The 144,179-nt window shown below is 43.5% G+C and overlaps 1 protein-coding gene across 4 annotated transcripts; it reads right to left on the bottom strand.

The window, feature by feature from the left end:
* Positions 1–28,699: 28,699 nt before the first annotated feature.
* SEMA4D (semaphorin 4D) lies at positions 28,700–106,959 on the bottom strand. Of its 4 annotated transcripts, XM_040416954.1 has the most exons (19): positions 106,835–106,959; positions 89,404–89,480; positions 81,728–81,987; positions 81,081–81,226; positions 79,307–79,369; positions 78,825–78,923; positions 78,555–78,648; positions 74,955–75,071; positions 73,794–73,945; positions 65,986–66,161; positions 65,623–65,779; positions 64,647–64,869; positions 61,379–61,494; positions 57,703–57,875; positions 55,907–55,950; positions 52,839–53,045; positions 35,311–35,514; positions 32,649–32,743; positions 28,700–29,024 (listed from the first exon to the last, which is right to left on the bottom strand). In XM_040416954.1, the coding sequence occupies exons 3-19, from the start codon at positions 81,819–81,821 to the stop codon at positions 28,995–28,997; spliced, it is 2,190 nt and encodes a 729-aa protein (XP_040272888.1). In that variant the 5' UTR covers positions 81,822–81,987; positions 89,404–89,480; positions 106,835–106,959; the 3' UTR covers positions 28,700–28,994. The 4 variants fall into 4 exon arrangements, with proteins under 4 accessions (XP_040272888.1, XP_040272889.1, XP_040272886.1 ...); XM_040416955.1 differs by lacking the exon at positions 52,839–53,045; XM_040416952.1 differs by lacking the exons at positions 28,700–29,024; positions 32,649–32,743; positions 35,311–35,514; positions 52,839–53,045 and adding an exon at positions 54,547–55,611.
* Positions 106,960–144,179: the final 37,220 nt, after the last annotated feature.

Below are 144,179 nucleotides of genomic sequence, written 5' to 3'. Positions count from 1 at the left end.
AAAGTATGTGAACCCTTGGATTTAATAACTGGTTGAACCTCTTTTGGCAGCAATAACTTCAACCAAACGTTTCCTGTAGTTGCAGATCAGACGTGCACAACGGTCAGGAGTAATTCTTGACCATTCTTCTTTACAGAACTGTTTCAGTTCATCGATATTCTTGGGATGTCTGGTCTGAATCGCTTTCTTGAGGTCATGCCACAGCATCTCAATCGGGTTGAGGTCAGGACTCTGACTGGACCACTCCAGAAACCGTATTTTCTTCTGTTTAAGCCATTCTATTGTTGATTTACTTCTATGCTTTGGGTCGTTGTCCTGTTGCAACACCCATCTTCTGTTGAGCTTCAGCTGGTGGACAGATGCAGGGCCAGATTAACGTAGGGGCGGATGGAGCTGCAGCTGCAGCTCCAGGCCCCTGCATGAAAATAGGCCCAGCAGCCCGCATACAGGGCCGCACTGGCACTGCCCGTTAGGCCGGTAACCTTGACTGCTGCACGGCCGGCCGTGCCGACAGTGAGGAGGCTCCTTGACTGGTGCAGTATTACACAGAGGGACTGACAGAGAGAGGAGCCCATCCCCCGGCCCCGCCCCCAACAGCAGGCTCAAGCACGGACATTGCCCGGAGCCTGACTCCTCCCACACATGTGACTGATCACATGATCATGACATCACGGAAGGTCCTTCAGCCTGCTAGCTGCTGCTTGTGCAGAGCTGTCATCCGGCTGTTCAGGGCTGTGTATCAGGTAGGACTCGGAGGCTGAGCACAGAGTACAGTCATAGCACACATCCCCTATAACAGTGCATCATCCATAGGTCCCCCATAACAGTGCCAACCACAGATCCCCATAACAATGCCATCCACAGATCCCCATAACAGTGCCAGACACAGATCCTCCATAACAGTGCCATCCACAGATCCCCATAACAGTGCCATCCACAGATCCCCCATAACAGTGCCATCCACAGATCCCCATGACAGTGCCATCCACAGATCCTCCATAACAGTGCCATCCACAGATCCTCCATAACAGTGCCATCCACAGATCCCCATAACAGTGCCATCCACAGATCCTCATAACAGTGCGTCATCCACAGATCCTCATAACAGTGCCATCCACAGATCCTCCATAACAGTGCCATCCACAGATCCCCATAACAGTGCCATCCACAGATCCTCATAACAGTGCCATCCACAGATCCTCCATAACAGTGCCATCCACAGATCCCCATAACAGTGTCATCCATAGATCCCCTCCATAACAGCGTGATCCACAGATCCCCCATAAGTGTCAACCACAGATCCTTCATAACAGTGCCATCCACAGATCCTGTATAACAGTGCCATCCGCAGATCCCCCATAACAGTGCAGGGGTGTGGAAATTTAAAAAAAAACTACTTGTCGAAGGACTAAAGCGGGGGCTCGATCTACTTGTCCCTCATGACAACCTACTTGTCCTGATACAAAAAATAATTTTAAATCAAAACCTTATTTCAATGCACCGCCACGCTTTCTTATGCAGGGATGGGTGGCTGGCTTGCGTTCCAGCCTTTGTGGTGTGAAATGACTAAGTTTAGGCCTCGTTCACACCAGATGATTCTGTCCAGAATGCCTACATCGCGGCCGGCTCACTATGTTGTGGGGCAGGAGGGGGCGTGACAATCCATTGAAGTGAATGGCACCGTAGCCACAGGCGCAGGCGATCGGATGCACGGGATCGCAAGGCACAATTATGCCTGAGGTCCGGTCACAAGGCTGCTTGCAGCATTTTGTTTGGACTGGACCGCAGGCATAATGTGCCTTGCGATCCTGTGCAGCCAATCGCATTGCAGCCGTTGGGCATGGTTATGGTGCCAATCACTTCAACAGACCACTACACCCCTTCCTGCCTCACAATATAGTTAGCTGGCCGCAATGCGGTGCAGGGCATTCTGGACAGAATCAGGCCGGAACGCACTGCCTGGTGTGAACGAGGCCTTAATGTGATCACAGCAATTAGTTTAGTGCACACTCTTGCTAATCTTAGCACATTACTACCCGTACCTCTAGGTGGTTTAGGCAAACTAGCTGCTGATGTGGCATGGAAAGGACCCCCGTCACCTTCCCAGTTTGACAACACATGCAGAAAGGGGGTCCTCTGAGGGGTGCTGGCAGAGGTGAAAGTTTTATCAATGCCCCTGGCTCTGTAACGGCTCTGTCACTGCTCCTCCCCCAGAACCTTTCATTGCTCCACCCCTCCAGCTCTGTAATTTCTTCTTCCCCACGCTGTCACTACACCACACCCCCCCCCCCCCTTCCCACTCTGTCACCGCGGCTGCGTCACTGCTCTTAGAGATGGGAAGTTCGGATCTTTTTCATGAATCGGATCTTCGGTTCACTTCCTGAGCCGGCAGAAGCCAGTGAACTGAAGGTCAGTGCGCATGCTCAGCTCATCGGATCTTCGGTTCACTTGCTGAGGCTACTTTCACACTAGCGTTCGGAGCGGGTCCGTCTGATGTTTCATCAGACGGATCCGCTCCTATAATGCAGACGTTTGCATCCGTTCAGAACGGATCCGTCTGCATTATAACTTAGAAATATTTCTAAGTCTGAAAGTAGCCTGAGCGGATCCGTTCAGACTTTACATTGAAAGTCAATGGGGGACGGATCCGCTTGAAGATTGAGCCATATAGTGTCATCTTCAAGCGGATCCGTCCCCATTGACTTACATTGTAAGTCTGGACGGATCCGCTCGCCTCCGCACGGCCACGGTCACTGAGCAGAGCGGAGGCTGAACGCCGCCAGACGGATGCATTCTGAGCGGATCCGCCTCCACTGAGAATGCATCAGGGCTGGACGGCTGCGTTCAGGACCGCTTGTGAGCCCCTTCAAACGGAGCTCATGAGCGGACACCTGAACGCAGGTGTGAAAGTAGCCTGAGTCGGCTCTCAAGTGAACCGAAGGTCAGGAGGGACTCGCTCCTAGCAAACACAGCTCTGCTGCAGTGAATGCCGTGGAGCAGACTGTGATGTAGTGGCTATAGTTATTGCAGGGACTCAGATAATTGTCTGAGAGTTCATTAGTTAAAAGAATGGTGTCACTGAGTCCCTACCAGACTTCCTGCTCTGCTACACTGCTGCATGCACCCTGTACACACATAGCTCTGCTACATGCTATACTAGCGCTGCTACATGCTACACACAGCTCTGCTACATGCTATACTAGCGCTGCTACATGCTACACACAGCTCTGCTACATGCTATACTAGCTCTGCTACATGCTACACACAGCTCTGCTACATGTTATACTAGCTCTGCTACATGCTACACACAGCTCTGCTACATGCTATACTAGCTCTGCTACATGCTCCCCCCCCCCCCTGGGGGTTCTACAAAAGAGCTATTGTGGGGCAAAATTCATATTAGTGTTTTAAAATGAACGCTTTCGCCTTTTATAAACAAGTAAATAAGGACACAATGCTGTGGGGCTGGTGTGCAACTTTTTCCAGGGCTGGTTTTTATCCCCAGTCCGGCCCTGCCCGCATAGGCCAACCGGAGCTAGGCCCGCATAGGCCGCCTCGCTGAGGTTGCCTGGCGGCCGCCCCGCAACCCTTTAGTAGGACCGAACCGCGCCGACTGTCAGATGATGACAGGGCCGGCGCGCAAGGAGAAATCTCCCAGGCCGGCCCTTTACAGAACTCACCAGGACAGTGACAGCTGACAGATCAGGTCAGGTGACAGGTCAGCTGTGCACGCCGCGCTGCGTCGTCACGTCAGACTCCTCCTCTGGGGCCTAGGCCATGCCGTAATGTGAAAGACCGTGACGGCTGCTGCGCGCGGGAAGTTCAAAATTCTTCCTACGTGGAGTCAGGGGTGCTGCCAGCGGTGAGTCGCGTTCAGCAGCCTTCAGTGTACTGCCCAGAAAGCAACTCATAGGCGGTAAGTAAATCAGCATTGGCTCACCTATTATACTGTATACTGTATAATTTATACATGTCATTCAGGAGCATGGAAAAGCTGGGTGATGATTTTTTTTCACCTAGCTTTTCCATACTCCTGAATTGCATATCTGCTTATAGGCATATATATCTTTATAATAGCTGAGCCTGATCTATTATAAACAGATATGCCATTCAGGAGCATGGAAAAGCTAAGTGAGAAATAGTCACCTAGCTCTTCAATGCTCCTGAGGGGTATATCTGCTTATAATAGATCAGGTATTATAAACATATATGCCTATAGGCAGATTTGCCACTCAGGAGCATGGAAAAGCTAGGTTACTATTTCTCACCTAGGTTTTCCATGCTCCTGAGTGGTATATCTGCTTATAATAGATCAGCTATTATAAACAGATATGCCTAAAGGCAGATCTGCCATTCAGGAGCATAGCATGGAAAAGTTAGGTGAGAAATTGTCACCTAGCTTTTCCATGCTCCTGAATGATATATCTGCTTATAATAGTTCAGCTATTACAAACAGATATGCCTAAAGGCAGATCTGCCATTCAGGAGCATGGAAAAGCTAGGTGACTGTTTCTCACCTAACTTTTCCATGCTCCTGAATGGCAGATCTGCATATAATAGCTTGGCTATTATAAACATGTATGCATATAAGCAGATATGCCATTCAGGAGCATGGAAAAGCTAGGTGACTATTTCTTGCCTACCTATCTTTTCCAAGCTCCTCAATGGCATATCTGCTTATAATAGATTAGCTTTTATAAACACATATGCCATTCAGGAGCATGGAAAAGCTAGACGTGAATAGCTTTTTCATGCTCCTGAATGACATATCCAGCAGCACTAGTTAACTCCTTGGGGGGTGGCTATACATAATACAGCCATCTATATAGATGGCTGGATATTTAAACTGTGGCCGGAGATGTACACTTAGGCTAAGTTCACACAGCAGATTTTTCACACGCAAACCCGTGCGTAAATCTGCTTCAAAATTACGCATGAACTTTAGTCCGATAGACTTGAATGTGATTACGCAGACCCGTTCACACTTCAAACTTTATGCATGCGTATTTTCACATGTGTAATTTTGCGTAAATTCACACTTTATTTGTGCTATAAAAAGTTGCTCTGCGTTGCGTTTTCATTTTCTATAAAAAGGCCCATTAAAATCTTCTGCACCAGGCCCATGATGCTCTTGATCCGGCCCTGGACAGATGGCCTTATGTTCTCCTGCAAAATGTCTTGATAAACTTGGGAATTCATTTTTCCTTCGATGATAGCAATCCGTCCAGGCCCTGGCGCAGCAAATCAGCCCCAAACCATGATGCCCTCACCACCATACTTCACAGTTGGGATGAGGTTTTGATGTTGGTGTGCTGTGCCTCTTTTTCTCCACACATAGGGCCAGATTTATCATTAGCTCAAGTCAGAATAATGGAGTTAAAAAGTCGCAAAAAAATGCGCAAACGCTAAAACTGCACACAAATTTGTGACTTTTTTCTGCTCTGAACTATGCTCGCCAGTTTTCTGAAAGTGGGCGTGTTTTCTTATGTAAATGAATCTCTAGACAGATTTACTATTGGGACTATTTAAAAAGTCGCAAAGAAATGCGCAATTTCACTCTAGTGAGGACCATGCTTATCTTATGAGACTTTTTAATAGAACATGCGACTTTTTCGTAAAAACGTGCGACTTTTTCGTAAGGACGTGCGACTTGTAAAGCTGCTTACTGACGGATAAACTGCTACCGTTAAACCACATTTATTTCAGTTTTAAAGGGCCGATCATAAATCTGAATTGGCTCAAACTGACTTTAGCCATATGTGAAAGTGGAGTGAGCTGTCAGAGTAATGATAAATCTGGCCCATAGTGTTTTTCTTCCAACCAACTCTGCTTTGGTTTCATCTGTCCACAGAATATTTTGCCAGTACTGCTGTGGAACATCCAGGTGCTCTTGTGCAAACTGTAAACGTGCAGCAATGGGTTTTTTTAGACAGCAGTGGTATCCTCCCATGAAATCCATTCTTGTTTAGTGTTTTACGTATCCTAGATTCGCTATCAGGGATGTTAGCATATGCCAGAGACTTTTGTAAGTCTTTAGCTGACACTCTAGGATTCTTCTTCACCTCATTGAGCAGTCTGCGCTGTGCTCTTGCAGTCATCTTTACAGGACGGCCACTCCTAGGAAGAGTAGCAGCAGTGCTGAACTTTCTCCATTTATAGACAACTTGTCTTACCGTGGACTGATGAATAGCAAGGCTTTTGGAGATACTTTTATAACCCTTTCCAGCTTTATGCAAGTCAACAATTCTTAATTGTAGGTCTTCTGAGAGCTCTTTTGTGCAAGGCATCATTCACATCAGGCAATGCTTCTTGTGAAAAGCAAACCCAGAACTGGTGTGTGTTTTTTATAGGGCAGCTGTAACCAACACCTCCAATCTCATCTCACTCCAATTAGCTCTTGGAGATGTCATTAGTCTAGAGGTTCACATACTTTTTCCACCTGCACTGTGAATGTTTACATGGTGTGTTCAATAATAACATGGTAACATTTAATTCTTTGTGTGTTATTAGTTTAAGCAGACTGTGATTGTCTATTGTTGTGACTTAGATGAAGATCAGATCACATTTTATGACCAATTTGTGCAGAAATCCATATCATTCCAAAGGGTTCACATACTTTTTCTTGCAACTGTATTTATGTAGACAAAGCTATACAAGGCCCTTATTAAACCCTTCCTGACCAGTATCGTACATGTATGGCGCTAGCTGGGACTTTAAAGATGGTCGGGTGCCTGCTGTTTTGTACAGCAGACACCCACAGCTAATGTCTACGACTGTGGGTAATGCTGGTCGTGGACTTTTAACCCTTCAGATGTCATGGCATCTGCGCGCACTAAAACCAGGAAGCACATGCTTCCGGGCGTGCTCTGGCTCCCCCCGGCAGGGATCGGCAGAGCCGGAGTCTGTTTGTGATGGCCCCTGTTCTCCTGTGTGACAGTGGGCTTCTGCACATTAGTTCCTATGGAGCCCCTGTGGCAGGGCTCCATAGGAACATAATATAATTCCCATAGACTCCAATACTAATGCATTGGAGACTATAAAAAAAAAAAGTGTTAAAAAAATTTAATTATAAAAAAAATATACATTATGGGTATCGTAACGTGAAAAAAATGCCTGTAATATTAAAATCTAAAAATATTTATCCCTTATGGAAAACTGCGAAACAGGAAAACAAAAAGTCAAAATAGCCCTTTCGCCCTATTTTGGTTGCTTCTCCTCCCACCAAAAATTAAATACAAAGTGATCAAAAAGTTGTACACACCCCAAAATGGAATCAATAAAAAGTACAGATCGCCCTGCAAAAAATTAGCCCTCACACAGCTCCAAACACGTAACTAGTTAGAGGGGTCAGAATATGACGACAAAAAGAAAAATATTTTTTTTTTCTGTCTTATTTTCAGTGTAAAAGTGCAAGAAAAACTATACATATGTGGTGTTGCCGCAATCGTACTGCTGCCATATCATATGCAATATTAAATGGTGGAATTAGAAAATGCAACTTGTCCCGCAAAAAAAACAAGCCCTCACACGGCTGTGTAAACGGAAAAATAAAAAAGTTATGGCCCCAGAAAGGCAGGGAGTGAAAAACGTATACGCAAAAACGAAAAAGCCTCCGGGGCTGTAAGAGCTAATGTATTGTGATTGTCCATATTTCCTCCTTTGCAGTGTGGATAAATTTTTCCATCACATTATACACTGCTTGATTCCATGGTTACAACCACCCTGCAATCCAGCAGCAGTGCCAGCAAAGGAAGCAATTTGGACAATCACAGTACATTAGTAATTGTCTTTTATTACCTTTCTCTACATGATAAATGCCATTTGCTGAAGTGACATAAGCCCGTTAAATAAGGTTTTTAGGGATTATCTTCCACACCATATTTTTCCTGCAAAATTCTTCAATAGAACTTTGTTTCAACAGATTTTAGATTAATAATGTTTCTTGCATTTAAAGTGTAAAAGATAAAAAAAAAAAAGGAAAATATTAAACTAAAAAGTGTACCAAAATGTAAAGGAAATACTAGTGCAATTGCAGGTATTATTCCACTGAGCAGTGCCAGCAGATTTATGAAACCGGCTACTGCTAAGTGTGTAGCATTGGAAATTTATAAAGGTTTGTGACCTTCGGTTGTCTAAAGCAGGTATGCTCAACCTGCGGCCCTCCAGCTGTTGTAAAACTACAACTCCCATCATAACATGCTGTAGGCTTATAGCTGTTGGCTGTCCAGGTATGCTGGGAGTTGTAGTTTTGCAACAGCTGGAGGGCCGCAGGTTGGGCATCCCTGGTCTAAAGATTTTATTTGTAGATCCTTCCACTGTTTAGCCAGGTCTCACATCAACTACTGTATGGTCCAAAAAGTTCAGCCCATCCTCCTCCATCCAAAGAAAGTTTCAGACTTATGGAGTTTGAAGGAAAAAATAAATAAAAATCATCACTGCTTTCTTCCTAAAATAATGGCACAGTTGTCCACACATTGTTTGTAGAGAAAAGAGCTATTTTTCCAGCCCCTTCAACCCTAAAACTTGCTATAATGAAAAAAAGTACCTTCACTACCATAGTGGATACCATTGTGGTGCATAATGTACAGCATGAAGCGAGAGTGGAAAACATAACCCTGAATCTATAAGATAATGCATAACAGCATGGTTTTGCAGAAATTCATAAATTGTTCACTGCAGGAATCTTGGTTCACGCCATGCAACTGAGGTATATACGTAATTTTTGAGAATATTAACAAAATACGATGCTAATCTACAGTGATTTGAGCATGGAGATCCATTAGGTAAAACTAGCATATTATGGGGCTGATAATTAGAACATAATAAGGTATTTTCTGGTGTGTCCAGCAGGTGGTGCTAAACATCCATATACACTGTCAAAAATGTACTGCACTTCTGAATCTGGATTAGGCTACTTTCACACCAGCATTTTTTGCTGGCTCTGTCATGGATCAGCAAAAACGCTTCCGTCATGAAAATACAACCATCTGCATCCGTTATGAATGGATCCGGTTGTATTATCTTTTAAATAGCCAAGACGGATCCGTTGTGAACACTATTGAAAGTCAATGGAGGACGGATCCGTTTTCTTTTGTCTTACATTGTAGTCATGACGGATCCGTCTTGCTCTGCACCACATCGCGGACAGAAAAACGCTGCTTGCAGTGTTATTCTGTCCGAGAAGGGGACTCAACCAAAGGGAACGGAATGCATTCCGTTCATTTCAGTTTTGTTCCTATTGACAATGAAGGGGGACAAAATGGAATAGTTTTCCCCCGCTATTGAGATCCTATGATGGATCTCAGTAGCGGAAAGGGAAAGCACAAGTGTGAAAGTAGCCTTACATTGTTATCATGTAAGATGTGAACAAGCAGGTGTAATCTGTTTTGTCAGAAGTACCATAATACCGTATAGATCTAGAACTGAACATTTAGTGTGGCTCAGCAAACACATACATATTGATGATTTTATGCAGAATAGGATCACAGGATGATTCAAGGGTAGTCATACCCAGATGGCAGTGACCCAGGACCTGCACCTCCCACAAAGTGCCCTTTGTAGAATCTGGCACATGTAGCAACAGAAATGTCAATCAACACTTCAGGGCAAATACAACGGTTCTCACAAGAAGACCATCATTTGTCACTAACTGCCAGAAAAGAGCAGATGGCAGAGCAATGCGACCATCAGCACTAAAGCCATCGTCCCCATCAGTACAGCTCTGGACAAGGCCCACACGATATGGGGGGGGGGGAAGACATCAGCTAAATGTATATTTATACGTGCTGTTAGGTTCACACACAATTTCTTTTACAATTTCAATTGTAAAAAATATGATTTTAAAGCATTTTTTCATAGTGCTTATTCCCAAGTGTTTTTTAATGTAGTTACATTTTGTAAATGCATTTCTGCTGGTGTTTCCCAGGTCCTTATAGAGAAGCGTGTTGGAATAACACTAGGAAAAAGGCAATACAACCTGTGTTTAGAAGAGAAAAAATAAAGCCACTAACACCAAAGAGTCACAAACCAAAACACATTGAGGGAGATTTATCAAAACTGCTGTACTGAAAAAGTGTACATTTGTATATACGAGTTATGGATACACTGAAGCAGATATTGATTGTGGCAATGACTCCCAGCCCAGGACTCCATATTCTGACTTTGACCTGAAGTAATACCAAGCTGGGCAGTCATTCAGTGGCCCACCGCTCACATACAAAGGTCACTCACAAGTACTTGCACAATGATCTTCCTGGGCATAGGATGGGTCTGCCATCATCCAAGACTCTTTAACCCCTTAAGGACACAGCCTTATTTCACCTTAGGACCAGGCCATTTTTTGCAAATCTGACCATTGTCACTTTAAGTGCTGATAACTTTAAAACGCTTTGACTTATCCAGGCCATTCTGAGATTGTTTTTTTCGTCACATATTGTACTTCATGACACTGGTAAAATGAAGTCAAAAATTATTTTTTTTTTGTTTCAAAAAAATACCTAATTTAACAAAAATTTGGAAAAATTTGCAAATTTCTAAGTTTCAGTTTCTCTACTTCTGTAATACATAGTAATACCCCCAAAAATTGTGATGACTTTACATCCCCTATATGTCTATTTCATGTTTGAATTATTTTGGGAATGATATTTTATTTTTTGGGGATGTTATAAGGCTTAGAAGTTTAGAAGCAAATCTTGAAATTTTTCAGAAATTTACAAAAACTTAATTTTTAGGGACCAGTTCAGGTCTGAAGTCACTTTGCGATGCTTACATAATAGAAACCACCCAAAAAGGACCCCATCTAAGAAACTACACCCCTCAAGGTATTCAAAACAGATTTTACATACGTCGTTAACCCTTTAGGTGTTGCACAAGAGTTATTGGCAAATGGGGATGAAATTTGAAAATTTCATTTTTTTGCCTTATTTTCCATTTTAACCCATTTTTTCCACTAACAAAGCAAGGGTTAACAACCAAACAAGACTGTATCTTTATTGCCCTGACTCTGCCGTTTACAGAAACACCCAATATGTGGTCGTTCACTACTGTACGGCCACACAGCGGGGCGTAGAGTGAAAGGTGCACCGTTTGGTTTTTGGAGGGCTGATTTTTATGGACTGGTTTATTTACATCGTGTCCTGTTTCAACCCCCCTGATGCACCCCTGGAGTAGAAACTCCCTAAAAGTGACCCCATTTTGGAAACTACGGGATAAGGTGGCATTTTTTGGGGGACTATTTTTAGGGTACATATGATTTTTGGTTGCTCTATATTACATTTTTGTGAGGCAAGGTTACCAAAAATTGAAATTCTGAAATTTCATCTCCATTTGCCATTAATTGTTGAGGAACACCTAAAGGGTTAATAAAGTTTGTATAATCAGTTTTGAATACCTTGAGGGGTGTAGTTTCTTAGATGGGGTCACTTTTTTAGGGAGTTTTTACTCTAGGGGGGCTTCAAAAGGGACATGGTGTCAATAAAAAAGGCCATCAAAATCGGCCTTCCAGAAACCATGTCAGTCCTTTCCTTTTGCGGCCTCCCTTTTACTGATACAGCAGTTTACGACCACAAATGTGGCGTTTCTGTAAACTGCAGTATCAGGGTAATAAATTTTAACTTTTGTTTGGTTATTAACCATTGTTTTGTTACCGGAAAAAACGTATTGAAATGGAAAAGTGCCAAAAATAGCGGTTTTGGCACCGTTTTTTTTTTTTTTTTAACCGTGTTAATCTGGGGGGTTAGGTCATGGGATATTTTTTTGATAGAGGAGATTCTTACGGACGCGGCAATACCTCATAAGTCTATTTTTTACAATTATTTAGGTTTTTGACTATATTATCTTTTTTGATACAAAACATTTTTTTGGGTATCTCTAAAGTCTAAGTGTTATTATTTTTATTTTTTTATCCAATTATCTTATATGGGGGCTAATTTTTTGCGGGATGAGCAGACGGTTTTATTGGCACTATTTTGGGGGCTATATGACTTTTATTGCTTGCTATTAAACTTTTTGTTATGTAAGGTGACAAAAAAAATCTTTTTTTGCACCTATTTATTTTTTTTTTTTGACCGTGTTAATCTGGGGGGTTGGGTCATGGGGTATTTTTATAGAGGAGATTCTTACGGACGCGGCGATACCTAATAAGTCTACTTTTTTTACAATTATTTAGGTTTTAGACTATATTATCCTTTTTAAAACCAAAAAAATTCTTTTGTATCTCTAAAGTCTAAGAGTCACTTTTAATTTTTTTATTTTATCCGATTATCTTATGTGGGGGCTCATTTTTTGCGGGATGAGACGACGGTTCTATTGGTTCTATTTTGGGGGCTATATCACTTTTTGATCGCTTGCTATTCAACTTTTTATTATGTAAGGTGACAAAAAAAAAAAAGATTTGCACCTTTTTTTTTGGACTGTGTTAATCTGGGGGGTTAGGTCATGGGGTATTTTTATATAGGAGATTATTACCGACGCGGCGATACCTAATATGTCTACTTTTAATAAATTATTTTAGTTTTTTTGGGTGTCTCAAGTCTGAGAACCATTTTTTTTTTATCCTATGTCCGTGCTAAATTGGGATATAAATTTAGTACTCCATGGAAGTGTGATACTCCCTGAAGCAACCGTCAATGCAGAGGCCTGGATGATCAGGGCACGTGTCGCACTGAGTAGTCGTGTCCTTCCGTATCCCCCTCCTGCGACACACTCAGCACTTTTTGGGGGTTCGTCCCTTCTTTCCAGTATGGGGGACCACACCTGGAAAGTGTTGGCCAGGGACGATCCGGGCGCCTACAGTTCCCGAGGTACTCCGGCCTGCTCTTTCCCGGTCCGAAAAGATCAGGGCCTTGAGGACTGCCTCATAGAACTGGAGGAATGTCCCTGTGCTGCCAGCGCTTCGGGATAGTACAAAAGAGTTGTACATGGCAACCTGTACCAAGTAGACCGCAACTTTTTTGTACCATGCCCGGGTTTTGCGCATGGCGTTATATGGCTTGAGGACTTGATCCGAGAGATCAACTCCTCCCATATACCGATTGTAGTCGACGATACAATCGGGCTTGAGGACCGTTGCCGCGGTACCTCGCACAGGGACAGGGGTGATGCAGTTACCATGAATTGTGGACAGCATAAGGACATCCCTCTTGTCCTTATACCTGACCAGCAACAGGTTTCCAGTGGTAAGGGCACAGATCTCACCCCTGGGGATAGGTACCTGCAGGGGGTGGGCAGGGAGGCCGCGTTGATTTTTCCGCACGGTCCCACAAGCGGACGTGGATCTGGCGGAAAGGGACTGGAACAAGGGGATACTGGTATAAAAGTTATCCACGTAAAGGTGGTAACCCTTATCCAGCAGTGGGTACATAAGGTCCCACACAAGTTTCCCGGTAACACCCAGAGTGGGGGAATATTCTGGGGGTTGAATCCGGGAATCTCGCCCCTCGTATACACGAAATTTGTAAGTGTACCCTGAGGTACTCTCACAAATTTTTTATAGCTTCACGCCATACTTTGCCCGCTTGGAGGGCACATACTGGCGGAAAATGAGTCTCCCCTTGAACGCAATGAGAGACATATCAACCACGACCTCCCTTCCAGGTACATAGGCCTCCATGAATTTGGCCCCAAAGTGATCGATGACCGGCCGTATCTTATACAGACCGTCATGGGCAGGATCACCTTTGGGGGGACATGCTGCATTATCGGAATAATGCAGACATTTCCGGATGGCCTCAAACCGGGAGCGTGTCATGGCCGTACTGTACACTGGGGTCTGGTATAGGACGTCCCCACTCCAGTACAGCCTGGCACTGGGTTTCTTGACCAGGCCCATATGCAGCACGAGGCCCATAAATGTCCTCATTTCGGCTGCACTGACTGGCGTCCAGCCACCGGGCCTGGCCAAAAAGGAGCCCGGGTGTTGAGCGACGAACTGCTGGGCGTACAGATTCGTATGCTCCACCATCAGATTTACCAGTGGGTCACTGAAAAAATGACAAAAAAAAGTCATATTCAGTGTAGCCCACTGTGGAAATCTGGATTCCTGATTGGCCTACAAAATCAGGAATCACGGGCTCATATCGCTCTGGGCTACACCAGACTAGTTCACCGGCAGGGGGCTCCGGTGGATTTAACTGGTGGGCCGGGAAACCAGTACGAGCCCCAGAGCTGCTCGTACTAGTGTGGGCCACAGGGTCCCTAACATGGCGGTCCCCTTGCTCCGCCTGGCGGCGTCTCCGCCGCCTTGGGGGCTCATCATCATCGCTAGATGAGGAAGAGGACGCGGATGACAACAGGAATGTGGGGTCATCCTCGTCCTCACCGGAGGCAAGCTGGGCGTATGCCTCCTCGGCCGAGAACGTCCGGCGGGCCATAGGGCAGTGTGTGTCTGCGTGTATATGTGCGTGTGTGTAACTCTCTATTTGGTGTGCGTGTGTGTGTGGGGCACGGGTGTTCACGAACTCACCCTAAAACTAACAGAAAAATAAAGAAATAAACTAACTAAAAAAAGGGCAAAAAATGTGGGGAAAAAAATTCAAAACCACTGATCAACCGTCCGAAGTTGATCTGCGGTGGGGTGTGCGATGCGCTAACAGTGGCCGGACGCTAAGAGTGCCGACCACAGTCAGCGTACACCAAAAAAATAAATATAAAATAACTGCACCCCAAAAAAGGTGTGGGGGGGGGGGGTAAGTGGCAGCACCCCTGGGGGGTCTAGGGTCACACAGCTGTGCTGTGGACCCCAGACACCCTAACTTAGGGTGATGCAATCAAAGTTCACAAACTAACTTTCCCTTTTTTTTCCCTGCCTAACCCAAACTTTCCCTATGCTGTCCCTATGTACCTGATGGGGTGCTAGGGGCACAGATCGGGGTGCTGGCAGCGATGGCGGACACACGTGCAGGCAGCTCCTCTCTCCTCCGGAACACAAAAGGAGGAAGAGAGGAGCGCCTGCCTCTTTTGAATCTGCCGCCGGACCGCCCATAGACCAATCAGAAGCGATCCTGAGTGGTGATGTCACCATCACCACTCAGGATCGCTGGATGGTGATTGGTGGGGTGAAATCACACCACCATCACCATCCTGTTCCGGGTTATCGGGTCTTCAGAGACCCGAATAACCCGGAAACGCAGAAAACCGCAGGTCTGAATTGACCTGCGGTTTTCTGCGATCGCATACATGGGGGGGGCACGGGGTTCCGATCACCGCCCGCCGCGTGGCGGTGATCGAAAATACACAGGGCGTACATGTACGCCCTGTGTCCTTAAGTCGCAGGGCACAAGGGCGTACCTGTACGCCCTGTGTCCTTAAGGGGTTAAAAAGGCCCTGTCACCTCTCCCGACATGTTTTAGTAACTACTTGCATTTCCTATGCCATAACCATTCTGAAGCATCTCTTCTTATGACTCTATGTTGTGCCATAACTATTATTCCTGCTAGAAGTTTACAAATAAATTGCCAGCAGTCTGCTGTAAAGGTACTGCTGGGTGTTACCAGTAGTGGGCGTGTCTGACTGTGTCCAATCAGTGCTGCTGGTGTCAGACTATGCAGGGACACACCCGTGAATAGTAACAACCATCTGTACCTTTACTGGCATTTCATTGGTACCTTCTAGTTAGGGATGAGCGAACTTCATATTTTGAAGTTCGTGTTCCGGTTGAGGTATATGCTGAATTGCGTTATGGATTCCGTTACCACGGACCATAACGCAATTCTATGATGGAATGCCTTTAGAGGCAATCCGTTATTAATTCCGTCATAATAGAAGTCTATGGCCTGCATAACGGATCTGTCCGGTTTACGTTATGCTGGAGTCCTCTTCTGCATAACGGAAACCGAACGGATCCGTTATGCAGGCCATAGACTTCTATTATGACAGAATGAATAACGGAATGCCTCTATAGGTATTCAGTCATGGAATTTGCGTTATGGTCCGTGGTAATGGAATCCATAACGCAATTCAGTATATACCCCAACCCGAATAAGAACTCAAACTTCAAAATTATGAAGTTCGCTCATCCCTACTTCTAGTAGAAATAACAAGGGAATAGCACAATACAGAGCCATAAGAGTACATGCAGCAGAATGGTTATTACATGGGGAATGCAAGTAGTCATTACAACAGACATGTCAGAAGAGGCGACAGGTCCTCTTTAAAGAGGTTTTATCTCACTGTCTCAGTCAGTCATGTAGACATGTAATGGAGGCACAGTACATATGCTCCATTCAGGCCATTATTCCTGCTGCCAAGGAGGGATAGAGGACTGAGGACCCTATTTGCACTAAGGGTCGAAGCAATGATAAAAATGACCACATCTCCCGCTGGAGCTAATTCACACGACTTTTTTTTTTTTTTTTTTTTTTTACTTCTGTTTAGTATCCGTGTCTAGAGAAAACACAATACTGTCTACACCAAGAATCAGCAACCTCCGGCACGCCTGCTGTTCTGAAACTACAACTCCCAGAATCCCCCTTTCACTTCTATGGGAATTACAAGAACAGATGAGTAAGTGTGTATACTGGGAGTTGTAGTTTCACAGCAGCTGGAGTGCCGAATGTTGCTGATCCCTGGTCTACATACTGACCCTATAATTATAAATCTTCCAATTCACATTTCATGACACTCACAAAATTTATTATGTAAGAGTAAAAACACAGCATGGATCATCGGATATGATTTTTATCATCCCAAAAATTCCTAATAGAGACCTCAAAATAATCGTGTATGTAAAAACCACATCGGAAAAAAACTGCCATTAAAAACTGTTCTAGTACGAACAAATGGACATAATACAGACATGCTTAACTATGGATGAAAATATGCTGTTTTCTGAACACAATATGGCTGTTTTATTTTTTTGTTCCTCGGAGCACTATGACGTCATCGGCGCAGTGGAGATGTCTGTGCAGAAAGCGGTCAGACATTCACTGCGCATGCGCCGAATACATACGCGCACGGCGCATGCGCAAGAATTCGTCTGCTGGCTCACAGGGAGGATCACATTCCGGGGGAGATGGGCGGGCTGGAGGGACGCGCTGGGCGGTGGCATTTTGTGAAGGTAGACCGAGCCTCTAGGTGCTAATGACGCCCCCATAGCACCTAGTGGCTCATTAGCATATCAATATAAGTTCTTTTTTTAGTGAAACGGCTGCCCCAAAAGCTATTATATTAGGATTGTTTGGTAGAGCAGACACTAGCGGATCGCTAGTGTCTGAAAGCTAATTATGTGAAAACGAAGTGGTAGAAACCCTTTAATGCGACTGCATCATCTTTCTAGATGCTTTTAACCCTTTGGCTACCAGAGGTTTTTTTGTTTTCATTTGGCATGGAGGGGCTGATCTGGGGCTGTTTCTTCCCTATTTTCCCTGAGCCATAACTTTTTTTATTTTTCCAGTCACATAGCTGTATGAGGGCTTATTTTTTGCAGGACAAGTAGTACTTTCTAATGCCACCATTAATTCTGGCATAAAATGTTGTGGGAAGCGGTAAAAATATTCCAAACAGGGTGGAATTGGGAAAAAAAAAAAAGCAATCCCTCCACCGTTTTACGGGTTTTGTTTACGGCAAAACTGACCCATGCCCTTCATTCTCTGGGTCAGTATGATTACAACGATACCCCATATGTGTAGGTTCTTTATGTCTAAATAGTGTAAAAATAAATTGAAACTTTGAGATTTTTTTTTTTTTATTTGACCATATTCTGACCCCCATAACTTTTTTATACTTCTGTCTACTGAGCTGTTTAGGGGCTCATTTTTTGCGGAACAATCTTTACTTTTGATACTATTTTATTAAAGAGAAGTAATGAAAAACTGGCAAATCGGCCATTCGCCGTATTGGATTTTTTTTTTCTATTTTAATAGTATGGGCATTTTCAGTCACGGTGATACCCATGATGTTTATATTTATTGTTATTTAGTAATACATTTTTTGATTATACGGAAAGGGGGGAGATTTAAACTTTTATTTATTTTTACTTTTTTGTTATCATTATGTGCCTCATATATGAGCTTATTACATTTTTTTTTTATTATTTTGGTTTATCAGGAATTTATTATTTGCTTATTTTGCTAATTTCTTATCCTGGCCTGCCATCTGGTGGCCAAAATAAGAATTGTCGTTTGAATACTGTTAGCCTAATCAGTAAGGCTACCAGTATTTAGCGCAACTACCTATGCCCGGATTGAACACACAGGGCATAGGTAGGGACACAAGGGGCTCGCGCTTCTGGGTTTTTGCACGTGCAGCAGGCGTCATGTTTACACATCACACTAGCCTAAAAGTTAAAGTCCCCCTAAATGGTGCTGTCACCCCCACTGTTTATTCAAAAACAGGGAGCATAATAAATACTTTAGGTTGCGCAACAGCTGTCGCAGCCAAGTTCTCAGAGTAGCGGTGAGGCCATAGAAATGAATGGGATCGCTGTGCCTGTTACAACACTGTTGGATTTCTTGCGGTGGGTACAGTGATCCTGTTTCTATGGGCTCAGCGAACCTGGCTGCGACCAGTGTCACCATGTAGCTGTACCCTTAATCTTAGTTCAAAGTATGCTGTTGTAAGATACAACATATTTATTTGTTGCATCTTTTGTAGGGCTGCAGTAAACTAATATTTCAGTAATCGAGTATTCTATTGATTATTTTTTACGATTAATCGAGTAATCTAATAAGAAAAACCCTCCTAAAATAACGTATTGCTTTATGAAAACAATATTTTTATTTCTTACAGTGGTATAGCAAATAATTGCACACAAATAAGGCTTTCACAGCTGCAACATACTATCTGTCAGAAGAACAGCCAGCATGTACCATATCGGGTATAGCTGAATTATGTGTCGGCTGCTGCAGCGATTGACTGTATTGGGGTCGACCGGACAAAAAAAAAAAAAAAAAAAAGCTTTGGACGATACCCAGCATGTATGCCGAAACATGGCCAGATGGCCTTGGACCACATTATAGTCAATGAGAGCATTATAGCTGGTTGTATCTGGCTATATCCAATACAGTATACTCCTGCCAGAATGTGTATCTAAGGTTATGTTGTGAACTCAGTCAGTCTGTTCCGGTGGAGGAACAGACTGCCGGAGTTCACTGGCTGCCATGATGCCCCCCTTCCCCAGTGCCTTTATGCCATCCACCATGTCCCCCAGATCAGCCCCTCCATGCCAAATCACAGGTGCCCCCATTAACCCCTCCCACCAATAACTTTATACATGCCATTGCCATATCACAGGTGCCCCCATTAACCCCACTTGCAGGGAAACTGCATTGAAATTTTTTTTGCCTCGATTTCATCGATTAAGGGTCCATTCACATGTCCGTAGTGTATTGCGGATCTGCAATACACCCGGCCGGCACCCCCATAGAAATTGCGGACAAATAAAGGACATGTTCTATTTTTTTTCCGGAGCCGCGGACCGAAAGTTCGGGGCCGCACTCCAGGAATGCAGATCCGGACAGCACACTGTGTGCTGGCCGCATCCATTCCTGCCCCATAGAGAATAAATGGGTCCGCACCCGTTCCAGATAATTGCGGAACGGGTGCGGACAGATTCTACGGACGTGTGAATGGACCCTAAGGCTGGCTTCACACGGGCGAGATTTCCGCACGGGTGCAATGCGTGAGGTTAACGCATTGCACCCGCACTGAATCCAGACCCATTCATTTCTATGGGGCTGTGCACATGAGCGGTGATTTTCACCCATCACTGAAGTTCAGGTTTGGGTTCAAGGTTGTGTAGATGTAATTATTTTCCCTTTATAACATGGTTATAATGGAAAATAATAGCATTCTGTATTAAAGAATGCTAAGTATAATGTCAATTTAGGGCTATAAAAAAATAAAAATTAACTCACCTCCTCCAATTGATCGCATAGCTGCCGGTCTCCTGTTCTTTCTTCAGGACCTGTGGTCACATCACTGAGCTCATCACATGGTCCATCACCATGGTGATGTATCATGTGATGAGCACAGTGACGTCACCACAGGTCCTTTGACAGGTCCTGAAGAAAGAACAGGAGACCGGCAGCTACGCGATCAATTGGAGGAGGCGAGTTAATTTTTATTTTTTTATAGCCCTAAATTGACATTATACTTAGCATTCTGTATTAAAGAATGCTATTATTTTCCATTATAACCATGTTCTAAAGGGAAAATAATTACATCTACACAACCTTGAACCCAAACCTGAACTTCAGTGAAGAAGTTTGGGTCTGGGTACCACATTCAGTTTTTTATCACGCACGTGCAAAACGCATTGCACCCGCGCGATAAAAACTGAACGGAACGCAATCGCAGTCAAAACTGACTGCAATTGCATTCCTACTCGCGCGGGTTTGCCACAATGCACCCGGGACGCATCTTGAGCCAAAACGTGACGCCCGTGTGAACCCAGCCTTAAATCGATTAATCGTTTCAGCCCTTATCTTTTGCATGTGTCTGTGCAGCAGAGATTCAAACTTATGCAAGCTATGAGCTGTGAAAGATGTGATATTTTAGTAAATCTGTTGGGCAGTCGTACGCCAGGTCCCTTCTGCTAAGGCCACAACAACTTATTAAAACAAGTGCCATGAGCAGAGTAAAAACCCAGTCACAAACTTTTGGCACAAATAATGCTTGCACAAAAATTTGTGACTTTTTAAAGGTCATTATTAATCCCCCAAAAAGTCTTTATTGTCCTCATATACTTTATTTGTATTTTTTTTCTTAGTATACACTGGTCTTTATTTTGATAGCATACAATATAATCAAAGTATATCAAGATAATGTACAGAATTGAGTGGTTATCCCAAGATTAATGTAAAAAATATATATATGAAAATCAGACATAAAACATGCCAATCTCTTTCTAACAAAGTTAGGCCTCATGCACATGACCGTAGTTTTGGTCCACATCTGATCTGCATTTTTGCGGGTTGGATGTGGACCTGTTAATTTCAGCAGGGCCACAAAAGATGTGGACAGCACACGGTGTGCTGTCTGTATCCGTATGTCCATTCCGATGCCCTGCAAAAGAATAGAACGTCAAGAATAGACATTTGCAACATAGCATAGGACCTGCGAAAACAGGAAATAGTGGATGCACACAGCCGGTATCCATGTTTTGCAGATCTGCTAAAATGGATAAGGTTGTGTGAATGAATCCTTAGAATCAGCACTGTATCTCACATAGATCCATAGATCTCCCCATTCATTTATTTCAGGGTGGCAGCTCAGGGGGCATGTACTTTAGGGGGTGTGTTCTTTCTGCTGCAGCTTTCTTCCTATCAAAGCTCGGGAGGCAGTTGAAGGATCGAACGGAGCATGTGCATCCACTTCAGCAAGGTAGGCAGAGAAATAAAAAGAACAAACAGCAGGTGGTGCTATACAGATACATTTTATTGAATAACTTAAATTACAAAAATATTCAGATCCAGGTGCTGGCTTAAAAAATTTACAATATATGATCTTTTTGAATTATATGAAATTATTATTTGTGTCTTATTTAAATATCTAGTATACTTTGTTGGTTACACAGGTGAACAATCACAAAAAAAAAAAAAAAGGTAATTTACATTTTCTCCCACTTTGTGGAGTGCTCCTAAAAAAATTGATATATTTTTTTTTTATCGGGAAGCATATTCAAGCTGTGTAAGTGATCATATAAGGACACTAATCTTGTGCACAGTGTTAACAATTCAGCTTTTATTTTATGTATCCTCGGGTTTTCCTGAGTTAATATTGTTGAGTTCACCTCTATAAAATGAAAAGAGGACAGAACATGCCCAGGGCACTTTGGATGGCTTTATTTCCTGCTCACAGTGAGAACTAAAATAAAGCAAATCTACAATGGAATATATGTACTATTTTAGTAAAACCAAGCACTGGTGATCTTCAAGTGATTCCCCAACTAGCAAAGAGGGGTGTGGAGAGTGAGCTGAGAAAATGGAGGAGCTGGGAGAAATGGGGAGCTGCAGCACCTGCAGGTACCTACCTCCCATGCCAGGTAGTTCAGTATGTACTTCTAGCTGAGTAGAAACAGGAGAGGCAGGGCTTTGGGCTAAAAGAGCTGCAGTACACTAGAGCTTGCTGTATACTGACATATACTGGCCAGATAGAGGCAGAAAAGGCACGCCTTTGGTATCCATCTAGCAATGGAATATATATACACACACAAAATCATAACTGAAGGAACAGGTCCTTTTGGGGATTTCTTAATGTCTCTTTTAGCCACATTATTCCATTTCAGCTGCACAATTAGATGCATTTCACTCAGAAGCAGGGGGCATATCACTTTTTTTTTTTTTTTAATCTGCCAGCACTTTTCTGCTGTGACATCCTTCCCATTACATTTGTTTTCAGCTCTGGAGCTCACACAGATAAGAAAATCACACAAAAGGCTCCTATAACCTTAAAAAGCTGTGAAGTAGTTCCTTTATCAAGGCTCAGGATCTCAGCTAGCTCTGTCACACGCCCATTTCTTGTGAGCAGTCTTCTGCGTCTCAGGCAGTGGACTGCAAATTAGGTGGAAGTGAGACCCCTAGTGGCCATGACAGGCATATTTTTTAAATAAAGTTATTTAGGAATTTGTTAGTAACACCATTCTCTAATAAATAAAATACATTTTGTGAAAGCATGGTGACTAAGTGTATGCACTCTTCATTACTAAAAACTAAATTTTACCCGTTGACCGAACAGTGGAAACTGGGGTAGGGGAGGGGGGATTTACCAAGATCTGCACACCAGAATTTTGGCCTAAAGAGGGACTTTGACTTTTTGAGCACGGTGCCTTGCAGAGCCACCTACAGATTTGGAGTGAAAATTTGATCAGAATTTCATAGTAGATGACATTATGAAGTGTGACTTTAAAAAATTAAATTGCCACTCCACACCAGGCATCCTCTAGGCGTACTTTTACTGAAATGAGCACAACCACATTGCACTTGTGCTAAATTTCCTTTTACTGTGAGCTATTTTTATAAATTTGTCAGGTGCACAGACCAACTCAAGTCTAAAAAACTAGCCTCAAATACACCTACAATGATAAATTACTTCCTAGGTCTTCTTTTTATAGCAGGGCCTATTGAGAATCTAATGAATTGGATCCTCTCTGAAAGGGAAATAAGATTTGTATGTTTGGCCGAGATGAAGGGGAACTGCTGGAAAGACCATGTATTCTGCATTGCATGGCCAGTGTAACAAATGCTTAAAGGGGTTGTCTCACTTCACCAAATAGCATTTATTATATAGAGTTAAAGGGGTATTCCCATCACAGACAATGGGGGCATATCGCTAGGCTATGCCTCCATTGTCTGATAGGTGCGGGTTCAACCTCTGGGACCCGCACCTACGCATAGAATGGAGCAGGAAGAGCGTTGGCTGGAGGACCCTATACAAGTGAATGGAAGCGCACCGCGCTTGCGTGGCCACCACTCCCACTCATTTCTATAGGGCAGACAGAAATAGCCGAGCGGCCCCATAGAAATAAATAGAGGGCGACTGCGCATGCGCAGTGCACCCTCCACAACTTTTGGGGCTGTGATCTCGGTGTAGGTGCGGGTCCCAGAGGTGGGACCCTCACCTATCAGACACAATGGGGGCATATCCTAGCAGTATGCCCACATTGTTTGTGCTGGGAATAACCCTTTAAGTTAATACAAGGCACTTATTAATTTATTGTTATTATCCATATTGCCTCTTTTGCTGGCTGAATTCATTCTTCCATCGCATTATATACTGTTGGGCCTTTTCATAGGTAAATGCATTGATATCCAATTCATTATTATCAAAATGGATGTTCATTGCCTTTAAGAGCCATGGTCGACTATAGTTGCAATTTTGTATGTCTTGAGTAGGCCAAATTAAGGTCACACAAAGGTTTCTACTTCAGTGTTATTCTACCAGTCTGAGAAGAGGCATCCTTGTTTACTTTTAAATTTATGACGGGCGATAAAGATAAGCTCTGTGCAGCTGGTGATAATTACCTATACAATTAGGCATTTATTAATGAAGCAAAATATATAATATGTATGTATTCATTTAATGAGCCTTAGTTAGTCCTTTGCATGAAACAATCAGTAGGACATATATATATTTGTTTATATTATATTGTTATATGTACAAAGGCAACATGTATCCAGTATATTGTATATATTTCTCATTAGGGGAATATCTGTCTCAAGAAGAGTGTCTGTGAAGATGTGTGTTTTGTAACAATTAATCACATCTTTGGTATGACAGAGGAGGTACTGATATCTCTGTGAGAAAACAAGCCATTTACGATCCATAAATTAAGTGTGAGAAACGTTTAAAGAGACGCCTAGAGGTCTGTCTCTAATTGCTACAAGTGTCAGAATTAATCCCTATAGCTTTGAATTAAAGCTTCTAAGGTCAAAATGTATATTCAGACTTACATAAGTTAACCCTTTATACTATGATGCATATAGCTTATACAGCAGTGCCACCTAGGTATCAATAGGTGACATTACAACAGTAGCAAAAGTGCATTCTGGGTAAGGTTATGATGTCACATTTTTATCAATGGTCACGCCCATCCAACAATGATTGGAAAGCTCCAAACTAGGAAGGTGTGTCTAACTGATAAGTTTGTGATCATAAGCCATACACAGATGGTGGAAGAAAAAGAGAAAGTGAGAAAGTAAGAAGGAAGGAGAGGAGAAGTTGAGGTCTATCAAGATGAAAGCCATAATGAGATGCGCTATGATGGACCACCCAGCTTTCCTAGGAGCAGAAGTGAGATTCCTACTAGGACTTGGTAAGAGACACAGAAAATGATATTTCATTTTATTAAGACTAATTTGATAGTGTGGATGAAATTATACCATCTAGATTGGCGAATAAATAAATAGTTAAATTAATTGATCATCTCCATATTGAGATGTAGTCTTAGGATATTGTGAGGCTTCATTCTACCTGCAGAAGAATCTAGACTCATAATCTAGCAAAGCATTAAATAATTGCTCATATATATATATATATATATATATATATATATATTTATTGATAGAACATTCTTCGCCAAGCTAAGTGATGGATTCCCACAGGAGGGACTTATTTCAAATCTTTCCCATTTAAGATATGGACTAGAAAAATCCTAGATCCCTGTTATTTGTCTTAATAGTCTTACCAAAGTCATGTATGTGAAAATAGTCCAGGATGGGGCGGAAGGATATGGTTATCTCTTCTAAGTTATATCTTTGGATGGATTTGCCCATCTTGAGGTCATGTGATGTGTAGTTGGTTAGAGGGGGGCAGAATGTATTTATCATTCTATATTGATGTCTAGCATTAGACATTCCCATCCTGATATCATGAGGTTTTCTCTGAACAGAAGTAATATATATAACTTATGTTCATATTTTGATATCCTAACCTAATAATAGCTTGTGTATAATGTGACAAGTTATTTCCACTCACATGTATTGTTAAGCTTGTAATGCTTTATATTAACGCTATATATATTCATTTGCATGTATCATTGTGTTTATTACTTATATATGTTTATAACCTTGTATCCAATAAATCTGCATATTTTTATAATACCTGTGTATTATTGTATAATGAAGAACTACATTTTATCATTAACGTCATCTCACGTCAAAAAGAACTTATTTATCTGAGGAAATAGTCGGACTCAGATGTGAATTGTATCAATTAGGTTGTCTACAAATTCACCAGGTCATGATTTTAAGAATTTGACAAATTTTAAAAATTTAATTTTTTTTATGATTAATAATTTTTATGACCATAATTAATAATTCTTCATTGAATTATTACCCACCGACAATACTTCTCGATTCCATGGTTACAACCACCCTGCAATCCAGCAGTGGTGGCCGTGCTTGCACACTATAGGAAAAAGCAGTAGCCTATGCACGCTCCCAAGGTCCCTTTTTCCTATAGTGTGCAAGCTAGGCCACCACTGCTGGATGGCCAGGTGGTCATAAACATTGCAAGGTGGTCATAACCACGGAAACGAGATGTGTATAATGTGATGGAAAAATTAATCAAGCCAGCAAAGGAAGCAATATGGACAATCACAATACAATAGTAAGTAGTTTGTATTAACTTTCTCTACATGATAAATGCAACTTGCTAAAGTGACACAACCCCTTTAAAACAAAGTTAATTGCTAAACTAAATCAGCACTTTTTTTGCTCAGCGTCTAATATAATCACTGTTAAAAATTCCTTCAGCTGGAGGAGGGAATAGTTTCATCCACAGCCTACACTGACTTCAGCGCAAGGCATTCAGCAATTACCTTTTATTTGCTTAGAAGTGTTAGGCTGGGTTCACACGAGCGTGTCCGGATTAGTTCCGGATGCGTCCCGGTGTGTTGCGGCAAACCTGCGCGAGTAGGAATGCAATTGCAGTCAGTTTTGACTGCGATTGCGTTCCGATGTTCAGTTTTTATCGTGCGTGTGCAATGTGTTTTGCACGCGCGTGATAAAAAACCGACTGTGGTACCCAGACCCGAACTTCTTCACAGAAGTTCAGGTTTGGGTTCGGTGTTGTGTAGATGTTATTATTTTCCCTTATAACATGGTTATAAGGGAAAATAATAGCATTCTGAAAACAGAATGCATAGTAAGTGATCAGTTGAGGGTTAAAAAAAATAAAAAAAATTAACTCACCTTCTCCGTTTGTTCGCGTAAGTCCCGGTCTCTTCTTTACTTCTCAAAAGATGAACTATGGGCTAAAGGACCTTTGGTGACGTCAGATCACATGCTCCAATCACATGGTCCATCACCGCGGTGATGGACCCTGTGATTGGAGCATGTGATCTGACGTTACCAAAGGTCCTTTAGCCCATAGTTCATCTTTTTAAAGAACTAAAGACCGGGAGAACTACGCGAACAAGAGGACAAGGTGAGTTAATTTTTTTTATTTTTTAACCCTCAATTGATCACCTACTAAGCATTCTGTATTCAGAATGCTATTATTTTCCCTTATAACCATGTTATAAGGGAAAATAATACAGTGTATAGACAGTCACCTAGCAACCGTGCGTGAAAATCGCACCGCATCCGCACTTGCTTGCGGATGCATGCAATTTTCACGCAACCCCATTCACTTCTATGGGGCCTGCGTTGCGTGAAAAACGCAGAATATAGAGCATGCTGAGATTTTCACGCAACGCATAAGTGATGCGTGAAAATCATCGCTCATCTGAACACCCCCATTGAAATGAATGGGTCCAGATTCAGTGCGGGTGCAATGCGTTCACCTACCGCATTGCACCCGCGCGGAAATCTCGCCCGTGTGAACGCAGCCTTAGTCATTTCAAAAACAGCGTTTTCTGAAAAGCTCCTCTGTTTTTGTGACAGTAGTTCATGCACGTTTTTGAGCCAAAGCCAGCAGTAGATTTAAAAAAGAATGGGAAGTATAAAGAAAGGACTTTCTAAGGCCTTATGTATACGGCCATTGCCTGGCCATGCCCGTATTGCGGCCCGCAAACAGCAGGTCTGCAATATGCGGGCACCGGCCGTGTGCAGGTGCAGAATGGAGGCACAGGTTTCTGTCTGTGCATCCACACCACAAAAAAAAAAGTAGTGCATGCACTACTTTTTTTTTTTAGGTCTGGACGGACCCATTCAAGTTGAATGGGTCTGGATCAGTCTGCGGAATCCGCACTGACGTTGCCTGTTCATTTGGAGCCGCAAATTGTGGTCCCCAATGCACGGAACGGCCAATCACCGGCCATGTGCATGAGGCCTAATTAAGATCTGTTGTCCTATCCAACAGTGTAGAGTTGGAAGGCTGGGACATCTTGGAGTCCTGTATGGTATAACGGTTTTATTTCATTTCCATCCACAGGCAGCATTCTGGTGCACATGTGAGGCCCAGGCTATATCAGCCAGTCTTGGGTGGGGCTCAGAGCTCTCTGCCTCCTCCCATTGTATGCATGGTCACATGCTGGAGGTTACTGGGAGATTGCTTTGAGTCGGACCTTGCGCACCTGTAATTCGCCCACTGGCTCCTGGTATTGCCCATACAGCCCAGGTAGGTTTAGCATTAGGTTCCCGAGCTACTTGAGAAACCTTGGCGCGGTGCTCGGGCTCAGACATGTCCTCCAAGTAGGATATGTTGGCTAATTCTCAATTTTACACCAGTACGAGGGTTAGTAAGACCGCAGAGTGCACCTGTCTTTGTTATGTTATAACGGTTTTACCTACATACCAGGCAATACCGATTTCCTTTAATGAAAAAGTGCAAAAAAACAAAAACACAAAAATCTGTTGGATATAAATCACTTTTATTACAAGGGAATGGTCAAAATATATTCACCACTTTGTAAAGTGAGTCAGTGCCTTCATCTACCTCTGAGTTACCTACGCAGGCAAGCAATGATTTTACAGATTATGTCACTTATGCGCTGATGAAATGGAGTGCAAATGCTGAATGGTTTTACATTTCTCAAAAGTATCCAAATAATGATGGCATCCTGATCCGTCTGACAATTAATGCCGGATCCGTCTCTCTCCGGTGTCATCCGGAAAAAACGGATCAGACATTTTTTTTTTTACTTTTTTTTGGCGGTCTGAGCATGCGCAGACCGCAATGCCGGATCAGATTTGTCGGAACACTCGGCATTAATGCATTTCAATGAGAAAAAAGGTGTTACGGAATTTTGGACGGAGATAAAACCGCAGCATGCTGCGGTATTATCTCTGTCCTGAAAAGGCAAAAAGACTGAACTGAAGATATCCTGAACGGATTGCTCTCCATTCAGAATGCATTAGGATAAAACTGATCAGTTCTTTTCTGGTATTGAGCCCCTGTGACGGAACTCAATGCTGGAAAAGAATAACGCTAGTGTGAAAGTACCCTAAATCTAAATAGTCCTCCAAATGTCAAATTATACTTACTGACAAATGCACAAGAACTAATTTCATAAAGCTGTAAAATCGCTTTGCAAAATAAAGTGACACAAAGTTCATTTTTTTTTTTCTGTCCCCATAATACAACGATGTCCATGAAGGTCTATTCCAGGAATTTGCCTAATTGACATCCTTCTTGTTGCAGCTCTCCTGCAATAATAGAAAACAGTTTCAGCAGATTCCTGGGTGCAGCTTTAATTGGGTCAAGTGTTACAGCAGAGTTACATGAAACCGCTTTCTGCAAAAGGGAATATGTTCATAAATGTTGATGGAGGAAGATCCAAAAATTATCAAAAGATTGAAAACTTTAACCAATGAAGCGGTTGTAGTGGAGAACAAAGCCACAATGTAAAAAGGTCATCCGGAAATGTTGCCGTTATGAAGCTTACCTTATGATGCATTATACTGGAGCTCTCGGGCAACATAATCTGTAATATTAGACTAGTTTCACACTAGCGTTAAAGAGATCTCTGGATCCACCCTAATGCTGATTCTCCGGATATCCGCTGGTCCCCATTATAATTAAGGGGGCCGGCAGGCATTCAGGTAGTGTCCAGCAACGCCGGATCCAGAGAGCTCCAGCAAGCTGTTCAGGATCTCTTTAACCCTAGTGTGAAACTAGCCATACTGCACATATCACAATCTGGGGCTGTGAACCTTCTCTGTTTTATGTATCCTTCCATCACAAGCTCACTGTTACTAGGTGATCAATTGAATACTACTGCAAATATTTATTATCTATAAAACAGTTTATATATTTTTAAAAAAATGTAAATTTTGTCTTCAAGTGAACCTATCACTTTGGAAATGCAGTGGAGAATGTTAGAGCAGGAGGAGCGGAGCAGATTGATATACAGTCAGGTCCATAAATATTGGGACAGACACAATTCTAACATTTTTGGCTCTATACACCACCATAATGTATTTGAAATTAAACGAGCAAGATGTGCTTTAACTACAGACTGTCAGCTTTAATTTGAGGGTATTTACATCCAAATCAGGTGAACGGTGTAGGAATTATAACAGTTTGGATATGTGCCTCCCACTTGTTAAGGGACCAAAAGTAATGGGACAATTGGCTTCTCAGCTGTTCCATGGCCAGGTGTGTGTTATTCCCTCATTATCCCAATTACAATGAGCAGATAAAAGGTCCAGAGTTCATTTCAAGTGTGCTATTTGCATTTGGAATCTGTTGCTGTCAACTCTCAAGATGAGATCCAAAGAGCTGTCACTATCAGTGAATCAAGCCATCATTAGGCTGAAAAAACAAAACAAACCCATCAGAGAGATAGCAAAAACATTAGGCGTGGCGAAAACAACTGTTTGGAACATTCTTAAAAAGAAGGAACGCACTGGTGAGCTCAGCAACACCAAAAGACCCGGAAGACCACGGAAAATAACTGTGGTGGATGACCGAAGAATTCTTTCCCTGGTGAAGAAAACACCCTTCACAACAGTTGGCCAGATCAAGAACACTCTCCAGGAGGTAGGTGTATGTGTGTCAAAGTCAACAATCAAGAGAAGACTTCACCAGAGTGAATACAGAAGGTTCACCACAAGATGTAAACCATTGGTGAGCCTCAAAAACAGGAAGGCCAGATTAGAGTTTTCCAAACGACATCTAAAAAAGCCTTCACAGTTCTGGAACAACATCCTATGGACAGATAAGACCAAGATCAACTTGTACTAGACTGATGGGAAGAGAAGAGTATGGAGAAGGAAAGGAACTGCTCATGATCCTAAGCATACCACCTCATCAGTGAAGCATGGTAGTGGTAGTGTCATGGCATGGGCATGTATGGCTGCCAATGGAACTGGTTCTCTTGTATTTATTGATGATGTGACTGCTGACAAAAGCAGCAGGATGAATTCTGAAGTGTTTCGAGCAATATTATCTGCTCATATTCAACCAAATGCTTCTGAACTTATTGGACGGCGCTTCACAGTGCAGATGGACAATGACCCAAAGCATATAGCAAAAGCAACCAAAGAGTTTTTTAAGGGAAAGAAGTGGAATGTTATGCAATGGCCAAGTCAATCACCTGACCTGAATCTGACTGAGCATGCATTTCACTTGCTGAAGACAAAACTGAAGGGAAAATGCCCCAAGAACAAGCAGGAACTGAAGGCAGTTGCAGTAGAGGCCTGACAGAGCATCACCAGGGATGAAACCCAGCATCTGGTGATGTCTATGCGTTCCAGACTTCAGGCTGTAATTGACTGCAAAGGATTTGCAACAAAGTATTAAAAAGTGAAAGTTTGATTTATGATTATTATTCTGTCCCATTACTTTTGGTCCCTTAACAAGTGGGAGGCACATATGCAAACTGTTGTAATTCCTACACCGTTCACCTGATTTGGATGTACCCTCAAATTAAAGCCGACAGTCTGCCGTTAAAGCACATCTTGTTAGTTTCATTTCAAATCCATTGTGGTGGTGTATAGAGCCAAAAATTTAGAATTGTGTTGATGTCCCAATATTTATGGACAGGACTGTATATAGTTTTATGGGAGGGAAAAGTATAACTTGTAATTCATTTGTATAAATCTCTGCTCTTTCTATGCTTAGGAGTCCAGTGGGCAGTCCCATCAGTAAACACTATCTCTACGCACAGTCGTATAGGGAAGGCTGCCTATCACTCAGGATAGCCCACATGATTTCTAAGCATAGACAGAGCAGGGATGTAAGTCAAAGACATGCTGCAGATTGGGCTGCATTTTTAACATGCCTGCTTCTCATTAAATGGAGAGAATAATCCTTATGTGCCTTAAAATGGGGAGGATCATAACAATTTACATATAAATGTATAGGTTTAGTTATGGTAAAATCAATGTCAAATGAAAAACCTAATAGACAGGGGCATAGTGAAGGGGTGGGGGGCATGTGCTCTGGGTGCAGAGGCTGGACGGCGCACCTGCCGGGTGGTTTATTTCCATGGTGAAGTAGGGAACTGTCCGCTCACTGCTTCACCATTCCGCTGATCTCCAGTGCTCCTCAGCAGCTGCACATCAGATTGCTAGCTGTGTGGGAGGAGCGGTGAAAGCCCGGGAACCAGCCTCCTGCACAGCTGACAGCGAGTGGTGTGTGTGTGAGCACATCGTGCTTCTGCTGAGGAACGCAGGATGTGCCGAATATCAGGGAAACAGCCAAGTTGTTTTTTTTTGTTTGTTTTTTATGGAGCTGGAGAGGACACTAGGGGGCAAAGTTGGGGCACAATGAGGACATAACTGCAGTGAAGGGACACAAAGGTGGGCATAACTGCTGCGTGGTAGCACAAAGGAGAAATGCCCTAGATTACCCAGTTATACATTGGGATAGCTTGGTCTTACAGGGCCAGCACAGTGCCCTCTACTGGAGATTTAAAAAGGGCAGTTACCATACCTTCCTTATGTGATTACGGTATTCTTTTTGCTCTATCAACACAGTTCAAGCAGACATCACATTGACACGTCAGCGACACCCTGGATGCGGTAGGACCTGTTGGTTATTTCATTTATTGCAATGTGTATTGGTACTGTCATGTACCCTTTGATAGAGGTTATTCGGTAAGTCCAACTGGGTGAGTATAGTTTTTCATTGGGTAGAGTGGCTTAGTGTAAAAAAAAAAAAAAATTCTATTTCTACTTCTTCGTTCATTATATCAATTTTAGTGGCTACAGCGCATGGGGCAGGGGGTTGGGAATATGGGGCTGGTTGTGTGCAATGCTGAACCCTTGCCCTGAGGAAAGCCTAGCTCCACCTCTACTAACAGGAATCACACACAATTACCATACCCATGTTTTTTTCCAGCCCTCCATTATGTTGCTGTGCTCGCTTACAGCACTCTTCCATCTTGATAGTTCATTTGACCAACCATGATTTAGTGAACCTAAAGAAATAAAGAAATATGTTACTAAATGAAATTTTAAAGCTTTTAGCAACATAAAAAGTGCCAGAAAAGCAGATATATTGAAGAAGATGACAGCTGAATGGTGGATTTCTTGGCAAGTACTTTTTCCCCTTTCCAGGAGTGTTTTTTTTCCTTAAACACAAGCCCAGACTTAGGGCTCATGCACACGACCATTGTTGTTTTGCGGTCCGTTTTTCAAGGATCCTTTGTTCCGTATTATTTTTTTTCTCCAATGTTAGTCCTCTTCCGTTATTCCATAAAACATATCCGTATGGTTTCCGTTAGGGTTATTTCGATACCAAAATTTTGATTCGGTTTCGATACCATAAAAAAGTATTGCGATACTCGATACCACGCGAAAAAAAAAAAAAAAACACCAAAAAAAGCTGCGTGCATTCAACATTTTATGTAACGTCAGGCCCATAATAGAACAGTATGATCCTATTTTTTGGGGGGCCAGACAGTGTGACTAAAAAGAATTGTGAATCGAGCATTTTTTTATTTATTTTTCTGTTACGGTGCTCACCGCATAGGAATTTTTTAATATATTTTAATAGTTTGGACTTTTTAGACGTGGTGATATGTAATATGTTTATTTATTTATTGTTTATATATTTTATATGTAAAATTGGGAAAGGGGGCGATTTATACTTAATATTTTTTATTTTTACTTTTTATTTAATAACCATTTCCCCCTTAGGGACCAGAACCTGGGATCTTTTAATCCCTTGTCCTATTCACCCTGATAGAGCTCTATTATGGTGAATAGGACTTTACACTCTCCCTGCTGCCCTGTGCATAGTACACACAGCATCAGGGAGCTGACTATGGCAGTCATGGCTTCAGTAGCGTCCTGCCTGCCATGGTAACCGATCGGAGCCCCAGGATTACACTTCTGGAGCTCCAATCAGAACTGCCGCTGCCACCAATGAGGAGGAGGGTAGGGGACCCTGTGGCCACTGCCACCAATGATTTTACTACTGGCGAATTGCAGCGCAGAGGTCACAGCCTGGGAGAAGGAGATGCCCAGGAGAACAAGGGCAGTCTCCGCCCAGTATAACCATGTCCCCGAAGATACCGGAGGACATAGCGGGAGAACAATAGTAAGTGCAGTGAGATCCCTGGGCGCCGCTGTACATATCATGATACTTAGTTCAGAATTTTTTGCCAGATAAAAGGTCCATTTACTTTGATTGGTGGCGCAGTGCGCCCGCCCCTCTCTCTGGTGGCAGCAGGAGTAGCGGCACAGGGGGGAGGGAGAGACTGCTTCCTTCTACCCTGTGCTGCTGAGAAGAACAATGAGTGTGCTGGGAGCAACGCGCTCATTGTTCTCTGATACTAGACTGCGCAATAGCGAAGCCTAGTATTGAAAAAAATAAGTAAAAGTATCAATTGGGTATCGAAAATTCGATACCCGAAACAACCCTAGTTTCCGTATGCGATCCGTTTTTTGCGGATGGGAAACGGAAACCGTAACTTATTAAATCACCAAACACATGAGCAATATGGGCTGGGCATAGCATTTATACAGTATGGATCCACAAAATACAGATGAAATACGGGTGTGTTCCATGTGCGTTCCGTTTTTTTGCGGACCCATTGACTTGAATAGGGCCTCAGTCCGTGATTTGCGGACAATAATAGGACATGCACTACTTTTTAGTGGAACGGAAATACGAAAACTGAATGCACACTGAGTACCTTCCGTTGTTTTTGCGGACCCATTGAAGTGAATGGTTCCGCATATGATCTGAAAACAAAAACTGAACGGAAGCTGAAAGAAAAAATACATTCATGTGCATGAGCCCTTACTGAAATATTGCATGTAATTCAAAACTCTCTTAGCTGCTTCTCAAAGTCTCCTTAAGGGGGTATTCCATTCAAGGCTAAGATCAGAATATCCATCTTATACGGCAGCCACAGTTACGGAAACAGCCAAGAAGGCTGTGTAATACTGTCTCCATATCGCCTGTAGAAGTCAATGGAAGATGCATAAATAGTGTAGTACAGTGATTTACACTGTATCTATAGCTCTAGAATTATGGAAATATCACGACTTGATATGCTATGCTGTTTCCGTAGCTCCTATTCACTTTGTAGAGTTTCCATAACAGCGGCTACCTTCGCTGCCTGATAAGATGGGAAATGGCTGAGAAGGTAATACCCCTTTGACTAAACATGAACCAGCTGTTTTACCCGATTTGTGTACTCAGCAGTCCATAGATTACAATGCCAATCACTGGCCTCAGAGATGACCTAAAACCGCTAAGGCCAGTGATCGCCTACAGCAATATAAGGGACAACACTTCTACAGCCACAACAACACGTCCCTGGCTGCAGCCCAAGGAAGAATAAGAAAAGCAGCACCGGATCGGAGGAAGATACATTTATTTTCATTCTTTTACTCAGCCCACAGCAGTTTGCTTTAATTATTAGGACCTTCCAATTTACAGACCTGTCTTCATAAATGGCATTGATCTTATGGGAATGTTGCGTCATAGTTCTGTAGAGATGGAGGCAGTAAAGAACCCGCCATAAGATTTTACCTGTAACTCTGATAAACACTTTTGAAGACTTCCTTCCAGCTCCCGATTCAATGGTGCAATGATACTCGGCATCTTTACTGGCAACATCTCTCACCCAGCTGAGGATGTGCACGTGTCCTTCAGCAAGTGGGAGTATGGCCTCCTTAGCACAACTCTCCATTTTCACTCCCTCTTTTTCCCACACAAAGTGTGCATCTTTTGGTCCTAAAGCATAAAAAGAAAAGCTTATAGATCTACGTTATGGAAATACTACAACAAACCTATTTAGTGAAACTATACATCAGGCCTCATGCACAGGACCGTAAGCATTTTGTGGTCCGCAATCCATGTGATTTACGCATCTACAGTGGGGGAAATAATTATTTGACCCCTCACTGATTTTGTAAGTTTGTCCAATGACAAAGAAATGAAAAGTCTCAGAACAGTATCATTTCAATGGTAGGTTTATTGTAACAGTGGCAGATAGCACATCAAAAGGAAAATCGAAAAAATAACTTTAAATAAAAGATAGCAACTGATTTGCATTTCATTGAGTGAAATAAGTATTTGAACTCCTACCAACCATTAAGAGTTCTGGCTCCCACAGAGTGGTTAGACACTTCTACTCAATTAGTCACCCTCATTAAGGACACCTGTCTTAACTAGTCACCTGTATAAAAGACACCTGTCCACAGAATCAATCAATCAAGCAGACTCCAAACTCTCCAACATGGGAAAGACCAAAGAGCTGTCCAAGGATGTCAGAGACAAAATTGTAGACCTGCACAAGGCTGGAATGGGCTACAAAACCATTAGCAAGAAGCTGGGAGAGAAGGTGACAACTGTTGGTGCGATTGTTCGAAAATGGAAGGAGCACAAAATGACCATCAATCGACCTCGCTCTGGGGCTCCACGCAAGATCTCACCTCGTGGGGTGTCAATGGTTCTGAGAAAGGTGAAAAAGCATCCTAGAACTACACGGGAGGAGTTAGTTAATGACCTCAAATTAGCAGGGACCACAGTCACCAAGAAAACCATTGGAAACACATTACACCGCAATGGATTAAAATCCTGCAGGGCTCGCAAGGTCCCCCTGCTCAGGAAGGCACATGTGCAGGCCCGTCTGAAGTTTGCCAATGAACACCTGAATGATTCAGAGAGTGACTGGGAGAAGGTGCTGTGGTCTGATGAGACCAAAATAGAGCTCTTTGGCATTAACTCAACTCGCTGTGTTTGGAGGAAGAAAAATGCTGCCTATGACCCCCAAAACACCGTCCCCACCGTCAAGCATGGGGGGTGGAAACATTTTGCTTTGGGGGTGTTTTTCTGCTAAGGGCACAGGACAACTTATTCGCATAAACGGGAAAATGGACGGAGCCATGTATCGTGAAATCCTGAGCGACAACCTCCTTCCCTCTGCCAGGAAACTGAAAATGGGTCGTGGATGGGTGTTCCAGCACGACAATGACCCAAAACATACAGCAAAGGCAACAAAGGAGTGGCTCAAGAAGAAGCACATTAAGGTCATGGAGTGGCCTAGTCAGTCTCCGGACCTTAATCCAATCGAAAACCTATGGAGGGAGCTCAAGCTCAGAGTTGCACAGAGACAGCCTCGAAACCTTAGGGATTTAGAGATGATCTGCAAAGAGGAGTGGACCAACATTCCTCCTAAAATGTGCGCAAACTTGGTCATCAATTACAAGAAACGTTTGACCTCTGTGCTTGCAAACCAGGGTTTTTCCACCAAGTATTAAGTCTTTTTTTGTTAGAGGGTTCAAATACTTATTTCACTCAATGAAATGCAAATCAGTTGCTATCTTTTATTTAAAGTTATTTTTTCGATTTTCCTTTTGATGTGCTATCTGCCACTGTTACAATAAACCTACCATTGAAATGATACTGTTCTGAGACTTTTCATTTCTTTGTCATTGGACAAACTTACAAAATCAGTGAGGGGTCAAATAATTATTTCCCCCACTGTATATGTCCATTCTGCAAAAGATAGAACATGTCCTATACTCGTCTGCAAAATGCGGACCCAGTAGGTCCGCAAAAAACGCAGACAGCACACTGACTGCTTCCGTATTTTGTGGATCGCAAAATGCTTATGGTTGAAACACGAGGCCTTATTCACATTTGCATAAAAGTGCTAAAAAGTGCTACTTTCGTGCTACTTTTACAAAACATCCAAAGTAATTACATGCCTTATCTGAACAGATTCTTCTACTTTCCTTACTAAAGCTGGCTAATGGCAGGATTTCCCAAGCTTTACACTAAACATGCAGCAAGTTACAAGTTATGTTCGTTATGATTGCTATGGTCTCCTGTTCTCTTAAAATGTCTATCTAGGACAGGGATCAGCAACCTTCAGCACTCCAGCTGCGGTGAAACTACAACTCCCAGCATGCAAACATGCTCGGCTGTTCTAACTCCTACAGAAGTGAATGAAGCATTCTGGGAGTTGTAGTTTCTGAACAGCTGGAGTGCCGAAGGTTGCTGATCCCTGATCTAGGACTAGGAGTATATCAATCAGCCATAACTTTAACCCCTTAAGGACACGGCCTATGTTGGCCCCCGTTTTCATATCTGATGTGTCAGTTTACGTGGTAATAACTTTACTTATCCAAGCGATTCGGGGATTGTTTGTGACATTTTACTTTAAGATGGTGGCACATTTGGGAAAACGTTTTCGGTTTTTGTATTAAAAAAGTCTGAAATTTACAGAAAATTTGAAATTTTTTTATTTTTTTTTACATTTAACAATTACAATGTATCTGCTTTACGCTGGGATTATTTTTCTAATGCGCCTTTGCTATTCGGCTTTCGGAACTCAAATTTTACTGGATTGGTTTTCAGTGCCATGTCAAGTTTACAGAGCCTCTGGAGATACCAGTACAGTTGAAAATTGACCTCATTTTGGAAACGAAAACCCTTAATGCATTCATCTAGGGGTGTAGTGATAATTTTGACCCTACAGGTGTTTCATAGAATATATATACATATATTAGAATCTGGTTGTGAAAATGATAATTACAATTGTTTTCTAATAATATTTACTATAATTTTTAGCTCAATTTTCATTTTCAAAATGGGTAATAAGCGATAAGGCTACTTTCACACTAGCGTTGTTTAAATCCGGCGTTCAATTCTGACACCGGATCCGGAAAAATGTGTGAAAACGGATTACATTTGAATCCTGATCAGGATTTTGATCACAATGAAAAAATGCATTGGAGAAAACGGATCCGCCATTTATGGACTAACTTTTTTTTCACATTTTTCGGGTTTAACATGCTAAAGCCGGATCCGGTTTGACGGAACACACAGCGCCGGATCCGGCGTTAATGCAAGTCAATGGGAAAAAGGCCGAATCTGGCGTTCAGTCCAAGTGTTCCGGATCTTTGGCCGGAGGTAAAAATACAACATGCTACGGTTTTCTGAAAAGCCTGATCAGTCAAAAAGACTGAACTGAAGACATCCTGATGCATCCTGAACGGATTACTCTCCATTCAGAATGCATTAGGATAAAACTGATCAGTTCTTTTCCGGATTTGAGCCCCTAGGACGGAACTCAGGGCCGGAAAAGAAAAACGCTAGTGTGAAAGTACCTTAAAGCAGTTTCTCCGAGTATGTCAGTCCCCATTTATGTGAACCTAATCTGTTGCCTGGGCACCCAGCAGCGCTCAGGGAAGGACTGGAGCTTCATTTGGCTTTTGGTTTTCATGCCCCATGTCACATTTGAGGAGGCCCTGATGGACCAGTGCAGTAAAAACCCTGAAATGGTTACCTTCCTTTGGAAACTACATCCTTAGGGCTCAAGCACACGGCTGTTGTGTGGCCGTTCCGCGCAGTGGGGACCGCTAATTGCGGTCCCCAATGCACGGGCAACATCCGTACGGCGGCCAGGACGGATCAAGACCCATTTAACTTGGATGGGTCCATGATCCGTCCACACCGTAAAAAAATAGAACATGTTCTATTTTTTTGCGGGGGAAGGCACGGAAAAACACCACGGAAGCACTCCGTAGTGCTTCTGTGGGCTTCCGATCCGTGCTTCTGTTCCGCACCGCATCTTTCGGATTGCGGACCCATTCAAGTGAATGGGTCCGTGTCCGTGATGCTGGGTGCACACGGCCAGTGCCTATGTATTGCGAACCCACTGTTTGCGGGCCGCAATAAGGCCAAGTCTGTGTGCATGGGCCCTTAAGATAATTATTTATGGATGTAGTGAGTAATATCCCACATTTATTTCAGGGTTACACATCAGAACCCAGAACTGAAAAGCCAGGAGAGAGTTTTAAGGCATAATTGTTAGGCAATATGTCACATTTACAGGTGCTAGAAGTTCATGCCTCCTGTAATAAAATTACAGCATATTGTATATTCATCTAGGGGTATAATGGGACTTTTTGGTTTTACATAGAGGAATTTCTAGAATGTCAAATGGAAAAAATGGGAAATTGAATTATTGGATTTGAGATAAATCTTAGAAAATAAATGCCCTGAGAGTGTTTAAGAAAGCAAAGAAATGGATTTAATTAAAATCAGTGGAGGTGTGATAAGTTCTAATACACTCTCCAATGCAGAGGCCTAGTTTAGAGGGGCAGGTCTTACAGTAGTATGTGGGGTCTTTCCTAATTCCACTCACTGAGCACACTTGACACTATTTTCAGAGTTTGTTGTAGGCGCCAGGGAAATGCTGTCCATGAATGACTCGTTATATTCCAGAAGCACTGCTGCATCCACTTCTAGCTTCCTGGTGCCCATAAATGCATTATACAGTACCACTTGGGTTAGCTATACAGCCATTTTTGTTTCACAACACACCAGAGGAGGACTGGCCATAGACTATCAGGAATGTTCCTGATGTCCAATGGACCAACTGACTGTCCACTACTTCCCCAAACTGGTGCCATTATGTTTTCACTGTGTCCATCAGGACTTGAAGCTCCCAGCCTTAGACCTCTTTCACACTACCATTTTTTTTTCCTGTTTTGCGGGCCGTTTTTTGCGTTCCGTATACGGAACCATTCATTTCAATTGTTTCGCAAAAAAAACTGAATGTACTCCATATGCATTCCGTTTCCGTATTTCCGTTACGTTGAAAGATAGAACATGTCCTATTATTGCCCACAAATTACGTTCCGTGGCTCCATTCAAGTCAATGGGTCCGCAAAAAAAACGGAACACATACGGAAATGCATCCGTATGTCTTCCGTATCCGTTCCGTTTTTGCGGAACCATCTATTGAAAATGTTATGCCCAGCCCAATTTTATCTATGTAATTACTGTATACTGTATATGCCATACAGAAAAACGGAACGGAAAGGAAACAAAAAAAAACTGAACAACGGATCCGTGAAAAACGGACCGCAAAACACTGAAATAGCCATACAGTGTGAAAGAGGCCTTAATTAGTACTGGGAGCACCAGTTCTTGAGGCATGGAGATGGATGAGGTCTGGCTCTGCAGAATAGGAGTGTGCCACTATGGGCATTGGCTGGAGGGAGACCACTGTCCTCACAGCCAGAGATCTGAGGGCCTGTGCTTTGCTATTCGGTCGCTAGGGGTATAGGCTGAGAGCGCTGCTGACAATCTGATGCAGCAGGACCAGATGCTCTCATCACGTGATCACGGTCCTGAGGCTGGGCGCATGACGCATGTGCAGTCACAGACCAGCAACGAAGTACACTGCCAGACTGCCACTGTGAGGCTAAAGGTACATTTACAAGGGCCGATTATCATGAAAGAATGTTCCAGCAAATGCTTGTTCCCGACAATCTGCTTGTCTCAATGTGCAGCAGATTACCAATGAACAAGCAAAGTGCTAGTTCATCGGGTTATCCTATCGTTCGTGCTGTTCGATCATGTTTCTGGACAGCAGATTGTACTGTCTAAACAGTTATCTGCTGCCCAGAAACAATGCAGCTGTATGGGAAGGAGCGATCGCGACTACTCATCCTCATACTGTAGAGTTGATCGCTACATGTAAACTCAGAGCTTCACCTCTGCTGAACGTACAGCCGACTGTCAGGAAGGAAAGCTTCCTTCCCAAAAATCTGCTGCTCCCATTGCACTGCAGTCAGCATACGACTCCTCTCCACTGGGGAATGGAGAGTGATAAAGACTATCAGTGTGACAGTCACCAGCCTGCTCTTTGCTAAACTGGACCAAAATGACTGCCGAGCACGCCTGACTGCCTCCCTGCCCCAGATGCCATGGCCTGCCTTGGAGTTGTGGTGGGTAGGTGGTGCCTTAGGCTACCTGCACATGTTGAGGATTTGTGTATTGTCCGTGCGGATTTTCGTAATACAGTGCCAGCAAAGTGGGGTCAGCAACCTCCGGCACTCCAGCTGTTCTGAAACTACAACTCCCAGAATCCTCCTTCCACTTCCATGAGAGTTCGAGCAAGTGTAAGTGAGCATGCCGGAAATTGTAGTTTCACAGCAGCTGGAGTGCTGAAGGTTGCTGATCCCTTATGTATGCGATTAGACAAATCTCATGTACACTTTGCTTATTTATTTTTTTTCGTGCTAAAATCCGCAGTATGTCAATTGTTTGTGCAATTTTTGGTGCGGATTTCTTCCTTTTCAATGGAAAGGTGAAATCTGCAGCAAAACCGCAAGTAAAGCCATATTCACAGTCAGTGTTAGTTTTTCACATCAGTGATTGTGAGTGAAAACCAGAAGTGAAGCCTCCACAAACATAAGGTATAAGAGAAAGATCTGCACCTGTTCTGCGTTTAGAGCCGCACCTGGTTTTGGATCACAATCACTGATGGAAATCATTGACCAAGCACTGTGTGAATAAGGGCTCATGCACACAAACGTATTTTCCGTACGCGGAACTATTCACTTCAATAAGTCTGCAAAAACAAAGGAAGGTACTCAGTGTGCATTTCGTTTTTGTTCCGCAAAAAAGTAGTGCATGTCCTATTATTGTCTGCAAATCAAGTCAATGGGTCTGCAAAAAATACGGAACGCACACAGAACACATCCGTATGTCATCCGTATTTTGCGGATCCATACTGTAGAAATGCTATGCCCAGCCCATATTGCTCATGTGTTTGGTGATTAATAAGTTAGTTACAGTTTCTGATCTGCAAAAAACGGATCGCATACGGAAACCATACGGATATGTTTTGTGGAATAACGGAAGAAGACTTAAATCAGAGGAAAAAAAACTCAGATACGGAACAGATCCGTGAAAAACAGACCTCAAAACAACAACGGTCGTGTGCATGAGCCCTAAGGCATAACACATGTGAATTTGTTAACACACAGGATTCATGGAAAAGCACAGAAAACAACACAGAATAGGGTAAAATGTAAACAATGAAATAAAAATGCCAAAAATTGCTTTTTCTAGATTTGCAATGCAAAAAAATAAAAAATATTTATTTTTTTTGTACTTTATATGGCCCTCAAATGACAGCATAAAACAGCCACGAGGCAAAAACTAAAAATAAAATAGGTCAATAAGCGGTTGTTATTCAATGTGAAACAAGAATAGTTTATAAAAAATAAATAAAAAAAAGAGGGTTGGGAATAGCTTTTTATATGTACCATCAAACAGCAGCAAAAAAAAAATATAAAAATCGGATGCGGACCCATTCATTTCAATAGGGCCGCAAAAGATGTGGACAGCACTCAGTGTGCTGTCCGCATCCGTGGCACCGTTCCGCGGCCCCGCTAAAAAAAATATAACATGTCCTATTCTTGTCCGCGCTTTGCGGACAAGAATAGGCATTTATATTGCCGGCGCCCGTTCCGCAAATTGCGGAAGGCAACACGGGCGGTTTTCTTTTTTTGCGGATCCGCGGACCGCAAAAAACGGCACGGCCGTGTGCATGAGGCCTCAGGCTACTTTCACGTATGTGTTTTCCTTTCAGGTTTGGAGATACGGAAGAGGATCACACGACGGGAGGAAACCGCTTCCATTTTGTCCCCTTTCATTGTCAATGAGGACAAAACTGAACAAACCAGAACGGAGTGCACCAGAATGAATTCTGTTCCAGGTTGTTGTGTTCTGTGACCACAGTTTGCAGCGGTTTTGTGTCTGGTCTGCGAAACTGAACAAACTGGATCCAGCACTAAAAACAATGTAGCCGGTTGAATTAAACCGAACGGAGTAGTTTTCAGATCCTCTGCCGGATCTCAAACCTGAAAGGAAAATGCATATGTGAAAGTAGCCTTACAAAATATTTTATACTTATACTGTATTTGCATACAGGAGGATTAGAAGTCCGGCCACCTCTCGGTGTGCACTGACTTCGGAAATCCGCCCCCGCCCCCATTATAGTCAATGGAGATGGAGCGGCAGGACGGATCAGACAGGTTGTCCACCTGCCGGAGTCCCCTACCGTGAAACTAGCCTTACCCTGCCTCTGATCAGATCACTGGGACCAAAGCAGAGGGGGAAATCCCCTTTGATCATACTTCCGTCACAGACTGAAAATCACAGGGTTAGGCCTCATGCACACGACCGTTGTGTGCATCCACGGCCGTTGTTCCGCGGACCCATTGACTTTCAATGGGTCCGTGGAAAAAAAACAAAAAACGGAAAATGCACCATTTTGCAGCCGCATCCGTGATCCGCGTTTCCTGTCCATCAAAAAAATATGACCTGTCCTTTTTTGACGGACAACGGTTCACGGACCCATTCAAGTCAATGAGTCCGTGAAAAAACACGGATGCACACAAGATTGCAATCCGCGTCCGTCATCCTTGTCCGTAGGCTACTTTCACACAGACGGATCCGCTGATCCGTCTGCATAAAAGCTTTTTAGATCAGATTTTTCACTTTGTGAAAACTCAGATCCGACAGTATATTCTAACACAGAGGAGTTCCCATGGTGATGCTTCAGGTTAGAATATACTAAAAACTGTCAGCCCCCCCCGTATTTAACACATTGGTGGCCAGTGCGGCCGACCCCCCCCCCCCCCCCTTCCCTAATTAAAATGACCGACCGCCAATGATGGGGGGTCGGTCATTTTAATTAGGGGGGAGGGAGGGGCCGGCCGCACTGGCCACCAATGAGTTAAATACAGGGGAGGGAGGGGGGGCCGCACTGGCCACCAATGTCTTAAATACAAGGGAGGGAGGGGGGGCCGGCCACACTGGCCACCAATGAGTTAAATACAGGGGGGGGGGGGGGGGGGGGTCTGCCCCCTGCTGCCTGGCAGCACCTGCCAGTCATGTACACAGTATGTGTAACCTGAAGCGTCCCCATCACCATGGGAACGCCTCTGTGTTGGAATATACTGTCGGATCTGAGTTTCACGATCTAACTCAAATCCGATGGTATATTCTAACAGAGGCGTTCCCATGGTGATGGGGACGCTTCAAGTTAAAATATGCCATCGGATTGGAGAAAACTCAGATCCGATGGTATAATAGGGACTCCTGACTTTACATTGAAAGTCAATGGGGACAGATCAGTTTGCAATTGCACCATATTGTGTCAACGTCAAAAGGATCCGTCCCCATTGACTTGCATTGTAAGTCAGGACGGATCCGTTTGGCTCTGCACGGCCAGGCGGACACCAAAACGACTTTTTTTTTCATGTCCGTGGATCCTCCAAAAATCAAGGAAGACCCACGGACGAAAAAACGGTCACGGAACAATGGAAATCCGTTTTGCGGACTGCAAAAAAAACGTCCATGTGCATGAGGCCTTAAAAGTTGGATTTGGAGCTACCTCTGACCCTGCTCGAAGAACTGGAGCTGTTAGTTACAGTTCGTTCATAGAGCAGTAGTACTTACATAAACACCCAGCATCCTGTAAAATAGTGACAACAAAAGAAAGTGGGTGATACTGGTGGGTTTATTATTATTAATTTTTTATATTACAGAAAAAAAAAAAAGAAGAAAATCGCATTAAGAGATTAGTATTTTCCATCATTATTTTGAAGTTGTAATGTATTAGCATACATGCCAATACATCATGATCTGTCTTGTCTATGACACAGGTTGCTGTTAGAGCAATTGTCAGCGGTCCATAATTGTTTGCTCATGTTGTGGAAGACAGCAATCCAAGGGTTAATGCTGGTCGAGCAGGAGGCTGCTCTTAGAACCAGAGCTGTTAGTAACATAGTACATAAGGCCGAAAAAAGACATTTGTCCATCCAGTTCGGCCTGTTATCCTGCAAGTTGATCCAGGGGAAGGCAAAAAACCCTTTGACGAAGAAGCCAATTTTCTCCACTTTAGGGGAATAAAAAATTCCTTCCCGACTCCAATCATGCAGTCAGAATAACTCCCTGGATCAACGACCCCTCTCTAGTAGCTATAGCCTGTAATATTATTACGCTCCAGAAATATATCCAGGCCCCTCTTGAATTCCTTTATTGTACTCACCATCACCACCTCCTCAGGCAGAGAGTTCCATAGTCTCACTGCTCTTACCGTAAAGAATCCTTTTCTATGTTTGTGTACAAACCTTCTTTTCTCCAGACGCAGAGGATGTCCCCTCGTCACAGTCACGGGGATAAATAGCTGATGGGATAGATCTCTGTACTGACCCCTGATATATTTATACATATTAATTAGATCTCCCCTCAGTCGTCTTTTTTCTAAAGTGAATAACCCTAATTTTGATAATCTTTCAGGGTACTGTAGTTGCCTCATTCCAGTTATTACTTTAGTTGCCCTCCTCTGGACCTTCTCCAGCTCTGCTATGTCTGCCTTGTTTACAGGAGCCCAGAACTGTACACAGTACTCCATGTGTGGTCTGACTAGCGATTTGTAAAGTGGTAGGACTATGTTCATATCACGGGAATCTATGCCCCTTCTGATGCAACCCATTATCTTGTTGGCCTTGGCAGCAGCTGCCTGACACTGGTTTTTGCAGCTTAGTTTGCTGTTTATTAAAATTCCTAGATCCTTTTCCATGTCAGTGTTACCGAGTGTTTTACCATTTAGTATGTACGGGTGACTTGCATTTTTCCTTCCCATGTGCATAACTTTACATTTATCAGTGTTAAACCTCATCTGCCACTTATCTGCCCAAGCCTCCAATCTATCCAGATCCCTCTGTAGTAGTATACTGTCCTCATCAGTGTTAATTACTTTACACAGTTTAGTGTCCTCTGCGAAAATTGATACTTTACTATGCAAGCCTTCTACAAGATCATTAATATATTGAAGAGAATAGGGCCCAATACTGACCCCTGAGGTACTCCACTAGTGACAGTGACCCAATCTGAGTGTGTACCGTTAATAACCACCCTCTGTTTTCTATCACTCAGCCAGTTACTTACCCACATACAGACGTTTTCTCCCAGTCCGAGCATTCTCATTTTATATACTAACCTTTTATGTGGTACAGTGTCAAATGCTTTGGAGAAGTCCAGATATACGACATCCATTGATTCGCCGCTGTCAAGTCTAGAACTTACCTCCTCATAGAAACTGATTAAATTAGTCTGACATGACCGATCCCTCACGAAGCCATGCTGATATGGCGTTATTTGCTTATTTCCGTTGAGATGCTCTAATATAGCATCTCTCAGAAAACCTTCAAACAGTTTACCCACAACAGATGTTAAACTTACCGGCCTATAGTTTCCAGGCTCTGTTTTTGGACCCTTTTTGAATATTGGCACCACATATGCCACGCGCCAATCCTGTGGGACATTCCCTGTCAGTATAGAGTCCGCAAATATCAGAAATAAGGGTCTGGCTATGACATTACTTAATTCCTTTAGGATACGGGGGTGTATGTCATCCGGTCCTGGCGATTTGTCTATTTTAATCTTTTTAAGTCGCTGATGTACTTCTTCCTGGGTCAGATAGGACACTTTTAATGGGGAATTTATTTTTGCATTCTGCATGTCATCTGACAGTTTATTTTCCTCAGTGAATACAGTGGAGAAAAAAATATTTAACAGCTTTGCTTTCTCCTCGTCGCTCTCTGCGACTCCCCCCTCATTACTCTTTAAAGGGCCGACACCTTCAGATTTATACTTTTTAACATTTATATAATTGAAGAACATTTTAGGGTTAGTTTTACTCTCTTTGGCAATTAATCTCTCGGTCTCTAGTTTGGCCGCTTTTATTTGTTTTTTACATGTTCTATTTTTTTCCTTATAGTTTTTCAGTGCTTCCGTGCTACCCTCCTGTTTTAGTGATTTATATGCTTTCTTTTTGTCATTTATTGCTTTCTTTACAGTTCTATTTATCCACATTGGTTTCTTTTTGTTCCTTAACCTTATTCTTGGGTCCTTTTTACAAGAGGGTGTTCAGTGCAGAAAATACACTCAGTGTGTGACGGCACATTTTCCCACCGAACACCCTTGTGTGAAACTGGCCTTACAGCAGACGTGCTCCAGAAGTCGTTAACCAATCTCCCCACCTGCTGTCAAAGGGTTAAAATTGCTGACAGGTGAAGTTATTAACATCTGTGACAATGGCCTCTGTCATGGGGTGGAATACATTAGGCAGCAAGTAAATCATTCTTGAAGATGGTGTTGGAAGCAAGATAAATAGGCTAGTGTGGGGATCTAAGCAACCTTGACAGGACATAGCTTCATAACTGAGTCAAAGCATCTCCAAAACAGAAAATCTTTTGGGGTGTTCAGTATGTAACAAAAGTGGTCCAACGAAGGTCAACTGGTAAACCAGGCACAAGGTCATGGGTGTCCAAGGCTCACTGTTAAAGAGGACCTGTCGCCTCTCCTGACATGACTGTTTTAGTAACTACGTGCGATCCCCAGGTATTAATAATTATGAAGCATCTTTATATAACTCTAAGAAGTTACTAAAACAGACAGGTGATAGGTGTGGAGTGAAGGTCAGCCCATCAAGACTATCCCCCACAAAAAAAAAAAAAAGGCTGAATTATAATATTTTTTTTTTTAAATGCTGGGTGATAAAAATGTATCAAAACACACATAGCATCCTAGTTTGCGGTGTATGGGGGCTCCCCCCCATCTCTCCATATTCAACTGTATTGCAGTCTTTGGGCCTACTGCCTGTCAATGACATTATCATCACGCTGCCTGAGCCAGGCAGCATACCACTCGGGTCACAGGCTGGAAGAGAACATAACTGAGCCCAACGGAGTCCACGGCCCTTGTAGACTTTAATAGGGTCCGTTAGGTTTCCGCTCAGAAGATGATTTTTGAAGCGGAGACAAAAATCCTGCATGCACAACTTTTGTCTCCGCTCAAAAATCTTCTTCTGAACGGGCCCCAGTATAGTCTATGGGGCCCGTGGGCTCCGTTATGTGCCGAATCCGTCCTTTCCGCTTTCCTGCCCCTAAACGGGGCAGGAGAATGGAAAGGCTGAACGGTGATGTGAACGAAGCCTAAGTATTTGAGTTTATTATTATTTTTATTTGTCACCATGGTGTTGGGCTACTATGGGGGGAGCACCAACAGGGCATTGTTTCTACCTGGGGGCACTAAATAGGGGCATTTTGTACTGGCATACATAGGAGGGCATATGTTTGTACTGACACACAAGGGGGCATTTTTTGAACTAATGCACATTATAAGGGGGTGTTTTTTGCACTGGCACAAAAATAAGGAGGTATTTTTGTACTGGCACACATTATAATGGGGTATTTTGGGGTATTTGTGCATATAATAGGTGTATTTTTTGTATTGGCCCACATAATGAGGGGGTATTTTTGTGATGGCACAGATAAATAAGAGATACAGTATTTTCTGTACTTGCACACATAATATGGGGGTATTTTTTGTACTGCTGCCCATTCAAATTGTGGTGTTTTTTGTACTGATGCACATTATAAAGGGGGATTTTTTGTATGAGCGCACATTATAAGGGTGCATTTTGCCACTGGCAGACATAAGGAGGGTATTTTTTGTACTGGCACAAATTATAAGGGGGTGTTTTTGCAGTGGCACACATTAGGGGGCATTTTTCTACTAACACACATTATAAGAGATTACTATTGGGGGGGACATTCTGGTGAGCGTTATTACTACTAGGGGATTGGGAGCTCTGTTAATTAGGTGCACTCTGGCAGATAATTATTACTATTAGTGGGACTTCTGGGAGCATTATTACTGTGGGGGGCACCCTGTCACAGTATCGGCTTAGCACAATTATTTTTGGGGACACTGTTTATAGCACTATTAGTGTCAGGGACACCATTTGCTGGGCTGTTATTTTTTAGGGCACTGTGTGCCAAAAACTATTGAAGTGGGCACTGTTTGTGTGGTACCTGTATTTCCTGGGGGATTATCTGTTTCTGCAGTATAGTATCAGGGAGCATAGTGGACACAGTATTGGGGGTGGCAGTGACGACGTCACTGGATGTAAGAGGTATGTGGTGCTGTATTACCCTGTATGTTTTGTAGCTATGTATGTAATGTTTTCAAAGTATGTCTTTAACAGTAGGGCTGGAAGGAAGCAATTAGGTTGAGAATTTGCAATGGGGTCGGAGGAATGTTTCAATTTTCGTCTCAAGCAGCAGAAAGGCCGTCAAGAGTGCCCATGTTCTCCACTGCAGAAAGCATATACAACATGTGATCATCAGAATTGGACCATGGGGGAATGGAAGAAGTCCACCGAATCATGTTTTATTTTATACCATACAGACAGGAGTGTGCATAGGCATTGCTTAATCTGGGGAAGAGGCACTGGGATGCAGTATAGGAAGACAGCAAAATGGCAACAGTGTGATGCTCTGGGAAATTTCTAGCTGGGTCATTGCATTTATGTTACTTTGAAAACGACCTACTTATAGTGTTGCAGACCAAGTACACCCCTTTGTGGCAACAGCATTCACTAATGGCAGTGGTCTCTTTCATCAAGGTAACACGTCCCACCAGATTGTAAAACTTGTTAAGGAATGGTTTGAGGAACAAGACAAAGTTTTGACTTGGACCCTAAATCTCAATCCAATCGAGCATACGTGGAATGTGCTGCAAAAACAAATCCAATCCACCTCCCAATTTACAGGACTTAAATCATCTGGTGCTAATGTGTTAGTGTGTGTCAGATATCACAAGAAATCTTCAGAGGTCTTGTGGATCAGAGCTGGATCAGGCCTCGCTGGATCAGAGCTGTTTTGGAGGCACAAGGGGGAACCTACATGTTATTAGGCAGGTGGTTTTAATGGAATGCAGCATCATTGCTTTTATTATGCATTATTTCACCATTTTATTAATGTAACATTTGAGCAACAGTCAGATACGACAGGGGCCACAATCTGGCAAAGCTGCTTTTTGTGGCAATAACCTTCATCTGCAATAGGAGCCCTAGGGGCTCATGCACAAAAACAGTTTCAGAGGAGATACAGCCTAGTTAACCCCTTAATACATAATGCCGTACATGTATGGCATTATGCGCCCGGAATTGTATGGAGCCGCTTGCTGCAGTGAGCCTGCTCCATAAGCAGCGGGTGCTGGCTGTATAATACAGCCAGCACCTGGCCGCGATGATGCCAAAACCATCATTTAACACCCCCTGTGTACTTTTTCCAGTTCCAAAGGATCCTTTCTATGGACTGGTGCCCAGAACTGAACTGCATATTCCACACATGCCCCAAAAAGTTGAACATGCTGTAATGTCAAAACAAAAAAAAAAAAAGGCGGAATTGTAATATTTTTTTTTCAATTTAACCCCAAAAACTTTTTTCCAATACAAGACATGGTAAGGGTACTTTCACACTAGCGTTTTTCTTTTCCGGCGCCGAGTTCCGTCCTAAGGGCTCAAATCCGGAAAAGAACTGATCAGTTTTATCCCCATGCATTCTGAATGGAGAGTAATCCGTTCAGGATCTCTTCAGTTCAGTCTTTTTGACTGATCAGGCTTTTCAGAAAACCGTAGCATGTTGTATTTTTACCTCTGGCCAAAAATCCGGAACACTTGGACTGAACGCCAGATCCGGCCTTTTTCCCATTGACTTGCATTAACGCCGGATCCGGCGCCGTGTGTTCCGTCAAACCGGATCCGGCTTTTGCATGTTAAACCCGAAAAATTTAAAAAAAAAGTTAGTCCATAAATGGCGGATCCGTTTTTTCTAATGCATTTTTTCATTGTGATCAAAATCCTGATCAGGATTCAAATGTAATCCATTTTCAAGTTTTTCCGGATCCGGCGGGCAGTTCAGGTGTCGGAATCGAATGCCGGATTCAAACAACGCTAGTGTGAAAGTAGCCTAAATTAAATTGTGCCACAAAAAAAATGCACCTTGTCCCGCAAAAAATAAGCCCTCATATGGTTATGGGAATGAAAAAAAAAAAAAAAAAGTTATGGCTATCGGAATGTTAGGAGGAATAATATCAAAAATGAAAACAGGCTCAGTCCTTAAGGCGTTAATGAACAAGCCTGCACCGAGTAGGATTATGTTTTTGGACAGATCTTTTTCAAGGGGTTTTCTGGAATTTTTACGATGATGGCCTATCCTCAAGATAGGTCATCTCATCAATATCACCTGTTTTTGAGTAGCTGCGGTACTACATACCTCCATCCATTGTGCTGTGGGCACAGCCAGTTGCTGCATAAGAGCACTTACTGAAGTCGACGGGAGCAGTGCTGCAGTAACCAGGTCAGTCCTTAGGGTAGGCCATCAATATAAAAATCCCATTTAATGAACAATTCCTAGCAAATTAAAATGAGGCTAAAACAAATTTTACTAGGACAATAGTGTAACCTAGAAAGCCAATGCTGTGATATTAATTCTTCCAATGCTAGAAGTTTAAAAGGTTCCATTAAGTGACTTAGTATAGCTCGAGGCACAATATTTCACTGGAAACCCTTATCTGGAAAGGACAGGTTGTTGATGGATTTAATAGGACTGCACAGCTCTGTGTATTATAACTGACACCTTATGGAAAGTTGATGGTTTACTTTCTGCTTCACTGCATACTTGGAATGCCAGACAGACTTAACTCTTCTGTACATATAGTAAGCCAGTACTTACTGTTTTCAATCCATCTGAGGTTGCTTAGGATTAACAAAATGGTAAACAATATTAATTTGACAGGTCAGCAATACAAATTTATAGTGACAAGCTGTAGTGTTAGGTCGGATCTACATGGTCGTGCATCATGAAGATGACAATACTGCTGCATATAGTGAAGAAGAAAGTTTCCAATATACTCAAAGTTGCGTGGATTAGTCACGTGATGCACTTTTCTTCAGGAATTCTACATCCAGAGACATCACATCCATCAGTCTGAATACCTGGTTTCTGGGATAGACTATGGATGGGCACATTACTTCCGCAGCCCAGGACATAGAAGGTACTAGAGACTAGGCCAGACGTATTCATCGCCCTGAAACAGACGAAGAGTTGCGGCCCTATTCTGTGCTGTAGAAGCCAGACCAAAGACCAGACACGGTATTCAGACTGAAGGACATGACGTTGGCAGATGTAGGATGTGCATCATGTAACTGGATTCCAGAGAGGCCAATCCATGAAACTCCGAAACAGCAAGTATATTGGAAACTTCTCTGCAGGCAATTTAAGATGAATAAAATGTGGGTTGAGGGGTCCCACTGGGTGTATAAAACCCCCTTTTAATAACTAGCATAATGCACGCTTACAAACTGGATGCTCCAGTTTCATACTCACCGGTTCCGTGACAAAAGAGGTGAAAAGTTCCACGAACATGAACCAGCTGGCCCTGGTCACTTAGGAAAGGAGGGAGCAATGTAAGCACATCTCTGTCTGTACTAGACAGAACTTCAAGTGGCATGCTGGATAGTGAAGGATGCAGTTCGGAAGCCATAGAGGACACAAAGGAAGTGACGGAAGGAGGAAAAGGTATGGGAGATGAGGCTGTGTGACAGACAGGGACAGAAGAGAGAAAAGGGAACTAAGAAAATAAAGGCAATAAAAGAAGTATAACATGACAAAAAGAAATTCACACACTAAAAAGAGCTCAGGAAAGGTAGACATACGAAAATGAAGAGCAATACCGTGAATGTGTGAAGGTCAATGAGACACAACACTGGCCACTTCTCTTCCAACAATAAAATAATACTTTAATTTTTAGGGCTTTGTGAATTTACATTTATACAGAGCAGGTATAGAAAAATAGACAATCGTTTTCAGAAGTATAAACAGCAAGAATCACAGTGTATTCTCCCCTACAGTCTTGTATATAGTATCAGGAAAGTAGGCCCTACACAATATTACCGCTACGGTGCCTTCAGATTCCAGTCTTTTTATTTCAATACAAGTTTATAAGACTCTGCAGTCCACTCCAGTGTTCCGACAGGCAAAATATATTAATTAAAAAAAAGTCTTTGCAGAAAGTTCACGTTTCCCTCATTTTCCAAGTAAGCAGTGGCTTATAAAAGTAGTCACTTCTGACTTTTGAAATCCTGCCCCCATGGCATCATTGCGGAGTGAGCAGGGATTATTTGCATCTTTCCCATTTTTAGATTTAATGCTTATGCTCTGGCTCCAGTCAATACTGTGGCGCATAACAAGTCAAATTTCTTTGCCATTTTGTAAAATCATCGTAAAATGAAGGACAACAAAAATAGCTTTTTTTTCTCCCTGAGAAAGCAAAGCAACTTTAAATCTATGTCACAAAACTATAAGCAAATTAAAACACAGAACTTATGTACAGCATGTTCTTAAATTTACACCTTCAAGTACTAAAAAGAATAGATGAGACCTATGTGGTCCCAGTTGAGCAGATCTTTACCAATCTGATAAACAATTAAACTTCCAATTTGGAATTCACTTCATAATTCGGTATCGTGCAATGACTGAATACATGTTATTAGTCTTCTGTGATGAAGAAGAAGAAGAAAAACAGAACGAGAAGGAATGTAAAGATAAGGCCTCTTTCACACTACCGTTTTTTTCTTCCGTTTTGCGGTCCGTTTTTTGCGGTCCGTATACGGTCCGTATACGGAACCATTCATTTCAATGGGTCCGCAAAAAAACGGAATGTGTTCCGTATGCATTCCGTTTCCGTATTTCCGTTTTTCCGTGCCGTGGAAAGATAGAACATGTCCTATGTTTGTCCGCAAATCACGGTCCGTGGCTCCATTAAAGTCTATGGGTCCGCAAAAAAACGGAACACATACGGAAGTGCATCCGTATGTCTTCCGTATCCGTTCCGTTTTTTGCGGATCCATCTATTGAAAATGTTATGCCCAGCCCAATTTTTTCTATGAAATTACTGTATACTGTATTTGCCATACGGAAAAACGGAAACGGACAAACGGAACGGAAACGGAACCACAACGGAACCAAAAAACGGAACAACGGATCCGTTTAAAACGGACCGCAAAACACTGGAAAAGACATACTGTAGTGTGAAAGAGGCCTAAACCAGTATAATCCAGGGCCTTGATAAGGTGGACAATCCCAATAGCCACACATCTTTTCTGAAATGGAGTGAAGCTGGGCAGTGGACTGCAAAAAAGCCCTATTGCTTATGGCTCAGAATGCTTAATTCCCAAGAAGTTTGATTTTCAGTCACCATCGGAATCAGCATATTTTATTTCGCACTTCACATCGAATGGTTGGTCCTTTTCTGTTTCCGAAGTCATCTCATCTTCTTTATGAGTAATGTTCCCATTGCTACAGTCCGGTTCCGTCTCATAACCGGTATCCTGAGGTGCTTTCTGAGTTCCTCCACATTGGTTCTCAGTGCACACTTTCTCTACTAAGGTTTCTTTAACACCTTGTTCACAATCTTTCATGTTGAGAGGAGTCTTCTTCTTGCTATGCACCATAGCATCACGATACTTTAGACAGGTGGCTGGTAGAAATCCCTTGTAGCAATTGTACGTCAACAACAAAAGGAAAAGAAAAAAGAACACGATGACCAAGATGATAAGGAGAGAGCAATCATTGTTGTTGGTCAAGTACAAAGCTTTCCCAACCCCAACATCAGACATGGAGCTGAATACCTCTATCAGAGATTCTGTAGGTGTTATTTTGTTATTAAAGTGGGTTACACCAACAAATGGTGTCATTGCTTGAGTTGTTGACATCTTGGTGGTCTTCTCCTTTGCGATTGTATAAAAGCGAGTGGTCTTCATGGTTTCTTCCCTTCGTGTTGTAGATTGCGTTGTGCTGGTCAGGGGGAGTGGTGTCCTTTCAATGGCCAAATGATGTGTCATAACCACCTGAGAAAACACTTTGTCCAATATGACCTCTTGTGACCAGCACTGATAAGTGCCTGCATCCCCCTCGGCCACGTTGAATATTACTAAAGTACTGTGCAGAAGATATTTGGGTAGGCTTATTTTCAAGGTTTCATTATTGAATGTCCAAAACACTGACGCCAATTTAGACTTGTAAGAGCATTTCAGCTCTACCGTGCTTCCTGCCTTCACCGTGTACCTCATACTTTCTCGGATTCCTTTATCAGCAGAATCTAAAAAAGTGGGTACATATCAACAACCATTCTATTAAAAAAGAGTCTACATTACACAATTGTTACTTTTAAAGCATTGATGGAAGGCATTAATACTTTCCACATGCTTCTTGATGAAGAAAAATACTGGGCTAGGCTACATTTAATAAATACATTTGCAGTACATACAAATAACCTGCCTAATAAAGGAATGTATGAAGAGATCTCAGCAGTCATCTAACATTTATCATGTGAAAAGGCCAATTGTCTTCAAATTACCAAGAGTTTTACAGAATTTGATAGTGGGAAAACATACCTGGGCAGTGAGATGCGTCTCCATTTAATGCCTGAATCAAGGGCCTACAACAAACAAGACAACGTATATATGACAATCAAGATAATGGTGGCTTTGGAATTTAATAATATTTTATATACAGTTCAGATATAGCCCTTTCAACTTGAACCCATAGTTCAGCCAAGGAGGTTGTTGGCTTTTGTGTGTGGCCTCCTCGCTTCAAGTCAAGATAACCACGATCCCTTTCCCTGCCGCTTCGCTTTTGATTGACAGCCGATAGCTTTCGGCTGTTCAGCAAAGCCGGCCAAGTGCGAGTGCGCGTCAGGCTGTTCAGCAAAGCCGGCCAAGTGCGCGTCAGATGTTCACATGCGCGGCTGTCAATCATATGTGAAGGGGCAGGGAAAGGGGGCGTGGTTATCCTGACCTGAAGCGAGGAGGCCGCTGCCCCCTTGACTTCAAACTCTGCTGTTACATAGCGCGTGCAGGGGATTAAAGTTCGTTTTTCAAGATTTTGGTGCATCTGGCCGGAGGAAGATAAGGATCTTTAGGAACATACTGCTGGCTACTTTAAGGTAATGCTGGCGGTTTGGGAGGCGTTTTTTAGGTGACATGTTCTCTTTAAATAATGGGTGCACCACCTTGGTTGTGTGATCATTCACCATGCACCTCTAGCAATTTATACTTTGAGCTCCATCACATTAATCACATTTTGCAGGTGTTCTTTTTTCATCTTCTGGTAATATATGTGTTCCTTTCAGGAGTTCTTTAGTATTTTGAAAAGGAATCTGTGGCAGAGGCCCCCCCCTCCCTCCCCCCCAAAAGAGCCTCTGATGCACATGTGAACTATGGTGGTGCCCTAGGCATGTGACCACTGTAACTTCAATGAGACTGGATGGTGTACGATTTAAGTGGAGTAAAGATATAGTGAATTTTAGCAATAGCTTGAAATGTGTGTAATTGTCCTAATTCTCCTCATGTTTCGGTGGATTTTACCAATTGTGAAATAAAGTCTTGGCTTCTTTAATAAGAGTGCTAGATGAAGTTCTCTGTTTCCATGCAATGATAATTCCTTAATTAATGAGGATGGTGATACAGTTGAATACTTCAGCTGGGGTAGCAGAATTTGATGGAGTGTGGTACTTGGTTCTTGTTGGGGCGGTATTTTTTGCTGTCCTACAGTATTGCTGTCCCTGCCTACTTCTGTTGGCCTTGCCTTCTGTCAATGTGACCTGCTTGCAACATGGGGCCACTTTAAGTTCCCAGTCCACCCCTGCCTTCACTAGCGGCACTGCATCAGTACAGTTTTATTCTTGTACTGATTTCCCCATCTATATAAAGGATCTGATTGATACGGAGTGTGATCTCTGAGTTTGCTGGGGGTACTCTGCTTTCTCTCTACACTTGTACATAGCCTACGTGATTCTCTCCACCGCCCTGCAAACTGTCTTGTGCTTTCCTCCGTATCTACACTCTAGGCTGCCCTCCTTAAAGGCTTGGATACTTGCCCTGCTCTTCACATTTTGTTCTGTTGTATACAAACTCCTCCACCTCCCATCTGCAATCTCCACACCGAGTGGAAGAGCAGAGGGCGCCAACACCGCTGGAGCAGTGTGCCGCCACCTTTATAAGTAGCAAAACCAGCTAGGTAAAAGAGATGCATGGACTCTAAGATAGTAAAGTATTCTTTAAAGGAAGACTATGTAGGAAGTCAAATTTAAAAAGCAAAATGAACAACAAAAATCAGGGCAAAGATGTCCATAGCCTTTAATGCTACTATGCTCATATTTCATACAACTATTTTATGAACCCTTGCATACCTGTCAGTGTTCCTCTCCTCAAGGATATCAACACAAGAATTCTTAACCGGGTGCCAAGCACAATAAGGATCCCTTGTCAGTATGCACTCTGCACAAGAAGTGAGCTTCTCACAGAAAGCAACAGGAGACTGCACCACCTCGGTGTTTGATCCAGCGTAGATGTATCTTTTGCTCTGAGGTAAAATAGTAGTAGAAATCATGAGCTGTAGCGATATGAATGGGCAAATGATAATATGTATAAATTAATGCACAAGCTAATTGATTATCCAACACAGAATGTACTTGCACAACATTATACTTGTACATTTCATTATAACCCCTTAATGACCCTGCCATTTTGCACCTTCGTGACCAGGCTGATATGTATCAGTTTATGTGGTAATAACTTTGGAACACGTTTACTTATCCAAGCCATTCTGAGACTGTTTTCTTGTGACACATTGTACTTTATGTTAATGGTAAATTTGGGTCAATATGTTTTACCTTTTATTTATAAAAAAAAAAAAATCCAAAAGTTAACGAAAATTTTAAAAAACTCACTATTTCCTAAATTTGAATCTCTCTTCTTTTAAGACAGATAGTGATGCCTCATAAAATATTTATTAATTAACATTCCCCATATGTCTACTTTATGTTTCACCTTTATTTATGAAAAAATCCCAAATTTACCAAAATTTAAAATTTCTCTGCTTTTAAGGGCACTTTCACACTAGCGTTATTCTTTTCCGGTATTGAGTGCCGTCCTAGGGGTTCAATACAGGGGAAAAAAATAAAATAATAATAATCAGTTTTATTATCCTAATGCATTCTGAATGGAAAGCAATCCGTTCAGGATGTCTTCAGTTCAGTCACTCTTACGGTATTTGGCCGGAGAAAATACCGCAGCATGCTGTGGTATTTTCTCCGGCCAAAATTCCAGAACACTGGATACGGCATTAATTTCCTTTGAAATGTATTAATGCCGGATCCGGTACCAAATGTTCTGGCAAAACTGATCCCGTTTCCCGGTCTGCGCATGATCCGTTTTTCCAGATGATACCGGAGAGACGGATCCGGAATTTCAATGCATTTGTCAGACGGATCAGTCTACAAATGATATCGGTTTGCATACGGATTTCCGGATCCGGCAGGCACTCACAACCCAAGTGTGAAAGTACCCTAAAACAGAAAGTGATACCTCATAAAATATTTATTACTTAACATTCCCCATATGTCCACTTTATGTTGGCATCATCATGTAAATGTCATTTTATTTTTTGGGGATGTTAGAAGGCTTAGAATTTTAGAAGCATTTTTAAGAAAATTTCCAAAACCCACTTTTGTGTCTCCATTTTCTGAACGGCATATATTTTTTTTCTGCCAATCGTCTTGTGCAGGGGCTTGTTTCTTTGCAGGAAGAGTTGACGTTTTTATTGGTACCATTTTTGGGTACATATGATTTTTTTTGATCATTCATTATTACACTTTTTGGGGCAAGGTGACCAAAAAAATTGCAATTTTGGCACAGCTTTTATCTATTTATTTTTACGGCGTTTACCTGAGGGGTTAGGTCATGTGATATTTTTATAGAGCAGATTGTTACGGACGTGGCAATACATAATATGTATACTTTTTCTTATTTATTCAAGTTTTACACAATAATGGCATTTTTAAAACAAGAAAACTGTTTTCTTATCTCCATAGTCTGAAAGCCATAGCTTTTTTTATTTTTTGACAGATTGTCTTAGGTAGGGTCTAATTTTTGCGGGATGAGGCGACGGTTTGATTGGTACTATTTTGGGGGGCATATGACCTTTTGATCGCTTGGTGTTGCACTTTTTGTGATGGTAGTTGATATTGTGATATTTTTATAGAGCTGGTTGTTACAGACGCGGCAATTCCAAACATGTTTAGGGTATTTTATTTTCTTCATTTTTATCCAATTATAAATGTGTGTATATGGTAAAATGTAATTTTTTTTTGGGGGGCAGGGGGGGGTGTTCTTTAATATCTTGTATAGTGTACTGCAGTGTATTTTCATTCACAGTAAGCCTGATCAGCCTCCTGCCTCAGGACCCTGTCAGACTTACATACCATGGCAAGCCTGGATGCCTGTGTAAGGCGTCCAGTTACCATTGTAACCATCGGGACGCTGCCTCAGTACAGCAGCTGCCAGATAGAAGGGGAGGAAGGAGGGAGCTCCCTCCCTCTGGTATGATCAATAGGGACGCTGCTGTGCCCGATGGGGAAGGGAGGGAGCTTTCTCCCTGTTAACCCCTTCCATACAGCACCGCAGCATCGAAGGGTTTAAACGGCCAACATCAGTGCCAGCACTGATGTCGGCCGTTACAGTAGATTGTCAGCTGTAACATGCAGCTGACAATCTACCGCTTGGCCATCCTGAAAAATTGTGGGGGCGGGGAGGGGTCGGCCCCCTCATAATTACCTGGTCCTGCTCGGCCATCCTGAAGTGGGGTGATCAGGGCACAAGTAAACACAGCAGCGCAGTCCCGATCTCCTCAACACTCACTAAGGAGATCGGAGCTGGTTTGCTGAACTCTGCAATTGGTCAGTCAAATCTGACTGACCAATCGCAGCAATCCAAAGGCAGGGACCGATGTGATTGGTCCCCTGCCAGATGCCCAGACAGCTCAGCTGTTCGTAGCACCCGTTTTAGATGCCAAGTATACTTGCGGTGACACTTTGATCTCATGACGTATTGTGTACGTCATGATGTGGTAACCAACACCACATCATGACGTACACAGTACGTCATTAGTCACTAAGGGTTTAAAGAAGTATATTTACAGTTACTAAATGGCTACGCAATGCTCACACTTCAGTACGTTTCTTCACTTTACTGAGTAGTAAGAAGAATAGGATGTAGCATGGCGGCGGCCATTTTGTGCATTTTCCCACTTCGTATGGTCCAGATACTTGCGTGACCCTGCCTTATATCCACACGTTCCAAATAAAAATGAACAATATTCTACATGTTTAAAGGGGTTTCAGAGATTTTTATACTGATGACCTATCCTCCGTATCTGCTCGGTGGGGGTCCGACACCTGGGGCCCCAGTGAATCAGCAGTTTTAAGAAGGCACCTGCGCTCCTGTGAACACTGCATCCTTCTCCAAGCTTACCAAGCACAGCGCCGTACATTGTATAGCGGCTGTGCTTGGTTTCACGCTTAGCTCCATTGAACTGAATGAGGATGAATGCGATACCAAGCACATCCACTATACAATGCACGGCGCTGTGCTTGGTAAGCACGGAGAAGGCCTCAAATTAATTTTCAAAATCTCAGAAAACTCCTTGAAAAACAAATGGAGACAGGGTAAATGTCCCTCAGTGTGTAGTTTGACAGCTGACATGTAATGAATGCATTGTTCACAGAAGGGGAACACTCTCGCACCTTCCCGATAGTGAGCGACGGCCTGCTATGTATGCAGATACAAAGCAGCCCGCCATCACCCACCATTAAAAAGGAGAGGGGCACGCTCCCCTCATGTGAATCCTTCAATCATATCTAATAGTGAAATATTGTTTGTGCCGTTTTGGTTAATAGAAGACTGAACTTGCCCCCGTACCATGCTGCTCTAAATAGGATAGCAAAGTCTAACAGAATCATTTTCAAAAATGCATAATTAAGAATTATATTTTTTTTATTCCTCAAAACACTAAAAAGTGAATCTTACCTGCTTGTCTGAAAGCAGTAACGTCTGGACTGGCTGATAATCAGGAAATAGGACTATTTCTTCAATAATACGCATCTCGGTGTTATGGCTGATTGCTTTGTGCAACAGACCTTTATCTGCAAAAGATGGGAACCATTAAAATACTGGCTGCATTTAAAGGGGTATACCAGGCAGTTAATATCGATGGCCTGTCCTCATGTGACTGAAGTGCTGTTCCCATTCACTTTAATGGGAGCAGCACTGCAAGTACCCAGCTCTGTCAACTACACAATGGCTGGAGCTGTGTAGTTCTGGCAATGGAGCTACTCTGAAACCGATCAGATACTGATGGCCTATCCTCAGGACAGGCCATGAATAGGAAAATCCTGGACTACCCCTTTAATGAACCAGATAACAGCAGCTCACATTTACTAATGCAAGTGCACCTACTTTCGGGCTCAGAGAAACTACACTGCTACATAGTTGAATGTGCTGACAACAAAATCACACAAAAATAAAAAAAAATGGAAATCAAATTGTTCAACCCATGGAGGTCTGGATTTGGAGTCACCCTCAAAATTAAAGTGGAAAAACACACTACAGGCTGATCCAACTTTGATGTAATGTCCTTAAAACAAGTCAAAATGAGGCTGAGTAGTGTGTGTGGCCTCCACGTGCCTGTATGACCTCCCTACAACGCCTGTGCATGCTCCTGATGAGGTGGCGGACGGTCTCCTGAGGGATCTCCTCCCAGACCTGGACTAAAGCATCTGCCAACTCCTGGACAGTTTGTGGTGCAACGTGACGTTGGTGGATAGAGCGAGACATGATGCCCCATATGTGCTCAATTGGATTCAGGTCTGGGGAACGGGCGGGCCAGTCCATAGCATCAATGCCTTCGTCTTGCAGGAACTGCTGACACACTTCAGCCACATAAGGTCTAGCATTGTCTTGCATTAGGAGGAACCCAGGGCCAACCGCACCAGCATATGGTCTCACAAGGGGTCTGAGGATCTCATCTCGGTACCTAATGGCAGTCAGGCTACCTCTGGCGAGCACATGGAGGGCTGTGCGGCCCTCCAAAGAAATGCCACCCCACACCATTACTGACCCAATGCCAAACCGGTCATGCTGGAGGATGTTGCAGGCAGCAGAACGTTCTCCACGGCGTCTCCAGACTCTGTCACGTCTGTCACATGTGCTCAGTCTGAACCTGCTTTTATCTGTGAAGAGCACAGGGCGCCAGTGGCGATTTTGCCAATCTTGGTGTTCTCTGGCAAATGCCAAACGTCCTGCACGGTGTTAGGCTGTAAGCACAACCCCCACCTGTGGATGTCGGGCCCTCATATCACCCTCATGGAGTCTGTTTCTGACAATTTAAGCAGACACATGCACATTTGTGGCCTGCTGGAGGTCATTTTGCAGGGCTCTGGCTGTGCTCCTCCTGTTCCTCCTTGCACAAAGGCGGAGGTAGCGGTCCTGCTGCTGGGTTGTTGCCCTCCTACGGCATCCTCCACGTCTCCTGATGTACTGGCCTGTCTCCTGGTAGCGTCTCCATGCTCTGGACACTACGCTGACAGACACAGCAAACCTTCTTGCCACAGCTCGCATTGATGTGCCATCCTGGATAAGCTGCACTACCTGAGCCACTTGTGTGGGTTGTAGACTCTGTCTCATGCTACTACTAGAGTGAAAGCACCGCCAGCATTCAAAAGTGACCAAAACATCAGCCAGGAAGCATAGGAACTGAGAAGTGGTCTGTGGTTAGCACCTGCAGAACCACTCCTTTATTGGGGGTGTCTTGCTAATTGCCTATAATTTCCACCTGTTGTCTATCCCATTTGCACAACAGCATGTGAAATTGATTGTCACTCAGTGTTGCTTCCTAAGTGGACAGTTTGATTTCACAGAAGTGTGATTGACTTGGAGTTACATTGTGTTGTTTAAGTGTTCCCTTTATTTTTTTGAGCAGTGTATTTGCTCCTAGCCTGACAAGAGGGTAAGGCCTAATCGGAAAATCACATGCAGCCTATCACTATAATAATCTGACGCAGGTCTAGACAGCCTTTACCCCATCTATATGTATTGGATTATTATTAATTGATTTTATAGGATTAGTACATCTGCTCCAATGTTTATATTAACATATAACAGGTCCTTCATGTTCATGACTAAACAGATCCATTAATAAAAAAGTAGACCTCTTTAGTTACTACTAGCCAAGATTCGGTCTACGACTGGTGGCTAGTTTCGTGACGCTCTATTAAAGGAGTATTCAGTTGTATCAAGTTATCCCCCATTAACAGGATAGGGCACAGCCATTTCATTGAGAGTCTGACCGCTGAGACCCACACAATCGTGAGAACCTTATTTTACACCATTTACAGGGACTGCCAGAGTTTTTATTTAAAGGGATTGTCTCACTTCAGCAAATAGCATTTATTATGCAGAGGAAGTTAATACAAGCTACTTACTTGTTATCCATATTGCTTCTTTTGCTGGCTGGATTAATTTTTCCATCACATTATACACTGCTTGTTTCCATGGTTACAACCACCCTGTAATCTATCAGTGGTGGTCGTGCTTGCACACTATAGGAGAAATCACTGGCCTATGTGAGCTCCCATGGTCCCAGACACTAAACAAGCTGGTGCTTTCTCCTATAGTGTGCAAGCACGACCACCACTGATGGATTGCAGGGTGGTTGTAACCATGGAAACGAGCAGTGTATAATGTGATGGAAATATGAATCCAGCCAGCAAAGGGAGCAATATGAATAATAACAATGCAATAGTAAGTGCCTTGTATTAGCATTTATCATGTAGAGAAAGTTATTTGCTGAACTAAGACAACCCCATTAGTTGATCTGGAATCGTGTCGACAAAGCTACAAGTAATGTGTCTTTTTTTTTTACTCTCCACAGGAAGAAGTTCAGGAGAACTTTGTCAAGTTGTCATTGGTTAGTAGGTGGTAACCAACTTCATCCTTCGGAGTCAGTAGCGTGGGTTATTACTGGAATCTCCCCCTACCCCTTTAAAAAAGGCTTCCCATCTCAGTCATTCATGGTTAGATCCGAATCCCCAGTCATGTGTGTGACCGGGTTACAGAAACAGCTGAGCGGGCTGTGTACTAACATCTATGGAAGTAAAAGTAACTATGGAAATAGCATCACAGCCTACTTAGCCATTTCCGTAGTCCTGGCCACCGCATAAAACGGACATTCTGATAACAGTTAAAAATAAATATAGGCTAAACTGCAAGAGAAACATTGACAGCAAATCATTTTTACCTGTACTGATAAACATGACATCATAAGTGTTCCCATCCAACGCTTTCACTTGGTCTACAACTATCTGAGTATAGGTCACATTTTGATGCACAAGCTTGGGTTTCTTTCCAATGGGAGCCACAGAGTCGTCCATTAGAGGGTGGTCTTTCACAAACTGCAATGTCTTGTCTGGGAGGTTTAGTGAGCTAGTGTAGTTCATGGCTCTAGCTTCATTGTTTATACACTGAAACAAGAACACATGACTGGAGATGAAATTCATTTTTAATGAAGAATAAAAAAAAATAGCAAAATGGAGATGTATCAATATGGTCATAAAAAGCATCATTTTATCAACACTGGCATACAGCAATGTTTTGTAGAAAAGGAAAAATAGTGCACAGAATTTGTACCTATGACACTGGCTGACCTGTTACATGTGCACTTGGCAGCTGAAGACATCGGTCTTGGTCCCATGTTCATAAGTGCCCACATTGCTGAGAAAAATGAGGTTTAGAAACGAGCCTCTAGGTGTAATGGGGGTGTTACCATTACACCAAGAAGCTCATCTCTCTCTTCAACTACTGCAACCTCTGCACGTTGATTGACAGGGCCAGGAGTGTAAAAGGTGATCACATCCAATCACGGTGGAGAGGGAGCAGGAGTTGCACAGAAAGCAGAGGTTGTAGGCGTAACGTTAACGCCCCTGTTGCTCCTAGAGGGTAATTTCCATCTATTAAAACCATTTTTCTCAGCAATGTGGGCACATATGAACATGGGACCAACACAGATGCCTTCAGCTGCCAAGCGCACATGTAACAGGTCCGCCAGTTTCATAGGTACAAATCTGCCGACAGATATTCCTGTTAGGACAAGGGGATAACTTGTTCTAACCAGAATAACCCTTATTATAGGGAGAGAACCATTTATAATTAACCATCGGTTTGAAACCACCACTGCCTTCTGAAGTCAACACTTCCTTAGTCAAACAGCAACTTACTGCTCCAGGTCGTGGTTTTGGTATTTCCCCATTAAACTGCACCCATTTAGTGTGTGCTTGTTCCAATGTGGCGCTCTGCATGTACTTTCCCTTTGTGAAGACGTCTTCCACACTTGATAAACTGTACGAACAAACTGCCGACATGCCAACATTGTTTCTTTAAGAAAAAAGAAAAACCAAGTTATAGAACTAATTTTACAAATACGCTTACGCATATATGCACCGTCCCACATCAAATATATAGTTACTGAGAAAGCTCCCAGATAACACCGTGCCAACCATACTGCCAAAGCATCATGACATCCTCACGTCTGAACATTACTGCACTGCTCATGGGTTTTAGGCATTTTATTTTGCACTTACAGATGAGAAGTAAAAACTCCATAGATAACGGGTTCTTTTAATGTTGGCGATTTCAGGATAAACACATCGTTGACAACATTGAAAATCAAGTTGTTTTCTGGTGAGTGACAAATCAGCCTGGCTTTGAGAAACGTGGTCCACTTCTTCTGTAAAGTCCGCAGACCTCCCTGATCGCTCTGGGACATAAAATAAAAAGAATGTATGAAACAGCCGCCTGTCAAGAAGACTTTGGTCACAGAATGTAATTAGAAGAAATGTCCAAAGTGGTACTTTTACACACTTGCACCACAGATTTTCTGCCTTTATATGGTATGCAACAGTTCAGTCACCAGTGTGCGCGCTGTAGGGGACGTTACGGTCATACTGGTATACCATCACATGCTGTTTGTTGGGATACTTAATGCATGACAGCTCATACCTGGCTGCGATCATATTCACATACTGCGGCTGAGTTGTAAAACTGCTGCAAAAACAGTAACTCAACATCAATGTGTTAATGCGGTCTTGACAAAAAAAAAAATCTGGCATAACTGTGTAACCCTCTCTGAAATAGGGCCGCCTTTTATATTCACCACCTGCCCCCCCACCTTCTTTATGAAAGTCGCCAGGAAATACAATAGGCAGCTCTATAAGATAGGTACTGAAACGCGTTGCTCATACAGGAGTCGGGTTTATACTCATTCTGTGTAGGATCAAAAGACATTGACCTTTTCATGAATGCATGCTACAGCAACCGACACTAAACGGAACAATGTGGCTATATGCTTCTATGCCCACTTGCCGCTCAGGTTTACTCTTCCAAACTTTTAAAAAGAGAGAAAAAAATAAAGGCAAATATGCAATAAAGCTGAAAGAAACCAAAAACTGTCATCAGTTTCCATTCTGCCCGAATGACAGGAAAAATGAAATCCTGCCAGCGCCCCTCATTATAGAGGCCTATGTTATACCCTCAAATGCTGTGGTTTAATGGATAAGTGTCTCCCTATAAGGCTAGGTCTACATGACGACATTTGTCGCACGACAGTTTTTAGAATGATAGTCTATGGTGTCGCACGGCAACATGTGACATGCTGTGACTGTCGGTAAAAAATCCATTCAAGATTTTTCTGCGACTGTCGCATCGCAGCATGTCGCATTGCGACACCATAGACTATCATTATAAAAATTGTGGTGCGACAAATGTTGCAGTGTAGTTGTGCCCTATTTGTCGTGCGACACATGTCGTCGTGTAGACCTAGCCTAATAGTGCTAAGACAGCAGGGAGAAGCTGAAAATGACCCACCCAGCGGACACTTCTCGTGTCTGGCTCGTTTTCAAAACTATGGCCCAGATTTACTAAAGGTGTCTGTGCCAAAACTCTAAGAAGTGGCACAAATTGGCACATCTAGGATTTCTACAAGCTCAAAGTAAGCCAACCAATAGTTGGTACAGAGTCAGAGGAAAGTGTCCATCCCTGCACCAGATTTATCATCCAGCCTGAGCCCCTGTGATAAATCTGGTGAAAGTCCAGACAGCCCGTCTAAGCTTACACCAGATAAAGGATTAGTAAATCCGTGCCAATGTTTTATCCGAAATGACTACTTTAACCTGCAATGTAGAGTCTGTTTTTCCAAATATAAAGATGGACACATCCTAACCCCCAGAGAAGAGCGGTGAGAAAACCCATTCACATAAACAGCAAAGGTAACAGTAAGATCCGTTCATGGTTGCCTATTAAAATATTACACACCCAAATCACAGAGCAAAAAGAACCGCCTGGTATGGTGCTGTCCGTTAAAGTATCAACTTTTACACCCAAAACAACTAGAAATCAGGACACAGCAATTGTATAGCACAAATACATACATTTTATTGAACATATAGTTTCTAAAACATTGTTGAAATGACATATATATCAGCAGCATTAAATTACACAGGAATAGTATCCACAGGACTGTCACTAATAATACATATAAATGACAGTTACTCCCCCAAGCTGAGTGTCAATAAACCCCAGCCCTAGATAGATCAATAAAGTGCATAGTGCATATAGGAGAAAATGCAGTAAGGTATACAGACCAAGACAGTCCTGGATCCCGACACGTGTTTCGCGGTCGCTTTCTCAAAAGCAAAGTAGATTTAGATATACGGGCATGTATTTCGGCACAGGCATATATCAATGCCAAGTGACAGCGGCTGGGACATTTGAATGAACACTTGTCAAGAACAAAATAAAATGCCAGATCTCAGCTTTGACACGCCAAGCGCAGGTGTCTTGGTAAGAGAATAGCGAGGGCTCCACATTTTAAATGGTGAAAATGGCAAACTTACTGCACATGTTCAGTAAAACAAAAAAACTAAAGCCCTAAAATACATACAATTAAGGCTACTTTCACACTAGCGGCAGGACGCATCCGACGGGCTGTTCACCCTGTCGGATCCGTCCTGCCGCTATTTCGCCGTGCAGCCGCTCCGTCCCCACGGCAGTGCACGGCGAAAGGCCGCCGGATTAAAAGTACTGCATGTCCGACTTTTTAGTCCGGCAGCCTCTCACCGCGAACTGCCATGCTGCGCCGGAGCTCCGCCCCCATCCCTATTATAGCCAATGGGGACGGTGTGGCGGTCCAACAGCACGCCAAAATAGCGGCAGGACGGATCCGACAGGGTGAACAGCATGTTGGATCCGTCCTGCCGCTAGTGTGAAAGTAGCCTTAGGCTACTTTCACATCTGCGCTTTCCTTTTCCGCTATTGAGATCTGTCATAGGATCTCAATGGTGGGTGGGCGCAGAAACGCTTCCGTTTTGTCCCTATTCATTGTCAATGGGGACAAAACAGAACTGAAGGGAATGCACCAGAATGCATTTTGTTCCATTTGGTTGCATCCTCATCGCGGACAGAATAACGCTGCAAGCAGCGTTTTTCTGTCCGTGATGTGGTGCGGAGCAAGACATCATGACTCATAATGTAAGTCAATGGGGACGGATCAGTTTTCTTGGACACAATAGTCATTGCTGTATTAAAGATAATACAACCGGATCCGTTCATAACGGATGCAGACGCTTGTATTATCATGACGGAAGCAGCAAAATCGCTGGTGTGAAAGTAGCCTTACACTGATGACTATACCAGCCAGATCAGATCTGAGCTATCATTTTCCAGAGACCTAGGTTGGTTTATATTAGTCACAATTGTTTTGTCCGACTCTGCGCAAACCAAAGTACCCCTTTACAGAAGCTCCGTGGAATGCACATGTGCAAAATGTTTAAGGGGGGCATTTATGGAATGAGGTACGCCAAATTTCTGCTGTTAAAAGGTCACAAGTGCTGGCCAGTTTCAAAAGTGTGCTGGGATTAAGGCCAAATTTGCAGATTAGATAACTATAAGGCATATAGAAGATTAGATCACTATATGGCATGGAAGATAATTCCATGCCAGGCAAGCCCCAGGTGTACTTTAAAAAGTTATAGGAGCAAACCACATGGCACTTGCACCAGATTCATTACTACTGTGCACCATTTCAGGCGCACTGGCACAAACCAAAGATGCCTAAATGTCTTAACTAAACCACTGACAACACTGCATCGTTCTGCGCTTCCATTTTCCCCTTTAGTCCAGTAGTCGCAGCAGAAATGTGCAACTATCCGGCTACAAGTCTCCCTGGGCCTCAGGTTGCTTTGGAAACTTCCCAGATTAGAATAGACATTTTCAGCTGCAGTCTGCCACTGTATTCTGCAGGGCACACAGTTTAACCCCTTAAGGGCCAATTTTAGTTTTGCGGGACAAGTTGTATTCTTTAATGGCACCATTTAATTCACTACATCTTATAGTAAAAAAAACGGGAAAAGAATTCCTTGTCAGGTAAAATGGAAAAAAATAAAATAAATAAAATGCATTTCCACTATGATTTTTCTTTTTTAATGGTGTTCATTATACGCTGAAAATGACATGATGAGCTTATTCTGCAGGCCGGTACGATTACAGCGACACCAAATTTACAGTTGTTTCATTTTACTACCTTATAAAAAATAAAACCCTTTGGAAAATAAAATGTATTTGCATCACCATATTCTGATACCTATAACTTTTTTATTTTCTCATCTAGAGCCGTGTGAGGGTTTGTTTTTCAGTTTTGTTCTAGAAATTGTATTAGTACTTTGGGGCACATACTTCTTTTTGATGATGAATTTTTTTTTTTTTAAATGTGATAAAATAAAATGGTGAATACCGCATTTTTATTTTTTTCGTTATGGTAATCACTGCACAGGAAAAACATTATTATATCTTAATAATTTGGACATTTTTGGGATGCGACAATACCTATTATATTATTTTTTTTTATTGTATATGTAAAATTGGGCGATTTTGAATTTTTTATATTTTAGTGTTTACCTTTTTTGTTTTACAGACTCTTTACGTTTTCTCACAGCAATTTTTAGTCCCCTTTGGGGACTCGAATACACTATCTCCAGAACACTTGTCCCATAGACTGCAATAGAGTACCATTACAGTCTAAGATTTTTACAAGCTGCCTTTCAGGCTGTGCCACAGGCACAATTTTGCAGGCAGTTCACTATGACATGCCGATGAGCCTTCACAAAGACCCAGGATGTCATAGCAACAGACTGAAGACCTGAAAGGGAGCCCCCTTCATCTCAGATGCCGGGCTCGCTACTGACTGCAACATCAGAGCAGTTAAATTCTGGGGACTGGAGTTCACTATGAGCCTGGTCACTGTGGAGAGATGCTGGCTGTATGGATCAGCTGTTGACCCCACTCCATACACCTCTTGCACCCGGCTGACATACTATCAGTTGGGTCGCAAGGAGTTTTAAGTGCTAGTGCTTCAGGATTTGCAATCTTTAATTAGATCTATCATTGTCTGTAACTTAAAGGCTCTACCATTTATTATAAATGCTGCTCATGCACACCGCCATTCCATTTAATTCTATGGGACTGCTGAAGAGAAGGAGAGTATAGCGGCACCTCTTTCATGTGATTGGTAGGGATCCCAGCAGTTGAATCCCACAGATCAGATACTTATCCCCTGCCTATCCTGTGGATAGGGAATACTTTGTTATTATAGGACAACCTCTTTAAATCACCGTGATTACGCCAGGATTTCAGTAAGATGCACATGAAGACCAATAAAAGTTATCTCCGTGCACAATTGAGGCTACTTTCACACTAGCGTTCGGAGCGGATCCGTCTGATGTTTTATCAGACGGATCCGCTCCGATAATGCAGACGTTCGCATCCGTTCAGAATGGATGCGTCTGCATTAAAACTTAGAAAATTTTCTAAGTGTGAAAGTTGTCTGAGCGGATCCGTTCAGACTTTACATTGAAAGTCAATGGGGAACGGATCCGCTTGAAGATTGAGCCATATTGTGTCATCTTCAAGCGGATCCGTCCCCATTGACTTACATTGTAAGTCTGGACGGATCCGCTCGCCTCCGCACGGCCAGGCGGACACCCGAACGCTGCAAGCAGCGTTCAGGTGTCCGCTCACTGAGCGGAGCGGAGGCTGAACGCTGGCAGGCGGATGCATTCTCAGTGGATCCGCCTCCACTGAGAATGCATTGGGGCCAGACGGATGCGTTCGGGGCCGCTCGTGAGCCCCTTCAAACGGTGCGCACGAGCGGACACCCGAACGCTAGTGTGAAAGTAGCCTGAGCCTGTCAATTCTGAAACACCGCCAACCTTCCCTACAACCAAGTGATAGAAGCAGGCAGCTGGGCTCATTTTTTTGTTTGAGTGATGACAGCTTAGTATGAATTTCCACCTGTCATCGCTGGTTAAGACAAAACGCAGCCTGTCAGAAGTATCTCACAGCACTTAAAGAAAATATCTGAAAGCGGAGCTCAGATACATTTCCAACATAACTCAGCCACCATATTACAATTTTCCTTCTGGGATTCTTGTCCCCACCTATCCATTGGTTGAATTTGGGCTTATGTCTTTTTTCTCAACCGGATTAACTATGTAATGTTTATGGGATCACAGACATATCTGCAGCACTACAGGCTTGGAACAGTCTATTTGCGCTTGCTAGTCTGTATAATGAAACTATGCTGTGCTTTTTAGAAAGTGAGGGTCCACAAGCAGCATTCCCATAAACCCACCCACTCGGACGGTGTGCGTTTTCCTTCTAAAAATAACGAAGTATGCAAGCAATAAAACACTTTACTTTAATTTCCAGGATTAGATAAATATTTAAAGGGGTTGTCCAAGATAATTAGAAATCTGAGGAATGTCCCAGAATGCTTTAAAAAATGATTGCATAGTCACCTTTCTCAGGCGCCATGCTCTATGCTGCTGGTCATTCTCCCGCTGTTTTACAGACTGCAGCGGTAACATGCAGGGATACCACACGTGACTGCTGCAGCCAATGCCTTCTGGGTCATTGCTCAAATTGCAAATTATTTTGGACAACCCCTTTAAATATGCCTGCCTTCTTCCAGAAACTGCACCACATTTATCCATGGATTGTGTCAGGGACTGCAGTTCAGCTCCATGGAAGAAAATGGCGCAATGCTGCACTGTTTTTGGCAACAAGCAGACATATTTTTCTAATACTGTAAAAACCTTTTAACTTAATATATATATTAGAGTAACTGCACAGAAAAGTAGCATTTTTTGTAGGGATGGAAAAAAAAAATCCGAAAAACACAAGCTAATTTGTATACGGCCTTTTAACCAGGGGAATATAATTTCATGTGTCACATGCCCTAGGCGCTGCTCCACCCCATAGAAGTGAATGGGGCCGAGTGCGATACAAAGCACAGCCACTATACAATGTACGGTATTGTGCTCGGTAAGAAAGGAGAAGGCCGCGGTGCTCACAAACAGCTGATGGCCAGTGCCTTCTCAAAAAACTGATCGGCAGTTCTGGGTGCAGGACCACCACCAATCAGATATTGATGGCCATTGGATAGGTCAATCAGTATTAAAATATCGGAAAACCCTTTTAATGAACATGAAATCACTTGCCTCCTTTCCAGAGATGTACAGGTTAAACTAAATGGATGCATGGCAAAAAGCAAGGCACTGTCTTTTTTTTTAACAAAATAGTGCAGTGGGTTTTACTGTGGATCTCAGAGATGATCCTTCTTAAACAATTAGTGGTGTCCTCTTTGCTGGCGGTATAAAAATAACCTTGACACAAGAAGATGTGCTATATAAAGCCTGGTTCATGTGTAAAAAAATATACCGTGTGTTCAAATGTCTGCAGCAACAGTTAACACTACTGATCTTTCTAGCAGCTGTAAGCTAGCCAAATAATATGATAAATATTAAAAGGTAGATGGTCTTTAGCTAGCAATGTGTTTAAAGGGATTTTGCCCACAGCAGACATGCAATAAATGTTGGACAGATGCAGATTCCACCTCTGGGACCCTGAACTGTCTCCAGAATGGGGTCAAGTGAATGGAGAGGTGGCCGAGCATATGTACATGCGTGGACACAGGAGTGGGTCCAAGAGGTGGGACCTGCATCTATCAGACACTCATGGCATATTCCGTGAAAATGCCTAAATGTCTAAAATGGAAAAACCCCTTTATAAACAATGTGTGCGAGGAAGACACCACATTATATGAAATGGGAAGCCCAGAGCAGACTTCACACATAATATAAGAGGACACCCATATATCCCAATATTACTTTATGAAGAGGTGTTAAACTTCAGTGATACCTCAATTGTAGGAATTAACAATTTTCCCTTTACTTCATGCAAATATCATTTATCATTACCAAATAATAATGCATTCTGCACTGAACCGTTTCCTCGTAGTTCTTTTTATATATAATACTAATGATAATGGTCTACCCACCTTGCAAACTCTGGCTATTCTTGGTATCAGAAGCTTGTTGAAAAATTCATACTCCACAGACACTTCGGTGAAGAAGAAATAAATCTTGTCATCGTCCCCCTCCGGGTTATGCTCGGGTGCCCTGATCACATCCGCATGCACAAATCTGGGTTCTACATACACACAATGCAAACAATTAGATACTGATGAGCAACCAAAATAAAGGAACCAAGATGAAAACTAATGAAGACCCGTGTATGATGTTTAAAAAAGTGCCACACACCCACAAGAAGCAAAAATATACAAGGGTTATAAGCAGAGAGATACAACTGTTCAGGAAAACGTAGCTAACAAGACACGTATGCAGTCTACACGAAACATACAGGAGCAATATGGCTCTGTGCAGGATACAGCCAAAAACAGGGGCTGACCCCGGTGTGGTCAGCTTTCCACAAAGGTGTTTTATGTATTGTGAAATTCCTTCTTGATTTCATAATATGTCCACATCCTAACAAAAAAAAATGCTGAACATTTTAGATCCATCACTGCAGTCAACTACTGTATTCCTCCAGTTTTTCACCCTCGGAGGTTCAGAAAATGGACACAAATGTTTGGCAGGGTACACCTACTGGAAGGCTTATCATTACTGGCGACAGTCTTTCCCTGCGGGGTTACTTTTCACTCTGTGACCCTGCAGAGTCAATATTTCGTTCAATACTGGCATAATCTATTGACAACTGAAAGGCTTCAGGCAGCCATAGCTATTCAGATGCCCCAGTTTTGGAAGTCTATTGCCCGCTTTCACATCTGGCCACTAGCTCTCTGTAGAATTTAGCTTAGTGGATCTCTTAGAGCAACCTGGTGTCAGCACAAATGACAAGAAAGATCTCACAGGTCTTTCTAATTTCACTGGGCTTTCTTCACACTGGGGTCAAAGCTTCTATTTAAGGTTCAGTTTAAAAAAGGAAGCCAATGGAGCGGTGACAGATCTGTGCTAGGGATGGTAACTGGTGGACCATACGGACTTCTAAGATGTGTTGGGGTTCCTTTGAGGTTTCTATAGTTTAGATTGCAAGACTAGTGAGGTATGCTGTGCTATTCTGACCATCAAAAGTGTCGGATTGCACAAGTGTGAACAAAGATGAAAAGGAATAGGTAAAGATGGCGGAGTTATAGAATTACCGTTAAGCCAAGGTACTGCATATTCTGTCCTCAAGTTGCTTAGCTGTTGGGAGTGTCTACATATGATTGGCTCACTGCCAAGGAAGGTAAAGGAAGTTCCAGAGTACAAGTCTCCATCTTTTAGGTTAGGAACAAGAAAAAACTGAATTAAAAACTGAAATAATAAATGTAGTTTTCAGAAACATTAGCATAAATCAATTTTTCAGCTTTCTTTCACTGTGCGTAATAATAAAGGGGTTGTACAACCTACAGTGTGGTTCTTAAAGGGTTTCTATCACTTCATATCACATATTTAGGTGTCAGACACTAGCGATCCGCTAGTGTCTGCTCTAACAAACCATCCTAATATGATAGGCTTTGGGGCAGCCGTTTTGCTAAAATAACAACTTATATCTATATGCTAATGAGCCTCTAGGTGCTATGGGGGCGTCATTAGCACCTAGAGGCTCCGTCTACCTTCATAAACTGTCGCCGCCCAGCGCGTCCCTCCAGCCCGCCCATGTCCTGCTGAATGCGATCCTCTCCGTGTGCGTCTCTGTTCGGCGCATGCGCAGTGAATGTCTGACCGCTTCCCTGCTCAGACATCTCCACTGCGCCTGCGCCGATGACATCATAGTGCTCCGAGGAACAGGCGCAGCGGAGATGTCTGAGCAGGGAAGCGGTCAGACATTCACTGCGCATGCGCCGAACAGAGACTCGCACGGGGAGGATCGCATTCAGCAGGAGATGGGCGGGCTGGAGGGACGCGCTGGGCGGCGACAGTTTATGAAGGTAGACGGAGCCTCTAGGTGCTAATGACGCCCCCATAGCACCTAGAGGCTCATTAGCATATAGATATAAGTTGTTATTTTAGCAAAACGGCTGCCCCAAAGCCTATCATATTAGGATGGTTTGTTAGAGCAGACACTAGCGGATCGCTAGTGTCTGACACCTAAATATGTGATATGAAGTGATAGAAACCCTTTAAAGGGTTTTGGCCATCACATACTATAGGGTCATATAGCTAGGATATGCCCCAATTGTCTGATAGGTGCGGGTCCCACCTCTGGGACCCGCACCTACAATGAGAACGGAGCAGAGGAAATTAATGGAGGGCGCACTGCATATGCGCAGCCACCCTCTTTATTTAAATGGGGCCGCCGAAAATAGCAGGGCTCTGGCTCAACTATTTCCATCTGCCCCATAGAAACGAATGGGAGCAGGGGCCGCGCATGCGCTCCCCTTCACTTGTATGAGAGCAGCGCTTGGTGGACGGACTCAGTTCTCCTTGTAGGTTCGGGTCTCAGACATGGGACCAGCACCTATCAGATAATGGGGGCATATCTTAGCGATACGCCCCCATTGTATGTGATGGGAATACCCCTTCAAAGGAGTTGTGCACCTTTAGGGGGTAATTAGCAAACCTGCGAAGGGAAGCATATATACCTGCTTCCTGGCGCTGGCCCCTAGTTCCTTTGCAGCAGCATCAAACAAAGTTTAAATCTTGGGAGCGCAGCAGAGAAGCCAAGGCCATGAAGCAAAGATGACAAGAGTCAGCACCAGGAAGCAGGTAAGTATGTGCCCTCCCCCAAAGGGGCACAACACCTTTAAAGTGTTTATCATAAGGGTAATGGTCCTGTCCCAGCTTCCTTCAGTTGCTTCCTGTGGCCCAAAAGTGTGAAGTCCCATTTGTGGTCATGTGCAGCGCTCAAGCCATGCCCTGGCCTCAGCGGTGAGGCATCTCCAAGCGCACATGACTGCTGAGGTTGTGAAACTGCTGAAGTCACAATTCCATTCCAAAGGTGACCAGAAGCAGAGGAGATGACCTCCCCTGCACTGAAACAAAGCACCAGTGAAGAGGGAAGTGGCTTTTTTCCTTTAGGCTAAACACTTTAAGGGCCATAACTAAGACTGGGTTGGGGGTCGATCAACCCCTTTAAAAAGGGTTTCTGTCACCAGAATTAACCCTATTAAGCTAGCTGACATTAGCAATGTGCTAATGTCAGCTAAACCTAACTAGCCTATTCCTACTTTTCTCCATGCCCCCGTTACTCCAGAAATATAACTTTTATAATATGCTAATTAGCCTCTAGGAGCAGGGGGGGGGCGTTGTTCCTGCGCCTAGAGGCTCTGTTCTCCCACCTTTGTTGCCTCCCTCCAAGTCCTGATAGATGAGAGCGCTGCCTGGCCCTGTCAATCAGGACCTGGAGGGAGGCAACAAAGGTGGGAGAACAGAGCCTCTAGGCGCAGGAACAACGCCCCCCCTGCTCCTAGAGGCTAATTAGCATATTATAAAAGTTAGATTTCTGTTGTAACGGGGGCATAGATAAAAGTAGGAATAGACTAGTTAGGTTTAGCTGACATTAGCACATCGCTAATGTCAGCTAGCTTAATAGGGTTAAATCTGGTGACAGAAACCCTTTAAGAACAGCATGTAGAAAGAAAGGGATAGTTTCTAAAATGTTCTTTAAGGCACCAGAGAAAAGCAAGCTTGTAAAAGGTATGTCATTTTTGGTGACTGGGCTGAACAGTTTTGTACATTAGTTTATTATTTACTGTATTTATATACTAGCAGAAGGATCCGGCTTCGCACGGGTATATTTCATCTAATGTCTGTGTGTAGTTAAAAGATACAGTATCCCCCACAGCACCCTGCCCCTTTAACAGTGAACTCCACAGTCCCCCACCCCTTAACACTGATCCCCCACAGTGCCCCACCACTTTAAAATGGGACCTCCACAGCAGCCCATCCCTTTAACTTGGGCCTTCACAGTAGCCCACCCCATTAACAGTGAGTTTCACAGCACCCCGCTGCCTTAACAGTGACCTCCACAGCATTTGCCCCGTTAATAGTGGCCCCTGCCCCCTTAACAGTGACCTCTAGTTAACCTCCACAGTGCCAGGCCCCTTTAATGCTAGGGCTACACAACGACATGTGTCGCACGACATTTTGTCTCAATGTTTATAATGATAGGCTATGGTGTTGCACTGCGACACGACAGTTGCAAAAAATCCATTCAAGATGGATTTTTCTGCGACTGTCGAGTCGCCGCATGTCACATGTCACAGTGCAACACCATAGATCATCATTATAAACATTGTCGAGCGACATCAATGTCACACTACACATGTAGCCGTGTAGTTGTGCCCTATGTGTCGTGCGACCTTTTTTCACGCGACATGTCGTCGTGTAGCCCTAGCCTACAGCTGACCTACAGCAGTGAAGGGTAAATGGCCGGGTTGTTATGGAAACCTGGAGTAAAACTGTGTGTATGTGGAGATTAAGGGCCTGCAAGCTTCTATTGGCTGATAAGGGACATGTGACCATGTGTATGGCAATTGGGATATGAAGAGAAAGGCTGGCAGGCTTGAATTGGCTTATGCAGGTCATTTTTTGGGAATATCTCACGAACAGTGCGTCCTAAAGAGCTGTGACCCCCACAAGATTTCTTTCCAGGTAGCAAGGGATGTGTATACCAAGTTTCGTTGAAATCGATGGTTGCGTTTTTGAGTGATCGCGGAACATACACACATACATACATCCTTCTTTATGTATATAAGAAAGAAGAAGATCGCACAAATTATCAGATTAAAGAACAGATCACAACAACTGCCACTTACCAACCATTACCGAAGTGTAACTTTGTGCAGGGTCAAATGGACATCTTCCTCTACCATCTTCATTTCTACCCAGCAGCTTAAAATTCTTCAACTCCTATAATTACACATAAAATTACAAAGTTCTTGTTACAGAACTCACTGCAGTCTAGATATTCCTTTACAGCCTTAAGTGCTATATGCAATATGTACTAAATGCCACTCTTCCCAATCTCACTATCCCATATAACATGCCTACAAATGAAAGCGGACAGCTGCCTGAACGGCACTAACCAGTATGTCGCAGACGGGCTGAAAAGCGTTGGTTCCACACACGAACAAAGCACTTTCATTAAAAGGCTGCAACACACGAATGTAGTTCAGACACTCCGTCTAAAAGAAGAGAAATCAGTATAATGAATTAATAAGTTATGATCTATAATTTAGGAACACATCTGGATAAACAGAAAACCGCAGCACCACTACCACATCTAAAAACAATACATAGCTTTGTCGGGATCCATATTGCAACTACAGCTATGCTAAAAAAAATGTCATTATGTAAAGATTGCTTATTTTCTTTGTGTTAATACACATTAAGGCTAAATGTAGACTGCAAATTTTACGCTGCCCCTCGCACCTAATGGAGTCCAACAGGTTTGGATTTCTGCTGACTTTCGGGTCACTGCAACATGACTACCATTATTAGGTGCGATGTGGCAGCATGACACCCAACTTCAAGACGCTTTGTAGCCTAGCTTAAAAACACTGTGTACCTGTTTGGATTTTCCTTTTCGAGAACACTCCTCATTTTTACCTTCAGTAACCTTCCAGTAAGCCTAGTAAAGAAACGTAAAGGGTATGAGGCTTAAAAAGGCAAGAGGTTACAACAAAACTTCATTATGCAGAGATGTTTATAAAGAGGATCTACAGTAAAATAAAGTATGGGACTGGATAGGTGTCAGACCATTAAATATTCTGGATTATTGGGCAGCCATGGCAAATCTGGGGGACAGAACCTCAGAAACATGGTAAAAAATAAAATATGTTACCACAAAAACAGCTACTTATACTTTGGCTATTGCTCAGCCTTGTGAAATCTCACACTATACTGCAGTTTTGACAGACTATCAGCAGATTACCAGACTTTCTGGATTACCTTATTCTGTAATAAAAAGGGAATTAACCCCTTCAAGAATTAGCCCATTTTCGTTTATTTTTTTTCTCATCACATTCCAAGAACCATAACTTTTTTTTAAGTTTCCGTTCGTATAGGCTTATTTTTTTTGCAGTTGTATTTTTTTAATGGCATCATTTAATTGACCATGTATCTGAAAATGGGGAAAAAATATTTGTGGGGTGAACTTAAAAAAAATAAAATCCACAATTCCACTAAGGTTTTTTTGGGTTTTGATATTACGGTGTTCACCATGCGCTAAAAATGTCATGATGTCCTTATTCCTGCCAGATCAATAAGACTACGGTGATACCAAATTTGTATAGTTTAAAAAAAAAATTATAATAATAATAAAATAAGCAACATTTTCATTGCATCGCCGTTTTCTGACTCATAACCTTTTTAAAATTTCCATCCACAGAGCCGTATGAGGGCTTTTTCTTGTTATGGAACGAACTATAGTTTTTATTGGTACCACTTTTGGGGTACGTATTACTTTTTGATCACTCTTATTAAATTTTTGGGGAAAGAGGGACAAGGTGACTAAAAAATGGCGAATTGGTTGTTCTTATTTTTTTTTCCCATTACGGCGTTCACCGGACAGCAAAACTATTTTTATATTTTAATAGTTCAGACATTTTTGGACATGTATTGCTTATTTTTATATGTAAACTTGGGATTATATTATTTATAATCTATGTTTTTTTTTTGTTACATAACTTTCCACCCCCTTAGGGGGCTACAACCTGCGATCTTGTGGTCTCTTCTCCCATAGACCACAATATAAAGCTATAACGGCTTATGGGATCCTTATACTCTGTCTGCTGAGCCGTGTCTCATGCATGGCTTTACAGACAGTTTACCATGACATACCTGGGAACCTTCAGCAGGCCCCAGGCTGACATGGTAACCGATCGAAGATTTCACTGTGGGGCTCTGATCAGAAGGCACAGGGAGCCCCTTCCCTCTGCCTAACTCCACAGACGCCGCAATCACTATTGACTGCAGCATCCGAGTGGTTAAATGACCGGGTTCGGCATTATCACTAATCCCGGTCATTGTGGATGGGTGCCCGGGTATTATACAGCCGGCACCTACTGTGTATGAACCGGGCTTGGGGCAGCAACCCACTCCACACAGCCTCTTACACATTATGTACACAATAATAAATGAAGGGTTAAACTATTACTGTACCACATGCATACTAGATCTCCTGCATATATATTTTTATCTTGATGGAGACGTCAGAGTAAATGTAAAAAAAAAGCAAAAAAAAAAAAACTAGCATCCCATCTTGGTAGGAAGAACTGAACTCTGACAAGCGCAATGGTGTAATACATATATAGAATTTTTTTTTAGACATACACACTTACCTCATGCTTCTTATCTGATATATTCTGTGAATTTACGGCAAAAATCACTTCCCGGGCCCCGATGTACAGAATACCCCCATCATCACTCAGCAACAATGTGGAATAGTTATATACTTCTGGCACGTGAAAACGAGTTAGGCTAATTTCTGCAAAATAAAACAAAGCTCTTAGGGAAAAAAAGGTGAATTCATAGTTATTGTTTTCTAGAAGACTGAGTGTGCACATAACTGATGTCTATGTGTAAAGAGACTGCCATAATGAAAGACCGCGTCCTCCTGTGGATAGTGTGCTTTGTGCGTCTCAATAGAGAAGGCCATAATGTCACGGGCATGCTGTTAAAGAACCTCGCAGTAAAGAACTGTCCCACTGACTACATTCGGGGTTGCTTTTCTGTAGCTGTAAAATAACTGCACACTATTGTAAGCTTCTTGAACATCAATATGCACTGCAAGGAAGAGGTTAAAGAGGAAGCTGAAAGCTATAATTACGCTTAGGAGTCACCCAACAGCTGTGGGGGCAGGAGAGTTTACCAATCGCAGTAAAAAGAATACGTTTAAGAGGTGTCACATCACCGAGAAATCAGAGCTGCAAACAGCTTAGAAGTGTGACTCGTACAGGCAATGAATCCAAAGCAAAGCAATCGTTACCTGTTCCTTGCCATGTGAGTCTCGGCTCCAACGCAAACGCCTCAGAAGTCCTTAGTACAAAACACACAAGCGCACTTAAAAGGTACACTGCCATCTCCAAGGAAATGTTCACACGCAGAAAATACTGGTTACGGCCCAACGGTTGTAATGGAGAAGAAGCAACAGCCCAATCACAAATCCATGATCTCAAAATGAAAAGCGCTGTCTGGAGAGTGCCACAATGTGACTGAGATCACAGATCTTCTTCCTTTATGCATCATCTGAAAGAGTAATATGGGAAGTGTTACATGACTACAAAAGGACTTCCTACACATTCATAATGTACAGCAGGCGGGGAAAGAGCAGCTGCAATATATTCCGAATGACACAAAATACAGTATATGCTCCGCTTCATTAGAGAGACAGTCTAATACTATTACCCTCTGCACAATCATATATTTAATGGTTTCATAGAAATTATTCAGAATATTCATTTAAAGGGGTTGTCTCACTTCAGTAAATAGCATTTATCATGTAGGGAAAGATAATACAAGCCACTTACTAATGTATTGTGATTCTCCATATTGGTTTGTTTGCTGGCTTGATTCATTTTTCCATTACATTATACAATATTCGTTTCCATGGTTACGACCAACCTGCAAATCCATTAGTGGTGGTCATGCAGGCATACTATAGCGAAAAGCACCAGCCTAGGTGAGCTCCCACGGCCATCACAGAGGCCAACGTTTTTTCCTATAGTGTGCATGGATTTGCAGGGTGGTCGTAACCATGGAAACAAGCAGTGTATAATGAGATGGAAAAACGAATCCGGCCAGCAAAGGAAGCAATATGGACAATCACAATACATTAACAGGCATGTCCAAACTGCGGCCCTCCAGCTGTTGCAAAACTACAACTCCCAGTATGCCTGGATAGCTTACAGCTATTAGGGCATGCTGGGAGTTGTAGTTTTGCAACAGCTGGAGGGCCGCAGTTTGGACATGCCTGCATGCCTTGTATTAACTTTCTCTACATAATAAATGCCACTTGCTGAAGTGAGACAAACCCTTTAAGGCCTGACTCAGACGACTGTATTTTTCATCTGTGTGGGCAACGGACTGCTCAGGGAAGCAGAGTAAATGGTGCAATTCACATCTCAGTTTGTCATGTGCTGCTTTGGTCCAGTTCTCATGTAACATGGACCTGGAAAAAAATGGTCTGCATATTAAATGTCAGCCAAGTTTTGTTGCCACAACATAGTTGATTTTTACTAAGGCTGCCCAATTTCCACGCAACAGCTATGGACACCTTTGCACTGACTTTTTGTTCATTTGCTTCTTAAATGCAAAACGGTCTTCATTAACAATTTTCATGCGGCATCAGGTGTGCAACTCCTTCACATAGCTGGTGATGTTGCTGCTTCTGATATAAATGCCAACAGTACAATGCCCCTGGCTGCTTTAGGGTCAGAAAGCCTGATCTTCTCACCCCAAGTCTCATGCACACAACTGCATCAGTTTGCGGTGCGCAAAACATGGATCCCAGCTGAGTGCATGCTGCTATATATTTTTTCTCACACTCCTGACAAGAATAGGAAATGTTTTATCTTTGCAGGGCTGCGGACAGCACACTTCCAACATCTCTTGCAGCCCCATTGAAATGAAAGGGTCCTCATCTGCTCCACAAAACGTGCGGACTGGATGTGGACATAAACTACGGCTGTGTGCACGAGCCCCAACAGTGTTCAAGATACCAGAAGAGATGGGGAGCGGGAGAATCGCACACACAGGAAACATCATTGTCTGTGTTGGCACCAGGGCAGTAAAGCAGTGGAGGCACTGGTAAAGGCAGTGCATTTCGGGTCCTCAGAAGACCTGTCCAGAGTGTATTACTGGAACACAGGCCTGAAAATAGAGAAGTTTGCAAACTGGACATCACGCAATCTGAAAATGAATGTACATTTCAGCACAGGCCCATTCACACACTGCAGAGGAATTAACAAATGGGGATTTTTAGTTTTGCAGAATGTTTCTGCAGTGTGTAAACACATCCTTACAAATCTAGTCATCTATATCCTTTTCTAAAAGGTACCTTTAGGCTACTTTCACACTCGCGTTTGTTGCGGATCCGTTCAGATAATAAAACAGTCTGCATTCTTCAGAACAGATCCGTTTGTATTATCTTTAACATTGACAAAACTGATCCGTCTTGAACGCCATTGAAAGTCAATGGAGGACGGATCCGTTTTTTTATCGTGCCAGATTGTGTCAGTGAAAATGGATCCGTCCTCCATTGACTTACATTGAGTGCCAGGACGGATCCGTTTGGCCCAGTTTCGTCAGACGGACACCAAAACGCTGCAAGCAGCGTTTTTGTGTCCGCCGCCAAAGCGGAATGGAGACGGAACGGAGGCAAACTGATGCATTCTGAGCGGATCCTTTTCCATTCAGAATGCATTAGGGCAAAACTGAACGGATCTCACAAACGGAAAGCCAAAACGCCAGACATGAGTCGATGATTGGTACGATTGAGTGCCAAACGAGTTGTTTCTTGGTGTAGTGAACGTTTACAAAATGACCCTTTAACCGCGCCAATTATCGGTCACAAAATCGTAACTTTGATCTCATACTCCATTGTTTGTAAAGCAGACTGTAGCATTTACACAAAGTGATAACTTGAGTAGCGTGCTTAACCCTTTCACGACTGCAATCTGTATATATACACGTGATAGCTGCACATGCCCCGTGGAGCTACCACGTATATACACGTTCTGGCAGCTCTTTAATCCAAGCGCTGCAAAGCGCTTGGAATAAAGCTTCTGCCCCTGTCCTGCTGCTGTCACGGACAGCATACAGTGCGGTAATGCCGGCAAGGGGCCAATCAGAGTGGCCCCTTGCCGGCAATCGATCCGATTGGTTAGTCTGTGCAGACTAACCAATCGGATCGCGGCAGTGTTAAAATGCCGGTTTCAGGCTCTGATCTGCGCTCTGCAGATCACAGCCTGAAATCGGTAATGTGTCCTGAAGCCCCCGATCTGTGCCCCCTCCTTGTTCATGTCCTGCCCCCGATGCGGTCCTGCCCCGATCTGTGCCCCCTCCTTGTTCTTGTCCTGCCCCCGATGCGGTCCGCCCCCTCCTGCACCGATCTGTGCCCCCTTCTTGTCCATCATCTTATCCTGCCCCCCCCCATGCGGTCCGCCCCCTCCTGCCCCGATCTGTAATTTGTAAAATGCTGTCCCCCCTCCCCCGTTTCCAGCGCTGCCCCCTGCCCCCGATCGGTCCCCCTTCTGTGTGTGATGGCGGCGGCTCCATTCCTGAGCCGCCGCCATCAGCAGCGTGTGTCAGCTCTATGCTGACACTGCTGTAACCCCATAGATGCCGCAGTAGCGGCATCCATCGGGGTAATAGAGGGCTGATGGTTGCCATGGCAACCGGACGCTTTGCAAAGGCGTCCGGTTGCCATGGTATAGGCGTCCAGTGCTGCCACCTACAGGCATCTGATTGTATTATACTTTGCAATGCAAGAGCATTGCAAAGTATAGTACAACCATCAGCCCCACTGGATCTTCAAGATCCAAGAGGGAACTGATAAAAAAAAATGTGAAAATAATAAAAGTAAAAATAAATAAATAAAAATGTAAAAAATAAAATTTCCTTTTCCTATAAAAAAAAAAAAACAAAAAAAAAAAAAAAAAAAACATTAGGTGTCACCGCGTCCGTAACGACCATCTCTATAAATATATCACATCATCAACCCCGTCCAATAAACACCATAAAAAATAAATTAAAAAACGGTGTAAAAAATAAGCCATTTTTGTCACCTTACATCACAAAAAGTGCAACACCAAGCGATCAAAAAAGGCGAATACACCCAAAATAGTACCAATCAAACCGTTACCTCATCCCGCAAAAAATGAGCCCATATTTAAGACAATCGCCCAAAAAATAAATAAGCTATGGCTCTCAGACTATGGAGACACTAAAACATCATTTTTTTTTGTTTCAGAAATGCTATTATTGTGTAAAACTTAAATAAATAAGAAAAAGTATACATATTGGGTATTGCCACATCCGTAACGATCTGCTCTATAAAACTGTCACATGACCTAACCCCTCAGATGAACGCTGTAAAAAAAAAAAAAAAAAACCTGTTCCAAAACAGCCAATTTTTTGGCCACCTTGTCCCATAAAGTGTAATAATGAATGATCAAAAAATCATATGTACCCAAAAATGGTACCAATAAAAACCTCAACTCTTTCTGCAAAAAATGAGCCCCTGCACAAGACGATCGGTAGAAAAATAAAAAACATATGGCGTTCAGAAAACCAATCCAGCAAAATCTGCATTCCAAAAACCATACGGTGTTCCTTTCCTTCTGCGCCCTGCCGTGCGCCCTTACATCAGTTTACGACCACATGTGGGGTGTTTCTGTAAACCGCAGAATCAGAGTGATAAATATTGAGTTTTGTTTAGCTGTTAACCCTTAATGTGTTAAAGAAAAAAATGTAATAAAATAGAAAATCTGCTAAAAAAGTGAAATTTAGAAATTTCATCTCCATTTTCCTTTAAGTGGGTTTTGGAAATTTTCTTAAAGATTTTAAGAATTGCTTCTAAACTTCTAAGCCTTCTAACATCCTAAAAAAAAAAAATAACATTTCCAAAATGATGCCAACATAAAGTAGACATATGGGGAATGTTATGTAATAAATATTTTATGAGGTATCACTTTCTGTTTTAGTAGCAGAGAAATTGAAATTTAGAAAATTGCAAATTTTTACAATTTTTTGGTAAATTTGGGATTTTTTAAAAAAAAAAGGAGATATATATTGACTCAAATTTATGACTGTCATGAAGTACAATGTGTCACGAGAAAACAATCTCAGAATGGCGTGGATAAGTAAAAGTGTTCCAAAGCTATTACCACTTAAAGTGACGCATGTCAGATTTGTAAATTTTGACCTGGACACTGGGGCATCAATGACCTTTGGTCATGAAAGGGTTAAACATGCCAACGGTGTAATCGCCTGGAATCATGCGTGCAGCGAACGATTCCTGTTTACATGTATGAAATCGTTAACGTCCACCGGCGATTTTTGTGCCCACACAAACGATCGAACCAACAAGAAATCTACCGATTGTCGCTCTATTGCTCATTGCTTTTACACTTTCGCTCGATTTAACGATAATTTACACAACAATCGCCTTGAGTAAAGGAACCTTCACAGTGGAGTCCAGCCTTCCCAAGCACTGAAGATATGCGGCACTGATGCATGCGCAGGAGAGGGAGCTATACTCGACGATGCTAGCACAAAGGTCCTTAGTTTCCCTGGAAACTTTAATGTGATGGGGGAAGGAGGTCGTGATGGAGCCAGGGCAGGATCATACACAGAAATAAGACTTGTATAGAAAGTCTTAGGGAAAACTGGCTGCTAATGCATGCTTCTAGTAGACAATCCACATTTGTAGGACTAAAACGCGTTGTGCTTTCTGTACTTTAAATGTGCCTGTGTCTGCTGCCTGCCAGCGTGAGTGAAATCTGGTACACGCATATTAAACACTGGCTGGGAGAGCCGCTCTTTGTTCGGAATTGCTAAGCAGGTCAACGTCTCACATTTCCCCAGCATCCATTTGGCAGGACATTTATCATTCTCTTTACTGAACAATTGTGCTCGGATACCAACAAGTACGAGGAAACAAAGGCTGCCCAAATCTGGGCTGCCATCTCCCGGGCAGCTTGTTGCTAGGAAACCTTTCAACTCGTAAGCAGCTTGTTGGTGCTCATCATTTATTAAACTGCAAGCCGTGAAAGGGAATCGGCAAATAAATGCAGCGCTAATTTACTCTGCCGGAGCGCACCTTACTCTTACACCTTCCAACAAGTGTGGAAGAGAGAAAGGCACTTACCGCCTGCTTAACGGAATGCATGGGGTTTCATGGAAGGGGAAAGCAAATGCACCAAGCCAAGTCTAAAAATGCTACTATTGCACCGCATAACCACAATAGAAAAAACAAAAGGAACGTACAGAGTGTATAGATAGGAAATATATATATGTATTGTAATCTGGTCGAGAGAAACTTACATTGTCGTACTGCATATTAAAAAAGCCTAATTTCAATACAGTTTTTTTGGGGGGGGAAATGCGTTGATATAATAAGAGCTACAACTTAAAGGGGGTTTCCAGGCTTTTAGTATTGATGAGCTGTCCTCAGGATAGGTCATCAATATCAGATCAGCAGGGGTCAGACACCGATCAACTGGTTGAAGAGAAGGCTGTGCTCAGTGCCAGCGCAGCCTTCCCTTCATTGTTTATCTGCTCGCCACTGACATCGCAATGGTGAGCAGGTGTAATTACAAGCCGTCCCATGGTAAATACACCTGCTCACTGCTGCAATGATGACAGCGAGCAGGTAAACACTGAAGGCTGCACTGGCATGGCGCGAGGCCTTCTCTTCAACCAGCTGACGATAGCCCATCTATATTAAAATCCCAGAAAACTCCTTAACCAGTCACCAAAGATTTTATCTGCCTGTTAAAACCAGATAGCAACCTTTTATTTCTAAGCGCTTTATTTTCCGATTGCAGTTTTCTGAAGATTATTATGGGGACGGCCATCTTGTCTGAGCTGTTCTTAACAGCATTAATAAAATTGCTTTACGGCAGCCCCATGGGCCATAGACACAATGGTCAGGAGGGGACCTGATGACCTCTATGTGCAGAGGTCATTGTACAGGGAAAGGATAGATAAGCTCTGACAATCACCTATTGTGTATGGAGGATCCTGTCTTATCTGTACACAGAGGTGATAGCTCCTTATCATTACTGGCAGGATGACAGATAATGGCTCATTCAGGCGGCTGATTGTCATTTGCGGTCTGCAAGTATCTGGATCAGTAGTTCAGCAAAATCTTCCACATGTCCGGAAAAAAAAAAAATACAGAATGTATGTTTCCATATGTCTTCCATAATTTGCAGATCAGCAAAAAAACAGAAGGTATCATTTTAATAAAAGAGTCAAAGTAGACATGACAGGGTATTAAGGTTTGCGGACACAGATCCACAAAATACGGATTGCATACAGAACACTTTCCACGTGCAATCGACATTTTTGCCGAACCATAGACGTGAATGGGGCCACGGACCACATTTTGTGGACAAGTATAGGACATGTTTTATCTTTTATGCGGACATACGGAGGCGGATAGCAAACGTACATAACGTTATGTGATAGACTATTAGGATCAGTTCACAAAGAGTTTTTGGAGAGTTTCTGCCTCAATCAGCTCCAAAAACGCCTCCCATTCGCTTCAATGGGATGCAGCACTAGCTTCTTTTTTCACACGTGTAAAAAAGCAGCATGTAAAAGAGAAGCAGCATGTCCTCTCTTGGGGCAGAATCAGCTCTGATTTTTCTATTCAAATTAATGGGAAGCAGAAGAAGAAAAAAAAAACGCCCCATTTGAGATGTGCACATACGTAGATTTCTTTGTATGTAAACGCGCCAAAAGCACTATAGAATTTAATTAAGTAAAAAAAAAAAACTGCTTTACCAAAAAAAAAGCATGAAAAAAAAAAAACGCACGGAATTTTGAATTATACAAATCTGCTTGGATTCAGTGCAGAATATATATTTTTTTTTACACACGTGTATTTTGAAAATCGGCTGTGTGATCTGACCCTTATAAATCAGAAACACCAACCTGCTTCTCGCCTTGCACATGCTCAGTGCGATGTGGGTAAGGGTGTCCAGCTCTGAGCTCAGTAATCTTGACCTGCACTGTGAAAACAAATAAGATGTGAGTAAAGTAACGTATGACAGGTTTGCTAAGCATCTAACACAAGTGACATTTCTGCGTGACATGCCTTGGGGAGATGCCAAAATATAATCTTTGCCGGCAGCAAAGGAGAACGGGCGGAATGGACACATTGCATACCTAGAGGGCCTCCTAAATCGCCTCTGTACTTAACAGCTTGCTTTCTTTGATGTAATCCTTTTTACGGAGAGAAACTATGTCAATGTGTTCAGGATAATTGGACCCATTATAATTAGAGACGAAATGTACATTGTGGCAACAAAACAAACTTTAAAAAAGGTGGGGGGCCTTTAATATTCATTTTCAGGTCTGAGTGAGATTAAAAACAAGGGGTAAAGCTCCTCCGCACTTCAGACATTACAGATAGACATTCAGTTGGAAGTGGGGATGTCAGTACTGAATATATTAATGCAGCCATACTGGACAGTGCCATTACAACCACTTCTTAGCAGAGGGCAGCTAGTAAATGGGATAAGTAATTAGCTGATCTCTCCTACATTCCCCATGCAACTGCCTCCAGAACAGCCACACAAACCATTTACCAGGGGCAGTAAACAGCACGGTGCTGTTTACTGTGCTACAATCAGAGACCAGCAATGCTTTACACAGGCATGGAGGCAAGTCTAGTGAATGACAGAGGGGTTAGATGTTATAACTCCAGGGGAGCGACTCTGACCATCTACAGAAGAACTGTACCCCCCTCCCCCAAATAAGATATGGGAGGCTGACATCCGGATGTGTAAAGGACTTTGATCGGGAGTGTGTGGCTTCATACCGGCCTGTAAATGTTCTCCGATCTAGTCAGAGATGTATAGAAAAACCTTCCAGGAAGCCTACATCATGTCTGAAAGTGACATCCATTACAACAAGAATAAAATCATGCATGAATTCACGGAGTAATATTCTGCGGTCTAATGCTTTGCTCGGCAGCAGTTATTGATCAGCAGAGGCACTGCACAGGTTAAGTGGATTTCTCCTAGCAACCCGGCGGCCATGGGGGATGGGGGCGGTATTGATTGATCCTTGTAGAGAGCACGAGATGGATACCTGACATGAGATATGGCATTGTGCACTTTCCAGAAAATGGATCTAAGTATCCAAGAAAAGGAGAGCCGAGAAGTGCCCTCAGAAGCCTCATGTGCGGTTACCACAGTCTTACACAAGCCTCATGTGACACTGCCAGACAGTCTTCTCAGCAAAGTAATAAAACTGCACATGTCATCGTGTGACAATAATGTGTCGGAGGTCTCCTGGACGCCACCGTATACGCTCATCCACAGAACACCGATACCTTGCGCGTGCAAGACCATGGCCATTCTTGTCTGCAAAACGGCCAAGAATAAGACCTGTTCTATCATTTGCAGGACGGACAGACACATGACATCCATGTGCTCTTTTTTGTGGATAGCCCATAATTATTAAAAATGTTTTTAAAAAAATGGGTCCGTGTGTGTCCACAAAAAGTGATTCAGACGCAAATCCAAAATATGGTAGTGTGCAAGAGGCCTAAATGTAAAGATTAGTGTTGAATCCCCCCCCCCCCCATCATATACAGGAATGGCAGTAACTGACGGCGCTCTCAGTGCAGATATTCCATGCAATGTCTTATTTAACCTTCCAGCTAAAATCTAGTTATACTTCATTAGTTAGGAGGCGTGATGGAAAGTGATGGTTCAGGACTTGGCACGGCGTGACGTAAGAGCAGTCAGACATATCTGGAGGCAAGGTGAAAGGAGCAGTGAACGGACCACGCCTGAGAGCAGTAAATGATTACACGCCCAATAACAGGCTACACCGATATCCACCCCGCCACATACACTCACATCACCTCCACTGCTCTCTACCCTCCTCACAATAAAGAATAGACAATACTCAGCCCACATCGTAAAACCTCCCACTAGTCTATCTGGCTGTACCAGTTGTGTGCGGCATTTTTCACAGCTCTACGCCAAAGTCAAATCTTCATGAGGCATATGAGCTGGGGAACATAATGAAGGGGTCCATTTAACCATACCTCTACATTATTATTAATATATATATATATATATATATATATATATATATATATATATATATATATATATATTATATATATATATATATACACACACACACACACACACACACATATACCTTTTTTTTTTTTAACATTGGTGAGTATAGGTATACATATACCACTGCATGGCAATATATAAAATCCTTCATTCAGAGGTATACATTAAGGAATACTATACATCTGATGAAAGCCTCAGTGATATGTGAACAGAGCCCTACAGAGTTAAAAATAAATGTAAAGATCATCCATCAGCAGGATCAACTCTACTAAAGCAGTCATACTGCCCGGTAAAGCTGATCCTGCTGACTTTTCGGCACAGTGTTGTTACACCTGCTCATCCCACTCACATGAATGGGGCGAGCAATTGTAATTATACTGCACAGCCTCTACAAAGGAGAGAAGGCACAGCACTGCTACCCCTTCAAACCACTGCCGATCTGATATTGATTACTTATCCTGAGGACGCCAGCACTGCACAGTATACGCCATAAATGTCGGATAGTCATGGGTCCTGAGAACAGAGGTTCTCTCCAACCCAATCCCTGGTCACTGCATCAGTCTGTAATTGAAAACCAATGAAACTGTGGTGGTCCTGAAAACAGAAGAGCTTACTGTGATATGGGCATTATGGAAACGCCATAGGAGCGAATGGGAGTCACGCAAACCACGTAGAGCAGCCGGTGTGGCTGTTTTCATAACCTCAGCCACTACTTCTTTCAATCACAGGTAGATGTGGAGGGGGGGTCAGCTTTCACCTGGAGGACCTCTATTCTCAAAACAGGTGTGATCCCCAGTGGAGGTGCCTGCATCTATCAGGTACTTATGGTGTATACTGTATATCCACAAAATATCTCCAGCAGAACAGTGCTCGTGTGTTGTGGTGATGGTGACGGAGCTACAGTTGTAGTTTCAAGTGAAAAGAGTCTTCCAAGCAAAGCTGCAACTGAGCGTCACTAAGGAGGTCTTCAGTGTTTTACTGATCGCTGAAGATGCCTGTGTGTAACAAGTCAGATAGGTAGGGGGTGAGGGACTGGGGTGGAGGCCTCTGTATATTACACACACGATCAGTTAGAGCTTTGCTGAGAAGGCTCTTTTTACCCCCCTTTTCTAGTACAAAGTAATGTCTTTCCCTAATAAAGTATAATTACAAAAACTTTTAACATCCCCGTCCACACTATATTAAAAATAAACCAAAATGACAGTTACACTTTAAAGGGGTTGCATCATCTCAGACATTGGGGACATATCACTAGGATCTTTAGAACGGAGCCCACAAAAAGTGAAGGAGAGCGCACCGCACATGCACGGCCGCCCTCCATTTACTTCAATGGGACTGCCGAAAATAGCCGTGGTGTGCCGCTCCCATAGGAATGAATGGAGGGCAGCTGTACATGCGCACTACGTCCTCCTTCACATTGCAGGCTCCGTGCTAAAGATAGGTGTGGGTCCCACCCGTCAGACATTGGGGCATATCCCAGTGATATGCCCCCAACGTCTGAGATGATACAACCCCTTTAAGTCAGTAGTAGTGAGAGGATTTTTTTTTTATTGTACACCTGCAGAAACATGGCCAGTAAGGAAATGTGAAATCATTTATTATATATTTTTTTTTTTTAAAAAGGAGGCGGACAAGTGAGCCTATGGCCAGGAAGAGCGGCTGAGGTAGAATTCAGTCTGGTAATCTTTCATCGGCTACTCTAGGAGGAATGCCTTCCATGTCAGCACAGGCACGCTGCTCGCCATCACACTGCAGGCCACGCTGTTAAGTATTTTCTATCAGCGCATCTTAAGTGCTAAAAATAAACAGGCAAAGAACAAAAGATTACCACAATGAGGTATGAAACCTGTACAGAAATGACTAATTATCCCACCCAAAGTTACCGGAAAGTCTGGCCCAGATGCTGACCCCAGAAACATAGCCCGTTAGAAATATACCGGGCGGAAACATGCAGCCAATAAACTAAAGTGCCCCATACGCCTTTAAAGGGGTTCTCTGCTGAACCTGGATATAAGCTATGCTTTATTCTTTTACTACATACTGTATGAGTGGAGCATTTCCTTGCTCCGATGTTCCCCCTTGCCTGTTTACTGCCGGAGACGTACCAGGCTTCTCCTCAATATGCTAGGCGGAGACTTCCACCTAGCAGTGAGCACAGAAGGGTGGTCTATAGCGCTGCCCTAGGCAGCGCCATAGACCACCCATCTGTGCCGGTGACCGTGGAAATACATAGCTCCAAATGGAATCGGATTGAGCATGGAATGCTCTGTCTAGATCATGTGGAATCCCAGTTGGTCTCCATTCACATTAATGCCGGCTGCTGGTTAACGATTAAGGAATCTCTCAGGTCTTGTAACGATGCATTGAACCTACATAGTATCCCATTAGCAGAGTAGGGGAAACGTGCCTGGAGTTTGTACATTCACAATAATCCCTCTCAGCGTTTGTGTCACATGGCTGAGAGAAATCGGACCTCACAGCCACACCGTGCCTGGTTTTCATGCCCGTGATTTAGCATTAGGGGTCTAAGAGTTTCTATTTACACACTATGGACCACATTAATCACGGTAATAGCGCCCCTCATGCCATTATAGACCACAAGGCAAAATCCCAGCTCTAAAACAGACGGGAGACAGCAAGTTCCAGACAAATGGTCGGGCGGCACGTCGTTGCATAGCCCCAGCCTGGGTGTGAGGTAAGGTTAAATCCATGCGAATATTTCTACCAGTACAAGTTACTATCTGCAGCAATCCCTTTAGATTATGTAATAATAAAACCACGCACTGCATGTACTAAGAGCACTAGGTCACCACTACATAAATTATCATCCGACTTATTATCATAAGTCCCTTACAGCGTTCAGATGCCGGGCTAATCTACAGTTTTAATCATACAAAGCTGATGAAGCAAAGACGTCTTATGAGCGCTGCCCGGATGTACCTGTGGATACTGCCTCATCCTGCAATATCAAACTAAGAGGGAAATGGAGAGCAGGATTCTAGTTTTCTGGTATGCCCCACCGCGTGTATGACCTAATGAGGGCCACACTTACCTGCTCTCCGGTTCCCCGGCTGCTTTACGCCAGGCCAGGGTATGGACAGGTTATCAGCATAGAGGCAAATAGATCAATGCCTGGCTTGTGGATGTGCGATCCATGTTCTCTTCCTTTTTGTATTTTTACCTATTGACCATCTTTATGGTGTCCGCACTCCTCCCATTCGATCCAGTCAGAGACTGTATAAAAGGTTCAAACCTGCTTGGTCTCAGTTCAAAGTGTAAGGCTTCAATTGTACACTAGCGTTAATATTTCCCGGTATTGAGATCCGTCATAGAGGCTCAATACCGGAGAAAAACGCTTCCGCTAACATAATGCATTCCATTCGGTTGTGATCTCATACGGGAGAGCAACCCGCAGCATGCTGCGATTTGCTTTCCGTCATGGGATGCGGAGCAAAACAGATCCGTCATGACCCATAATGCAAGTCAATGGGGACAGATTCGTTTAACTCTGACACTATAGAAAACGGATCCATCCCCCATTGACTTTCAATGGAGTTCACGACATATCCGTCTTGGCTATGTTAAGGATAATACAACCGGATCCAGATTGTTGTATTATCAGTAACGGAAGCGTTTTTACTGAGCTCTGCTGGTGTGAAAGTAGCCTAAGGCTAGTTTCACACTATGGTTAAAAGCCTCCAGCAGAGGAGCAGCCTGCCGGAGTTCATCATACCGGGCATAGCCGGATACTGCCTTTCCCTGCCGGAGACCCAGCCTGTTTCCGGCAGTAGAGCCAGGATTTGGCTGGGCAAGAACAGCAGCAAGCACTGGTTTATGTCCAGCCAAATCCCGGCATTAATGCTGGAAACAGGCCGGATCTCCACAGGGTCCCATTATAGTCAATAGAAGATTTTAACGCTTGTGTGAAATTAGGGGGAGTGTATTAAGTGACCCCATAGCAGCGCTCTCTGAACGCTCACACACAACATACCTGGAACCTATTATCAGAGAAGCTCACAGCCAGACAGGTGAGCAATAACAAAGCATGCCAGTTACATTCATCTATGCCCAAACCATGTCATGGCATGCCATTATATCCCTCTTTAAAGAATTATCAAAGACAGTGAAACTCATGTAATGACAGCTACCAAAAGCGGGAATTCAGAGGACTGAACACAAAAGAGCCTTGAGGGGGTTCTCTGGGCTTTACCTGAACTCTAGTCTCAGCTAATCTGCGGAAGGAAGAGAGTTTTGGCAGTACTGACCCTTTTGTCGTGCCACCGATTCCGCACTCATGTGACCGAGGTCCTGACCAGATGCGCTCCTGTGTCTTCCAGTCCTATGTGAGGGTAACAGATACCCCAAGCATAATGCTCCATACAGAGCATGCCCCGGGGTGTCCTCGTATTTAGGGTGCTCTCTTCCTATCAGCAGGGGGAGGGCAGACACAGGACTCCTGAGCCCGTGCACGGCATAGAGTGGATTCCTGCGCTCCGCTGAAGCTGCCCCGTACTGATTTCAGCAAAGCAAATGGTTTTGCTCATGTCCCGGTTACCAGATAAGGCAGATAGAACTGGGGACCAAATCCTTTTTAAGGGAACCTGTCACATTGAAAATGCAGTGGTTATAGAGCAGATTGATATATCATTTATCAATGTAAATCTCATGAGGACAGTCTCCTCAGTGACTGGCACACTTAGGTGCCCATACACATTCAATGGTTGCCGCCTCTCCCGACTTCCCCATACATGTTTGGCTGGACGTTTCTATGTATGCTATGAGGAGATCAGAGAACTAGACACTTCTGGCGGCAGCTTATCTGCCAGGAGAACAAAAGGATCAGGAGAAGATGGTCATTTCGTTGATCCTTGTCTCTCCTGACGTCATCTGTCGGGGGAGAGCTGGGAGCTCACACACACATTAGTATGTCAGCCGACCGCACGGACAGAAGTAGAACGTGCAAGGTCGGCTTCAGACCTTATTCACACATTGGTGTCAACATCTGTGACAAGAAGGTCAGGGATTCATCAGTGACCATGTCTGAGATAGGCCTGCTGTTGCTCCGAGAGTGTTTTTTCTGTCGTCCTTGTTTCATCCATATTCTACATGCACCGCTAGGCTGAAAAAAGGTATTTCTAGAGCGTCTCCTATCAACAGTCAGTGAAAACCACTGCCAGAACAGACCCCATTCATTCCTATGGCTGCCCTGCAATACTGTTACACTTGGTCGCGCAATGTCTGTGCAGCCCTAGCCTTACTGCTGACCTATCAGCTTTATATATAAGCAATGGACTGAAATGTATACAGCCCCAGTGCTTGGCACCACCACTGGGCAGACTAGCTTAGTCAGCAATAGTGCTTAGGTGTAGGCATTTTAGGCCCTATTTGTATCTGACTCGGTCCACTAAAAAGGGAAACCATGACCCAGTGCTGCACTCCCTGTACCCGGTGTCCCTACTGACTTATAACAGGTCCATCATGATGTCCGCCGTCCTTTAGGAATAACTAGCGCAGCATGTAGTATTCTTGTTTCATTCAACTGAGACAAAAGCTGCGATGAAGGCTTTGAAGCAGGTGTGAACACAACCTAAAGCTAGCTATACATGTTACATGTGTGTAGGCCTAACCCATCCATTTCACTGGGACCGGATGACCATCTAATATGTATAGGGGCATCTGACAGCATGTGTCAGGTTGACCTTCAACTGCCCAATTATGCTGTTCTTGGAGAGATAAGCTGCTGCCAGCTGCTACCAACTATTAGTGTTTCTCATCAGATTTCTAAAGTAATTTTAAAATAAAGTGTAAAAGAATATTTATAAAGCCATTAGCCGACAGGCAAAAATTCGGAAACTCTGACTCCATACACACTTTCCACATTACATGGAAATAAACTTCTGAAACTGCAGAAATGAGAAGTAGGTAGCGGACGTTCACCTCCCTGCTCTCCCAACTTTAGAGATCTGATAAAGGGGCTTTCACACTGCCAAATATTGTCCAGAGGAGCACTCGTCAGCAATAATCTGCCTGTGTAAAGGTGTCTCCTAAATGGTTTGCTGTCTAATCACGCTCTGCTGCTGGCAGCAAGGATTCTGTATGAGGACGAGCGATGGCATAACGATCACTCCTCCCCATACTGTGCATGTAATAGCAGTGGTCTCATCCACTGACGAGCAGGCCATTGCCAGGAAGGAACGCTTGAGCTGTGTAAGGCTCCATTCACAAGTCCGCAAATGGGTCCGCATCCGTTCTGCAGAACGGGTGCGGACCCATTCATTCTCTGTGGCTCTCCAGCTGTTGTAAAACTACAATTCCCACCATGCTTTGCTGTAGGCTGATAGCTATAGGCAGTGTGGGCATGCTGGGAATTGTAGTTTTGCAACAGCTGGAGAGCCTCAGGTTGGCCATCCCTGCTCTATGGGGACGAAATGGATGCGGAGAGCACACTAGGTGCTCTCTGCATCCGCATTTCTGGAGCGCGCCGCCTTCCGGTCCGCGTCTCCGGAAAAAAATAGAACATGTCCTATTCTTGTCCGCAATTGTGGAGAAGAATAGGCATTTCTATGGGGGTGACGACCGGGTGTATTGCGGATCCGCAATGCACTACGAACGTGTGACTGGACCCTTTAGAGAAAATCTGCTGGCGTGGCACTGTAAACTGCCGGCTATGCCGTTTTATCACTCATGTATCACACGCCGTCTCTAGGCATGCCACAATACTCTGTTACAACATCCCTTCAGGTTTCCCAGATTTGCCCACCCAAGGGTTTAAGACTTCTTCCATAGGACCAGCTCCTTACATTGGCAAGGGGAAAATAGAAATACAGCTGCATGAAGCAGCCACCAACATATAGGGTTAAATAATGAGGGGGTAGACGGGACATACATTAAATTAGGCAATGCTAGGTGGCACGGGCAAACCTTTCCCCGATGGCTGTACTTTACTTCCTAATGGCTCTCCGGGGAGCTTCCTAATGACATTCTTGCCATACGTCAAGGCTCAGAAATGACTTTGCCCCAAGAGAGTATAAAATTAGGCTGCCTGTAAACTGAAGCTCTGCCCTTGCTTAATATTAGCTCTAGTCAGCAAATATAAAGTCTACACACAGCAATCTACTTCTAGACTAATAAATGGACATATACCCACTCCACCCCTCCAGATCTGTGGCACGTCTCAAGAATTAGATTTAGGTCTATAAAAGAAAAAGAATGGGAGAGATTTAGTAGGCGAGCAGAATGCAGGCAGCACGTGGTATGCGCCAAATTTATTACATGGTTTACAAACTTTTTAAGCCTCACTAAGCAGTTTTCTAAAGAGGCACGGCTAAGGAATCATAGGCTGGGTTTACACATTTATTTTTTTATTTTTTGTGCCATAAAACAGCCACCTAAAAACCACTTGCATTTTTACAGCAGTTTGTGATGCGGTGACTGCCCGTGTGTTTTCTTATTTAACATGACGTTTTTTTGCCAATATTTGGTGTAACATTAGCCAGCCGTGAGGAGGTGGAAAGAAAAGAAAAATGTCTGGCAGGATGTGCCAAATTTACCAGACGTCATGTATCAATCCGATTGCTTGTCATGCGATGGGGGATTTACGGTACATCTACATGGCAGTTTTGCAGGCTTCATCCTTTGCAGCAGATTTCCTTCTGCAGAAAGTCAGTGGCAGTGCGGCCCGCAGCTTGTGTACGGTCTGTACAGGCAGCGCGGCACAGCATCTCCACACTAAAGGGAGCTTATTGACAGTGAAATGTCAAAAAACCATTAAGGCAGCCTTCACATGTGGCGGAAACATACGCAGCATGAAGACTCCCACCCGTTATCCTATGAGGCTGAACGGTGTCAACCCCCGCCCTGTCTTCCACTACGGAATAACTCTGCTGTGTGAAGAATCGGGTTTAGCATTTATTTCTAAAGCAGGAGGTCTCATTCATTTCAATAGGCGATGAATTCAGCACAGAAATCTGCAACAAAATCCACACGTGCGGATATTCTGGTGGAGATTTCCGCCATGTACGAAGGCACCCTTAGGCTAAATGCACACGATCAGGATTTCATGTACATTGCATTCTATGAGAATTTGAAATTCTCAGTGCACACGATGCAGATTTTTTCCGTGCAGATTTTAAAATCCGCAGCATGTCAATTTATTTTATTTTTCCAGGGTGGATTTTCTTCATTCACTTACTAAAATCCGCATGCAGAAAATCCGCACCAATTGATGCGGATTGACCACACAGATTTGCCTGTGAACACCTGCGGATTTCAGTGCGGATTCTGTCGTAGTTTTATTCTGCCCGCCTCCCGGCATGGCAGAAATGAAAGTGTAATGTATGTGTCACGACAAGGGAGCTCAAAGGTGCTTTAAAACATTAATATTTTATTGCCTCGCACAGAATTTAAAAAAATCCCAGTCCAGGGAAGGAAAGCTGAGACTTGCAGTAAGGCTGGGTTCAGACCTGAGCGTATTTGATATGCGCGTTTAACGCGCGTTTTTGTCGCGCGTTTTTATGCACGTTTTTTGCAATAGTAAACGCGCGTTTGTGTGATTGACTGCAGTGTCCTATGGCCACATACGCGCGTCAAAACGCCCCAAAGAAGCTCAAGAACTTGTTTGAGCGTAGGGCGTTTTTCAGCGCGTTCAAACGCGCTGTAAAACGCTCAAGTGAGAACCAGGGCCATAGGGAAGCATTGGTTTTCACGTGTTGAGCGTTTTACAGCGCGTTTGAACGCGCTGTAAAACGCTCAAGTGTGAACCCAGCCTTAGATTTCATCACCACATGTAAGATTTAGGAGTCAGCAAAGCATCAAATCGCTTCTGGCCTGAATTTTCCAGAACCAACATCAAATGAGGAGGTTACAAAATGTAATAAATGCCAACAGAGACCCCATAGTTCTGCTCCAAGCCCTGGATCTTCAGCAACACAACCAACACATCAAATGTCCCACTCAACCCATCCATATCTCTAACACTGACCCAAATAATGAAACGTTACCTTACAAAACGGGTTGTCTCTTCAAGACCACTCTTTCACACTTCAGTTTCACACTAGCGGCAAGGAACGAGTGCACTAGCGGCAGCACGGATCTGACAGGCTGTTCACCCGCCAGAACAGCCTGCCCGAGTTCCCTGCCGCTAGTGTGAAAGTAGCCTAAGGTGTTCTCCTCTGCCCATTGAAATCACATACACACTTGGTCGCACTGAGCATGTACTGTATGGGAGAGTCGGCTGACAGTTATAAAACGGTTGTTGACCGGTAACGTCATTATAAGGTTAATGTCACACATGCGGTGCCCAGTAAAGGAACAGCGTCTGGAGTTCACCGGATCTGGCCTAGCAGATTACTGCCCGACCCCACTGACTACAAAGTGGTCAGGTGGGGATCCAGCTGGTTTCCAGCATGAGGGCCGGGTTTTGGCCAGACAAGAACTGATGCACCCGGCGATCATGCCGGAAACTGGCCGAATCCCATTATATAGTCAGTGGGGTCTGGCTGTGCACAGTCCTATATGGTGAACTCCGACAGGCTGTTCCTCTGCCTATATCTTTACCGCATGTAGCCTAATTCTTGGGTTGAACAGTACAAACTTCTAACTCAGTTTTACGGTTTCTTTTTGACAAGTAAATGACAGGTAAGGCAGCCTTCACAGGTACATATCACAGTAAGACAGGTTCACACAAGTCAGAATAGTATAGTCTATGCAGAAACAGGGCCTCACTAAGACGACAATGAGAAAAGATCATCTGATTAGCCTGAATGCTGTCCATGTGACTTGCCCTCGCGTGACGCCAAAAGGCAGTCTCTACGACACAGCTTGTGCATTACAGGGCTTTGGGAGGATCAGTCCAGAGCCATGTGCTGTATATGCCTGGTTACTAAACTCAGCACAAGGGCCAAGACATTTAAGGGGTCAGAAGAAAAGGTCAAAAGAGTCCTCAGGAGACTGCGCAGGGTCTGACAGGACGCACTCCCACAATCAGCTGGTCTCACTGACAGAGCACATGAGTAGAGTCAGACCCCACCAATCTGACACCAAGGATAGGCCATCAATCTAAAAATCCCACGCTGCCCTCATGAATACATTTTTTGTGCCATTTGGGATAAAAGAAGTGCAGCATACCTGTCATTATAATACACTGCCTCAAAGACCACAGCACATTATGGTGACAGGTCCAATTTAAGGCACGTTATATGACAAGGGACTGGGCAGCAGTAAGGGAGGGCTCCCAAGCTGCTTTTTCATAAATGCACAAAAAACGCAAATCTTTCCAGGTAGAAGATGTTACATCTATGTGTTAAAAAAGAAAAACTGCAAATGACTACGGGCACGAGCCAAGCTATTTAGGACCCCACTAGTCCATGGGCCACAGCACCTGCACACAGCCATTAGTAATACAGTGGGGTCCTAAATAGTTTCATTTGAGCCTGCAACGCCATCTGGTCGTACTCTTAAAATACATGCAACACAAGAGTGTGTGAGTCCAGCCTTCAGCCCCATCCCCAAATAAACTTCATTCCAGTCAAAAAGGAGCAATTTACAAATCGTACAAATCTCTATTTTCATAGGACATGCAATATGACCGCCTGGCGGATTCTCTCCTCTTTCGCAGTAGGACTATGTGTTCATTGTTTTACCAGATCAAAAAAGGAAAAACTTCAAAAGATTTTCCTGAAATATGTAGTAACTAGTCAAGACAGCAAATGTGGAGCGGGAGCACCTGGATTAGGCAGGATCAAAGCAGAGAGGGGGAGACGTCATTAACACCTAGTGAACAGCAGTGCCCCACGGAGACAGGAAGCCTGCCCCTCGCCTGACCGTGTCACCACAGCAGCTCAAAAGTAGATATAAAAAGGGTGCGAAGACCAACGTCCTGTACGTTCATTTTATTCAGTTCCATTAGTTAAATACGATGCAAGTATAAGGGTGAATTTACACACATCAGCTCTGTTCAGTTTTCTTTGTGCACTACCAGCGGTGTATTGAAATACTTTTAAGGGCACATTCACACATGCACTGGCTGACAGCTGCTGCTAGTTATGGGGCGAGAAGGTTGGTATGACATCTCCCTGTGCCACATCTCTGCCCAGCACGACTAGAAACCCTGTTATGTCCTCCACATCAGAGCCTATAGCTGCATTTCACACAGCAGGACCCTCACATGACAAAACAATGGGGGACTGTGCCGCCATCTGATTTCTCACCAGTAATCCTCCACACGGCTGAATATACTGTGACCCGGCACCGGTCCGCGTCACTCAGGACCCGGCAGACAGCGTGTAACCTGTGGAACACACTTCATCCACAACTAAAACCAAACAGAATAAGGGATCACTCACACGACTGAGTGCGCCCCGTGCTGCGGTCCACAATGCACGGGCACCTAAGGCCCCATTCACACAACTGCATTTTTGGTCCACCTCCGATCCGCATTTTTGGCAGACTTGATGAAGACCCCTTCATTTCAATGGGGCTGCAAAAAATTTGGACAGCATGTGTAGTCCGCATCCACATGTCCGTTCCACAGCCCACAAAAATATAGAACGTCCTATTCTTGTTCGTTTTGCTGACAAGGATGGGACTTGTTATAATGGATCTGCAAAAAAAAAAAACGGATGCAACATAGACGTTACACAGAAGTCACCCGTATTTTTTACAGGTCTGCATATATACGATTGGGTGAATGCATCACAAGGGCTCATGCACCTAGACGTTATCATCTACGACCGTGTTTATTGCGGATCAGATGCGGACCCGTTCATCTCATTGGGGCCGTAAAAGATACAGACAGCACACCCATGTGTGGCTTTGGCATTTTGGAGTTAAATTACAACCCGAGTAAAGCCACTGCATTCTGCGAGATATAATGGAGTCGCCCAGGACAAACAGTCCTTACACGTTTACAATGGCATCGGCCCAAAATGCTAAACTCTGCTGGTGTCCAACAGGGCTGCAATAAAACCTTTAGGAGCGAGAACCTGCGAGTGATCTCCAGGCAGCGAGCAGTAAGACGGTAGATCTTCACTTTACCGCACTTACCGGAGCCCAGCATGCATGGGAGAGGGTAATAAACCAGTGCCAGACGCCACTGTGAGCACATCCAGCTCCCCTCTTCCACCATTAGACGTGGCCGGTACCACAGACACAATAAAAGAGGCTAGTCACACAAGCGCAAGGCCACATCTGTTCTGCGGCCCTGCAAAAACATAGAACATGGCTTCTCCTTGTCCATTTTGCAGACAAGAATAGGCATTTCTAAGAAAGGGCAGGATGTATGCCCGCTATGATGTATGGTGGCACCTGATTCTCCCCTGGACCGATGATGTCAGGGAAGAAAAGGATTTTGTTAGGCCGGTGTTCACACCTGTGTGTGGCGGTAATGATCGCTCCTCCCCACGTAAATGCAGCGCTCTCCTCCTGCAGGTCAGAACACAGAACAGCTGCTGAGCTTTCAACTAGGGCTCATACAGACCAACGGGTTTTCTTTCCATGTCCGTTCTGTTTTTTTGCGAACCGTATGAAGGAAGAAACCATTCATTTCAACGGGTCCGCAAAAAAACGGAAGATACTCTGTGTGCATTCCGCTTCCGTATGTCCGTTCCACAAAAAAAATTAAAAAATTTACATTTCCTATTAGTGTCCGCATTACGGACAAGGATAGTACCGTTCTGCAAAATATGGAATGCACACGGACGTCATCCGTATTATTTGCAGATTCGCGTTTTGCAGTCCACAAAACCCAAACGGTCGTGTGCATGAGCCCTTATACCCCATCTCTGTGTAGTCTACACGTCTGGCTCTTAGCTCACAATCTCATCCACATCTCTGTGTCAGTTTAACATCAGTGAAAAACTTCATCCGTGAAGGATCCGCGTTTGGTCCGTGTGTCCGTTTCTGTCCTCACTGCGTCATGCATAATCCATGGTCTGCTGAAAATTCATTTCCAGAGCATCTCCTATGAGTGGTCAGTGAAAAAAGGACCAAACATGGATGCCGTGCGTACTGTAAACTTCATTGGGCGCGTTTGGTCCTCATCACGGATCAAAGTAGCGCATGTCATGATTTTTTTCACTGACACACGGTCCGTAACAAACTGTCCGCATCTTTTGCGGCCCCACTGAAGAGAATGTGTCGGATCGGATGTGGACCGAAGCTACAGTGGTGTGCATGAGGCCCCAGGTGGCACAGAGATCTGCCCTGGAGAGAGGGGCGACTATACGGGCTCATTCACACCCTCCCTGACCCGACTGCAGCCGAATCATTTATAGTAGTCCGTCTGGTACTGACCACTGCAACAGCCACCATCAGATCCATGCCGATCACCAGCCCTTAATCAGATGTACCAGAACCACAGACAAGAAATGATGACAGTGATCGTCTTGTTTCGAGCAATGATCTCATTACTGATAACGATGGCGTCTTCTGGTCACTGCCCGGATGACTACAGAGGTATTCTCCAGAGGGGAGCCGGACGCTGAGCCTCCGCACGCCATTTGCCCAGTAAGACATTTACATTAACCAATTAGCTGCCAGAGCCAGGAAGGTCAAGGGTGCAATCAGCAGTTAGATAGTGTCCGCCTAGAACAGGGATGGCCAACCCAAGGCTCTCCGGCTGTTGCAAAACTACAACTCCCAGCATGCCCAGACTGCCTACAGCAGTGCAAGGTGGGAGTTGTAGTTTTGCAACAGCTGGAGAGCCGCAGGTGCATAGAAGAACTGACCTCCGCCCAAACACATTAGTCGCCCATAGCAACCAGATTCCAGCTCCTCTGGAGAGTGAGAGGAGGACTCTGATTGGTTGCTATGGGTAACTAAACCAGTTTTCCTTTCCACCAGTTTTGGTAAATCTCCCCCACTGCCTCCAGTATCAGCCAGCTAACTTTCTCTAGTATCCTGGAGGGGGGAGGGGGCGTCACACCACAATAGGAGCGAGGGAGGGGACAATGGCATCTGATAGATACGCAAATGAATCAGGTGGGCGACAAGTGCTGGAGTGAAGAGGAGGGGAGCAGAAATCAGGGCAAGTGCAACAGAAACATACAATGGTGCAACTATCATCTATAGACACAATGTAATCTGGAATAATCTCATCTATAGATAGTGTGCAATCTAATCTGGAATAATAATATCTATAGACACAATGTAATCTGGAATTATAATCTATATAATGTCATCTATAGACACAGTGCAATGTAATCTGGAATAATAATCTCATCTATAGACACATGGAATAATAGTCTCCATAATATCATCTATAGACAGTGAAAATCTCCATTATATCTATAAACACAGTGTAATCTAATCTGTAATAATAATCTCCATAACATCTAGACACAATAATCTAATCTATAATATCTATAGACACAATGTAATGTACTATGTAATAATCTCCATATCATCCATAGACACGGTGTAATGTACTATGTAATAATCTCCATATCATCCATAGACACGGTGTAATGTACTATGTAATAATCTCCATATCATCCATAGACACGGTGTAATGTACTATGTAATAATAATCTCCATATCATCCATAGACACGGTGTAATGTACTATGTAATAATCTCCATATCATCTATAGGCACAGTGTAATGTACTATGTAATAATCTCCATATCATCCATAGACACGGTGTAATGTACTATGTAATAATCTCCATATCATCCATAGACACGGTGTAATGTACTATGTAATAATCTCCATATCATCCATAGACACGGTGTAATGTACTATGTAATAATCTCCATATCATCTATAGGCACAGTGTAATGTACTATGTAATAATCTCCCTATCATCCATAGACACGGTGTAATGTACTATGTAATAATCTCCCTATCATCCATAGACACGGTGTAATGTACTATGTAATAATCTCCATATCATCCATAGACACGGTGTAATGTAACCGCAGTGACCCCATCTCCTGGTATGTGTAGTGCTCTCCATGGCTGATACATTCCCATAGACTATCGCACAGGTAGAAGCCGCCCAGTGGAGTCACAGGCCAATGCTATACGCGGCGGTAAGTGGCCGTGTGAGGTTAGTTCCCTCACGGGTAAACGGTCGCCTGTGCAGACACGTGACCCGCTGCAGCCCGCGCCAACCCTGCGACTCCCGAGGGCTGGATGTATTCTAGGAGGTAAGAAGCGGCCATCTCCGCAGCACTTTACCACCTGGCACCAGGAATTCGCCCAAACGGCTGCGGGAAGTGCTGAGAAGGAGGAACCTGAGGAGAAGCTGCTGCCTCAGCGTCTTACCTGCTCCTCCGCGGCCGGGAAGTTCTCAGGCTGCAGTATGGCAGAGCACGGGGCGCATCACCAGCAGCAAACAAGGAGGAGGGGGCTGTCACACGGGGGGGAGGGGAGGTAACTGGAGCCGGGGAGGAGGAAAGTGCTCACTATCGGCAGGTCTCCTTCCATCGCCGGCCGTGCCCCGGTAGTAGTGCTCTGCTCTCATCGCCACAAGGCTATCGCTTCACAAAATAAACGACCGGGAGACAGCGACCAATTAGATCAGCGCTAACATCCTCTGAAAATGAGAGCTGGATTCTGATTGGTTGCCAAGGAACTGCGTATCTCATATAAAGGGTTTACAAGATGTCTTCGAAATTGTCAGGGAGCTGTATAAGGAATATCCCTTTAACAGTAGCTACCAATCAGATTACAGGCATAAAATGACCCTTTTAGATGGCGGTACACATAAGATAATATGCATAGTTGCTAACAGAGACTCTCCCTCGTTATACTGCCACAACCATCCCACCAGCAACATGGCAGACTAAGGGTCCATTCACACGTGTTTTGCGGCCTGCAAATTGCGGATCCACAAAACACTGACACCGGCCATGTGCGTTCCACATTTTGCGGACTGCACATGGTCGTTACTATGATAGAAATGCCTATTCTTGTCCGTGGTGCGAGTCCGCGGAATGGAACTGCGGACAGCACACGGTGTGCTGTCCACATCGTTTGCGGCCCCATTGAAATGGATAGGTCCGCACCCGTTCCGCAAAATTGCAGAACAGATACAGACACATTCATGCGGACATGTGAATGGACCCTAAGGGCTCATGCACACAAATGTGTTCCAGCTGTTCCGTGCATTGGGGACCACAAATTGCAGGCCCCAATGCACAGGCACTGTCGGTGCGGCTGCCGCAGACAGATCCAGACCCATTCCACTTGAATGGGTCCGTGATCCGTCCACACTGCCCAAAAATCAAGCATGTTCTATTTTTTTGCAGTGCAGAGGCACGGAGAGAAAATTACGGAATCGCTTCGTGGTGCTTTGGTGGGGTTCCATGCCTCCATTCCACACCGAATCTTCCGGATTGCGGACCACATGCATGAAACGGTGTGCAGAGGTGCCTGTATATTGCGGACCCACTGTTTGCAGACCGCAATACGGGCACCGGCCGACAACGGTCGTGTGCATGAGCCCTAAGGCTAGTGTCGCATCTCCATTTACCTGATCTGGCAGGGGAACAGCCTGCCGGAGTTCATCCTATTAGTTTTTTGTCTGGTTGAAACCCTCCACTCATGCTGGAAACCAGCCGGATAAAAAACTGACTGTGGTACCCAGACCCGAACCCAGACTTCTTCACTGAAGTTCGGGTTTGGGTTAGGTTTTCTATTAATTTTATTATTTTCCCTTATAACCTGGTTACAAAGGAAAATAATAGCATTCTTAATACAGAATGCTTACTAAAATGTGGCTTGAGGGGTTAAAAAAATAAAATAAAATATACTAATCTCCATATCATCTATAGGCACAGTGTAATGTACTATGTAATAATAATCTCCATATCATCCATAGACACGGTGTAATGTACTATGTAATAATAATCTCCATATCATCTATAGGCATAAAACTAATAGGAGTTCATCCTATTAGTTTTTTGTCTGGTTGAAACCCTCCACTCATGCTGGAAACCAGCCGGATAAAAAACTGACTGTGGTACCCAGACCCGAACCCAGACTTCTTCACTGAAGTTCGGGTTTGGGTTAGGTTTTCTATTAATTTTATTATTTTCCCTTATAACCTGGTTATAAAGGAAAATAATAGCATTCTTAATACAGAATGCTTACTAAAATGTGGCTTGAGGGGTTAAAAAAATAAAATAAAATATACTCACCTCATCCTGTTGTTTGCGCAGCCGGCATGTCTTCTTTCTTCTTTCAGGACCTGCAAAAGGACCTTTGATTACATAATCGCGCTCACCACGTGGTGACGTCATCGCAGGTCCTCCTGCTGAATGAAGACAACATTCATTCATCCCTCCTTTTTCTCTTTCTGGACAGTGGAGATTGGGGGCCATTAGACACCATAGTGCTATTAGTGAAATTGTCGGGGCTGTGCATGCAGGACTATTGTCTATGCAGGGGAGGAGGGCTGATTACAATGCACTCCTCAGAGGCTTGATGGCCACAGGGAGCGAGCTGCTGTCCTCGTGCAGAAAGTGTAGCGTGAAAAACTGCTAAAGAGGGAGAAAATGACACTGGAGAGCAGCGTTCTTGACTGGCCTGACCTTAACCTCATCAAATACCTTTGTGAAGAACTAGACTGATGATTTTATATCAAGACACGGAGGCTCATATTGCTTAACTCTTTCTTTACTGAAACAACAGCAGCAAAGGAGACAATCAGGAAAACATTTCTCCAATGAGAATATAAGTCCCTCCCCTTAGTCCCACATAAAGGGACCTCCTTCATATCTCCACTTCCTCTTTCTTTGCTGCTGCTGTTCAGATAAGTACCCCACCACAGTCCTCCGGGGCTGTGGGTGGGAATTTTGCCTAAATATATGAGAATTTGTAGGTTTATAACTTATATTTTGAGATATTTTATCTGTCGCTCCTCCCTTCGGGGATAGGACTCTTTTGGGTTCCCCCCCCCCCTTTTTCTTCTCTTATCTTCCCCCTTTTGTTTCCATATATCTTTTCTGTGGTTTCCTATATTTTTTCCCTTCTGCCCTTCCTGAGGTAAGTTTTTTCTCCCTCCGGTTCAGGTCAGGGCGGTCTCTCCGGTGCCCGGATCCTACCTACTCCCACTGCGGGTCCCGCGCTTCTTCCTGTGGTCACGGTTCCCGGGCGCCATTTTTTTCTCTTCACCTTGTCTCCTAGCATCGCGAGAGTTCGGTGGCCATCTTGGTTTGCGGCCGAAGTCCCGCGACCGCGAGATCTTGGGCGCGCTCTCTCTCCCTGCACTCCGGCCACCTTCGGCGTCCGAGATCTCGCGAGATTTCAGACGCCATAGTGCCTGCAGCCAACGACCACCTCGTACTTGCCGTGCTCCTGTCCGGATAGTTAGTTTTACTTCTAGGGGCTTCTGTTTGCACTACTTTCAGGTTTTCCTTATATATATACTTTGTCTGTTTGCCCTGTTACCCCGTTCCTTGTACGCCAGTGGGGTTTAGTTGCAACATGTCCCTTACTCCTGCCACCTCTGCATTGCTTCTAGGCAGCCCCACTCTGGAGGCTAACCCTGCTGCTGCTGTGCCCCAAGTGGTACTCCCTCCCATGGGAGCTATTCCCCCTTCTGCAGATGCCCAGGCTAGGGCTTTACAGCAATCCATTTCGGACGCCATTTTGTCCGCAATGGGCTCCGTTTCCTCAGCCCTCACCAGCTCACTGTCCCAGGTCCTCTGTGCACAGACGGTGACCATGACTCACGATACTACGTTATCATTACCCAATACCTCCAGAAACTCCATGACCGATGGCCTAGTTCCATCATCTGACGGCGCGCCCCGGTCGCGCAAAAGAGCCTGTCCGCGCCAGGCAGAACGAGCACGGAACTGGAAAACGGCTAGATCCCAGCCGCAACCAGAATCTGACTCTCAGGAGTCTGAGGAGGAGGTTAATTTGATTTCCCCAGAGAATTCTGAGGGAGAAGAGTTTGACTTGGATGAGGGGCAACCTGAACCGGTTTCCCGCCCGACTGCGGCTAAGTCGTCTTTGACGACCGATGCGCAGGCATCCCTTACGGATCCATCCGGTTCCCCTTTATTTGACCCGGACTCTCTCCATCACCCCAGGTCATCTGAGTGGCTACCGGCTCCCCATGTCGCTAGCTACATAGAGTCCATGACCCGCAAGCCCCTTAGCAAGGAGGCCAGGAACAAACTTCGGGCAGAATGCCCACGTCCGACAATACCTAACAAGGTGTGCGAGACACCTTCGGTCGACCCTAAGGTCGTACAATTTTTATCCAAATCAGGATTTAGTCCCCGTAGAGGCCTGGACTCAGCCCTTTGGGCTTGCCAGGACAAATTATTGGACATTATGGGTCCGCTGGCCAAGATCTTTGATTTGGCAGAAGGCCGTCTGGTGGACCCCGATGAGCTTAGAGGCTGGGTCCAAAGAGCTATATGCTTGGCTGGCAATGCCAACACCTCTATTGCCATTGAGCGCAGAAAGGCCACCCTAATAAAGATGGAGCCTAAATTGGCCAACATAGCCCTCACTGAGTCGGCAGAGACGCCCAGGGGCTCCTTTTTGGTGACCCCTTTATTAAAGAGCTGGGGAAATTCGTAGGCACTTTTACTGCCCTTGATAAGGCACAAACCTCTATGCGCAAGGTTTTTAATAGCCGGGTTTCCTACAGGGCCGGCAGTACAAGGGGCCGTCTGGCCGGCCGTTCGTCTTTCCAGTCCTGAGGCTCGGGACGAGGCCCCTCATCATCATCCTTCCGGTTCTCCGGGCAGGACCCGAGGCAACCTCCATCCTTCTTCCCGTCGCGAGGCTCTTTTGGACGGGGTAGATCCTATCGAGGACAGCCGAATCTTCGCCGTCCATTTGGTAAGTCAACCGGTTCTTCCCCCTTTTTCGGATCAGGGTGTGGGAGGCAGACTCCGGTCTTTTTCGCATGTGTGGGCCTCAATCACCTCGGATCCGTGGGTTTTGTCCACGATCCGGGGTTTTCACATAGAGCTGGTGTCGACCCCGTATCCCATCGTGACTCCACGGTCACTCAGACGGCACTGACTGCCCAATCCCTCATAGACGAGGAATTAAACGGATTATTCCTAAAGGAGGCCATAGAACCAGCTTCCCAGGTCCCGCTGGGGGTGGTCAGCAACATTTTCCTTGTGGAGAAAAAAGGCGGTCAATTCAGGCCAGTAATAAATCTGAAGGCCTTAAATTCCTTCGTAAGATACTGTCACTTCAAGATGGAGGGCATCCACCTCCTCCGAGATATGCTCCTCCCACACGACTGGCTAGTGAAACTAGACCTGCAGGATGCATACCTCACAGTACCGATTGCCCCATCCTCAAGGGACCTATTACAGTTCCGTTGGCGGGACACCCTGTGGCACAATGGACGGAGAACCTGACGTACGCCTTTCCACCTTTCTCCTTAATTCCACGGGTTCTGGCCATGGTGCGTCACCAGTCGGCGGACATGGTTTTAGTGATCCAGTTTTGGAGGACACAGTCTTGGTTCCCGCAACTCCTGGAGTTGCTGGTAGACAGGCCCCTGTTATTGCCTCAGTCGGCGGCTCTGTTGCAGGGGCCATTGGGTCAACCACACCCGCTGGTCGTCTCCGACTCTTTGCGCCTGCTGGCCTGCAGGATTTCGGGAATTCCAGTCAATTCTCGGAGGTTTCGGACACGGCTAGATTCCTTCTGAAGAGCGCATGGGCCCCTGGGACCAGAAGAGCTTACAAGTCTGCATGGCAGTCATGGTCTGATTGGTGCCTGCTTAGAAACCTGGATCCCGTTACGGCTTCAGTAAATAATATTATCCTTTTTCTTTCTTCCTTGTACAAGGACGGTAAGGCCTATCGTACTATTAACGTTTTTAGGTGTGTCATATTGTCGGGCCATAGGGGGTTCGAGGGCTGCCCTGCTGGGCGCCATCCCCTCGTTTGTCGCCTGCTTAGAGGATCTCGCCTTACCCGCCCTCCCCGCCCTCGTTTTTCGAGTTCTTGGGACGTTTCTACGGTTTTATAGTTTCTGTCGGCCTGGCCGGTCAATCAGGAGCTGTCCCTACGCCAGCTGTCAGCCAAGTTAGTTACTTTATTTTGTCTCGTCTCCTGTAAAAGGGTGTCGGACGTGCGGGCGTTGGACTACGACGCTCGCTCGTTCACCCCGGAAGGCGTGACCTTTAATATCTGACGTCGCACAAAAACAAGTATTAGGTCAGTGGATTATCCGGCTTTTCCGGAGTCTTTGATCCTTTGCCCGGTGGCATGCCTTAAGGAATACGAGGCTCAGACTTCGCCTCTGCGGTCTGCGTCTCTGTCGCAATTGTTCATTTTGTTTCGCCGACCTCACCTTCCGGTCACCAGTGTCACCTTGTCGCGTTGGGTGAAATGGATCCTATCCCTGTCTGGCATTGACACCTCCATTTTCACGGCTCATTCGGTTCGAGGAGCTTCGGCCACGTCCCTAACCCTGTCGGGGGCTAAGTTGGAGGACGTCCTGAGACTGGCAGACTGGTCTCGGGCTTCTACTTTCAGGGAATTCTATTTCAGACCGGGTCCGCATGTGTTTTCTTCTATTGTGAATCGACTTTGAACTAGCAATAGGAGCCTCCGTGTCTTGATATAAAATTGTGGGATTTTACTAGTTTATGATGTAAAGTCATGATTTTATGAAAGACACAGAGGCGAGTATTGTCTCACCCACTTTTTTCACCCTCCCCATTGTATATTTTGGGTTATTCCTTTATGCTATATAGATTGTTGACTTTTACGTTAACCTTGTCATTTTACTGTATCAGTACTGCTGTTTGGAGTTCATCCTCGGCTCCTTGCTATTTATATTTATTTTTCTTCCCAGGTTGATTCCAGGTCCCAGCAGTCTGTGAATGATGTTCCCCGGTGTTGTTGCATCCTACCAGGATTTCGGTGGGGGATTGTTCAGTTTTTCGGCATCGTTTGAAGTCACGCCGGTGTTTCTTGATTCTTGGCGTTTCCAGTTTCGGTTTGCAGTTCCGTTACCAAAGAAAGAGGAAGTGGAGATATGAAGGAGGTCCCTTTATGTGGGACTAAGGGGAGGGATTTATATTCTCATTGGAGAAATGTTTTTCTGATTGTCTTCTTTGCTGCTGTTGTTTCAGTAAAAAAAGAGTTAAGCAATACTCGCCTCCGTGTCTTTCATAAAATCATGACTTTACGTCATAAACTAGTAAAATCCCACAATTGTCAGCCACGTCCTGCCCTCACAAGTGTCATTTTGCAGTTCTTTTAGGGCAATGTAGAAAAATAAGTGTCATTGTCATGAGGCAGGCGTCTATATAATTAGCATTCAGTGTCCAGGCGCGCAGTAAACTTCTACCACAGTCCCTGCGAAAGGAATGTGCGCAGGCAGTGCTTGTGCTAGAATGTACTGCTCAGGAGGAGAGGTGTTATCTGATAGAGTAGTCCAGCTGAAGCTGTGGAAGTAGGGAACAGCAATTCTGAATTTAGGCCCAGCTGCTTTACCTCTACTATACTAACTTCTCATCTTATGGGTTTGTCCACACAGGACATAGTTTCACATGAAAAATTCAAATTCTCCAACAAATCTGCAGATATCACCCTGTGCATTGCAAAATGTGAAATTCATCCTGGAAATCTGCTGCATAAATTAACATACTGCTGATTTTAAAAGTCTTTTTGTTAGTTTTTTTAAGAGAACCTACACTTTAGTAAAACTTTTAGCGACATTTCAAAAGTGTTGGTCAGTGGAGGGTGAGACCAGCACCTATCACTAAAATTAGGAGTTAGAAAAGTTCAGCTGAGAGCTGTCTCTCCTCTCTAATGAAAGCAGCGGCATAGACTTTCGAGTACATATTCATTTCTGTCTTCCACACCAAGGAGAAACAGAGCTCAACTGAGCGCTTCTAACTCCTCGTTTTAGCGAATAGCAGACTCAGGAGCGGACTGGTCATGGATCCCACCAGGATGACTCCCAGTGCAACACCCTCTCCTCAGGGCCCTGTCCAGGTCCAGTGCATTCAGAAAGTCTTCAAACCTTTTTACTTTTGTTACTTTGTGGCTTTGGTGCTAAAATAAAAAAATAAAAAATTCAAGTTTTTCCCCATCAATCTGCATTTGATATCTCTTAATAAAAAAAAAATGAAAACAGAATTTTAGAAATGTTTGCAAATGTATTAAAAAGGAAAAACTAACATTTTCCATGGAGATAAGTATTCAGACTCTTTGCTATGACATTAGAAATTTAGCTCTGGGGCCTCCATTTCTCTTGATCATCTTTGAGATGTTTCCACACCTTGATTGGAGTCCATCTGTGGTAAATTCAGTTCATTGGACAAGATTTGGAAAGACTCACCCCAGTCTATATAAGTTCTCACAACTGACAATACATGTCAGAACAAAAACTAAGCCATGGTGAGGAATGTACTGCCTGTAAATCTCAGAGACAAGATTGTGTGAAGGCACATATCTGGAGAAGGGCACCATAAAATTTCTGCCATAGTGAAAGTTCCCAAGAGGACAGTGGCCTCCATAATTCTAAAATAAAAGAAGTTTGGACCAACCAGGACTCTTCCTAGAGCTGGTTGCCCCGCCAAAGTAACAAACTGAAGGAAAAGGGCCTGGGAAAGACAAATGACCAAGAACTCAATGGTCACTCTGGCTGAGCTCCAAAGATCCCATGTGCAGATGGGAGAAAATTCCAGAAGGTCAACCATCACTGCAGTACCCAGTATTCCACCAATCTGGGCTTTATGAAAGAATGGGCAGAAAGAAGCCTCTACTCAGTAAAAGACACATGAAAGCCTGCCTGACGTTTGAAAAAGCAATTAAACATCTCTCAGACTGTGAGAAACAATATTCTCTGGTCTGATGTAACCAATATTGAACACCATGTGCTGTTTGCAACCATACTTCCGTTCCGTGCCCCCGCAATTGTGGACAAGAATAGACATTTCTATCCTAGGGCTGACCGCTTTTTTCCGCAAAATGGTGGAATGCACATGGCCAGTATGCGTGTTCTGAGGATGCGTAGTTTTTTGGACAGTCGTCTGAATAAGCCCTTAGGAAGAGTGCTGTAGACTTGGAAGAAGACAATTACCCTGAGCACATAACCAAGACAAAACATCACTGGCTTAGGGACAACTCTGTGAATGTCCTTGAGTGGCCCAGCCAGAGCCCTGACTTGAATCCAATGGAACATCTCTACAGAGAGTATCACAGAACAAAATTATAAACCCCTATTGAAACATAACCTTTAATAAATATCGCTAAAAAATCTAATACAAAACTCCCACAATAATGTCACCTAATATTTTGTATGCTAAAGGCACTACCGTATTGAATATGGGTTATGTAGGTAGATAACAATTATGCTGTAGCCAGGACACTATGTGTGTCCGGCCCTTCTGTACTCACGGTTCTACCAATTGGATTTTGTGCACAGTAACATCTATGTGAGGTGGCCACTGGATCTCTAACACAGTGTTATCTGTATAGGCTAGTTAACCCAAGGTCCCTTGAAGAACCAGTATATCTTAGGCACTGGAGAAATGCGTCGGGACATTCAAATCCTGGGATCCAACCTGTGGAAGTTGGGCATTACATGAGGGTTATTGTAGGGGCATCAATGGTTTAGCCACCGAGAAGTGGGGTCGCCCCTTTTGGGGCAGGTGCTCCACATGTAGGCAGGGGTGGTGAATGGACAGCGGACCTAACTTCACTGTGGACCCCACTTCTCTACAAAAGAAGCCCTAATGCAGTGGAACCACATTCATCAAGAAATCATCTAATGAAAAAATCCAATTGGTAGAACCGTGAGTACAGAAGGGCCGGACACCATTGATGCCCCTACAATAACCCTCATGTAATGCCCAACTTCCACAGGTTGGATCCCAGGATTTGAATGTCCCGACGCATTTCTCCAGTGCCTAAGATATACTGGTTCTTCAAGGGACCTTGGGTTAACTAGCCTATACAGATAACACTGTGTTAGAGATCCAGTGGCCACCTCACATAGATGTTACTGTGCACAAAATCCAATTGGTAGAACCGTGAGTACAGAAGGGCCGGACACACATAGTGTCCTGGCTACCGCATAATTGTTATCTACCTAAATAACCCATATTCATTACGGTAGTGCCTTTAGTATACAAAATATTAAGTGACATTATTGTGGGAGTTTTGTATTAGATTTTTTAGCGATATTTATTAAAGGTTATGTTTTAATAGGGGTTTATAATTTTGTTCTGTGATACTGCTTTGAAACATCTAATGACTTGTAACAGTGACAACATGCCTGGAGAGACCTGAAAATGGCTGTTCACCAACGGTCCCCATCCAACCAGACAGAGCTTGATAGGACCTGGAGAGAAGAATGGCAGAAAATCCCCAAATCCAAGTGTGCAAACCTTGTGGATTCATACCCAAAAAAGACTGGAGGCTGTAATCATTGCCAAAGCTTCTTCAACATTTCCTTTTCAGCAAATTAGCATTGAGGGGCATTTACTAATGACTTTATGCCACAATAGTGGAGTTAAAAAAAAGTCGCTAATTGTGTGCACAATAATTTGCAAGTTTTGAAGCTTCTTGCCACTTTTCTAAAGTGACAAGAAAATGGGCGGGGCTTAACGTGGCCCGCTAGATTTATTATAACTTACACCAGAAACTGTGTTTCTGCGCATGCGCGGCGTCCGGAAGTCTTCCGGCACGCGCGCATTTGAAGCTGACTGCCGGTCATTCGGCAGCAGCGGTTGATTTCCTATAGCAGCGGATACCTTCTGCGCACTATCCTAAGATCACCACCGCCCAGGCAGTAACAAAAGCGGCTTAAGGTAACTCCATCTTACAGTCATATATGGATCTATGCATATTATTAGTGACACCAGGAGGCTACATACAGTCTAACATATATTTAAATGGCTGTATGCATATGTATATACATTTAGTGGCCAATTACACAGTGTAGGTGATATGATGGTTGCAGTTGATGTGGATGTACTTTTGTACATTAACTTTTATTATACATTTTCACTATTATTTATCATTACTATAATTTTCTAATTTTGTTGCCTGATGATGTCCTCTTTAACAATAAGTATAATAATATATATGTCCGGGTATACATATATATATATACTTAGCAAATAACGAGGCAGCACTTCCAGCTATTGGTGACAGGGTGACGACCCCAAAACTTTATTCCCAGCAACGTTTCAGCCTACTCAATGAGGCCTTTGTCAAGCTATCGTGGAGGAGAAGCCTACCTCTGTGAGGAATTGCACCCAGTGCATGTGGTCTGACTGTGCTGCTGCGATATTTGTGATTTCATATATATATATATATATATATATATATATAGTTCAAGAAAAATGGCGGCACTGGTGTGAATGAGTACAAAAAATAGGGTGCACGTCCCAAGGGGGATAGGCTTCTTACCCCGATGTATAAATCCGGAAAAACGAGCGGCACTCCAATAGATAAAAGTAAGTGAACCTTTATTCACCCAGGTGGTGCAACGTTTCGGCTCTACACTTGAGCCTTCTTCAAGCATGCTTGAAGAAGGCTCAAGTGTAGAGCCTTCTTCAAGCATGCTTGCACCACCTGGGTGAATAAAGGTTCACTTACTTTTATCTATTGGAGTGCTGCTCGTTTTTCCGGATTTATATATATATATATATATATATATATATATATATACAGTACAGACCAAAATTTTGGACACACCTTCTCATTCAAAGAGTTTTCTTTATTTTCATGACTATGAAAATTGTAGATTTACACTGAAGGCATCAAAACTATGAATTAACACATGTGGAATTATATGCATAACAAACAAGTGTGAAACAACTGAAAATATGTCATATTCTAGGTTCTTCAAAGTAGCCACCTTTTGCTTTGATTACTGCTTTGCACACTCTTGGCATTCTCTTAATGAGCTTCTAGAGGTAGTCCCCTGAAATGGTTTTCACTTCATAGGTGTGCCCTGTCAGGTTTAATAAGTGGGATTTCTTGCCTTATAAATGGGGTTGGGACCATCAGTTGCGTTGAGGAGAAGTCAGGTGGATACACAGCTGATAGTCCTACTGAATAGACTGTTAGAATTTGTATTATGGCAAGAAAAAAGCAGCTAAGTAAAGAAAAACGAGTGGCCATCATTACTTTAAGAAATGAAGGTCAGTCAGTCAGCCGAAAAATTGGGAAAACTTTGAAAGTAAGGGCTATTTGACCATGAAGGAGAGTGATGGGGTGCTGCGCCAGATGACCTGGCCTCCACAGTCACCGGACCTGAACCCAATCGAGATGGTTTGGGGTGAGCTGGACCGCAGAGTGAAAGCAAAAGGGCCAACAAGTGCTAAGCATCTCTGGGAACTCCTTCAAGACTGTTGGAAGACCATTTCAGGGGACTACCTCTTGAAGCTCATCAAGAGAATGCCAAGAGTGTGCAAAGCAGTAATCAAAGCAAAAGGTGGCTACTTTGAAGAACCTAGAATATGACATATTTTCAGTTGTTTCACACTTGTTTGTTATGTATATAATTCCACATGTGTTAATTCATAGTTTTGATGCCTTCATAGTCATGAAAATAAAGAAAACTTTTTGAATGAGAAGGTGTGTCCAAACTTTTGGTCTGTACTGTATATGCTCATTGTCTGTCATTGATTTCCCTTTGGGATATCACAACTTTAGATCTAATGTATGTCAGACTTGATCTTGATGTTCATATTATGAGATATGTTTTGCCTTAACCTCTTGATCAAAGAGATGTTCACATGACTTTAATCACAGAATTCTGGAAGGGAATATACCAGAAACGATCTTGATTACATATCTGTAACTATATACAAAATTTTATGTGAAACCACTGATCATGTAATCTAGGTACTTGGACACAAGTTATAACTTGTTTTTTGTTTTTGTTTTTCTGTATATTACAGTCTGATGAAGGCCTATTTCTGTGGCCGAAACGTCACGTGTAATTGCCGCACTTTCAAAATTAAATATTACTCTTATTGCATCGCATATTACTGGAGTTCTCTTTTATTGATTTTACGGGGTGGGAACCCGACATCCAGTAGCGACAATATTAAGCAGGGTGCCACGACGATGAGCTGAGCGCTGCGATTGGCCAGCGCTACAGCATAGGAGAAAGAGACGCCGCAGGTTCCCCTGGGTGGAGCCTAAGTATGAAGATACCGGAGGCTATAACCGGAGAACGGAGCGGCGCCCGGGGATAACAGTAAGTGCAGGGGGATCCCTGGGCACCGCTCTACACGTCTATATAGTCAGTTTAGATACTTTATTCTGGTGAAAGGTCCTCTTTAAGTATACACCAGCCCCTAGCTAGCATAGACTTCTGTTTCTGGCACATGGCAGGTCAGAGATGTGCCTAATTTGTCAAGAGGTAGCTGCCTATTACTAAATTTCGCACATCTCACGCCAGCACATGGAGATCAAGATGGGTATGCCAGTCTTGATAAATGTCCCTCATTCTGTTTTCACTTTGTCATTATAGGGTATTAAGTGCAAAATGATAAGGAAATACATTTTTAATTTTTTTATTTTGGCACTGTGCCACACCATAACAAAAAGTGAAAGGGTCTGTAGAGTTACCGAATGACTTGTATATTTTATCAACTATACCAACTGAATTAGTATTTCCAGATTTCTAGTCATTTTATTTAACTCTTCATGATAAGTATGCATGCCCCTCCTTTTCTCCATTCTGTCCCTTTCATCTTCCTTCCTTCCATCCTCTCCTTTTCCTCTTAAAATGATTATATCCTTTTTGATGTGTATGTATAGAATATACTTCTTTTATATGCAATATTTTTATTACCTATTTCTAACCTGCGTGCCAGTGTTTTTCCCTTTTTGGAAAAATTGTTTAATGGATTTTATAATATATTCATTAAAAATATAATTAAAAAATACCCCTGGAGTGATGTATGTCTATGAACAAGCAGTAGACTGTTTGTCTATATATCACATGTTCACTTGCCATATGACTATACAACAAACAAAGCCATATCTCATAGCTTGACTAGTTATGCTGAAGGAACACATGATAGTTCTTATTATGAGCTTTTAAATATATCTTCTATTCTGAAAGTTCAGAATTCTTGAACTATACTTACCCTTGTTATAGACACAGAAATATTTTATTTCCCGCCCCATTAATCTACCCCCATATACCTTATAGATTTTAAGCTCATGTGCAGTGGCCGAGTTTGGGGTGGCCCCAATGCTACACTGTTGAGGTGTCGCCACATGTTGCTGCTCTCCAGAAGGGATGGTAAGGTGTGGTGCACCCCAATGGGAAATAAGGGCAGAGAGTCAGGGTTTTCAGTAAACCAGTGTGCTTCTTTACTGGAGGAACTCAAGTGCAAATACAGGCGAGGCATAGGGCTGGCTCCTCCAGTCTCCACCCTGGCAGAAGGGTTTAATGCAGAGGAAAGGCCTGAGTTAGCTGTAACTCTCTCTCTCCCAGAAGTCTGGTACCCTGGCCAAAGGCTGAAGGCCCACGGCCTCTGGCTCAGTTGTCCAGCTGGCTCCTTGGTCACAGAGCTGGTGACCCATTGTCTGGGGCTCAGTATCCCCAAAAATCCATCTTTCCGGTATCATCCGGAATAACGAATCCGGTATAAATGTTTTTCAAAGTTAGAAAGAATTGCGCATGCGCAGACCGGAAAACCAGATCCGGTGATGCAGCAATTTCCGTAACACTTGGCACCGGATCCGGCATTAATACATCTCTATGGAAATTAATGCCGGATCCGACAAGTGCGGTAGTGTTCCGGAATTTTGGCAGGAAAAATATCGCAACAACCTGCGGTATTTTGTCCGGTCAAATATCGTACAAGGGACGGAACAGAAGACATCCTGATGCATACTGAACGGATTGCTTTCCATTCAGAATGCATTGGGACAAAATGGAAGCGTTTTTTTGGGTATTGAGACCCTTTACCGGATTTCAATACCGGAAAAGAATAATGCTAGTCTGAAAGTACCCTTAGAACTTCAATAATACTCAATGGCAATGATGCAGCAGTTTTTCCAGACAACAAGCCTTCAGACATAATAACATAGCTAAACCAGACATCCAAAAGGTCAGTTTATCTGGTTTTGTTGGTAAACAAGTCTGGCCTTTTTCCTCCAAAACATGATCGTCTTTAACTCATTATTAGCTAGAAGGTCCCAAAAGTCTCTCAGTATTCATTAACCCTTTCCACAGTGCCTTGCAAATACAGTGCAAATGAACAGGATATATATCACAACATACATATAAAATGCAGTTACACGGTATTAAACAATCTAAGTTAGTGTAAGCTAATCCTTTAAAGTAAAATAAAGTGAGGAGTTGATGCCTTTGCGTAGGGAAAACAGGGGCAAATGTCCAGACTTTAAAGTATCCCTGCTCCAGTACACTATACAGGGTTCCTCTTCCAATGTATCTGTTTATAACAATGGTTTATATACACGCATTTAAAAAAAAATAACACACCCAGATAGAAATGTTGAATTACTGCCAATTCAACATTCAGATATGTGTCAGACAGAAATGTCAATGATTACATTGTGTTCTGATTAGAAATTGGGTTTTGCCACAAGACGACGTAAAAGTGCTTCCCCTGCTGCCCTATAAAAAGCTATCAGAGGCTACCTTTTGGTAGTTTACCTCATGGTGAGAGATCGTTGACTATTTCTACGACACATTCTAAGACAGACTTCGAGTGGGGCATATCACGGGACTGAGAGAAGCAGGATGGTCATTTTTCGACAAACTGTTCACCATGTAGGTCATTCTAACCTAGCTGTTGTGAGGTGTTGGTTATTTGAGGGCACGCACGCATGGCGAACAGGCTCTAGATGGCCCATACAGACCACCAATAGAGAGGATAATTTGATCTGCCATCAAGCACGAGCAGCCCTTACAGTTTCATTGTCCACCGTTCAGACACAGGCAACACCTTCATTACACACCCCTGTCTCTGTGTCACAGTACCCATTACATCTTCTACCATTGACAGCCAGCCACTGCTGCCTTCATTTGTAATGGAGTTGTGAACATGAAACCTGGACTGCTATGGATTGGAACCATATAGTCTTTAGCAACAAATTCAGGTTCTGTTTGTGATCCCAGGATAGTCTGGTTTGGTTTTAGTATAAAGGCCTAATGCTGGGAATTAAACACACTGCCCCAATTGTTCTTGAGAAGATCTAGGGAGCCATCACATGCAACAGTCTGTGTAAAAGAAGATTAGATGCATCAGACCATGCCACCTTTTTCTTTCATGGTCCAGTTCTGAAGCTATGAAGTTCTGAAGGTGGTTGTGATAGGGGACAGAATGGACACTCAAACTAGTCTACGGCTACTCAACTCCATATACAGCAAACTGTGATGCACTGTTTATTCTGATACCTTTCTTGTAAATTTAAGTTTTTTTCAAAAAACAATGTTTTAATAACATAACAATGGAGAAGCATGTCATTCAAAATAAAGGTTTACAGTGTATTCTGATACCTTTCTATCATACCCAACATTAACGTTTTCATCAATTTTACTAAAGTAGCCCTTCTGTGCGACCATTCCAAAAAATAGACAGGTACTCACTATATCAAGGACAGAGAAAACAGGCACAACATAAGGTGAAAAAATCCCCAATTGGAGGCTCACCTCATATGGTTGTGCTAGAGATAGGCAACTCTATTGCAGGCTCATCAAAGAAGAAACCAAGTTGTCAGGTCTGCAGCCGCAGTGTAGGTGTCTTTGGGAGAGGTGCCCAACTTCTTAAGTGGAAGGAAGGACGATTTGGAGATCACTGCTTGGTGCAAGGAACCATCACTAACATGTAGTTGAATCAGGAGTTTTCTTTTATTTCATAAACAACATGTTTCATTCAACTCCATGTTTGTGATGGTTCCTTGCGCCAATTGGTGATCTCCAAATCTCCTGTGTGATCAGACCAGACAGGCTAGTATTTGCTTTCCGATCACTGTGTGTGTGTGTGTGTGTGTGTGTTGCTTACCTAGGGAGGTGATGGCAAGCGCCAAATTGTAATGGCTAGATAACTAGGTCAGAGCATCTCTAATACAGAAGGTCTTGTGGGCCGGTCCAAGTATGCAGTGGTTAGTAACTACCAAAAGCACTCCAAGAAGGGACAACTGGTGAACTGGCAACAGGGTCATGGGTGCCCCAGGTTCAGTTGAGCATGAGGCGAGCAAAGGCAAACCCATCTGCTCCAATTCAACAGAATATCTACTGTAGCACAAATTGCTGAAAATAAAATTACTCTTGGCTATGAATGAAATACTTCAGAACTGACCAGAAATGATGCTGACCACTGCTGAAAATGCCTACAATGGGTGAGTTTGCAGCAGAACTGGACCACAGACCATTGAAAGAAGGTGGCCGAGTCTGATGAATCACAATTTGTTTTATATCATGTGAATAACCTAGTGCATGTACATAGTTTACCAGGGAAAGAGAGAGGCTGGTGGAAGTAGTCTGATGTTCAGGGTAAAGTTTTGCTGGGAAACTTTGGGTCCTGGCATTCATGCAGAAGATACTTTAATACATCCCACCTACCCAAATATTGCCATACCTTCCAACTATCCAGGATTTTGGCAGCTGTCTCACTGTCCTAGGAGGGCTGCGGCATGTCCTGATTGCAACTGTATCGGCATCCTGAAGATAGGTTCCCTGCTCCACTATTCACTGGCCTGTGTGCTTTCCTGATGCACTGATGTCATCGCACCAGCTGAGCTAAGTAAGAGAGTGCACAGGCCAGGAATCATCCTCCTGCCTGTGCACTGTCCTGCTCAGCTCAGCAGGCGCAATTATTTCACTGCATCACACCTGCTGTTGGGGAGAACATGATATGCTTCCTTTCTTCGGGAGAATGGTGCTAGGTGCATATTAGGCAGCACTACTGTAAGGGGGCATAACCACTGTGTGGGGGCAATAAGGGGGCATTACTGTGTGGGGACATTAAGAGAGTATAACTACTGTTCGTGGGGACACTAAGGGGACTTTCTACTGTGTGGGGGCACTAAGTAGGCATTCTGCTATGTGGGGCACTAACAGGGCATTCTTACCCTGTGGGAGCACTAAGGAAGCATTCTATGGTATGGGGGCACTAAAGGAGAATAACTACTGTGTGTAGACACTAAGGTCCCTTTCACATGAGCGAGTTTTCCGCGCTGGTGCAATGCGTGACGTGAACGCATAACACCTGCACTGAATCCTGACCCATTCATTTCAATGGCTCTGTGTACATGAGCGTTGTTTTTCACGCATCACTTCTGCGTTGCGTGAAAATCGCAGCATGTTCTATATTCTGCGTTTTTCACGCAGCCCTGGCCCCATAGAAATTAATGGGGCTGCGTGAAAAACGCATTGCATCCGCAATCAGGTGCGGATGCAATGCGTTTTTCACTGATGGTTGCTAGGAGATGTTGTTTGTAAACCTTCAGTAGAAAAAGCTGAACAACTGAATGCAATCGCAGACAAAACTGACTGAACTTTCTTGCAAAATAGTGCGAGTTTCACTGAACGCATCCTGAACGCATCTGGACCTAAACCGTCACGTTCGTGTGAAAGAGGCCTAAGGGGTCTTAACTACTGGGTGGGGACATAACTACTGGGTGGGGAAACTAAGGAAGCACTAACAAAACTTTCCTACTGTGTGTGGGCACAAAGGGGGGCATAACGACTGTGTGTGGGCACAAGGGGGCATAACTATTGTGTGGGGCACTAAGGCACTTTTCTCTGCTTGGACTTTTCAAAAGTTAGGAGTTATAAACATTGCTATGGGTCAAGTATACCTCTTCATGGTAACAGTATTCCCTAATGGCTGTGGCCTCTTTCAGCAGGATGATGTGCTCCAACACACTGCAAAAATTGGTAAGGAATGGGTGGAGGAACATGACAAGCAATTCAAAGTTTTGACTTGGCATCTAAATTGCCCAGATATCAATCCATCTCTGCTAGTAAATCCATGGAGGCCCCACCTCACAACTTGTCCAGTTTCGGGGGCCTTTCTGCAGACCCCGGCCAACGCACATTGCTGGACCTGTGGAGGGGAGCATAACTACCTTCTCCCCATCACTGGGTTCTGGCTCCTTTGGTTCCTCGCTACCATTTACACACTTCCGTCCCTGCTTGAAAACCGCTAGTTTGACAGGGATCACGTGTGCCCTTCTGTTGCTGTGACAGATTTGGAGCCTTCTGAGGGTCCAATGCCTGCCATACTTAAATTTCACATTGCCTTTTAACCATAGACTGCAATAGTATTTGAATTCAGTGTATCGTATAAGTGATCTAATTATCACATGTTTAAAGGGGATGTGTCATCAAATAAAATTACTAATTGTTTAGGTCACTTTTTTATGTTAAACTTTTTTTTCTATAATTTTTTTATTTTTTTAACCTGTTACGGACACAGGGCGTACAGGTACGCCCTGATGTCCTGGTACTTAAGGACACAGGGCATACCTGTACGCCCTGTGTATTTCCGATCAGCGGCGGGCGGTGCTCGGAACCCGGTGCCTGCTTAAATCATTGAGCAGGCACCTTGGCTAAATGCGAGGGGGGGTCCCGTGACCCCCCATGTCGTCAATTCTTACCTGCGGTTTGCGGCTTTTACCTTATGCGGCGGCGTCGATCGGCGGTGCCATTGGGTCCCCATGTGGCTGTAGGGGGGACCCGATGGCATAGAAGGCAGCGTGATGCCTTCCTTAGGCATCGGCGCTGCCATCCGGTGACGATACACACAGTATTACTCATACAGCCAATGCATTCCAATACAGAAGTATTGAAATGCATTGTAAAGGGGATTAGACCCCCAAAAGTTGAAGTCCCAAAGTGGGACAACAAATAAAGTTAAAAAAAAGTTTTCCGCACAAAAAATTTAAAGTTTCAAGTAAAAATAAACAAAAACGTCATTTCCCCAAATAAAGTTTAAAAAAAATTGGTAAAAAATAGGGAAAAATAAAAAAGCATACATATTAGGTATCACCGCATCCGCATCGACCGGCTCTATAAACATATCACATGACCTAACCCCTCAGATGAACACCATAAAAAATAAAAACTGTGCTAAATAAACCATTTTTTTGTCACCTTACATCACAAAAAGTACAACAGTAAGCGATCAAAAAGGCATATGCCCACCAAAATAGTACCAATCTAACTGTCACCTCATCCCACAAAAAATGAGACCCTACCTAAGACAATCGCCCAAAAAATAAAAAAACTATGGCTCAGAATATGGAGACACTAAAACATAATTTTTTTTGTTTTAAAAAAGCTGTTATTGTGTAAAACTTAAGTAAATTAAAAAAAAGTATACATATTAGGTATCACCGCGTCCGTATCAACCGGCTCTATAGAAATATCACATGACCTAACCCCTCAGATGAACACCGTTTAAAAAAAAAGTGTAATAGCAAGCGATCAAAAAGTCATATGCACCCCAAAATAGTGCCAATCAAACCGTCATCTCATCCTGCAAAAATCATACCCTACCCAAGGTAATCGCCCAAAAACTGAAAAAACTATGGCTCTCAGACTACGGAGACACTAAAACATGATTTGTTTTGTTTCAAAAATGAAATCATTGTGTAAAACTTACATAAATAAAAAAAAAAGTATACATATTAGGTATCGCCGCGTCCGTATCGACCGGCTCTATAAAAATATAACATGACCTAAAAAAAAAAACGGTGTAAAAAAAGCCATTTTTTGTCATCTTACATCACAAAAAGTGTAATAGCAAGCGATCAAAATGTCATATGCATCCCAAAATAGTGCCAATCAAACCGTCATCTCATGCCGCAAAAAATGAGACCCTACCTAAGATAATCGTCCAAAAACGGACAAAACTATGGCTCTCAGAATATGGAGACACTAAAACATGATATATTTTTTTTGTTTCAAAAATGATATTATTGTGTAAAACTTACATAAATAAAAAAAGTATACCTATTAGGTATCGCCGCGTCTGTAATAACCTGCTCTAAAAAAAATCACATGACCTAACCCCTCAGATGAACACCGTAAAAAAATAAATAAAAAAAAAACGGTGTAAAAAAAGCAATTTTTTGTCATCTTACATCACAAAAAGTGTAATAGCAAGCGATCAAAAAGTCAGATGCACCCCAAAATAGTGCCTATCAAACCGTCATCTCATCCCGCAAAAAGCAAAAAATGAGACCCTACCTAAGATAATCGCCGAAAAACTGAAAAAACTATGGCTCTCAGACTATGGAGACACAAAAACATGATATTTTTTTTGTTTAAAAAATAAAATCATTGTGTAAAACTTACATAAATCCTTTTTTTTAATACATATTAGGTATTACCGCGTCCGTGACAACCTGCTCTATAAAAATACCACATGATCTAACCTGTCAGATGAATGTTGTAAAAAAAAAAAAAAAAACGGTGCCAAAACAGCTATTTCTTGTTACCTTGCCTCACAAAAAGTGTAATATAGAGCAACCAAAAATCATATGTACCCTAAACTAGTACCAATAAAACTTCCACCCTATCCCGTAGTTTCTAAAATGGGGTCACTCTTTTGGAGTTTCTACTCAGGGGGGCTTCAAATGGGACAAAAACCAGTCCAGCAAAATCTGCCTTCCAAAAACCGTATGGCATTCCTTTCCTTCTGCGCCCTACCGTGTGCCCGTACAGCAGTTTACGACCACATATGAGGTGTTTCTGTAAACTACAGAATCCGGACAATAAATATTGAGTTTTGTTTGGCTGTTAACCCTTGCTTTGTTACTGGAAAAAATTGATAAAAATGGAAAATTTGCCCAAAAATTTAAATTCTGAAATTTCATCTCCATTTACCATTAACTCTTGTGGAACACCTAAAGGGTTAACGACGTTTGTAAAATCAGTTTTGAATACCTTGAGGGGTGTAGTTTCTTAGATGGGGTCACTTTTATGGAGTTTCTACTGTAGGGGTGCATCAGGGGGGATTCAAATGGGACATGGTGTAAAAAAAAACAGTCTAGCAAAATCTGCCTTCCAAAAACCGTATGGCATTCCTTTCCTTCTGCGCCCTGCCGTGTGCCTGTACAATAGTTTACGACCACATATGGGGTTTTTCTGTAAACTACAGAATCAGGGCCATAAATATTGAGTTTTGTTTGGCTGTTAACCCTTGCTTTGTAAAAGTAAAAAAAATATTAAAATGGAAAATCTGCCAAAAAAGTGAAATTTTGAAATTGTATCTCTATTTTTTATTAAATCTTGTGGAACACCTAAAGGGTTAACAAAGTTAGTAAAATCAGTTTTGAATACCTTGAGGGGTGTAGTTTCTAGAATGGGGTCATATTTGGGTGGTTTCTATTATGTAAGGCTCACAAAGTGACTTCAGACCTGAACTGGTCCCTAAAAATTTGGTTTTTGAAAATTTCTGAAAAATTTCAAGATTTGCTTCTAAACTTCTTAAGCCTTGTAACATTCCCAAAAAATAAAATATCATTCCCAAAATGATCCAAACATGAAGTAGACATATGAGGAATGTAAAGTAATAACTATTTTTGGAGGTATTACTAAGTATTATAGAAGTAGAGAAATTGAAACTTGGAAATTAGCAATTTTTTTACAATTTTTTTGTAAATTTGGTATTTTTTTATAAATAAAAATTATATTTTTTTACTTCATTTTACCAGTGTCATGAAGTACAATATGTGACGAAAAAACAATCTCAGAATGACCTGGATAAGTCAAAGCGTTTTAAAGTTATCACCACTTAAATTGACACTGGTCAGATTTGCAAAACATGGCCTGGTCCTTAAGGTGAAATATGGCTGTGTCCTTAAGGAGTTAAAGTAGGTTAACACTTCCTGTCTCTTGAATGTAGCGACATGGGCCATAGTCACAATGGATAGGAGGAGACCCCATTGACTTATGTGGGAAAGTTTTATAGGCATGCTCTCTGACCTTGCCAAGGTCAGGAGGAAGCTGATAAGCTGTGAAGTCTATTGTAAATGGTGGCTCCTGCTTCTGCCTGCTCCACTAAGGTAAGAGAGCTGACATGCAGTTCTCTTAGGCAGAAGCAGGAGCCTGCTCCGCTCAGCTAATCCTGGCATAGTAAATGGGTGCAGAGTACCCATGTGCTATGCCAGGAGTTAGTAATAGTCCAGGGAGCACAGGCAGGAGCAGCAATGAGCGCCCCTGCCCGTACTCCCTGCGCTGCTGCGGCCCCATTCATAAAATGAGTACTCCGTACACTGCTGAGCTGTCAGGAAGAACTGAATTTTAGTGCACCAGTGAATGGTGCGCTTTAGGGGTGAAAAAGTATGGTAAAAATAGAAAACTAATAAATAAAGTATATTAGAAAAAGATTTTTTAGGGGGTTAGGGACAACATATTAAAAGTTAGAATAAAAGTTTACTTACTCTTTAAACAAAAATGAGAAAAATCATGTCTGAACTTTCACAGCTTTTTCAGGGGGATAAAAATAAAAAAAAAAGAAGCAATGGCTACCTGCTGTTCAATACTTGGCTTTCCACATAGTACTGATCAAATGTGAAAATTCAAAAGCAACATAGACAGATGGCCTAAATCAGAGCAGAGGGTAACCATGGAAAGCACTGCAAAGTCACTTCCGAATCACTCTCCGATATTCTCCTGCTAAGGTCACATTTGTTTAGCCAACATGGAAACAAAATGATAAATTAAGACCGTATAATTCTTAAGCAAGATAAAGTAAATCTACACCAAATAAATTGTGATTGAAATATCTTTGTACCCTAGCAGATTTTAGACCAAACAGTTGCCCTAGTTGATAACATGATGTATAAATACCCAGTATAGATGGCCGTTTACTGTTCTTGCTGTGAATGTCTGACTTTTCTGTACAGTGTTATAATTTGGATAAAAAGCAAACAAAAATAGAAATTCTAGTAGTACAAACTGAATGTTTTCACACCTGCTTTATGGCCATAAGATGTGATAGAAAAGGCTAAGGGGCGGGTTCACATCAACATTATGAATTCCATTATTGCTTTCCGTTACAACATGGTTTCCGTCTTATGGATGCCGTTACATGGTGATGGACCATGTGATAAGCGCAGTGACGTCACCAAAGGTCCTTTTCTCCCAGGTCATCAAAGAAGAAGAAAGAAGAGAATCCGGGCTGCGCAAACAAGTGGATGAGGTGAGTTTAATTTTTTTATTTGTTTTTAACCCCTCCAGCGCTATTTTACTAAGCATTCTGTATTAAGAATGCTATTATTTTCCCTTATAACCATGTTATAAGGGAAAATAATAAAATCTTCACAACACCTAACCCAAACCCGAACTTCTGTGAAGAAGTCCGGGTTCGGGTCTGGGTACCAAACATGCCGATTTTTCTCACACGTGTGCAAAACGCATTAAACCACTTTGCACTCGCGTGGAAAAATTACGCATTTTCCCACGACGCACCCGCATCCTATCCAGCTCTCACACATGACGCCCGTGTGAAAGAGGCCTTAGCCTTTCCTATCACGTCTTGTGGTCATAAAACAGGTATCAGGTAACAGGTATCATGCAAAACAAATGCCTTTTTTTTTATTTTATTGCTTTGTGTCGACATAACAAAAAGTAATAAAAAATAAAAATGACAAGCTCAGCCACACACTTTAGCCCAACTTGTTAAAGGGGTATTCCAGCTTTAGCAAATAAACGTTATTCTTTGTATAATAAAACATTTTAGTGATACTTTTGTAATCAGTTCCAGATGGTTTTTCTTTACTTGCAGTCATTCAAAAAGATTTTTTTTTTCAATGAATGAAACATTATCCTGGTCATGCAATGAACATAGTGCTTTGTCTGTCACATGACCAGAACATATTTCCTGTGAGTAAAACAATGTAAGTTCCTAGTGAATGATTGCAAGCAGAGATCTTAACAGGTAAGAAAAGATTTAATAGATCGAACAACATTTTAATATAAAATAAATCACATGTATTTGTTGAAACTGGAATACCTCTATGATGTGGGGAAAAAAGTCTGTTACCTGGTGGTACCATGTGCGATCTAGTTTGTGTGGAAGATCGGCCTTAGGCCTCTTGCACACGGACGTGTGTCCCCCGTGGCCGTATTGCAGCCCGCATATGGTGGGTCCACTTTACACGGGACACCGGCCATGTGCATTGAATGGGTCCGCAAATCCGGACAGGCGGAACGGAAGCACGGAACGGAACCCTACGGAAGCACTACAGAGTGCTTTTGTGGGGTTCTGTTCAGTGCTTCCGTTCCGCAAAAAGATAGAACTTGTCCTATCTTTTTGCGAGACGGACGGATCTCGGACCCCATTCAAGTGAATGGGGTTGCGATCCACATGCGGCCTCCCCACGGTCGGTGCCCGTGCAATGCGGCCCGCAATTTGCAGTCCGCAGCACGGGCAGCACACATTCGTGTGCAAGAGGCCTTATGCTGTTGCATTCATTACCTCAGTTTAGTTCATGTCAAGAAGGTATGTTGGCATCATTGGCCTTTGCCAAGGGGTCTTATGAATTATGTTGATGTCACCCATATGAGACAGGCTGTAACGAAAGACAGTGATGCAGATGTCATTATCCTTGGCTCATTCCTACAAGTTTGGTCATATCCCATCTCAAAACTGCTGACTTTGGTTGGGCAATTTCTTTTTTGATCAATAGCTTGTATGAGGAGTATAGCTAAGAAGAGGAAACAGACAAGCCAAGAGTATCACCTTCACACCAAGGCAGTATGGCATCCTGTAAGATGAAATGAGAAGGTTGACGGCAGGAGGTAAGAGGTGTCACGTCATTGAAAATATCATTAGATGTTAGGAAATGTATGATGAATGGGGGAATGTCATTCTAAAAGAAGTAAGGATGTTGCAAAATTATCAAAGAGAATTGAGGAAATCTATCTTCAAAGGCACAGGAACATGCTAAAATGGATCTGAAAGCATGACATCTACAGGGTGGATGTCCTTCATGGGTTGTAGGAAGTCCATGTCTACCACCATGTTTAGGAGAATAATATGTAAGTATAGTATGCAATGCAGAACTATTGTGGATTATTGGGGTCATGTATCAAACTAGTGTAAAGTAGAACTGGCTTAGTTGCCCATAGAAGCCAATCAGATTCCACCTTTCATTTTCCAAAGGAGCTGTCAAAAATGAAAGGTGGAATCTGATTGGTTGCTGTGGGCAACTAAGCCAGTTCTACTTTACACCAGTTTGATAAATGACCCCATATATTCTTAACTCCCTCATTTAAAGAGTTAAAAGGGTTTTTAAGGATTTTTATACTGATTACCTATCCTCTAGAAAGGTCATCAGTATCTTATCAGCTGTTTTGAAAAAGGCAGCAGCGTTCCTGTGCACTCCGCTGTCTTCTCGCAGCTTACCAAGCACAGTGCCGTACATTGTATGGTGGCTGTGCTTGGTATTACAGCCCAGCCCCATCACTTCAATGGGGTTGAGCTGCTCCTAGGCCATGTGACACATGAACGTGTTGTCACTTGGCCTGGGAAAAGTAGAGATAGAAGGCCACGGGCTCACACAGGCATCCCAGGTGTCAGACCCCCATCGATCAGATACTGATGACCTATCCAGAGGATAGGTCATCAACATAAAAATCTCAGAGAACCACTTTAAAGGGGTTGTCTCACTTCAGCAAATGGGAGCTCTTTAGGGACTATCTGTATGGCATTATGGTTATTTCTTAAAGGGGTTGTCTGACTTCAGAAAATAGCATTTATTATGTAGAGTAAGTTAATACAATACACTTACTAATGTTTTGTGATTGTCCATATTACTACCTTTGCTGGCTTGATTCATTTTTCCATCACATTATACACTGCTCATATCCAGGGGTTACGGACACTGCTGCAGCGCAGATATGAGGTGGATGGGAGCTGCTGTGCATGCATGCCTATGTGCACTCCCAGGGTCCCGGCCATCAGAGAGGCCGACGCTATTTCCTGTAGTGTGCAAGCACGGCCACCACTGCTGGATTACAGGATAGTCGTAATCCCTGGACACGAGCAGTGTATAATGTGATAGAAAAATTAACTCATCTAGCAAAGGATGAAAGCAATTGTGCAATATGCCCTGTAGTAAGTGCCCTGTATTATCTTTCTCCACATGATAAATGCCATTTACTGAAGTGACACAAGCCCTTTAAGTATCCAGCCAATAAGAATAACACTGATGAATGGATTATTTAGAGAATGGATTATGCAAATACTGTAACGCACCACTTGACCATTTTTTTTCTCAGATGGCCAGGTAGGGTGCAACTGTTAAAAAAAAGTTTCACCTGTCACAGGCACTCTGGGTCCGGCACCAGGTTCTCTTCTGCACTGGTACCATCGGAGAAGAAGGAACCCTTTTAATGAAGTAAAGTAAAAAAGGTAGCAATATGTTTGTTGGCTAAAAAATGTCTCAAACATGTAAAAAATGTATTCTGAAATGTCTTAAACGTGCCAAGAGGTTTGCCGTAAGCCTGCTACGTGCACATTTAATATGTTGTCTCTTCCAAATGCAGATGAACACATATCAATGCCATCCATGTGGACTCCTGGCATGTATATGCGTGTAAGGCACGCTAGATAGCAATCCTGGAATGCAATATTATGGATGGTAGATTGAGAAACCAGGAGACATTCCACAGGGTAGAGATAAGAAAATTCTAATCCGTTAAAAAGTATAAACCACCAATGACAGATTGAGGATACAGGTATTACTTTTGTAAGTTATGTTCTTAGCAAGAGAAATAGTTGGCCTCAGATTCATGAAATATGTTGTTTATGATGTTAAAGGTGTTATCCAATAGTAGAAATACCCCCCCCCCCACACACACACACACACAATGCCCAGGCCCCTTCTATGGACAACACTTACCCGGTCACTGGCACTCACACCCCTCCGGAACCCTGCACGGCCATCACTGCATCTCCCCATCGTGCAGATCAAAACATCTGGCAACGGGGGGAGCAGCCAATCACAGGCTGTGGCGGTGACCAGCCTCTCTGGCATTGCAGGTGACGCCAAGGTGGCTGCTCACCATCGCCGGATGTTTTGATCCTTGCGATGGGGAGATGCAGCGGCGGCCGTGCAAAGATCCGGAGGGGCGCGAGTGCTAGGGACCAGGTAAGTATTGTCTATAGGAGGGACCCGGGCATTGTGGGGGGGGGGGGGATATTTTTTACTTTTGGATAACCCTTTTGAGTACAGAACAGGTTAAATCTAAAAAGATGGGCCATATGGATGCTTATAGTACTGTATGAAGTAGTAGGGAACATTTTTATGCACTACTGGTGTTAAGGGAAGCAGGAGAAATGTGATCTGTGTGTTTCCTGCAGTAATAAGAGTCATCTAATGGTAAGTGTCCATTAGAATGCCACTAGGATGCATTTACAGTGCGTTTGTAGGGTATTTCTGAACATATTCTTCTAATGGATGCAGCATACAGTCGCATACAAAGACCATTGGCACACGTTAAAAAAGTATTGTGTGGGATATGTTCTTTTTACTGGATGCCTTTGTATAGAATTAGCATAGTTAGCATATAGCAAAAAATAAGGTATACCAGCATATACAGGCAGGAGAAAGGCAAAAGAGGACACTCGTTTGGCCTCCAATGGGTGAATGGGCGCCTATGGATACCTTTGATGTGTGAACCAGGAGCTTTCTTGGCCCATACACAATGCAAACAGTGAGAAAGGAACCCTTACTTGCTTGTGTGTCTGCTTAGTATTCCCCTGATCCCTTCTGTGCTAAGAAATTTAGAGAATGGAGAAGTTATTAATTATTTATGTTATGATTTCCATGAGAAATGGCCGACTACACGTGCAGACAGGAACTGATTTTTTTCAGTTCCCTGTCACACTAGCGGGACCAAGCTGTCACTGCCATATACCAGGAGACTATCCCACTGCTACACATAGGTTCTGAAACGGCTTACTTGTGAAAAAGTGACTGTTCAATTTGGACCTTCATTTTTGGATAAATGGGTTGTCTGAGCCCCACCACAATTGTAGCTATGTGACCGAATCTGCTCTGCCTAAAGAAAGGCACTTACCTAGTCATCAGCGCTCTATTCCAGCACCAAGAGTCCAGTCCCACCTGCTTCTGGTCCCCTATGGACTGGAAGGGGACATCCTGGCCGTTGTCTTGTCAACGCTTTCACCGAGCCAATTTTTGCAAACCTGACATGTCACTTTATGTGGTAATAACTTTGGAATGCTTTCACTTATCCAACCAATTCTGAGACTGTTTTCTTGTGATACATCTTACTTCTTGTTAATGGTAAATTGGATTCGATATATATTTTACCTTTATAAAAAAATAATTACAGAAAATTGGGAAAAATTCACCATTTTCTAAATTAAAATTTCTCTGCGTTAAAGACAGATAGTGATACCTTATTATAAAATATTTATTAATTAACATTCACCATATGTCTACTTTATGTTGGCATCATTTTGTAAATGTTATTTTATTTTTTTAGGACGTTAGAAGGCTTAGAATTTTAAAAGCAATTTTTCAAATTTTGAAGAACATTTCCAAATCCTATTTTCTTTATTGACTAATTCAAATCTGAAGTGACTTTGAGAGGCTTACATAATAGAAACCAGCCATAATTGGCCCCATTTTAGCAACTATATCCCTCAAATTATTCAAAACTGATTTTGCAAACTTTGTTAACCCTTTTGGTGGTGAAATTTTAAAATTTCACTTTTTTTTGCAGATTTTCCATTTTAATCCATTTTTTCTGTAGCACAGCAAAGCCTAACACTTTTTAATTTTTTCATGGGGTAACAGAAGAAAAAGGACCCCACAATTAGTTACCCATTTTCTTCTGAACACGGTAACACCCCATATGTGGTCATAAATTGCTGTTTGGGCACACTGTAGGTTTCAGAAGAAAAACAACACCATGTATATTTGAGGCTTAATGTCACGAGGGTGTCACGACCTATCACTGACCCTGGGGTCAGAAGGTCGCAGCGGGTGGCTACTCGCCCGATTTCTAGGGATCACTCCATGACCTAGTTGTGGGAATGGATTCTGGTCCAGGTTTTCCTGTTTTGGTTTGCGATCCTTTTTGTCCTATCTAGGTATTGGTAGTTCAGCTGTTTTTTGTCTCCCACTCCCAGCCACCAGATATTCTCTCTTCCTACTTCCCTTGTTGCCAGATATAGACCTTCCTTCCAGGTTATCTATTCTGACCTCAGGTGGTGTTGCTGTGGAGCCTGCTGGAGCTGTTGGAACCAGTGCGGTTGGATCTCCGGTTCTCTCCAGTCTGTTTACTACTGTTTGTCGTATCCCTTCGGGGATTATATGTGGTGTTTGTGTTGTTTGTTCACTCCCTGTTGTTACCTTAGGTGTGAGTGATGAGGACAAGTGCTCACTACCTAGGGCTTCTTTCAGGGTAAGCCAAGGAAGAGGCACGTGATCGCCGTACGGGTGAGTAACCCGTCCAGGGAGGTCAGGGTAGCCAGGTGCCAGTGCTAGGTGAGTTAGGGGTCACCACTCCTCCCTCTCCCTTGTGTTAGGGCACACGGTCTCCCTTCCCTCTGCACCGCAAGTCTGGTACCTGCCTTACCCGCTGCGACCTTTTGACCCCAGGCACCACAGGGTCAGCGATAGGTCGTGACACATGCACATTGTGAGGCCCAGTGTAGTGATCTACGCATCTTGTGCTGACAACTGTAGAGGCTCTGGAGTGAAATAATAAATGGAACCCCGGAGAAGTGACCCCATTTTGAAAATTCAGCCCCTCAGGGTGCCATAAATGCGGACATAAAGTGCTGTGTGGGCAAAAGGGAAGAAGTGCTATTTGGCTTTTGGAGCACAGATTTAGCTGGAATGGTTTTCATGCACTACATCGCATTTGCAGAGACCATGAGGTACCCGTACAGTGCAAACCCCCAATAAGCATGGGTATAGCTATAGGGGGTGCAGAGGTAGCAGTCGCTACCAGGCCCAATAGCCAGAGAGGGCCCAAAGACATTTGTGCCACATAAGAAGAAACAGGTATTATAGAAAGTGTATGCAGGTCAAGTTATACCTCTGGCTGGAGGAAAGGGGTTAGGTCAAGAATTTAGCATTGGAGGGGATGCCATTTCAGTTTTTGCCTCAGGCAGCACCTGTAACAGCGGCTGCGGGGCGCCACTGTTCCCCCGCTTACCTCTTCAGTCCTGGGCTCTGTCGGGGTGTGTGCTGTGCTTCTGAGGGTTCCGCTCCACAGCTTCCATTCAGCCTAATTACAGCATGATTACGGCTGGTTTCATGTTACCCTGCTGTAGGGGCGGCACGCATCATTCCCTGGGCTGGCTGGATTAGGTCAGGTGACCTTGCTGATCAACCCTGGCTCTCCTGCATGTATTTAAGTGGTTCAGCCCCTTTCCCAGATGTCAAGGTCCTTGTCTTTTGCTAAACCACTTGTGTTCCTGACTTGCACTTTCTTCCTGGACTCTAGTTATCGTTTGATCCCTGCCTGCTTGCTTTGACTCTCCTGTTGCCGACCCAGATTGCTTGACCTGTACCTATGCCACCTGCCCTGACCTCTTGCCTGTCTGACTACGCCTCTGCCTCATCCTTTAGTCCTACACTGTTGCTCCTGATAACTACTCTGCCTGCCTGACTACGCTTATACTTCAGGTACCTACCTACTCAGGTACCTCCTGGTCCACCCAGACCAGCTGCCACTGACTTGGGGATTGCTCTGGAGTAGCCCCTGGCAACTACCCTAACGGCTCAAGTCTATCCTCACCACCAGAGGCTCTAGTGAAAACCAGGTAGTTGCTTAGACATGCCCCTCCAGAGTATAGCCTGTCAGTAGCACAGTGAGTTCACACCCACTGATCCGTGACAGTACACTGAGGCCATGGACCCCGCTGGTCATCCCAAACCTGTTGTCCAGGAACTGTTACGTGAAGCAAAGCGCCTGAGCGAACGTCAGGATGTCTTGATGCAGTTCTTGCAAAATGTTGCTGCTCGTCTGGATGCCATCTTGTCTCCAGTTACTGCATGGTCGACGGTCGCGGCTACTCAGGCTATGCCCACTTCGGTGAATCCGGATTCGTGTACCGCTGGTGTGCAACTCTCTCTGCCATCCCGCTATGGGGGAGACCCTAAAACCTGTCGTGGATTCCTGAATCAGTATTTGATCCACTTTGAGTTGCATTGTCGGAGGTTCCCTACAAAGCGCTCCAAGGTTGCCTTCATCGTGTCCCTGCTGTCTGAGGGGGCCCTGGCTTGAGGAAATCCTATTTGGGTACATGGAGGTCCAGAGACCACTAATCTGCAAATTTTTCTAGCTGCCTTACGGCAGGTCTTTGAGGAGTCAAGCCACACGTCCTCCACTGCATCAGCTCTGCTATGTCTACGACAGGGTTCCTCGTCTGTGGGTCAGTACGCCATCCAGTTCCGTACCCTGGCTGCCGAACTTGCATGGAACAATGAGACTCAACTGACGGTGTTCTGGGAGGGCCTTTTTCGACCGGATTAAGGATGAATTAGCTGATCGCGACCGTCCATCTACTCTGAATGACCTGATCACCTTGCCCACAAGTATAGATATGCGTTTCAAGGAACGTTCTAAGAAGGTTGCATGTACCAGAAGACCACCTCGTGTGGCTCCATCCTTCCAGGGGTCGACCCTTCCTCTAGTGTCCACCCCACCTGAAGAGCCCATGCAAATAGAGCGCCTTTGATTGTCTGACCAGGAGCGTCTATGCCGCAGAGCAGACAGCCTGTGTTTGTATTGTGGAGGCAAGGGTCACTTTGTGCGTAATTGTCCCCAGAAGCTGGGAGAACGCCAATGCCTAGGATCTATCGGAGAAGTGATTCTCAACAATGAGAAGTCCTCTCCTAAACTTTTTGTTCCGGTGACTCTCTCGCACAAGGGAGTCACATTGTCTGTGCCTGCAGTCCTGGACTCCAGGTCAGCCGCTAATTTCATTCAGCAAGCTCTGGTCCATCAGTACCGACTTCCTACCATCCCGCTGGGAAGGCCACTGTCGGTGGCTTCCGTTAATGGACTGCCATTCCCTGAACCAGTGCTCTCAGTAACTATGCTCCTCAAGCTGCAATTTGGGGTTTTGCATTCTGAAATGATCTCCTTCTATGTGCTGCCAGTCTTCGTGAATCCGGTTATCCTTGGTCTACCTTGGCTACATTGGCACACTCCAGTTGTGGACTGGCACTCCGGTCGGATTCTGTGTTGGGGATCATCCTGTCATTCCTGCTGCCTGTCGAAGGACGGACCTGCTTCCTCGCCTACTGTGCCAGTGGACCTGCCAAACTCTCAGCATCATCAAACGTCTAAAAGTAGCAGCGACAGTTCTGATGAGAGCAAAGGCTCAAATGACTCTGAGGAGGAGGAGGCATACAGTCTGGCAGAAATTCAGGAGCAGCTGAATTCTGAAAAGAAGAAAGTGAAAGATGATGATGTATGGCAGTGTGGTAAAGCACGCCCATCACAAAATAAAGTTCTCCAAGAAAACCACATCTGGAGGAAACGCTAGCACAAGCAGCACAACTCTTGTGGTTTCAAAGAGTTATAAGAAATCTTCTAAATCATTGCCTCCACCACCACTAGTCATGTATGACTCCAAAGAAGAGATGGCTATGGAGAGGAACATTACCGCTTGATCACTGTGGCTCCTGTCCGGGTAAAAGACATACATCCCGGGAAGACATTCGGGCCATCTGCCAAAAAGAGGGGGCGTAAGGGGGGGTACTGTAACAACGACTGCGGGGAGCCGCTGTTCCCCCACTTACCGCTGCAGTCCTGGGCTCTGTCGGGGTGTGTTCTGTGATTCTGGGGTTCTGCTTCACAGCTTCCACTCAGCCTAATCACAGCATGATTACGGCTGGTTTTATGTTACCCTGCTCTAGGGGCGGCAGGCATCACTCCCTGGGCTGGCTGGGTTAGGTCAGATAACCTCGCTGACCAACCCTGGCTCTCCTGCATTTATTTAAGTGGTTCAGCCCCTTTCCCAGATGCCTCAGTGTCAAGGTCCTTGTTTTTTGCTAAAGAGCTTGATAATCACTTGTATTCCTGACTTGTAATTTGTTCCTGGACTCTGCTTATCATCTGATCCCTTCCTGATTGCTTTTACTCTCCTGTTTCCAACTTGGATTGCCTAACCTGTACCTGTGCTGCCTGCCCTGACCTCTTTCCTGTCTGACTACGCCTCATCCTTTAGTCCTGCACTGTTGCTCCTGGTAACGACTCCGCCTGCCTGACTACGCCTATACTTCAGATACCTACTCGCTGCCACTGACTCGGGATTGCTCCAACGGCTAAAGTCTATCCTCACCACCAGAGGCTCTAGTGAAAACCAGGTAGTTGCTTAGACATGCCCCTCCAGAGTATAGCTAGTCAGTGGCACAGTGTGTTCACACCCTCTGATCCAAGGCAATGTGCTTCCCTGCCTCTGGCCACTGAGGGAAGGGGGGCCAAGATGAACTCTTGCACTAGGGACAAGGAGCCTTTAGCTACGCCCCTGCCAATAAGTAACCCCATTTTGAAACTACACCCCACATTTTATTTATCAAGGCGTGGAGTGAACATTTTGACACCACTGTGGAAAAATGAAAATTTCAGGTTTTCCACAGATATGGAATTTCAGTGCCTAATATGCGATCTAAGACACAACATTTTTAAATTGTCAAACAGGTTCTACTGGGTGGGGAAATTTGGACACAAACTGCTGTTTAGGTATGCTGCAGGTTTCAGAAGGGAAAGACCACCTTTTGGCTTTTGCATTGCAAATTTTGATGGTTTGGCATAAAGGGGTTATCTCATCTCACACAATAAGGGCATATCGCTAGGGGACCTAAATGGAGCTCCGCAAAGTGGTTGCTGGAGGACTCCGGTCCAGCCACCACCAATCGCCCTCCCATAGAAGCGAATGGGAGCACACCGCGCATGACCGGCCAACAGAAATAGCCGAGCCAGCGCTCGGCTATTTTCAGCAGCCCCCATAGAAATGAATGCGTAGTGTGGCCTCTACTACTTCCGGGGCTCCGTTCTCAATGTAGGTGCTAGCGATATCCTTCCATTGTCTGAGATCAGACAACCCCTTTAAGGGCGCCATGCTACTTTTGAACAGCCTCTGTGGTACCAGAACGGCTATTTTCTGACAAACATACTAACCACTGCTTTTTTTATTTTTATCTCGATGGAGATGTGTGAGGGCTCATTAGTTTGTGGGATAAGTTGTCATTATCAGTAATTCTATTTTTGGGTACATACGACTGTTTAATCACTTTTTATTTCACTTTTTGGGAAGCTGGATAAAGAAAAGGCAGCAATTCTGTCATTGCTTTTTGGGCTTTGTTATTGTGGAATGCTCCGAGTGGGAAAAATGACATGTTAACTTTATTCTGCTGGTCAGTACCATTACAGAGATACCAAATTTATATAGGTTTTTATTTTGCATTCTACCACTTTTAGGCCTCCTGCACACGACCATGGGGCCGCAGTGCCAGTGTACCGGACCGCAAACCTAAGGTCCGCAAAACACAAGCACCGGCTGCGTGCTTGTCCGCATCACGGCGCAGACCTATTGACTTTAAAAGTTCTTCTATGTGTTTCCATGGGCTTCTGTTTCCGTGCCCCGCATGTCCTATCTTTCACGGTATCTTACGGATCATGGACCCATCAGTCAATGGGTCCACAGCGCGATGCAGGGTGCACACGGCTGATGCCTGTGTTTGGCAGTTATGTGCAAAAGGCTTTACACAAAGCATTTTTTTTTTATCATGTTTTTTCCTCTTCTCTGTAATGCCAGGCGGGTGTCCTGCATTCTCATGATAGAAATGGGTTCTACTTCTGGAAACTCCACCTACCAGACATTTATATGGCATATACTATCGATATGCTATAAATGTCTGAGGTTAGAATACCCCTCTAAGTTTTACCGCAGTCATTGGGTGTGGTACAATTGGCTCTTGGACCAGATATTTTTTTTAACCCCTGCAACTTTTGGAAAGCTAATTTGGAGTTTATGGAAGACTGTCAGTCACTAAGTAGGACCACTCACAAGGCATAGGAAGTGCACCAATTTTAATACATAAATCTTTTCCCGCAAAACTATATATCAATCTGCTCAGCAACTCCTGCTCTATAAAATGCTGCCTGCATGTTTAATGTGACAGGTTCCCATTAAAGGGGTGTTCCGACTGTGACAAGTTATTGCCTATCCACAGGATGGGGGATCACTATTACATTGGTGTAGGTACTACCACAAGGACACCGATCACCCCTCAGGGCCCCCTAAAATTAATAGAGTAGCAGGTCATCTCTACTGGAGTTCTAAAAAGGCAGAGCGATGTACTCTGTTTTCATCAGAACTCTCATTGAGATGAATGCACATGCTGGACTTGTTACTCAGTTCGGGGAGGGGGGGGTTAAGAAATATGCAGTCCCCGTTCCTGTGGTCTTTTGGAATCCCAATAGTAGGACCCTCATTGATCTAATGGTCACTTGTCACAACCGGAATACCCCTTTAAGTCCAACCCAGAAAATAGTTCAGTGTCACTAAAAGAAATGATCATACACATACAGTATACATCCACAATATGTTATGATGTCAATTGCTTAATTTGCTACATTTACTAGATAAGGAAGTTAAACTGTAAACTCCCCTAGAGTTAGTGACTGCTCAGTGCTCTATGATGCAATATCAATGCTGAAAATTCAGCTAAAGTATATTACCAGTATACTACAAATATTTAATGTGTTTTATGTGTGTGTTATATGTGTTTGTTTTATATGTGTTTGTATAGTGTGTATTTTCAGTATGAAAAACATTACACGCTTACATTATGCATAGGCAACACGGAAGCTTTTTGTAGCTCAACAGAGTATGTCACACAGTTAGTAGCCTGGTCTTTGACTGTCACATGCTGGGAGTTGTAGTTTTTCAACAGCTAGTTAGCTACAGGTTGGATGCTACTAATCTAGGGCATAGATAATTATGAGGGATTGTGAGCAAACGAAATAAATCCAGATGAAAAGTATATAAAAGTATATGAATACTGCTTGAGGGTAAAACAGTTAGCCTAACGAATGGATGCCTGCCAATACTAGCGAGATCATATTTCACTTCCTCAGCTTGCCAACAATAGGCTTGCTTAAGACTGTTTTATAATTTCTGAAAGAAAGTGCAACGCGTGAAGGACAGAGTTTTCTAAAGAATCTATGGGAATATTTTAACAAACAGAACCACCATAGAACAGCCAAAGAGCGAGTAAATGAGCTGAATATAGAGACTACACCATACAAATAAATGGAGATGAAAACAAAGCACTCTCTTTGTTGGTTTGAATAAACTGCTGAGAAAATCATTGGTTCTAGAAGGTTTTCATTATGTGTTACTTACACCATTTTATTGGGCAATGCAAGAAAACGAAATCTAAGAAAGTGACACAGGTGTTTCTATAGCTTCTAATGTTCCGTGCTGAAGTATGAACACTCAAGCCTAGAATTATCAGCAATGGAAAACTATCAGGAGCAATTAGTACATAGACGTATCACATTGCTGATTGAACCTTTCCTGATATGGCATATAGCAGGGTAAACCGCCACACCGAGTAAAGCTGTCTACCCATATTGGAGGCATGCCATGACACCCCCCTGAATGCAACACTAGGGCCTGGGACACAACATCATTTTC

The sequence above is a fragment of the Bufo bufo genome, chromosome 2 (genome assembly GCF_905171765.1).
Source record: "Bufo bufo chromosome 2, aBufBuf1.1, whole genome shotgun sequence".
NCBI classification, from domain to species: Eukaryota; Metazoa; Chordata; class Amphibia; order Anura; family Bufonidae; genus Bufo; species Bufo bufo.
The sequence above is the reverse complement of the archived record's forward strand: the minus strand, read 5'-3'. Positions and strand labels throughout refer to the sequence as shown.

Coding starts and splice junctions, on each gene's coding strand:
- SEMA4D (XM_040416952.1), bottom strand. CDS start 81,821: ATGGCAGTGTACCTTTTAAGTGCGCTTGTGTGTTTTGTACTAAGGACT. Junction 78,924..79,306: donor GAAAAGGAAAATCCAAACAG/GTACACAGTGTT, acceptor CTCTTCTTTTAG/ACGGAGTGTCTGAACTACAT. Junction 73,946..74,954: donor TGCAGTACCTTGGCTTAACG/GTAATTCTATAA, acceptor GTGTGTATGTAG/AACCCAGATTTGTGCATGCG.